Source organism: Notolabrus celidotus, chromosome 6 (genome assembly GCF_009762535.1).
Source record: "Notolabrus celidotus isolate fNotCel1 chromosome 6, fNotCel1.pri, whole genome shotgun sequence".
NCBI classification, from domain to species: Eukaryota; Metazoa; Chordata; class Actinopteri; order Labriformes; family Labridae; genus Notolabrus; species Notolabrus celidotus.
This window is the reverse complement of record NC_048277.1, coordinates 20188256-20332434: the sequence shown is the minus strand read 5'-3', so window position 1 is coordinate 20332434 and position 144179 is coordinate 20188256. Positions and strand designations below refer to the sequence as shown.

Below are 144179 nucleotides of genomic sequence, written 5' to 3'. Positions count from 1 at the left end.
TTTATTACAGAAATAATTTGCCGTGATTTCCTCAGAGTATCTGGACTTAAAATGATACAGTAGGTGAGGTAAATGTGATGTGCTACACGAACAACATCTATATTTAAGATTTACCTAGCAATACTGTGTGTTTATCAGTAGATAACCCTGCACTATAAATAAAGAAGTCTTACTCAAGGACGGCCAAGTGTAGAAAACCTTGGGTAATTTTTTCTTGAAGAATATTGTGACTGCTTTGCAACAAGTAAGTAGATACGAGTTAATGTAGGTTATACCATATCAGATTGCACATGTATGTAACTATATGCTGCAGGGATTACACTACTCAACGTGTGTTACAGGATGAATTATTGTTCAAACCCTGGCTGGAGAAATAAAGGGGGAAAGGTATAGTAATGCATGTTTGGCCCAATGCTGTTGATCTAGTAAAAAAAAAAACAACAGTACCCATGGGGGTTAATAAATTGGGAAAATGAAGATGACCTTTGTCAGCAGTAAGCCACTTACACTGCTAGGCTGTGGCACATTGATCCGTGCTGGTGAGAGAAGCGCTCTCCAGTTGCAATTCATCCTGGACATGTCTTAAATGTTTTGCCAGTGTCAGTGCTCTCTGAGCGCTCCCGGTGAAAAGATAATCACTGCGATCAGTGTTCTTTAAGGCTCGACCAGCCACAATAATCTGCTCACATCAACCATTGTGCACTCACTTGTGCCTAATGGCTCTTAAGTTCCCCCTGCCCTGCAGCTCCCCTGCACCCTGCAACTAGCAGCCTGTGAGCTCGGCGGCTGATCAATTAAAACGACCTGAACGTTTAAAGGCCTGTCAATAAACAGTCCCCTATGACTCAACAATACCTGTTGAAGTATGTGGATTCGATTCATGTGCAGCTCAGTGTGAGAAGTACAGCTGATTATTACCCAATGCAAACAAACCATATTTGTACTTTAGTGAGGGACTGTTGAAGTTTTCAAATGGAAAAATCTAGTTAAATCACTTTGATATGTATATTTGCAAGTTATTCCACTGTGATCATTGAAAAATAAATAACTCAAACATGACAATTGAAAGTAAATGCTTTTAATTGTGTTTGAGCTGTTTAGCTGTTGTTGGATTATGGTGTAGACCTGTGAAATAATGCAGAAATAAACTAAAGTGCTCTTCATATTTGTCACTGGCAATTTTAATGTTGTCCACCATAACTCAGCATTTAAAGAAGTGTGCTTAAAAACCATACACACTGTACATATTCTCTGTTTACAATGAGTGTTGCAAAATCATCACTTTACAATCATTTCATCCACATTTTCTTGACTAAAACATCCTCTTTTGAAAAAGCAAAATGTTAAGAAAAAGGAACAAGACATCTTTCTTCCTGGCATGCAAAGCAAAATATATTGTGTGTTCATTATGTGCTGCATAATATAATGAACAACGTTGTTTTTCATCATGCGGTACCAAGGAACTAAGGAACCATCTCTACATGAAAAGTATAGAATAAGAAAAGAGGCTGTAGCATGAGAGTTGAAGAGAAAAAAGACATGTTGCATTTGCATGGGAAACACAAGCTGTAGTCACCTCTCTGTTGTTACAGATGAGATTGAAGTTGATGCTATAAATGGGCCGAGTAACTCCCTTAAGGGAGCCTCACTTGACATGTGTTACTAAATCTTATGGAGATGCCATCTGCCACTGTGTTAACTGCTGGGAAATGCTGACCTCTGCAGACACCGAAGTCTCCAAAAGGATCAGATTCAGAGAGGCACACTGACTGACTTACACTTTTAAACAGGTTGACAGTACTGTATTGTTTTTTCCGTTTTAGAAATGTTCTTCCCTTCGTACACAAAGAAGAAAGTAGCAGTGTAGGAATAACTCTGTGTCCTGATGTTTTAAACTTTCAGAGTATAAAGAAGTTGTTTCAAGAAAAATGGAAAAAAACTATCAACTTCCTTAAACTATAAGTAGATGTTGTATGTTTCTGCTGTTAAGTGGCCCAAAGAGTTAGTTTGGTGATCAAGTCCAGACTGTGTAACTGACACTGTGGAGTTGTTGTGGGTGGATACACTCGCCTGGAGCGTGGGGTCATGACTTTGACGTACCAGGCTCTCTGTCCTCAGCAGTGAGTGACAGGAGGAGGCAGCTCGCTGATGCCTTTCACGTGGGAATCACAGCTTGCAGCAAATATTGAAACAAAACGTCTGTGAGACTTTGTGGGAAAATTCAATTGTGAGTTTTTAGGTCCCTTAATGTTTCTCTTAAAGTAACTGCTGTCCAAAGTTTATTAGTTCAGATAACATTTTTGTCCAAAGAAATGAGCAGCTGTGTTTTCGATCCTGCCCGCAAGGTCACTGGATAGACACTGACTAAAAATAACTCCTTCTAAAATGTCTTGTTGCAACAATTGTTGTAGTTCCAGATGCAGAGACGGTGCTTATTTTTCACATACAGATATTTGTTATCAAGATATCATTCTTTGTTTCACTAGGGACATTATCTAACTAATGAAGCTAATTTAATGAGCAGATTGGTAATTTATTCTGACAATAGAATAGGACAGAAACAGCATATTAGTGTTGACATTTGGCTAAAAGGAAAGCTTCAAAGTGTGTTCTTCTTAGCGCTGTTTGACAGTGAAGGCATCAGTTGTCAAAGTATCTGCTTTGCTGTCTTGAACCGTTGTGCAGCGCTAATCAGTTAGTGAGCATTCAGAAGTTCTCTTGACTACTGAGCCATACAATCTGCACACCTCAAAGACACCTTTCCTATGGAACAGCGGGGGGCTGCTCGCTTTACAGTTTGTAAGTTCTTCACTGAGTGTTGTGTAGAAGTTTGCAGGCTTATTACTCAAGGGGGGGTCTTCAATGTTTTCCTCACATGTCCCATGGGTGTCTTTTCCAGCTGTAATGAGGCCTCCTGGACCAGAAAGCTCTTTAAAACGGGGAGTAATGAGTCCTTGTTGGCAGAGAGAATGGGGATTTGCACTACTCAGTGGAAAGGGAAGGTCACTGAGAGGAGTTTTATTTTGGGAAACTGTCTTCTTTCTGAACCAAACAAAGCTTAAAGGGAAACACTACAAAGTCCTCGTCCAGGAATTGACTATCTCGGTCTAAAGGCAATCCAACACTTTCCAAGTTTCAACGTACACCTGACAGTTTATGTCATGTATCCTCAACCTGAAAGCTGGAATTATTCAAGCTGGCAAAAATCATTTGCTACAAAATGTTATCAAAGTGCAATACTTTGTTTAAACACATACATTAACCTTCATGAATTAACATATTTCATCCAACAATTTAATCAAATCCAAGGGTAAAGGTTCAGGTTGCATAAATACCTTCAAACAAATATGAAATATAACAGAAAAATGTCAGTCATATCAAAACAAGATTAATTCTTGTTAGGGTTGAGCTTCTCATGTCATCAAACAGAATGAGCTTTTCTGGATGAGAATCTGCATGTATACAAAGGTAGTTAAAGCTTGAATATCTTTGCTTTTTAATAGATTATTCATGAACTTTAAATACTTAATTAGGATTTTTTTCTTAGCATATTTCTGTGTTTTGCTGTCTTATCTGTACAAGGCCAATCACATGACAAAGAGCCACAACCGTCACCTCTCAAGAATTCAACCAATCACATAAAGAACAGCTTTTTTTTTTTAATCTCACTCAACAATCCATGCTTACTTTAACCTGAAAACGGCTTTTCGCCCTACATTGACCTACAATAGGGAAGATTGAGTGCAGCACCACCTGCTAACCTGAGGTTGGGCAAAGAGGCCAGACGGTACTTTGTGACTGCATGGCGTCACCCCTCCTGCAGCAGTAACAGCAAGTCGCTCTGCCTGCTGCCATAACAAATTCAGGCATAATTGTCCCTGACAAGAGGGCAAATCATCAACACAGGCCTGATAAGCATTACAGCCAGATGACAGCGTACAGAAGTGTGTTAGCAACAGTGTGACATATCACATTACCACTGTGAATACAATAAAGGAGATACTAAACACTGTGGCAGCTTCAATGACCATCTATTTCTTCGTTCTTCTGCTGGGTCTCATTTGCTTTAGTTAATTTGCTTTGCATTAGACATAGTAGACAGGTATCATACATGTGTTGATTGCACAGATATGGCTTAATTATATGGAAGAGTTTGATGTATTTTTTAATGGCACAAGCTTCCTTTGAAAAGACCGTGGTAAATGTTGTCTTGGAACTAGTGCTTTAAATACTTATCATATATGCTTTTGCTATATTTTAAGAACCACTGTTTCTGTTTTGACTCAGGGTTTTATCATACAATGAATATGCAACATACGCATGAACTCTTTCAGCTGAAAAGTGTAAAAGTTTTTTATGACTAGTGCTCAAGGACTTCTCTCTATGATCAGAGCTTTTATGACAGACAGTGGAAAATCCATTTCCCTTAATTGTTTTACCACTTGTATTAAAGGCAGTGCCATGTGTAACAAGAGCCTTCAGATACTGTAGGACAGGTCTTGAACCTGATAACTTGTACATGTTTTATAGCTGTTACATTATAAATTATTTCCACAGACGGAGGCCTTCAGGGATCATATTCTCTCAGCTTCAGTTACTGGTAACATCTTTTAATGATATTAACAAATTTGCAGCTCTAGTGTTTCAGCTCTATCTGGGAAATCTTAAACGGCTCCATGGTAAATACTTGGTTATGATATTATCAGGCACAGCCCATTGTGTGCTGGGTGGATCATATGGCTATTAAAAGTGGGCCAGCAGTGGTAATACTAAGCTCATAAAGGCCTGTGTTGCTGCCTAACAGCCTGTCTGCATTTCCTGTTGTAACAGTGAGATACTGGCTGGAAAGGCAGGAAAGAAACCACCAGTTTATTGGTTACAAAAGCCACTTTTTACGGTTTTTTTTCATGGCTCTACGATGCTTTTGGTAAACCTCTCATTAACCTTGCTCTTAACTTCTACTGCCATGTTTGATACAGTGTTGTGTATCTGCTCAGCTTCAATAGTGCCGTTAATAATGAGGCCCTCAGAAAAGTGTGTGCTCAAATAAATGTGTTTTAGGGTTCACACACTTGCAGCCTTTTGTAACGTTCAATTAGCCTCACACTGTTTGTACATATGGATTCCTTTGGCAAATTGAGTCTATTCACTATTGGCTGTATACGTTTACCTTGCAGCGACTTCTCATTAGTTCCATGTGGGCTATAATGTTTCCAGAACAGTTGCCAATAAAATGAGGTGTTACTATCGGAGGATAAACAATACAATATAACTTGGCATTTATTCAGGCATATGATTACAAATCATGCTGTTAAACTCATGTAGTGTATGTTCTTTCATAGAGCAGTAAATCCCAGCTTTGGCCTTATCCAAATATTTCCATTTGTCATTTGGAGAGTGGAAGCCAAAACTACTGGAAGGAGAGACATATTAGAGAAAGTCTTCTCAAAATGTAATTTATTGAGTTTTCATGTCACTGTAATCCAAAGAAAGCATGAAATTAGTTCATCCTTATCTCCCATATCTAATGTGGATGCATGTAATAATGAACTGCCAGATAACATCCTAAAGAGCCGTGAAAACTTACTCCAGCTCTGCAGCCGCAAAAGACATGACAACTTTTAATCTCAGCATGGAACTATGCCAAAGCCCATTTTATCCCGAAGACAGGGAGAGGGATTTGCTTCCACTAATGGAGTTCAAAGATTGCAGCATGTCGGATAAGGAGTCATGGGAAGTGAGTGACAGGGCTAGGTATGAAGTGAGGAAGGCTATGTACATTGCTGTGTGAGTGCTTGTGTGTTGTTTAAAAGGACTTTTGCTTCATCACGCATCAGACACTGTCACTACTTCTATTCCTGCAGTTCTGACTTTTCTTGCCGACGAGGATGTGGAAACGTTGCACTAAAGCTGCTCAGAATCGGAGTTAGAGGGGCACCGGCTGCATCTGAGCAGACAGCTATTTATGGGAGATGACAGTTTGCAAATATCTCAATCTGGGGAAAGGCTCTCGGGGTGACGATGAGGAGTGCCATGAAATTGGAGGAGTCAGCAGCCAGCATTTATTTCATCAGGCTTCTTCCAGTGAGGTGCAATTGCCTGACAGCATGAGGTTATTGGTGGATACGTTGAAACACCCACAAACCAATTCTGTATAAATGTGTGGTTCTAATGAAAAATGTACTCCAGAAAGACAAACAGTAGGAAATAAATGACAAGAAACTTTTGGGTAAAATTACATGGGTACTGATTGCTGTGGTGTCAATGATACAGGATATTTTAGCATCATTTCTAAAAAGATTATACATTATATGCTCTGTAACCCCGGAATTATTTCTCCTGTTCATAGCGAGTGTTTAGCAAAACTTAGTCGAATGTAACAGTAATACAACCAATTACAAAAATAGTAGTGTTATCAGTAGTGTGAGGGATTACAACTTTAATTTCAGTGACTGCATTACTGTTACTGAGCTGAAATCACAGTTTGCCTTCTTCTTCTTGTTATATTTGCACATTGATGGAGTGTTTGATGTCAGTAGGGCCCTCTCTGGGTTCAGTTAGCATACCGAAAGGATTGAGTGCAACATATCCTCAAATACTGTGCAGCTGGTGAGTCTTAGCTGCCTTAATGACTACATTAAAAAAAATCAGGCGGTTAACACTAGAGTTTGGAGCGGTGAAAAAAGCCTGTTTCTGGAAAAGATGCATGCTTCCACCACATGGTTTGGGTTGTAAATGTGTATAAACGATGAGACCAGTAGTCTACTGTTGTGGAGATTGGCACTTTTGCATAACAGCCTCTGCCATGAGTGGGGGGTATGTGGTATGTGGGGGGATATCCTTCTATGGGGATCTCTACTATCTAATTTGCCTGATAAAGTCCATCCTGCATCTTATTTTTAGTCCAGACTTTGCCTCAATACATTAAAAAAATAAAACTTTGGAGTGGATTTCAGAAGATCATATAACAGGGTGTTATGGCCCTTTTCCACAACATAGTTCCAGCCCTACTGGACTCGACTCGGCTCTGCTCGGTTTTGGGTACCTTTCCACCAGCCCGGGTACCAACTCGCGGTGGGCGGGGTCATCATAACACAGCTGCGTGCTGTGCGAAACTGCGTTCACGTAATTTTGAACACGACACATACACACAGGTTTGATTCCTGTGTGGGCGTCGCGCTCATGACTCTTCGGTGATGACATTCTCTGACCAATCAGTGGCCAGCAGTCCGTCGACGTCACCTTTTAGTATCAGCTCAGCTCGCTTGGAACCAGAGCAGAGCAGGTACGAAAAACTGGTATCTGACACGAGGTACCGTGTCAGAACGCAACAGAAACCGATTAGAGTCGAGTCAAGTCGAGTAGAGTAGGGCTAAGAGGGGCCGGTGGAAAAGGGCCATAAGATTAGCTAACAGGCTGCTATATAGGCTTTGAGCCTATATCCCAATTCAGTCGCCTGTGTCGATATTAAGGTGAGTTTAAGGTGAGTACAATTACAAAAAAATTTTCAACATGATTTTAACACACACTATTCATACGTCATTTATGTGAAAAATGTCACAAAACATGCTACATGTAGTCCAACAACTTAACATAGTAGTTGCCATGTGGTATCGGTCTTGTTTTTGCGCCGGTATTTTCAAGCACGTATTCCAAACTATTGAGGGGGGTGACAAAATAAGCTTCTACCCTATAGTTTCTATCAGGTTTCTATCCAGTACAAATGCATTGGTCACTAGAGCCAGTATCAGTATCTATACGGATCTACGGACACTAGGCTCTACTCTGGATACAGATACAGACAAAGCCTCCTGCTCATGTCATTCACACTATACTGCATATTCTTCAACAGCTTTCGGATACGCACCAAATGTTGCAGTACCACGTCAGGACACTGTCGAGTAGCGTAGCCATCAGGTCAAGCCAAACCAGAAAAGCATAACACAGAAGAATACGATGGACAATGTTAGAACTTTCTGAGGGAAGATTGTACGAGTTGGTTAGGAACTATGAATGTAACCTCGCATGGGGACGTGGACAGACGACTACAACAGAACAGCAGGGCGGGGACTGGGATGTCAGTCGGTATGAGATCGGCCATCTTGTGGATGCATTATTTAGCATTCATTCACAACTTAAAGGGTTAATATATTTTAAAATTAATGTTGAATTAATTAATGTGTTTTCATCTGTAAAGGGATCATAAATGTGCACTTAATATAACATCAAGAGATTTGATAGCTCTATAAGGGTAGTTCTTTTACCATTTTTTGTTTGGTTAACTGTTGATTGTTAGTAATTGACATTTCTATTTCAACGTTTGATACCCAATATCTGACAGATGGGCTTTAGAGTTGTTTAAATTCACCTTAGGTTGAGTTGTGCTTGTTGGCAAAACAAGTCACAGCAATGTAACTTGGAACTACACTTCACTGGGTAAGGTTTGTTAATATCTTCTAACAACTGACAATACAATAATACTTCATAGTCTTGATTATTTTTGAAGCAGTCAGAACTTATGTATGAAAGCTTTACATTTGCATTCAAAACATGAAATATAATAGCAATTGGACCATAGCTTTTAAATATTGCTTCACTTGACTGAGTTCAGACCAGATAATCTTTAAAATTCAGAGTTATTTTCTTATAAGATCACTTTGACCACCGAGTGGCTTCTGTGTGTGCTCAACACACATTCATCTCAACCACACTAACCTTATTCTACCCTCTAACAGCGCTCACATGAGCCCTATGTTTCAGATCAAAGCTGTGTCACATCCCATAGCTGCAGTGAGACACTGGATTAGAGGAGACAGGAAACCAGTTTGCCAGCAGGTATCGAGCAGTTCAGTATTACAGCTGCACAAACAATATGAGACAAACTGGGAAAATATTTTCAAAAGGAAGTCAGTAATTCACCCCAAAAGTCAGGTACAGAGGGTCATTTCCAACTCCTTAGAGTTTTAAACACAGCGATTTGGTGCTTTTGGCTGTACTCAGATGAAACTCTTAAAAGTAAATACGACTAAAAGCCACCTTCGAAAAAAGTAATTATGTTAAGTGTAGGCATATGTTGAATTGCATGCCTAAGCTATGCAATTGTCATTTCAGTCAACTCTGAACTGTAAATGAGGCCTGGAACCAACTTAATTTCATCAGCAACAGCTGCATTTTTTCATGACGTCCAAAACGCTCACATTCCTCTGAGGCTCATATTTCTGTCCACTTCATAAGTCAGGACCTTTCTTGCTACTTTAAGTCTCACATGGTTTTATCTTGACCTGGATTTGATTGAGCCTGGCAGTGTGTCTAAGGCAAGATGTTTAGACATCTGATGTCATGGTGGGGTATAGCGTTCAGGTTAGAAGACTTTCAGCTGTGATTTCACAAGTATGGATCTCTCCACTAAAGATCTGTACCAACTCAGTGACTGAATGCAACCTATAAAATGTTTGCCATTCACATGCATGATAGGGTTCTCACGGGTTGTGTTTTCAAATCCTTTGAAGTTATCTTTAATATAACACCGCAGCTCCAAGAAAAACTAAAAACCTGCAAGAGAAAAGTTGCTAGAATGCAGATCTAGCACAAATGGATGTTGGTTCAGGCAACACAAATGTAAAGGTGGAAAAACTACTTAGCATACTCAAAAATTAAACAGGTTTTTTATCTGTTAAGTAAATTAACCTCATAGTATGAGGCCACAAAAATTTCTAAAGTATGCTCCAAAACTGTACTGAAGGAATGTAGCTCTCAATTTTGCGAACATTTCTTCCATTCAAGACTCTTTAAAATCAATTATGGGGTAGTGAAAAATCATAGTCAATGCACAAATAATGCATGTACACACATTAAAACATATTTTTCATATAAAACCTAAAGTAAGCCATTACTTCTAATCTATTCATGTCAGACGCTGTGTAAAGTAAGGTCATTCACGTAGAGCTGCACAGACAGTAGGAGAGGAGCTGATGTAAAACACAGCATTTAGGAGGGGCTGTTTGCGAGGTGATACTTTTTAATTGCTTCAGACAAATTTGTTTGGAGACGAGCGTCACATTCAGAACATTAAAGTGGATTTCAGCGGATGAGCACGTAAAAGGCGTGTCCTTGGGGAGCACTGTGATGTGCCGGTAATGAGTGGAGGTAATGAAAGACTTCACATAGACAGATGTATCCATTTAAAATAGTAATAACTACAGTTAAGATGGCAAAGAGCAAATTACACACAACTTTCACTGAGGCAAATGTTTATTCACACTCTGCAGGGACCTGTCATTTTTTTACTGAGTCCCAGGGAAGTTAGGGGAGCTCCTGACGACTCTCATTGCCCCTCAAACAAGGTCGAAACTGTGATAGAAACAGCATGACAAGTGCTGCTGGGTACTGTACCTCTGAGACCAGGCTTGGCTCGATGTTTTATGCACCATACAGCCATTGTTGTGTGTGCTGAATGTGTATCAGCAAAATGATAAGATACAATTACTTCCCAATGATGGATTATATTTATAAGTCTTCTACTGCATGATTAAATATGGCTTCAACACCCAGGCAAAATCATACTTCCTATTTAATTCCAACATAGGCCTTTACTATAAAGTTGTTGCTCTAAAAGATTAGAGTTTAGGTGGTTACTTGCTGCTAAGTCTGCAGGCAGAGCATGTGTGACCTACAGAGGATGCCTGTCCATCCATATGGATGGTGTATCTGCATTCTGACACGGGAAATGACACCTTATAGAGCTGTGTCACTCATCGGCTGCATGTGTTTGCCAATGAAGTGTAGGTTATGCCCAAAGCCTTCACCTCTTGTCCGTTGTTTCAGGTCCAGCCTGCCAGTGAATCACTAAAGGTCAATAGACTGAAATGACGGAGCTGAGCACTTCTTCATTCTGCTCTGATGGAGAGCACAGAGCAAGTTAAAGACCAGAGCATTGTTTGACAGCAGTGTGCTCCTTACCTGAGCAGTCATTTTGTACTGTGTAATTCCCCTGGCACTGTGTCACCGAGACGCTTGTGTGGACTTCAAGGCCTTTGTTGTAGAGTCACATGAAATGATGGATAGTACATGAGTGAATGAAGATGAACCTCTCTGCACTATGTGTGTTTTGTTGCCCTCCTCCTCGTGTTCTCCTGGAGGCCATTTATCCTGATTTAGACTTGAGTGGGAACATCAGTGCTTCCCCTTTGTGCTGGACAGAGACTGATATTCAGCATCATAAAGCCTTAGCGGATTTTTGCTGCAAATCTGAGGTGCAGATCTCTGAGGATTGGTGTTTGTTTAAAACTTTGAAGAACAGAGTGGTGTTTGCGTGTTTGGAGAAAGAGAACGGTAGGGAAAAAAGGGAGAAACTGAGGACATGAGCATCTTTGTTTGTGAAAACTGTTGCCTCTCACAGTCAGCATGCACAGAGCTCGCCCGCCATGTGCCAAAGCCATGCTTCCCACGCAGCTAATGGCGGGGATGTGGAAATGAGTGGCTGGCCGGGGCGATGGAGGCAGGGGATGTGTTAATTGAAAGTTAGGATCACTTTGTGGCCATTACGAGGAAACCTGAGACGTGTTAACGCAACGGAGTTAGGCAGCACCTGCTGTCACCGGCTAATTGTGTTGGGTTTGGTCATGTCTGTCAGGAGCAGGTTCCCATCACGCTCTGCCTCCAGTTACAGCTGTATTACTGCCAGAGTTGACATTACAGCAGCAGCCACAGGGGGAGCTGGAGCCAACCTGCGACCTCGCCGCCGCGACTCAGGCTGATGGATCCTCAAAAGCCAATATTAATCCGAGCCATGTCATTATTTCGCCATTAGGGGGTTCCTTAGATTTTAATTGCAATAAATAAGACACCAGTCAAATGTTGTGGGCAATATGCCTTTATTTGGCTCATTATATTTTAGATTAGTGTCTGTAATCTGAGAATACTGTACTGACTGACTGGATAAGCCTCTGCTTGGCAAAGAAAAAAAACAAGCCGTGTGTTTCTAATTCATCCTTACTTACATATGCATCAGTCACCCTGCACAAACCAGGGTGCTGTGCAGATGACTCACTGAGGAGGCATACTGTGCTTTTGAGGACCTGCTAGGGGCAGCAATGTATAATCTGATTTAGACTAGAGCAACCTCCTATTTATTTTTAATTGTCCCACTTTAGCATTTAAGAGCTATTGATCCCCGGAAAAGCATTAAGTGACAGAATCACTATTACTGTTAGTGCTCCCTGCTTGGGGAAGGCACATCAAAGGACATTTTAATGTCACTGACTTTCTGAGGGAATTTGAAGCTGGGTTTTGAACAGGCTAGCCTATGAACGCAAAGGACACACAATAGACAAACGGAGAAACTAATGTGAGGGCAATTTGCAGCTAATCAAAGAATGGCTGCGAATTGATTTTTTTCATTTCAAGTTGAATGTTTGTGATGTAAGGATTTTATAAAAACAGTAACATTTAAAAGTCATGTTGGGCTCTTGCTCAGTCCAAAACATTGATGGTTTCAATTTATTATTCATAGAGAAAATATACATGGAGAGATTAGAGAGCATGCAGGAAAACATTGTCTCTGCTAGGCTGAATCTTTTCCTGGAGACGTTTTATATTATGCATGTCCCTGGTGCCTTATTTGTCCACTGTTTGTCTGCAGATATCACACCTGTAATCTACCCAGGGCTCTCTGTTGAGCAGTCGCCTTGCATTGACTCTGCTCACAAAATACGTCCCTTTCAAGTGAGACCCCCCCCTTCCTCTGCCACCATCCCCAGATGTTTTGATTAGCAGCAACTCGTATGCTGGTCAGATCCCGGGATTAATGATGGATAATTTGCCTAAGGTTGGCACAGCACACTGCCACGCTGCCAGCCTTTGGATGCCATATGGGCAGAAGCAGCTGTTTTCATTACTCTCCCTTGCCCAGATGTGTCAAACAGGATGCCGACTTCAATCCGCAGTCTTGCTGGCACTTGGTGGGGGGTGCTTTCTACTAGCTTGGCAGCTAATTACTTTAATGTAGCTGGGTACGGAGGCCCTGCATGTTTTTTAAAGGCCTTTTACAAACAGCTGAATGCCAGCTGTCACCTCTGTGCACAATGAGGGAAGATGGATAGGTAGTCGCTGCGAGTCTGATGAGGTTGGCTCCGGGCACAGACCCAGCCCAGACCAGGGGCAGGGTTAGCCTCTGCTCACGAACAATGGGAAGGTCGTCCCAAATACATGCTGGCGAGCCACGTGTTCACAGCACCGCAGTGACACCTCTCACTTTACTAAAATCTGCACTTTCAGATCCGACCTTGCCCGTGTTGACCATGTGGCTGTGTTTGCCCCCTCTCTCTCTCTCTCTCCCTCTACCCAAAAGCACTACTACTGCAGGGCTTGTTCAATGAAACCAATGTGAATGTGGTAATCTGAGCCACGGAGGTACAGTGCCAAGTCACAGCGAAGACCACACACAGGATAAGCTGGCACAGGAGCAAAAGAACGGCAAGTGAAAACAGAAAGGAGGACGCTGCCAGAATGTCAGCTGGGTCTTTACATGAGATTGCACACAGCACAGAACATGTGTTCAATGTGTCCCATTTCCTGCTGAGCAGCTCTGTTTTATTGTTCAGTGATAAATCCTGAGATTTGTCCCAACTGCCACATTTCTCATTGTTCAGACGTTTATGCCGCTGCAGTCTTCAAACCGTGTATAATGTGCTTTAAAGTGATTGACACCAGTCAGATAAAACCTTCCCTTTTATTCGGGACATTGACACATGTCAAACGGCCTGAATAATACAAATAATAGCTTGGTGCATTCAGTCAATTCCATCATTACGGCAGCACAGGGCATCAATAAGTTTTCATTATGTTGAGATGCCATGTCTATAATATCACTTAAACAGTGCCCAGCAGCAAGAGAGGAGTGCTGACACGCTGAAAGGGTCAACAGCAGCTGTCTGTGGCTTTGATATTTCCATCAATAAGGCTTCATGTTTCCACACCTGTATGTCCTCTCTCCTGTAATGATCAACAAGGGGTTGCTAGCAGTCAATACACTATGATAGTTTCTACCTAGGGCAGGGGATGATGAAAGCATTGTCTTTATGCTGTGCCTCCAGTCTTCAAGGTGCCGTAACGTATCCGATGACCACATTCTTTTGATGTGTGTTTAGTTTTTCCCTCACAGGTCACCAGATAAAGGTTGAATTCAAACGTTTGGAATTTTGAGGCGTTGCTCGTCTTATTGACAGGCCTCAGAACATGAGCGATGTGGGGATAGGAACAGCAGAAGCACTCCCTCGCAGCCCGATTCCAACAAAGTCACAAGGGTGTTGTTTTGTTGCTGTTGTTTTTGTTAAGTATTGATCTTAATGTTGCGCTTCATGTTTTGGCCTCCATTGGGGGAACCATGAGTAAAGAGAGCATTTAGTAAATCAAAAGATGTTCTTTTAAGCAAGGGTACTGTTGACTTTCTTCTCCCTCTCTCTGTCTTTGTATTTTGAGTGACATTTTGTTCAAATTACTGACTGTGCCTTAGGGAAGGTGATGCCGAATCTTTAAACCGTTAGCATTGTAAATACAAGTGCTGCCTCATTTCCTCCGTGTAGTTCATAATTCAAAGTGGTGTTTGTTCACCGACGCTCCAACACTTTTTCCGTGTAGTGTTCTACCCCTTCACGGCACTTTTATAGTCATGCTCACTTTTGGGCCTTAGCCTCTACTCCCATAGGAGCCTATTATCCTTCTTAACATATGCAAAAGCTTGCTGGATTGTGCATCATACTCACTTAGGGACTTGACACACTCGTGTTATGAGACTGGTACTTGTGTGCGCGCTGCTCAGTGTTATTGCAGGGTTGCTTCTCATTGGAAAGCTCTCCTCACTGAGAGTGCTTTCACAAAGAAAGTCATTATAAGTTTTGAGCAGACATGAAGGGTCGTGGAGCAGAGAGAAGACATTAATATACGTTGGTATAAGTTTGAAAATCGTGAACCTTCACAGTCTTATGACAAGATGTGAGAAGGGATACGTCCATTAGTGTGAGTTTGTCCGTTTTTTAAGTGTAAATATAAAATGTATAACCTTGTATTCCCCCTGTCTGGTGCTGAAAACACATTTTTGGTGCTTAATTCACCCACAGACCATCGCATTCTTTATACACAAGTCGTATGTTATAAATATTTTTAATTAGAATCGAGGACACGGAAAAACTAGCAGTTTTCTCATCATCACGTCTGTTCAGAAAGCGCACACTCAATAGAGATGGGGGCACCTCAGCACGCTTTGATTTCAGCTATGAAATTTTAATTTGAAAAAAGAAAGGAGGGAACATATTGCGCTCATTCAAATCTAACTTTGTTCCCTCAAACTGGAAGATTGGATTTTCTTAATTAAATTATCCCCCTTGTTCACATACTCAAGGGGGCCATTGGCTCAAGGCAGTGAGAAAATGTGTCTGGGTTTTTGGATGCTCGGCTGGCATAATGCTGGTTTGTGAAGAGAATGAAATGTTTTGTTCTGCTTAGACTCCTTTTTTCCATTCCATTTGGACTCCTTTTTTCTAACTGGCCGTCCCTGCTTTCTTCTGTGCTCCTCTGTGTTGTGCCAGCATCAGCCCTGAGCCTCTCACCGAGAGAACGCTTTGATGTGTCCCCACTGTGCCGCCGCCCCCCTGTGCCCTGATTGGTGGATAGCAGGCGGGGCTGGCGGGGCAATGTGGGAGTGGATGGGGGATGAAAGCGAGCAGGGCAGCGAGGGGGCACCTGCACACAGAGCCTTGCCTGTGTGTCTGCTTCATCTTCAACTGCCTCCCTTGACCGCAGGCTGAACTCCTGTGTCAGCGACCATCACACGGTCGCTGTGACCTCCCTCCCTCTCTCTGTCTCTCTCCCTCTCTCTCTCCCCTTCTCCTCTCTCATTTATTTCCTCCCTCTCCCTACATGTCCTCCTCTTTTCTTTCGCTTCCTTTTGTCTGTCTCTCAATAAATGTGTTATGAGAGAGTAGCAGATGACAGGTGAATCTCTCTGTGTGTGGAGTATTAAGCAGAATGTGAATCAAATGAAACTCCTGCTTTATTCAGACGGATTTACAGAAGCAGCCAGATAGATTCTCATTTTAGGAAGCATAAGGTATAACTTCAATACGTTGGCGTTGTGCTGATGATATGCTCACTGAGGAAGTTTTATAAATCCGGCCAAAATATCGATTTTACATTTTCTCAGTGAGCAGTATCTGACTTCATCTGTTAATTGTAAGGCGGCTCCTCTTCTTATTCCTGTTCAGTGGGAATTTGATTACCATAAAACACGGCATTATGTCACTCCTTTAATGCCATTTAGCGCAACCAGAAGGTCAAAGCTGAGACCCCCTCCTTTTTTGTTAAACTTCATTGAGATGTCTCAGCAAAGAGGACTGTTTTGAGCACAGCTGTATGCCAGGGGCAGACCAGACTGCAACATGACCGCCGCTGTGCCATCACATTTCAGACTTTGCAGCGTCCAGGAAAATAAAGGAGGCAGTTTTGTTCATGGCTGAAATATGGTTAGCTTATGTTATAGACAAAACCAGATTTACATTTTTATTTTTACAGAACATGGTCCCACTGTTAGATCAACGTCGTAACTTAGATGGCAGTGGTTTCCGTTTCTTTCAAATCTTAATGTGACTGAAAGCAGATTTCATCTCAGAGTTGGTTTTTTTAAATAAAGATTGAGACTTATATATACAATCTTTACTTTTATGACTGTCATAAATCAGGACGGAATCCTTCATTTATTCTCAAAAGAGATACATTTAAGGAATCAGTGTTTTGCTTCTGTTTAAAAGCACCACCTTTGACTTGGAATATAAAGCTCTAACAATGCTCACTTCACCTCCTATAATGATAATTGAGCTCAGGCTCATGTGTGTGTGTACATCTCTAAGAAGAAAGGTGTTAATTTCTCTTTACTTGCCGTTTGTGTTTCTTTCTTTGCCCAGCTGTGACCCCCACTCTCCCTCATGCTGTTTCCACTCTTAGGAAACACTCAATGATTAAGATCAGTCTGCTTTTTAGAGCTTCTTGGTGTACAGAGATCTTAGCTGACCCTGCGTAATGCAGTTGCTGCAGAGGTGACCTGCTTGTAAATGAGGGTCATGGTTCAGGTACTAAAGGTCACAGGAGCCGGCCCTCTCTGTGCGCGAGGGCACCTTAGTGGCTGCCATCGCTTCGACCCCCAAATGCTGAACGGTGCATTTGATTGTGTTAGGACCAATAACTGGTGGAGCTCCCAGGCAGCAGAGAGGTCACCTCTGGGCCCATTGAGATGTGAAAGGTGACAGGCAGCAGGATCTAAGCCATAGAACTCAAAGAGCATCTGTCAGATGTCTTGGACAGGAGTGTTTGCTCAGGCAATCAGACTTCTTTCTTTAAAGAGACACACAAGCTTTGTGGATGGAAAGGTATTCTCTCATGCCCTTTGATACTATGTAATGGCAGGTAAGCTACTTAATAGAGGACTATATCATTAGTAAATAGCACTGAAAAATAACATATCTTTAAATGAATCTTTTATATGCTGTGTTTTACTCACCTACATGTTTGACAGAAACTCAAAGGAATTGTTAAAGAAGTGTAAAAAGACTTTCAAAGCTGCCTGTGCTTGAGAATTTCAGAGCAAAGGCATCAAAACGCACAGCACTTAGGCCAAATCCCAAAGGCCGTGACTGGCGCAGCGTGTCCCACATTAGCTCCAACCACAGCTCACTGAAATGGACTCGCCTGAGTGGAATGAAACCCATAAGGCACCATGCACACCACGCCGGCGGCTTTATCAGACAAAGATCAATGGACGGCAGCATTCACTCGAAGCACCCAAGCTGCAAGGACAAATACAGTATCTTGGGGGGTTGTGAGAGTCATTGATAGGCTTAGGCTGTGTATGTGTACGTCTCGCCTCCTTTAATCAGGTTTCCCAACAGCAAACACTGGGCGTCAAGTGATGCGTTTCAGGCAGTGAGGCCTTTCAGGCAGGACAAAGGTGGGAGAAGCTGTGGAACTCAGGGCCTGGCCTCTCCTTGGCTGAATGTCTCGCAGTTTTCCAGTGGAGCTCAAAGGCCTTTGCCCTTCCAGCTGTAAAATTGCAGACGGGGAGCCTCGAAAATCCCCCACTAACTGTGAGTCCACACAAAACTGCAGCGTTTACTCTGAAGGAGCTAACCAGGCTTAAACACTGCCCATATCAGAGACTGAAAACAACATAGTTCCATATTGTAATTGAGCAAGTGCTAGTGCAATTCAAATATATATGATTTGTGAAGTGTATTGCATTCTGCTTTCTGATAGGGGACAGATGAAAGGAGGATGGTTCAAGCCAACATGTATGAACCATCAATAATCAACCTATTCTTGAAATGAAACTTATTGTTTTTCAGTCACTTGTCGTTCTAGAGAGAAGAAATGATTGAAATTCAAAAGTATTTCCCAACCTAAGTTTTGATTGGTCAGGTATTAAATACGATGATCTTACTACTAACCATAAGCTCTTTACTTCAAAACCACTATTATTTTTCTGAAATGATATGGAACATGAGCATTGCTTCACTGTATTGATCCCCATGCTATAACCATCTATACATTAGAGCACTAAGTGAAAGTGCTGGAGGTCTGTGTTCATAATTATTGCATCACAAGCTAGTGAACTGAACTAAAGCCCCTCAGTGGAGAAAATCATTTATTTATGAAGTGGCCCGTGACTTAAGAAGGTCATGGATCTTATGTGGGATTTTCAGCTCATATCATAAAACAGCTGATATGCATTCAAACAAAATAACAGGTTGTCATTACAGAGCTGTTTATCACTGCTTCAGAATGACTGAACCTTTGAAGATATATGTTAAGAGATGAATGAAAGGACATGCTTATTGTGATGCTCCACTGTGCAAATCACTATTTGTTGTTATATTATTGCTCGACACTTACAAATACCTTCCTCGTGAGGATAGTCAATCCTTTAAGTAAGAATGCTAGTGCTACGATAATGCTAATCTAGAAGACATATCAGAGGAGCTTGGAAGTCATATAAGTATTTGGGCACCGTGTTCGACGCTAACTTGAAATTCAGCGAAAATATTGACAGCATTGCTAAACAAGCAAACCAGAGTATCTACTTGCTGAGGAAACTCAACTCTTTCAGTATCAGCAAAAATATTTGATGTTCCTTTTATCAGAGCTTTATTGAAAGTATTCTAACGGATTCCTTATATGCTGGTTTGGCTGTCTCTCTGTGAAAGACAAGAAATGTCTGAATGACATCATCAGGCTGTGCTCCAAAGTCACTGGAGTCCAGCTTAAGGACCTCTGCTCCCTTTGGACAGTGCGTGTGGTCCAGAAAGCGAACCAAATTTTGACCCAACCTGGACACATTCTTGACAGTTAATTCTCAATCATGCCCTAAGGTCGGCGGTATTATGTTCCGGTGAAGAAAACAAACCGCTATGCTAATTATTTTATTCCTTCCGCCATAAGGCTGCTAAATGCACCAAATGCAGAATAAATCGGGAATTACCTAGCATCCCGCTCTGCTGTACGGTCACTGGTTGTGGTAGTTGCTGATGTCACGACGTGTTATTTATTTCCTTGTTTCCTTTACTCTATATTCTGTACTATGGTCAGGTTTACTGTAAAACTGAATTGCCCTTCGGGGACTAAGAAAGTATTCTGAATATGAATATGAATTTGAATCTGAAGTTGGATTTTAGTGCTTAAAGCTTTCAAATAGGATGCGTTTCATGTTATGGCACTGTTTGACACTGTTTGACAAAATGTAGGTAGCTGCAGATTTTAAGGGCAATTGGAAAAAGATAAATTTGACCATTGATGATGTCTGATGAGTGTTAAAGCTCTGACAATGATTATTTGATGTTGTTCAACAGCTGACTGACTTCATTACTGTTGTGTCTTAACAGCCTGTGGTGTGCAGATGCAGAATGAACTTTGTGACACTAGCTTGCTCATATAAGATGTTTAATTACAACATCAGCATCAGTAACAAGCATCGCGACTGCTTGGAGGACGACCGAGCCAGATGAAGACGTATCTCCTCTGTCTCCAAATTCCGTCTTATAAAGGGTGTAGGTGTATGGACATGTCAATACCAGTACAACATTGTTATTTTGGACGCCATCTCTGAGGACCTTAAATGACCATGTCAGGTGACCATTAGTTAAAGATGCCAACTGTCACAGTCAATCACATTTATAGCGAAGTGATCTGCATAGACTCACAACAACATATACTTAATCTTATGTGGTTAAATATCAGATACTTCATATACTTAAATATTTCATGTAATCTTGATAACGCTATAGTTGTGAATTGGAAAACATACTAAAAATGTGCACACATATCTTTTGCTATTCAAATGTCCACTGTTGGAGAAAAAACAACTAAAGCATTTTTAAAAACTGACACCACAAGAGAAAATACAGCAGAATGCAGACTAATTTGAACGGTTGGTGGTCTTCTGTAACCTTTAGCAAACGTATGAAATTGGCTAACGACAAGGTTACGACAAAGGCACGGGGACACTTTGGAGGTGGACAGTGTTGGAGATGTGCAGTTGACACAGAGCACATCAGTCAAGGCCTGGCCATGTTGTTTACATGATTCACAGGACTTGCTGCTCATCACGGCCTGTGGCGCTCCGTCAGGAAGAGAGAGAAGGATTGTAACTTTGGCCCTATTGTTTAACAGCACCCAAAGACGGAGGACACAGAAATTATTCTGAAGAGCAGGAGGCACACGGTGGAAAATGACCTTTAACTGCACTTCCTTAGCTGAATCTCATCCAATTAGAGCACTGTATATTTTCCCTAATAGCAGCTGATGAGGCAGGGCGTATGAGCAAGCACGCCCGAGCGGCGTTGCTATGCAGCGAGATGGCTGCTTAGCACCAGAGGAGCGCTGGGGAATAAGTGAGCAGAGAGCTTTAATTTGATAGGGTTAGAATCCTGCAGGCTCTGGGGTCGTGGGTCACCAGGAGCTTGTCTCACACTGAATATGAAGAAATCAGAAGTAAATTGCTTACATCTGCTGCCAGTGGCTGTGAAGGCTGTGATTGGCTCCCAGAGGTGTGCACTATCTAACGCAGGCAGCGGAAGGGGGCCTTGGTGCAAAGAAGGCTTGTAATTGGAGTAATTCTGCATTAATAGATGTTAAAAATCCTCCAAGCAGCTGGTTTGAAAAGCAGTGCCTTCGTGAAATGCAGCAGGATTACAGAGGCGTTTTTCCTTTTTTTTTTTTTTTTTTCTCTCCCTCTTTAAATGCCTGCTCTATATTGCAATCACAGCAGCCGGCTGTAAATGCTTTGTCTCTCTGATGAAGCCAATGATGGTTATGTCAGACAGGAGAGCAGATAAATAAGGTAAACAAAAGTGCCATGTGAAAATTACTATCCACCAATATTGTCCACAGTGTGGAATGAGAGGAAATAGCTTGTAATATTACTGCCAATGAATAATGTTATAGCAGGTCAAAGTTTGAGACGCTCCATATTGCATCCTCCATGTTTCCATGTATAGATTTCAAACCAGCTTTCGGCTTTGTTTGTCTAGTGCTCATTGTGAAGAGCTATTCCCTGATGCTACAAAAACACTGAGCATGTTCTCCTGTTTGTGTGACACTGTGTGGTGGTTCATGCGTCTCATCACAGCCCTACTTTGGGACTGTGTCCAACAGAAAATGGGACAGGCTGTGAATTATCACAAATGCTCTGGCAAATGACACTTCATTGGAAGGTCTTTGTCACCAATTATGTGTCTATTAAGAAACAGTCAATCAGTCAATGTGCAAATAGCTAACCCTCCAAGGGCTCAGCTATTGACAGGAAGCTGTCAATAGTCCATCTGATATGATTTAGCTGTGGAGGAACTGTGTGCTCACCGCAGAAGCTTGACAATCCAGACGCCTGTTCTGAAGCAAACTCCTACTCTCGCTAGTTTATTGACCAACAATTATTTTAATGAGCCTTTTTAATGGAAATGTATTATTCACATTGGATTTGCTGAGCAGCTTGCTGAACCTTTTGATTACAAGGTCTCTGGCACATCAAGAGTAGGTTGTTTCTGTGCCTAGCAAAATAAAAGTTTCCATTTCACATCAAGGGCGGTGCATTTTTGTGTTATGTAACACAAATGAGCCACTTTCCTCTTTGTCTTGTGGCCTCCAGCATATTATGCATCGTCTACATTTGACTAAACCAAAACACAAATTGGATGTCTGGCAGACTAATTTGATTTCCCCCAAAACCCTGAAACCCAAACCCTGTTAGTTACCTCAAATGATGGCCACTAATACTGTTTTTTCAGCGTGTAACTCCAGCTCGGCAGACTATCCCATCCCAATCAAAACAGTTGCTTCACAAATGTTATTACATTATGTTGCCATTTTCAGATAAATGACTGTAAAACGGCTCTGCCTCACCAATGATGTCCATGCACAAACACATTACATCTACTGGCTTACTCTGGTTTCATAGAGTCCCATTGTCTCATTTAAGAAACTTATATGCTTGAGATAATGTGCTACAAAACCATGGCTGTAGATTAAAAAACATCGTTTAACTATATACAGCACTGGCACTAAAAAAGCATTTAAAAAACAGGATGCAAAATCTGTCAATCTCTACAGCAAAACTGCGTTTGTTTTCAGTGTTCTCTGTTTTGAGGGCATCATCCTGCTCCAAAAGCTGTCACCAGAGGAAAAGAAATGAGAAAAAAACAGATATATCTGCTTCATATGGGTGCTGAGAGATGTTGGCTCCTACTTTTCAGTCACTTGTCCTGTCAAACACTGACTCGCTTGTCAGTAAGCAAATTATAAAATGAATGACAATCCTGTGACACTGCGTTTGCTTTAACCAGTCAGCTGGGTAACGCAGCATTCACTCACATTGTGACACAGCCTGATGGATAATCAAACACAGCCATGGGGCACACGCTGACACCATAGCTCAAAAATACAGTTATTCCTCACCATAAAATGCATGTGATTTGGCTCAGCTGTTGCCATTAGGTAGATAAGTGCATCTTTTCAATTTCTCCCCAAGCTCACAGGAGACTCTTTACGTTCAGGATGGATCAGACCAGCAGAGAGTGAGCTGAGGAGCTGATAGTCCTCAGCTATCCGCCATAATTACCATGACAGACTCACTTAAGCTCCTCCTCCATCCAACAGTAACTGACATAGAGAGATCTCAGGATTCTTGTTGTGCATAATGGTTGTACACAGCTGGGAAAAAAAACAGCAAAGGTTACAACGTCCATGGTTTAGACTTTGTTCTTGCAATAGAAGGTTTCCGAGGGATATAAAGTGAATCTACTCCATCAGGGAACTGAATGACAAGAATTAGATCAATTAGTCCCTGTTTTTTATAGGAAGACTTATAAGACTTAAAAAATACATTTTTGGGTTACAAACTCAACCAAAAAAGGAATTTACTTCAGCAAGATTTTAAAAACCTTCCCCCTCCTTCTAGGAATTCCAAATAGCATTTATTTATTTCCAAGCTTTAATTTTCCAAATAGAGGACTACAAAATTTCCATTCCTTTGATTTTTTTCCTGTCATTTTTTGGCACATTTGAATAATATTTCCTGTTTTCTTGTTTCTGATATGATTTGTGGGGGTAAAAAATAAACAGATAATCATTAAAAAGCAAAGTAGTCCCATAAATCAACGCTGGGTGTTCCAGCTGAGGTAGCTCAATAAGCTCTCCCTTAAACATTGGCCCATGGTAATGGAATATCTGAGGGTCAATCGGGGTTAGGCAGTCTTCCTCAACAGGAAATGAGCTTTTGGTGGGCTGTGTTCCCAAGGTAATGAGCAATGTGTGTGTGTTTAATCTTAGCTAATATTGTTATAATAACTGGATAAATTATTAAAAACAAGCAAATGGTAACAATTTTAAGACCACCAGTGCAACTTGAGTTTGTTGCATTATTTTACAACTTTTACAAGGCAGTGAGGTTGTAAAGCGTTTTAATTCAAACCTTGGTTCGATTTGGTTATTTTTTCAGTCAGACTGTAAGTGCTGTGTTGGGCTTATTGGAAAGTATAACAACACCAACGAGCCTTAGTATAATCTGTGTTTCTTCAGGGTCAAAAGTCATTGCTACATTACTTTTACAAAGTCCTGTCCCCTTAGTAAACTTCCACATCACATTCCTGCTTGCATGTTTCCCCTACTTCAATTCTTTGCACATGCAGCCTTACCTTACCCCACATGACAGGTGTCAAATCTCTGTCCTCTTCATCTGCTCTAAGGTCATTATGAGCTCAAATCTTCCAAAAACCAGCAGCAGTAGAGGTATGAAATCAAGTCCTAATATGCAAATGACTTCCTGAATGCTCCATATTGTAGAACCACATGCATCTGGCATGATGGGGCAGTGTGTGGGACAAATTGTCCTCAGTCAGAGAATTTTGCTACTCAGCAAAAGCTGATGTTGAAGGGTGAAATCATGTTCACAATTAGCATGATAAAGGTGAGCAGGGGGGAGAATAAACAGGGAAATTAAGAATAGAAAAAGGGAAAATATCCGCTATAAAAACACAATGCAGACTCAGTGCTGAAATCACAGAACAAACGCATCAAATAAATACTTTCTTCATGTGCAGCTAATTTCACCCCGCCATTTTGATCACGTCATTCCCTCTGGAAAATTGCAATTAAGTTTGGAGAGATAAAACATGCCAACTACTCTGCATTTCAAGGCTTGATTGGCCTATCAGCTAGTCAGTGTGCCGCCATGGTTTTCATCACTGTTAATTGATCCTTTCTTTAATTAATCTGGAAAGGAAAGCCCATATCTCTATCCTGTCTGATCGTCCCCTCTGTCTGTCATAACACAATAAAGGCCCTATCCTATTGCTGCTAGCTCTGCCTTAGCCTCTCCCTCTGGCTCTCAGCCAAACTGACTATTTATGGTGCACCTATCTGACAACGAGACGATGTACGGAGTTCAATGGCTGGGTTCATTAACAGTGCTTATCCAGGCTATTTCTCATTGCATGCAGTGACACCTTGCTTTCAATATGGATGTGAAGGTTAGCGGTAGGCCGAGAGTTTTTCTTACAACCCATTGGTCTAAATATTGGTCCTCTGGCTCCTTGTTCTCCTCTCTGTCACCTACACAGCAGCATTTTCCCTCTGATTCAATTATATCACTGCCTTTCTTTGAGTGCTTTGCTCCTCTGCTGGCATTTGACATGTATGTTAGCTTGATATTAGCATAGCCTGCTTTCATATGGAGTAAAAACAATTTAGCCACATCAACAGAGGTCATGGATTTTTGTGTTTAAGTGTAACAGCTCAGTCTTGTTTAGTTGTAAACAGCTCTGGTAGAAAAATAAATTGAAGGAATACAAAAAGTTTTGATATAGTCTGAGAGTTATCCTGACTAGCGTGCCAAAGAGGATCAAAAAAAGTCTTAAAGTCGAGGTAAATTTGAGACCAAGTATTTCTGTCTTTGCAAATAAAAAGTATCCAAAGGTCTTTGTTTGATGGGTGTGGTCTTCATTCTGGCTGATATCTCAAGACTTTGTCAAAAATGCTTTCTTTGTCCGCGTAAAAAAAGTCTGTGCCCTCTCTTTTGTGTATTTTAACAGTTGGCCTGTGATTCTGACAGCTCTACCTGCTGTAATGGTTGCCTCTAGGAGGTGTGAAACAAGGTCTTAACACTTTGGCTTTTCACTATGAATGTGTGCTTCTGTCTGTGCTCACAGTTAAAGTTACAATTGGACCATAAAGCGTTTTTCCCCAGCAGACTGTAAAGAAATGGATGGGAGGCAGCTGAGAAATGAACATGTGAGTATCTGTTTCTGTCTAATTAAATCCGCAGAACAGCCTCAAGCCTCCCTCTGCCAAGACTGGATTCAGACAAACTTGCAGATCCTGTGCTCTGTCTTCTGTGGTAGCACACTGCCACCTATTGTTTAAAGTCCTCATCTGTTCTCTGAAACCTTTGTCTGCTCCTCTGCTGATTGCTGAAAAGACAAGTTAGCTGCTAACAGATAACTGATGATAGTGACATCAGTCATGTGCCAGGATAAAACACTCTTTTAAGATCACATAGCTCTTTTGAAGGCTTCTTTATTACTATTTGTACAACACATAGGCTACCTCTAATGGCACAAATCATCTGAGCAGGAGAGTAATGTAACCCCCGGCTCTTATGTGTTATCATTGTGAAATGTGTTTTCTTACTGTGGGATTCTGCAAAGGCCCATTTGTTGTTGTTGCTCTTGAGAACAAAGCAAAAAGAAGAAGTGGCAGCTGGAGGAGCAATTTTTGTCCATCAAGGGCTATTGAGAGTTCAATTATTTATCTTGTGAAGTGTTCCAAGGATGTGGTCAGCTCATCAGGGTTATAATGCACCGAGTGAGAGGACATGTGCACGAAGTGCAGGGAGGAGGATGTTGTTGTAGTCTGAAAAAAGTCAGCTAAAGCTTGTTTCCAGATACAAGAACTCCCACGCTCTGCGCAGCTGATGCGGAAGACTTCAGAAACAGTCTTTATACACGTCTGTGCTGCTGAAGAGGACCAAACTGTGAATGTTTAAAAAAAAGCTCCACTGACTTCATCTGAATGACTTCAGTCCTCTTTTTTTTTATATTTATTTATTAAAAGTGAATAAAGGGATACTGGAGGTCAAGCCTGTCGGCCACTCTCACACTGAAATGGACAGTTTGTCCTTCGGAGAAATTCTGTGGGAGTCTAAATGACTTTATGAAGACAGTATACAAAGTGAAAAAGTTTGTCCACTTTTATTTATTACTTTCATTTAGAGGTGTTAAGAGTCATTTTAAAATACAATACATCTTTAGTGTATTAATTGAAGATTCTAAACAATTTTTTTTTTTATGTTTTTGTTTGACTTGGAGACAAATTTCTCCCTCAACTGACACAATTCACTTTCTTAACTGTGCTGTGGTGACAAATACATTTTGAAAATGTGATGGTGTTAAAAGTTGTTTCTCACCTGGATGTTGATTTTTCCTAATTAGACAATCAAATTATTGAACTCTTTAAAATACATTTATTTTTCTGATTGAGGGTCTCAAAAGAGAGAAAGTTATGCTTTGCAGATTATGAGCGTCTTTGAAATTTTGTATGTACAATTTAAAGCTATATAAATACAATCAATATTCTTAACTGTGAAAAATGTGTAACTGCCACAGTACTAATGCCATACACTTCATAACAGCTTATTATACAGTAATTCAACCCTCTGGAGACAGGAGCAAATAACAAAACACACTCAAAGTTGTCTGATTATGTATCTACTTTGAATTAAATGGATTTGATGCTAAATGTTCGTTTATTTCAGGGAGGAAAATCTCTGCTAACAGCACCAATGAGCCCATCTTCCTTTCACACTCAACATTATCGCAGTACTTCAAACCAACAAAGGTTGAAATCCTTTAAAAGACATGATCTCACCAGCAGAACTAGAGTAAATATATTCTACCCTTGGGTTAAGACTGACTGAACAATATTAAGCCAAATATGGGAAGAGTGGCAGGAGAAAAGCTGCACCGATCACAATTTATCATCCACACTTAAAGCCAAGGAACCTTCAGCCATATTTTTTCCAGTACAGATACATAACAACAGTTAATGGAGAGAGGTTGGCAGGAGAAAGCAGGATATGCATTATGTCCATAAAGAACGTTTAAGTTCAGTATGACATCATTCATGGATTTTGGTTTATCTTGTTGTGGAGCAAAATTCCTAACACAGCATGAAGAGCTCAGCATCTACAATAACATCATATCATGATGTATGTTGTTTCTATGTAGCAGAATGAGTTTTATGGAAACCTTGTGTGTATTTTCAGTGAAAATGCTGCCATTATTCTTCACCCACAGAATCCTACATAGTCCTAAAATTTTACCAACTTTTCAAGTGAAAAAAAAGTCTGATGCTTATTGGCCAGACTCACCACTGCTCCAGACCTCCTGGACCTTCACATCAAAGAGAGACAAAAGCAGCTTTGAGCTATCCAGCCCAACTGCTTGCTGCATGTGTCATTCAGTCATGTTTTTTTTTCAACACACCAGAACTTAAAGAAATATCCAAATCTGATGTTTGCCAAATGTGTTTGGAGACAGAAAAAGTGAAAGTGAGATCTGGAGAAATTCAACAACTGTTAGAACAGCACCCGAGGAGAAATCCATCACTAGTTCATCCCTTAAAAAAAATGGATCACTTTCAGAATTCCTGCTAATGTCCATCCATTTCTCCCAGTCAAATGGACTCTGGAGAAGTGACTGATTTTACACTGAACTCAATAATCCAGAGCCTGTGCAGCTTAAGTCATGGAGCTCCACTGTGCGTATGTTAACACCATTAAATCACCTCAAATGCCTACATGATTCAATCTTTTTCACAGTGGACGACAAGTGAATTGAATTTCCCCAAAGTGGCTGTCCATTTCCTGTCTGCATGTGACGAGTGGCTATACGGTTGCCGGGGAATTCAGACCCACTCGCCTTCACTTAACTCCCATATCACATTTAGTACAGACCGAGAGGCTGCCCATTCTTCAAAAACACGAATAAAAAAGTCTTACATGAGAATCAAAAGAAATGTAAGACAGTCCTTGTTCTGATTGTGGAAGTTCTTCACCAATGTATAACATTTATTTATCATCATAAGTGTGCAAATATTTTTAAATAGTACAGTTATTCTTTTCTGTAAAAAGATAGCTTTTCTTTGCCTCCACAGTAGACCATATTCGGCACCTAAATTTTGGCACAGCAGCCAGAAGAGGCCCCGGCCTTGTACGAGCCTGTCAGTGGCACTCTATAGCACAGTGGCTCTTAGTGGCCGTGACTCCATGACCTGCTTTCCCGCTCCGCTGTGAATAGCTGCTGGCATCTCTCGCCAGCCTGTCTGCTAGATGAGGAGCAACTTTAAAGAGATAGGGTTTTTTTTTTACCACAAACATTACACATTTGCCTTGATTATGTTATTATACTGTAAGGTCTGTCCACATGGTTCTGCACAGTGTGACAGTGCCCTCCAGATTGGGTGAAATAATAACAAAAACAAGCCCTCTTCTGTTTTTTTATATTGCTCCCTATATTGATTTTAATGCAAGTGTGAAACACAGAGTTTATTTGGTGGTAAATCCTTGACTAACCTTTTGTAGTGGGTATGAAAACAGAAGAACAAACAGGCATACCGCTATATTTGAATTCAAAACTTAGTAGCACTCTTTTCATTTCATGTAGTTATTCTTTCCTAAATTGTGAGCTCTTTAATCAGTTGTAAGATGAAATGTCCCACCATGAGTGCAGCTGCTGATGCATTGAGACTCATGATGCACACACAGACTGGGGAACACTGATTCCCTCCGACAGACTGCGGCTGTTCGCTACCTGCTTAATCCCGAGCATTTTAAAACTGTGTTTGGAATAAACAGGCTAAAGGGAATAGAGCACCTCAGAGCTGAAGAAATGGAGAGCTCTGCAGGCTTGATTGGCAGGTCTTGTCAGTAAGTCTCTTCCAGTAAGAGGCACCTGTCTCAGCCCTAGTGGGACCCCCCCCCCCCCCCTCCCCCCAACCCCCCAGCTCCAAAGTGAAGCGCATAGGCATTGTCTTAATTATCCCCCCTTCCCATCGCCCCCCACCACATCTCAACGAGGAAGAGGGAAAAAAAAACACAATTAACGGTAAGCGTTTAGGAGAGAGAGATTATTTACTGGGGCCCATCCAGTGGAGACAGACGCTCAGCAGTCCTGAGAGACAAGCATGTCCATCAGCATGGGGAAGCCGTGCAATCCAATTAAAGCAGAGATCTTTCAGGCGGTCAGCGCTAACCGGTGGTGTTCATCATCTGACAATGACATGGCTCTCATAATGTTTTTGTTGGAATCCAATGATCTTTCTTTTCAAGAGGGGGACAACACTTGAATCCCCGGGATGCCACAATTCTCAATATAACATTGAACCGTTCGGTACAGCATCTATGGTTCAATACATGCTTGTGGATGGCTAGGTTGTTTTTGTTTGGTCATGCCATAACTACTTCCCTGCATTTTATTTCTCTCTACATTTGCTCTGTTTGTTTGTACATGCTAGTCATGAGTAAATATCCATCACTACGCGCTAGATATCTGTGACATCACGGTAAGCGGTGTCATTGCGGTCATATCCAATGAGTGGACGATCATAGCCAGAAGCACTGAAAGCACTGAGTACCATCACTAGCTTAGCATTCAGCCTGAATCCGTCCACAAGAAAATTACAAAAAATCTAAATAAAAGTTTGAGGTGTGTACCTCGAAGCAAGATTCAAAAAGAAAATCAGAACTATTGATTTTAAAGTCACAGTTTTCAGTGTCGCTCTCTTTTCAACCTAGCTTGATCACCATGCTAACTAACTTTACAAAGCTAACCAGGATGGGACCATATGGTTGGGAGCATGTAATGTTCTGAGTTTCATCTTTAAACAGGCTAAAAAAGGCTGAAGAGTTCTTTCAGTGATTATTACCTGAAGATGTTCTTTGTAGGCAGTTCTGATCCTGAGCTAAAGACATGCAAGACATGCATGTTTATGATTAGTTTGTTTCCAGAACAAAAGCCTAGAAAAGTCTAAAATGCAATACTACATTTCAATCATACTTCACAAGATCAAATTGTAGAGAAGAATAGTTTTTCCTTCAATTAGTTTGGTTCAATTGAGTAGTTGATCCACCCTTTAGTATGCACTGCTGTGAACAAGATCTCCTGATTTCCAAATGTATGTGTGTATGTGTGTGTATATATGTGTGCATATATGTATATAGAGACTATTTGTTCTCACTATGATCTTTCTATCTACATGTATACATGTGTACATTCTTATCTCTTTTTGTAATGTAATGCTGTCGAACCTCGTTTAGTTTACTTGTTCTTTTTTTCATTGTATATGTGTATTGGTTACTAGTGTGAATTATATGTTTGTCTTGTAGGACCCCCTCAAAAACGAGATGATACATCTCAAGGTGTTATTCCTAATAAATATTTCAAGTTTGTGGATGAAGCCTAAAAGACTGATTGCACTGTAGGTATCACAAGTTGTCAGCCATTTACATGGATGTCTGACCATACAGGATGACCAAGCAGATTCTTGTCCAGACAACAAGAAGTACGCAAAGATGTGACAGAAGTAAGATTCCAGCACTCTCTATAGACCCTCCGGGCTGAAGCTAAAAAAAAAAATTGCTGCAATTCAAAGAGCAGGACTTTACTTTGAGAGAGGCAAACCTAATGAGAGTCTGGGCCCGAGGTCCGCAGGTCAGCTAGCAGGTGGGAATGAGATGAAGCAAAGCGGAGGGGGAAAAAACAGGATGGCAGAGTGGGGACGTCACATCTGGGCTGAATTAGGAAAGTAATACGGCGGGCCCAGAGAAGTGTTTGAGGATCTGGGAGGCAGATCTCCTTTCCTCAGAAACAGCAGGTTAGTGTGTCAGCAGGGAGTCCAGATGAGAATGATTAGAGGTGGCCTTTGAGGAGCAGGTGCCTTCTCTACCTCTGCTGCTTAGCCCTGAATGGACCGTCATTAATCAAACATTGTCATAAGGTATTTAAGTAGAGTGCACTTTATGAGCTTGTCAAATTCCACCTTGTATGTGGTTTGTTTCAAACGTATGAATTCTCTGCATATGGACCATTATGAAGTGGAGCTCCATAGCCTTGAAGTTGAAGCTGTGATGGAAGAAAGAAGAAAACGGGGCCTCTTTAATTGCTGGAGCATTACCTCACTTAACATTACATCATGGTTGAATTTGTGAACACACTATTTGACAATATAAAATCATGTGGCCAGCAGATTTAACTTTGCCTGACCAGTTGTTGCCAGCTATTAAAACAGAGAAACATCCGCTGACAAAATCCTGTAAGAAGCCAAAAGTAACAACAGCGTGTGCTTATAATCTCATAATTTCCCCCATGGCTCTATCATCCTCACTGTCTCTCTGCTCTCCTCCAGCCCGCCTGCTCTGCATAGCAGGGACGGACATGTTTGAGCATCGATTCAGCGCTACATTAAGTAATCTAGTAATCATTTACACCAACTGTTTTTTGGGGAAACAGAAGCATATTAAACAGGCATTAATGTCACTACGAGGACGATGGAGCACTCTGGGTGCGATGTGTGAGCTGCCTGACTTGGACGGCCCACGTTAAGGGTTTCTGCTCTCAGTTACCTCCTCGAGCTGTACAATGAAGTGGAAGATCTCCTTTTTCACGCCACCATTTCCACCTCATTTCTTTGCATTGTTATCCCCAGCTTTCAAAAAAAAAAACAGTCCAGTCAGTCATGAGACTCTTCCCTAAAAGAGAGAAGGAGCATGCATCTGCTCGCAGGCAAGTGGGCAGAGCAACTGTGGACACAGACCACTGCATGAGAACTACAGTGTAGGTGTTTGTCAACATAAAAGCTTCTAGACAGACGCAGAGACGCTTTCAAAATAAATTTAGATCTATATTCGAGCACTGCTTTGTTATTCATTCCAGCACATGATTGCATGCATTTCCACTACATTCAGCCCCTCTTAAGCATTGTGATACTGATACAAGTAGTGATGTAGGGGGGATACATTATGGAGCTTTTGACTACTTCTCCATAGAAAAACTGTTGTTTCCTTTTTCAAAAAGGATGTTAAAACACACCTTTCTGTGTTGTGCCTGAAACCTGGAGAGCTTTAATAAGAACTGTATGGTCTGTAGCTGTGAGCTATCTTAAACCTTAAACCTTGGACAAAGACAGGGAGATGGAGAAGAAATCTGAGCCAGAGGCAGTCTAGTTTGAATGGATTTATAGACTTGCCTCAAGTGCATGGTGCAGATTTTTGGGGTGCAAAAGTGTGAAAATGGGCTTTCTCACCTGACAGTGGTGTTTCCATGAGAAGAAAATGGTAAGGGTTTACAAAATGTGTTTAAACAAAGAAATTTAACAAAAAAGAGTTAAGTCTGAGAACATTAAAAATTCACACGGTTGGGAAAATAAAACCATAAAACAGATAACGTGTAACTCACATATAAATATTTCATCTCAGATGTGGTTACCTTGCAAAATAATTCAGCTAAGTATTCGCAAATACACCTTTTGCAATAATTTGTTTTTAAAGAAATGCACAATACTTCTAAAAAACATATTTCTCCAGCTTCTAAAAACTTGGGCCCGAGTGATATGTGCTCTTCTCCTCTGGCGTAGGTTTAAGACAGGGGTGTGGGTGGCTGGGAATCAGTAATGATTTACAAATAATAAGTAGAGGAATGAACAAATCAATAAATCAGTAGATCTCTGGATATTTGTGAGGCAACCTTATTTCTTTATTTATCTGCCTGTTTTATTTGTTTTCAGCTCTCCAAGGCAGGAGCAGGAATCCCAAATTATCCAGGGGGTTAGGGGGCGCAGTGCCCCTGAGCCCCGAGCCCCATAGCGGAGGTAACGTATTCAATGGCCTGGGGCGAGTTGAGGAGAGGAGCGGCCTTGCTGCATACTGATGGCAGGGAGAGGAGTCAGTAATTGGAGCTGCAGAGGAGAGGGGAGAGGAGGGCAAGCACTGGGAGATGATGGCTTTGTTTTCTCTCTCTCTTCCTGTCTGTGCTGCTCAAACTCCTCCCCCCTCCCAGACCTCACTCTCTCTCTCTCTCTCCCTCACACTCTCTGAGTAGAGATATGGAGAAATTGAATAGAGATACTTGCTAATTGGTCTCTTGCTGCTTGCTTAAAGGACCATAGACATTCTTTTTCATTTGCCTATTGAAACTAATAAACTATGTCCGTCAGTGTTTGTGAGTGCGAGTGTGAGTGTGTGTGTGTGTGTTTGTGCCTCTTAGTGTGAGAGTGTAGTAAATCAAGGATTACATGACACACTGTGTACTTCTAATGAAGAAAAGAGGAAGGTGTGAAGGACTGCTATTACAGTAGGTTGTTGTTATGAAGACTGAAAGAGAAGCTGCTCGCTGAAATGAGCATGTCCTTTATAAAAACGTATTAATAATACAATATGAAAGCTTGACTGGATCATTTTCTGCCTTATTTCTCCCTCTTTGCGTAAAACATATGCTTTACGTCCATGAAAGCCAATTTATACCCAGAACCGGCTGATATGATGTAAATTGGTAAATACTATTTTAATCAGAGCACATCGCAGCTAATTAAGAAAATTACTCTGACAAACGGTTTGAAGCTGGTGGAAGAGCTCAAGCCAACACTGCAATCAGGCTCATTCCTTATGGTGCTGCTCCCTCATGTGAGCGAGGAGCGCTGGGAAGATGGTTACATACATTATAGAGCATCGCCATTGAAGGTAGACAGGAGAAAAAAAGTGGTGTTTAAAATTAATTCTGTCACCTAAAAACTTCCAAAACTGTCGCATTATCCACACTGTGTCCTCTGTTGACACAGTTAAACCATTTGAAATAAGCTGGCAACTGGCCTGAAAAGGAGGAAGGAGGTTGTTGTGGCACGTTCAAGTCTTTGCTGTTGGCCGGTTTGCCCTGAACAGGTTGAAGCCCGCAGGTCACCAGAAGGACATAAGCACGAGGGGCTTTCATTTCCTGTCAAAGTGGAGCAGAGAGATGCTTTCCGAGGCATCAGTCGCAGGCTAATTGGGCCCCGGTGGGTGACACTGCAGCATCATAAATAAAACAAACACTGTTGTGGTGTTTCTGCCACTGGACTCTTTAAACCTTCATCACAGAGCAAGCGGTTCCGATGAAACAGCCGGCTTAATTACTCTGGTACAGGGGCTGTTATCTTTTCTGCCTCGCTGTAATTGATCCTCTTTTTTTCCTGCATGCATTTATGTTTTTAATCAGAAATGAGAGCACGCGATGCCTGAGAGCTGGAAGACCTTGTAGGAGCCGATAATTAGCCGCTCTGGTTAATGGGCCTAACTGTGCTCATGTGCTACATGGCTCTCTGGTGTCATAGCATGGCAGAGCTTGGAGGAGACAGTGCTCAGGGGTGATACACATGTGATTAGTCTCCTCACTTCACCACAGCCCTCTTCACACCTTAGCCTTAGCACACAAGCCTCTGGTGGAGAAAATTACACACACTAAACTGCTCTCACTAATCAGATCATCTCTATGTGTGAACCTCTGACTGATCTGTGACCAGTGGTTGGGTTAAAGCGTTTTTTTGACTTGTTCAAAAGGAAATATTAAACAAACGAGAGTAAGGAGTAAAACTGTAAGTGTACCAGACAAAAGTAGTGTGGTCTTTAATATGTGTGCTGTATTTGTGTGTTTGTATAGCAGGATGTATGCTAATTTGGATAAATATACAACTTGCCCTCGGCCGTGAATTATAAATTGGTCTAATAAAAATACGCTCACAGTCTCTTGCTTCTTTTAAATTCACATTGGATCAAAATACATCACCCCCCCCCCCCCCCCCCCCAATTGTCATGTTGTGCATCCTTCATTGTGCCGGATTTGCTGTAGATTTCACTTTGTTATGCAGCCAGTGGCTCCTTCCTTGGGACCATATATCCATATTCATTCAGAACCTATAGAATGTGTCAAATAGAGGTGTCCTAATTGTGTCCTTGATGAAAGGCTATTAATATTGAACACTTTCCCATTCACCTGAGTGCCGGCACTGAGGAAATGTGTTTTCCCCTTCTTTCAGCGAGACAAAAAGCGAATCTGTTCATATCTCTAATGATACCTGATTCCCCAGGGGTTAGCGGCGAGACTAGCTGTGGCTTTAGCAGATTCATCAAACAAAATGTGGTGCTCTTTCCTCAGGAGGCTGAGAGTCACATTGCGTTATATCACTGTTAATTAGAATGAAATATGCAGTTCAATTATTCTTTGTATTGTTTCAATGTGCTAACTATAGAGCACTGATTTAACACTGAATGTTAGAAAGCTTAACATTTTATTTCCCCTCTTTTTTTTCAAAGCCACAGAGCCGTTTTTTTCCCTCCATTTTTCTTAATAACAAAGGAAGCTCATAACTATTCAGCTCAGCAGCGCTTAAACAAAGCATTTAATAGTTTGAAGGTTCTTGTACGTCTCATAAGCAGTTCTGTCATGACTGTGGCAGTCGCTGGCCTGATTGGCTGGGTGGCCGCATGTCTGCTCCCATGTGACATTGTTTTTGAGGCAGGCGAGAGCTGTCCTGTGGCCGGTGTCAGTACCCGACAACCTCTGATCCTGGAACAGCAACTGTCAGGCCTGCACCTGTAACACAGAGACCTCGTGTTACCCCCATCCACAGAGCAGGGTTACGCTCAGACATGCTTTGCATCTCACCGGCACTCATTGGCCCAAGCAATACTCCTGAGACTGGGCATGATCCCAGCTGTTGTCTTCATTTTAATGCACTCTGAATAATATTAAAGCAGAATCAGTTGAATTTATTAATGCAGCTTGCCCCTTAGAGAGATGCTTTTAAAGGCCAATGATTTAATTTCAGCTCTCAAAGGCCATCTCCTATTCTTGATGCTATAAAGAATTATGGCTTTTGCCATGTTTTAACACCACTGTGTACTCTGGGCCACAAAATGAATTATTAGTAAACTGGAAGTAGTGGAAACAGCTGCTATTAGCGACCATTTTTCCTCTGTGTTGTTATCTCGGTCATATTCCTACTCCTACTCCCAGAGACAACATCAATCCTGGTTATCATGATTTACATCTTCTATCATAGGAAGAGACTAAAGCAGTGCGCTGTCTGGTTGAGTTACAATCAGAAGGAAAAGCAAGGCAAAGGCGTCTTTTTAAAATCTCTCCATGCAGCCTCATGTACATGTGCACACATAAAAATAATCAGTAACTCTGATTGTTTTTTCTTTCAGATTTCTCTCCCACTATGTTGATGCCTTGCAAAGTCTACTCTTTATTAGTGTCAGCTTTCTATCTGCTGGCAGACCGTAACCTCTTCACCTTTGATTTAAGCCATTTGGGACTTGGAGCACAGTCACTGATCTCCCTGACCTGCCTCTCAGGTGGTACAAGCAGACCAAATAACACATGCATACGAGCTTTAACACATGTAAGTCAACTATGAGTCGTGCTTTTCTCACTTTGTCCTACTGTGCGCAGTGTGCCTCTCGGAGAGGAGGTCACAGAACCTTAACAGCATTGCACATGTAACAATTACTAAGGAGGTGCAGAGAGAAGTGGCTTATTCAAATGAGGAAGTTTTTTCTTTTTGCTATGCATCTCTTTGTAAAGCAGCACAGAACTGCGACAGAGGGAAAGGGTGCAGCGTTCTCTCTTTCCCTGCACTCTCTGGTAGTTTGACGCCCGCTCCGGGGCTGAACATCAGAGGAGCGGCTGCTGAAAAAACAGGTTGTATGGGTCCTTGCACACAGCCTGCCTGTGGTGCTGCCTGAAGGACTGCCATGGAAACAAGCAGTGTGACAGGCTCTGGGGGGATCCGCCACAGCTGCAGGCACTTCCTTTTTGACAGCCTGATGAAGACATCACTGCCACACCATGCACAACAACAACAACTACTGGAGAAAAAAAATGTGATCAGACAATGTTAACTGCTGTGTGGCTCAAATGTTCATTAGCAGGCTTGTAAAACATCCAGGGATTTTCCCCTCTGCATTCTGAGACTATATATTGCACAGTGACTTCCTCTGCAGAGATTTGTAGCCTTCCCAGGAGAGAAAACATTGATAAATAATTTCTCAAGGGCAATTATATCTCTTTGAAGAAGAGCTTATGTTTATGTTCATCTACTGTATATTTGTGTCTAAGTAGGTGGCATGAGTGTGCATTGGTGCATGCAGAGTCGCATCAACAGTTATTGTAACCCTGTCAGACTTGTCGGTATGATCCGCTGACTATGAATGATACAGGGAAGAAGCCAGTCTACAAGCTCGGCACCACAGATTCAAAGATTTGACAGCTTGGAGACAGGGAACTGTACTCCCATATAACCTCTCATAATGTCACTGGCAACGTTTGCCGTAATAATATATCTGCCCATGACACAAAATCAATAAAACTAAAACATTTTTTTGTGGAGTATCACTTTATGGGCTCATTAATGATCAGGTTCTTTATTTATGTTTTCCCTCAGAGATTTAAATATGTAGGTGCAGCAGTTTGTTTGCAGTAACATCGACTAATAGTACCCTGGGAGTTTTGCTTAATTGGTTTCACCTCTTGGGGACACTTCATCAGGTTTTGCCAGAGATCCACTTGCACCCTCCCCTCTTGCCCCAGTTCTGCCTTACTCCCAGCACAGCCCCCCTCCCCACACACCCCATCTCCCCACCTCCCAAGCCCCAATGGAGCCAAGAATGTAGGAGGGTCTCAGCCAGTGTGTGGGATTTAGCTCGTCAGAAGCTCAGGGTCACCTCCACACCCTCTCACTTTGAAATGGACCCCTGGTGGCAGCTCCTGGGAGAGCCCAGTGATGTCTCTATCAGCCTGTCAAAAGAGATAGCCCGGGGCTTCACCAGGTCCCCCTGAGCCAATCAAACTCCTCACAAAGCACAGATGGATGCTCTTTCACCAGTGTGCTACTGCTGAGGAGGGAGGGGGGGGCATCCGACAGGGATGCTCAGTCCCCCAATCAGTTAGAACAAACTCCCATCGGTGGGGTCCAAGCCTCAGTTCAGCCCAACTTCAGTTCCAACTATGTATATTTTAAAGAGAGTGCTTGCCATTTGGCTGCTATCAGAAAGAGAGACAGCAGGTTCATGCACACACATATATTAGCACAATGAAAGTCTAACAGCCTCATACACTCTAATTTAATCAGTACAGTGTGAACTTTAAATATTTTGAAAGAGTTTTCACTTATTTCTGCAGAGACTTTTTAGAAAATGGAGCACACTCAAAAAGACAAAAAAAAATTTAACAACTGTTTTGCAAACGTCTTAACAGCATCAGATGCCACAAGTTGTTTTTCCTTTGTGTGCATAATCTAAATTTCACAGAGACGATTGATTAAAGAAATTCTTCACCCTCCTCCTTGGAAAAACTGTTGTCAGCAGACAGATGGAAAAAGCAGGGTGTGTGTGTGTAGCCATTAGATAGACCAGGTGATTTTAGTGGAAATATATAGCACTAAGTGCTGAGGATGGAGGGAGTACTCTCTGTCAGATGAGCTCTTTCTCTCTCATCTGAACCCTGTTATTGTGAGAAGGCAACAAAGCAGTGCATTAGGAAGCACACTGAAGCCACACAGCTTTGATGTGAGCTCGGTAACCAAGGCGCAGCGGTGGCCGGTGTGTGAGCTCTGTTCCAATGGCTGTGTTGTGTAATCAGATGTGTTTACTGTGTATTCTACTGAAGAATTGGTGTAATCCATCCTCACTAGAGAGCAGTTATTTAATAAAAAAAAACACAGGCAGAAAAACTGATCAAACTGATCAAAATTCTTTATTTGATGTTTTTGCAAATACTCTGTTTGATAATGATAATGATACTTGGTACAAATGAATCAGTCAAACATTCATGAACTTAACATACAAAAATAGTCAGAAATTATACACAACATAATACAAGCACAGTATAAATATATATTTGTTCTTTATAAAATTAGGGAAGATGACAGGATTTCATTCTTAACAACAAATCCCACAGAAAATCAACACACAGCACTTTGTTGTGATATTGTAAATGCGAAACAAAACATTCTCTTACTTATGATCCAAGACTCTCTGATACATATTTATCTTTAACTATATAAACACATAGTTTAACTATGCAGTTTTCATTTAACTTCAGCTTTAGGCAAATTTCTCAGTTTCACCAAAGTTAAAAAACAAAACATTAGAGTGGAGGTCTAAGGTAAGCTAAACCCAAAGCTTCTCATTCCTTTTCTAAATTATTTCCAAAGATGAAGGCCGAGCCTTACAGGGCTTCTCTTTTCTTTACCTCCAGGCTTGTGATTGACAGCGCCATGTGCTGCCCTCCTAGCTGCTGCAGTTCACAGCCTCTGTCAGGGGGGTGGCAAACACACAAGCCAGAGAGCGGCTGGCTGCCCCTCAGCAGCAGGGGGCAGAGTTAGGGTGGTACGATGGGGTGCATGGGGTCACGGGCTCTGCTGGCACTGGAGCATTGTTGTCAGGTGGACGGCGCTGTACCATATTCAAACGGAGAGCAGCCTTTTATCTGAGCCGAGCTTACTTTTTCTTCCGCGGCTGGCTGGTGGGCGCTCTAAGAGCGCTGTACTGCACCTGTAAAAACAAACAGGAGTTTGGTCAGAGGCAGGTAATCCGAGCTCAGTGGAGCGCACGGTAATGGCTCCCCTGAGGAGAGCTGGTGCAGGGGAAAGCGAGGCGGGCTCGCCTGTAATGAATCATTTTTTAAACACAGGAGCAGAGGGGATTAATCACAGGGAGGAAGGATTTGAAGAGTCAAGGGTTCCGTACCAGTGTACGCCCCCCTCATTCTGCAACACAATCACAATATTAGAAACAGACATCAACTGTTGAGATGACCTGCCAGGCCAGAGAGGGAGTTGCAAACTGCATAATCACTCAGTCTAAGTTATGTCCCCTAAAGAAAACTTTGTTAAAGCTGAGAATAGAAGCAAAAGTTGTTTATATAGCCAGCATGGGTTGATGTGTAACTTGTTCGAAGCCTTATAGATTGACCCTTGGTGTAGCTTTGATTCCTTCAGGGAAAAAGAAGGACTGACATTTAACATTTGAAATTACAACTTTTCTGTCAACTGCTTTTTCCTCATGTAGAATTAAGTTCAAGATTGATTGCCTTTTTTTCAAAATTTTCTTGATGTTATAACTGATTTACAAATAAATTTATGTTGTGCAATCATGTTTTCTTTAACATTCAAAAAAAATTTAATCAGTTGTTCGCATTTTTTTTCTGTTTTCAAAAACCACCAGTATAATCCAAAGAGGGCTGATCATAGGGTAAAGTGAAAGGAGAAGAGCTGGAATTTGCAAAGTTGCTTTTGAAGCCTGCTTGCTGAGCTCAAACAATACGGTGAATCTGTTGAATAAAGGTAAAAAAAAACAAAAAACTATGCTAATTAGCTGGTGTCCATTATTAGAATGGGAGATGGAATGTGGGAACAAAGTGACTGCCTCCTGCATCAGAACATGAAACTGTCCTCAGAACTGACAGATGCTTCTTATTTCAGGACAGACACAGCGTTGTCAGAAGTCCCCGTTTGAGAAAGACTTTGTAGATGTGCGCAGGCACTAATTGCCAAGTCACATTTGCAAGAAAGACAGGAGTCAATTTTCAGTCTTTGTGGTGTTTTTGTGTCCACACCTATCCGAGGATTGAAGTTCTAAGTCAACAAAAACAAAATATGTGGTCTATTGTTTTGGGTCTCCTGTGTATATGATGTTAAGGTTATTTTTTTACGGTACGTAATGAAACGCACTTATGATGAATCTTAAGGGTGTTTTGTTTTTTATGATTGGAGCTATTTTCAAGATGTACTTTCTCTTTTAAACCAGGCTAAAAAGTATTGTCTCCATGAGATTTGAAAGTGAGTCGTTTTCAAAGCTCAAACGTTGTATCCCAATGGGGAAGAGGACATACAAAGGATTCTGAATCAAAATGTATTCACCACCTTGTTTTGCCAACTCAGTCAGCCAAATCTCAAACAACACAGGCTCCCTCCAACATCACAGAGAAGTCAGGAACGGCTTGCTGCAGGAGGACATCAAGGGTGCAGCAGAGAAACAGACTGGGGTGAGAGTGTCTATCCAGATCCAGACTGTCAGGATTTCTCGCTGAATTCCGTCTGGCGAGTTACCTGCGAGATGAAGGCACTGTGTGGCACTTCATTTCCTGGCCGAGCAAAATTCTCAGTCGGGGAACGGAGAGCACCCGGCACCACTTACAACAACCTGACAGCTCTCCTCAGCTCTGTGATGTAAATGCAAATGACATATCAGCCATGGCTAATATGTAATCACATATGGCACCCAGCAAGACGACTGGGGCTCAAGACTACATTAATTGACTCCACCACCCTGAAGTGACTGAGGCCACATCAGAGTTTCCGTGCTGACACTACAGCCGGAGACGTCAGGAGCCCTCTGCCGGCCCTCGGCCAATCAAACAACTTTCATGTCACAGTGCTTCAATCAGACGGACAAAATTGCTAATAACGGACCAGGCTGCGGCAATATGGCTGAGGACAGATCTGAGCATCTCCTCACTCAGGCTCCGGCGACTACACGGGGCTGCACTGAGGAATAATTGGGCCAGGGCTGCTTTAAAGGCGAGAGTCCATTAATAATCAAACAAAGCCAGAGGATACATTTCTGCAACACTTGGGAATTCTGGTACAGCAAATAATGCCGACATCTTCAGGGAATTCCCTCATATCTGTATGTAAAATTGGACCCTTACCTTTTCAACATCAGAAGGCACCCTCTTGAGGAAATCCAGAATTTCATTATTGTCAACAGTATATGGGTTGCGCAGCTTCTTGGTAAATTTGTTAATGCCTGTGAAAACAAGTACACATTAATAAATAAACACAGGTGTCACACCAAGCGGCATTATTTCACTCTGTTTTGCTGCGTAAAAGATAGTTGTGAAAAACGTATGTAACCCTCTCTGTGTTTATGCATTAATTTCCATCTATGTGAACCACCATGTGTGCTGATAACTGCATTATATGATGCTGTTTCAACCAAACTGAATTCAAGCCTGATCAATACAATAGCAACACATGAGTAAAAACAGGTGATGATGAAAACTTGGCTGTGAAAAAAAAGGTGCACTTTCATGACAACTTCTTCACTTTTCTTTCCTTCAATCTGATTCCTGGTGCATCTATATTTACTTTGCACATGGCCCTGTACCACAGAGAAAATACTTTCTCTGGGGTCTTGTAATAGGGACCATTATATTCACAGCTTGAAACTGCCTGTACCTCAACATGCAGACAAAGAACCTAAGGACTTAAATATGTGCAAGCAACTTGAAAGGCTTGCCTTGAAACCACAGAGATGGGGGTTAACTGGGGAGGCAGAGGAGTGTCTCAGTCTGTGTGTTTTTTGTTTGATATGATGGTTTTTTGGTATTGATTGTGTTGAAGGCAGTGTGGAAGTACAGTGGTTGTGGGCTTACAGCTGGAGGAGGAGAGCCTGTTAAGGGCAGCGCATCTCCCTGACCACTGAGATGACTGTCTATTCTGTATGACTATAGCAGATAATGAGAGGCTAGACCAGGAGCCTACAGACTGCCCAAGGACATCATGTATTATATACAGCTTGCTACTCTACCTCTGCTTTGTTTTCACACAAACCCTGGGCCTCGCCTCTGCTGGGCTCAGCTACATCTGCCCACACTGAGCAGAGCAAACCTCTGCAGCTGTCTGATCTCTGTGCATCTGCAGAGGTGTGCGGATGGCGAGTTCTTAAATGAATGCACTTCATCAAATCATGGACTTCCAGTTAGGAACACTGAATACGAGTTGAATTTTGTGACAACGCAATTAAAGTTGTTATTTCATGCCATTTATGAGTGTATTTTAGCCTCTGTAATAATAGATCTAGCAAGAAACGTGGTAGGGGTTTGTTAGCTTTTGATTTTCACCTATCTTGTTTGTTTATTTTGATTTATGAATGCAAATGTTTTAGGTGTAGAACTTACCCCATATCAGCACAATGTATCGCAGTGGCACAAAATATAACAGCGTGGTCGCCAGAAACAGCACCAAGCAGGCCAGGCATGACAGGAATGGGACAGTCCAGTTGAATATGCTAAAAAAGATAAAGTGTCAGTTCCGTATAAAGGTGACTTTCAAATACAGATACTTGAGGAATCAATACAAAATAGTTAAATTACTTCTTGGTTCTTTCTCCGATGTTTGCGATTTCATCCAAAACATTTTGGACGACCAGCACTACTTCCTGAACCATGTGTATCTTATCCATCAAACCCTTTTTTCCGGATTCCTAAAATAGAAAGGAGAGAGAAAAAAAAGCACACAGACACTGATGAGGTACACTGTATGTCAATTGTTGGGCAGGGTAGACAAAGACCAGTTTATCTCTGCGATGCTATTATGTGTGATTTATCTATTGAATGGCCCATAATGAGCAAACACTGTACATCTTCAGACTCTGCTTTTGAAGATGAGACAGACTGTGCTCAGGCACTGTTATGTGGATGGCTGTGAGATTTCAGCTTTTGTCCGCCACATACAATAGAGCTTCTGCACGAGTGCAGCACAATCAAGACTCTCTGGTAGATGAAAAGTACACAAAATGGCCATCTGCAATCAAGCAGACTAGACGACCTAGACAAGAAGAGCAGGGGCCTCACAACTTAGGAAAGATTTCATTCCAGCAGCCTGCACAGGACAGGTCTGAACATGTTTTCACTAATTTGTTAGATCCTAACGCTTCTCTGCCTGAGAAAAAAAAACACTCCACCTCATCTACCAGTTGGATGTGTATTTGTGCACCATTCCACTTTTTATTTTGTATGACATGATGGCACATAATATGGTTTGCATTTCATGTACTGACATAATAATGAGCCTGGTAAAGCAATAAGTCATGTAAGAAGGGTAAAAGGTCTGGCCGTCATATTAAAAAAATTCTACCACAACAAGGCTGAAAATAACAACGAGCATGAAGGCTTCCAGAGGCAGAGGAGTGACTAAGATAACACAAGTAACATAAGCCAAAGAGGGCTGAGAAGCCTCACATCAAAAGAAGAGATAATGACAGGAATGATGACAGAGGGCGGAAGAGGATGAGTGAGGGAGGGAGAGGGGGGAGGGGACGCTCTGATGGACTCTAACAGGAGGCTTGAGGATGGCTGTGTGTTTACGTTACAAGTCAACTAAAGCCGCAGCCCGCGTGCATTGACAGGGTCCAGACTGAATGCCTTTATCAGAGCTTCATGAGGCCGCCCCTGAGAACACTCTCATTGCCAGCACAGCAAGACTCCCCACTGTCAGGCCCTCTCTGCTCCACGAAAGGCGCAGGAAGAGAGCAATTCCCACACTAGCAGAGCCCCCCCCACCCACTGCGCTCGGGGTCTGGACAGACACTGGAGGCTCCGCATTGTCCAAAAAAGGAAAACCTATCACAAAAATGCTTGAGATTAACATCTTGTGGTCTCATCTTGTGTAAGGAGGACTATCAGGCTTCATGAATCATCTCATATGAATCCACTGCATTGGAGGGAACAAGCAAACCTATATATCTCTTACTCCCTATCAGGTTTTAATTGAGCTTTTTACAGCAATTTTATTCTGAAAGGGAGAAGCTCAGTTAGAGTCTTCTGAAAGCTATTATGGTCCATGTTATTGAGCTCCTGCTGGACCCAGAAACCATGCATTGAGAATTGATAGCTCTGTTGTTATGGAGCCTCATCACATAGTCATATTGCTTTTCATATTTTTCAATGAAACTTGTTAAGGAGCCCAATTACATGATTTAGAATTCAAGCCTAATAGGAGATATGAAGCATTACTTAACCGCGCTAGATACATATGTAAGGTAAATTTGCACAGAAATACAGCTTCAGCAGGAAAAAAGGAACCATATTCTCTTTCATTTCTAAAAGAAAAACAGGCAAATAGATGTTCTCTGAAGTGTGCATCGAGAGGCAGCGCTCTCATCATCATCATTATTCATGTGATTTAAGATTCTTGAAATCTTCCATCTCCTTAGCGACCAAAACTCCAAGTCCTGGTCCTTCCCACATTAATCATTTGATGATATTCTTTATCTTTGTTCATTTTTCTTTTCACTCTGTACACGAGTACAGAGAAAACAAAAATAAATAAAAGATCTCCTTCTGAAATGGAAACGGATGGGCAAACTGGGGATGGACTAAATGAATCCTAAATGTCTCCTGATTAGAAAACCTGTGCGAAATCATATTCTCATTTCAGATAAAATTGTAAAAGCTTCCTTTTAAGGTGCAGTAATGGAGAACCAATTTGATCTCCTGCGCAAAGGTAAACATACTCTCACAGACATGTGGGGTGTTATCAAAGGCTGGAAAAAGCTCATTTAGCATCACTTTAATTAGAATAAACGGTGCCAAATTTGAATTCTAGGACTGCATATTTTTCCAGTGACTTCTCTGACAAAGATAAGAAGTGCATCCAAATGAAAAACACCTGTGTTCCTGGCAAATTATCTCACATGGAGCTCAAATAAGCTAACAAACAATTTTCTGGGATAAAACACCACAAAAGCTCTCAGAGGCTTTAATTAGATGGTGGGTCCATGTGCTATATCTCTCACGATGCATGCTGCAGATCATGACATGGGCAGTCAGTCTGACTGGTGGGCTCAAGGAGAACCAGCGGTGACTGTGGACTATCAGGTGAGAGATGGAGTAACCCCCCAGCCCAGTATCACACCCGACACCAGCTCTCTCCCCCCCCCTCCACCTCCCTCCAACTCCCCTGGGCTACACTCTGGGAGCAAGGCAACCCCAGACCAGCAGTGCCAGCCGGGGGGCAACGAAGGGCTGTTTCATCTTCCCTATTCATTTCTATTGGAGATCTATGGACTTGTTTTGCCTCTCTGTTTCTTTATGTTATGATTAAATATAGTCTATCTGCACAATTGATACCTAAGGCCAAAGGGAAGTCACTTTGCCCACACATAATTTGTAAGCTGTCTCTTTCCCCGAGGACAGATTTGTTCACAGGCAGAGAATCTGTTCTGTATTATCCCGCTGTAACACTGCCTTGCCTTTCGTCTCTCTTTAACGTCATGCCTTCACATTCCTGCTGCTCTGTCTGAGGTTTGAATATTTCCTTCCTCAAGGGGAAAAAAAGGGGGATAAAAACATATTTGAGTGGTAATCATAACCTTCTCAGAGGGAAAAGCCTTTATTCACATGTTGGAGAAAAGACTAGAGGAAAAAAGGAACTGCTTTGAAGTCATCAAATTTAACACTGATCACTCTTTAACCCCAAATATTTTTAAAGAAGACTTTGATAGGAGGTGTAAAGCTACACTGCTTGATCTAGCTGCATGATATCACATTCAAGTGACAGCGAGACCATAACAAGACTTTCAAATAAGCCACTTTAAATTAAAGCTGACAGCTTAAAACAAACATGGGTGACTGCTTAATTAGTAAATGAAAGGAGATATTTCATTTCCTCAGAGTGTGAAAGGGCTTAGGAGGTTTATGGAAAACCTTTCAAACAGCTTACGGAGGCGAAGGCTGAGTTCAGAAACACATGCGACGTATCAGGGAGAGTATTAAACCTTTCTAAAGCCACCACCATTCCTTCAACTATAAACATTACTCTATAATAAACTGAGATTTCAAGGTAAGGAAATATATAATAACCATTATGTGTGTTGGTGATATTACATTTAATGCATACAGATAATCCCCACTGATTCAATATCCATAAATACGCTGAATTTCTGTGTCACTGCCGTTTGTTTAAGCATCAGTTTGCCTGTTCCAAGCAATGATAGCAAGTACAGTTTCCCGCTTTGTGTGCACAGACATATCATGCGAGTTTTATCTGTGAATTAGCCCATCCTTTCAGACAGGATTTGGTGGATGTGCCTGTGTTTTTAAAAGAATCTGGCTTTTTTCGTAGCCCCGGGTCATCACAACAGAATATATTGAGCGCATTATGGATATGAATCCTGGGCCTAGACACGCAGCACAAGGGTCATTGCTTGGAGGCTTTGCGTTAGCTCCACACTTCATTGCCATAAAGCAATAATACACATCCCTGTTAACTCTTTCTTCTTTACTGAAAACAGTGGGATGAGTTTAATTGAATATTATGTGCTGGGGGAAGTATAATTTTCAGGCTACTTAAAGATTTCCTGTTGTTTTGTTTGCAAGAGACACTAGAGAGATATATTAATAAACATCAGCATTTATGACTTCTCACAAACAAACGAGTGAAGCGACTGATAACCTTTAGGGCAAAGTAAACTGTCTGCTGCTGTGTTATTGTACTTTGTTCATTTGTTTTAGTAGTGAAAGGTCATTCTCAACATAACTCTCCAATTTAGACGATGATGATACAAAAATATCGACTGATTTTGTCCCCAACAGCTGTGCAAAATCTAATTGACAGTGCTGTTTAAATTTGATTTATAGATTTTTAAAAGGCTTCTGTATCTCAGTGGAGCACATTAGTAGAGTGACACTGAATACCCAGAGGAGCACACAAAAGAACTACATGCTACAACTGCTTCATAGATGTTGGCCTCTTTTTGGATGCAGGAAAATATTTCTATATTTAGTTATAAAAGAGCTTCTGAGAAGTCAGTCATTGCTACTGTGCTTGAATAAACAAGACTAGAACCTGCATGGCTCTTTGGTAAAATATGTTCCATTTTCTAAGCAGTGAGCTCTTAATTGTATAAGAAATAACTGTATACAGTGTTTGCTTGGCCAAGAATTTGTACTCTTGAAAAAATTCAACCTTGGGTATAAAAAAGAAATGTTAGCCTCCTGTCAAAACAAAAACATTTTTACATGAGCCACAGAGTAATGTCATGATTATGTTAATACAGTCAATGCTTATGGTAAAAACTTGTTTTTTATGTACAGTAAACACCCAGACCAAGACATATTATCTGTTAAAATGTTTGAAAGACACAGGATAAAATACCTTTTCGTCTTCTTCTTCGTCGTCACCCATGCTCATGTTCACCTAAGAGAAAATAAAGGGTAGTGGGTGATTTCAAACGAACGGGACATGTGGGCACTGGAGCATTTTTAACAAACACCTAGTAATGAAATTTTCTTTGAGTACATTCACCCCTATTGGGAGAGGCTTGTTTCCATAGAGACTGCATCACAGTGGTGACCTCACACAAAAGGAGAGGTGAAAGAGGGCCTTCCTCACAAGAGCACTGTCACACCAAAGCAATCTCGTTTCTCCACAACATAAGCACACAGAAAAACAGAAAAGAGGGGGATAAAAAAAAAAAACACATTTAATTTGGATGCTGTTGCCTAGATCACTTTATATCAAGTCAGCCCTGACCCCAATGTGGTGCACGCTGTGACATTGCCTGGAAACAGAGTTGTGTCATTGCCGGCCAGAGGGTCACGGAGGGGTGGTAGAGTCTCCACACTGGATATGAGGGTGAGCTTGGGCTTTAACATTGCCCAGGGACAGCATCTTTGCCATAAGCCATAAACACAATCACCGGGGCTGGGTGTATTGCTTCAGGGAGGGGGTGTGAGTAGGCCAGGCCCCTGGCTGGCCGGTGAGAAGGCTTACAACACAGTGAAATTGGGGGGCAGTCGGAAGTGTGAACAACATTAACCTTCACAGACATGTGAAGGGCAAACAGAATTACCATAACAGTAGATGAAGAGGAGATAGTGGAGTGTTGTAAGGAGAATGATGGTCCTGCGTTTGCCAATGTGGTGATACTGTATAAACAGTCTAAAGACTATAAATACATTTACAGTGATTTCATTTAAGTGATCATACTGCTTTATTGGGCCAATGTAGAGAGTAGTTAAACCAGCTATAAAACATGAAGAAAACTGCTACATGGAGTGTGCAACAGCTCCTGTAATTTACAGCGTAAGTGCAAATGTAAGAGGTTTTAATTGACATGACTGTAAAAACTGCACTTTCCCCAAAATGTGCCCCAAAGGATTTCACTCTATCAGGGTCTGACCAGAGTTCGGTTAACATATATATTGAATTTGTACTGTAACAGCATGTGTCTACAGATGTATATGAATGAATACTGAAGTGTTCCGAGCCCTCATCACTCACCAGGTCCTGGTTGGAGCTGGCCTTGCCTGTTGTGAGATGGAAGTACTGCCAGCCAACAAGCAGAAGCAGGAACAGGGGCAGCATGAAGAGCTCGCAGTGCCACACCGTCACGAGGAAGATCTGAGGAGACAGGACATGACAGAATAATGCAAAACCCATCATACTATAGCAGGGACCCAGCTTTCAAATCTCTGTGTGCCTGCTCCCAAAACAAAATATATAATGGATTTAACCACATCCTAAATCTCATGAAAAGCCCTACAGACTGCAAATCCTCTGAGACTTACAGCCGATGGCAACAGATTTTACTCTTAGGGGTTTGAAAGTAATAGACATTCAGGGACAACTTTTAATATCTTCAAATCCTATTTATATACACCAATAACACTGCGCTGGCAGGGTGCCGTACTGCTGAACCGAAAGTATGACATGGATAGGCATGGTATGCTGTCTTTTAACTAGCACATCAAATCCTCTTAGATTCGGAGGCAGCAAGGCTTTCTGACGAGGCGCATATGGCAACCGGAGAAGCAGTTGCAACATTTACCCCCTCCATGGCGATGATACTGAGAAAAGCCAAGACCCCTGGTAGAAATAAGATGGATCACACTGAATGAGTAATCCCTCATAATTCTGTAAAGGAGTGGTGCTAAGCACGTTGCACAACACCCACTGCATTTCACAGCAGAGGACTAATTGGACGGCTGCATTTAAACCCATTTAGTGACAGCCTAATGAGTCTGTCTCCAACTGAAAGTATCAGGAATGTGTGAGGAGGATCACACCAGCAGGTTGACAGGGATGAAATAAAAATGTCCCCCCACAGCTCGTTGAATCTTTAAATCTATTATGGTGCAATTATGTGACAATACCCTCAACATATGGTTATACAGTAAATCTAATGTTTCCTCTCACTTGACTTTTTCTTTAATTAATGAATCACTTCCAACAGTTAGATTCATCCTACGTTCAATCACTATATATTTGTTGCAAAGTCCATTTAAAATAAATGGCAATGCTGAACCAACACAATGGTGGCACAGTGTAAGCTCAAAGAGCTGGAGGCTACTTTAAGTATGAACAATATGTTCGAGTTAAGCCTGAGACAGGATGTGAAGCACCGGGGCCTGAAGGCCTCAATAGCAGGCCTGTAAAACAGCAGACTGCTCCTGTCATAGCCACCATACAGAGTCCGTGCATGTAGCTCTGGGGGCCAGTCTACCTATTGCCACACCAGGCGTAGGTTCAAGCGGCCACCAGGGAAACGTGAACCATGAGTAATGCAGATAACACTTTGGCCCATTGCCCTAGGCTGCACCACCATCCTGTCTGTTATCCCTCAGTACAACCTGGGAGATCATATGTGAGCCAAAGCGTCATGCAGAACCACAGTGGGATGAGCAACAAAAGAGAAATGAACAATATGAGCAATATGTTTTTAGCTTTTTCATATCAGAGATAATCTGAATTACATATGCAGCAACAAACTAGAGCCAGTGGGGGATAAAAAAAAGTAAACAATGAATATGCATGATGTGCAGAGGTAGCTGCAGTACATCTCTTCACTGTTATGAATAACCTACGTCATGTGTTGTCACCTCAGTTCCCATGAGGGGATTCTACAGCGTCGCTACCCTCACCCCAGAGGAATTCAGCTGGCTGGTGGACAGGTAGCTTGTCATATTCCCAGTATTCTCATATAAAAGGGAAAAGAAAAGAGGGGAAAATGTGCCGGGAAACTGACATGAGCCCAGCAGGAATGTTGAACCTCCTTGCCCTCTCTGCAAAAGCTGCTACATTAACCACTAAAGTCTAATTGCTTGGTCTCTGTCTTCCTGTGCAAGTCAACAGAGGGAGCCAATTCATTTCCACCCAGGGAGCCGGCAGAGAGAATCTGTCACAGGTATTCATAATCGCCCACTAATGCAAATTTCTGCTCACCGCGTTCTGGCTCAGTGGACAAGATAAAAGCCTACAGAAATACAATGCCTTGTGTCTAAACTGAGTGCTTAAATGAGGGTATAAACCAAAACTGTCAGAAATATCCTCTCAATTCCTCCCTCATGGTATGTCAGCCCATGTGTTCAGGATTTACATGATTTTTTGAACACTAATAAAAAAAACGGTGGAGAGAAACATCTGGGAAAACCTCTCAGATTCCTTCAGTCAGGTGCACAGACTGAGACTTTGCCGTCAGATATGCTGCAGTAATGAGTAGAGGCAGTACTATACCTTCCCCCTGTCTTCTCACATTCTGCAGAGTTTCTTTAACATGGAGACAGAACTAATTCCCCGCTAAGTGGTTTATGTTTTATTAGCAAGCATCTGAGTGATTAAAGGACATGTTGGACAAAGTGCAACCTTTCAGGCTTAAGTGTAAATTTGTATAAAAAGAAAGAATAATCCACGTTTTAATTGCCACGTAAGACAGGCTCCATTTCAGTCTTAAGGGGCCGACTGCAGATTTTTTTCACTCCTCAACAAATTACTCATGACAAGTAAAACCTTGAACTTTGCAAACACGACAATGCTAATATGTTGCATGTGAGCTAAAACAGTAATTATTTAACTAAACGGGACATGGAGCAACAAACAAAAACAAGCGAGGGGAAAATTAATGATATACCTGAGCATTTAGGTTTACACACAGCAGAATTGGATAACGAACGACTTGTAATTGAACAAGTGTTTGTGTGTATGTCTTAGAGGAGTGTCCCTAATGTAGGAAACCTCCCTTGACAGACACCATTTAGCTGAAAAATGTCTGTATGATTATGCACAGGGTGCCTAGGGAGGAAAAAAAAGAATGAATTAATAAAACTATTAGCACACGGTGGAGTAGATGATGGAGATGCACTCTCCTTAGCCACCTGTAAGCGCTTGGAGAAGGGGGCAACCCCGTGCAGAGCAATTCTGTCAGCAGGGTTAAGAACAGCCTGACAGATTTGTTTTATAGTGCCATTAATATGATTCCACTAAATGCATTCTGCGCCTTCTCATGCAGATCCCCTGGCCAGCAGAATCCAGCACCTAATAATAAAGCACTCAGCGATTAAAAGTGTGAATAAAATAACTTAAAGCTGAGCAAGCATGGCAGCTCCCACCACCCACACTCTCCCAGGAGAGGGAGAAGGGATCGTAGCAGGAACAAAGGGACAAAGACACCCTCTGTAAGAGTTTCTACCATCCTGTAAATTGATTAACAGAGGAGGTGGTGGCCCAGTCTACCAACCCAAACTACTGATTGGCAGACATGGCACTAGACGGCAAGACTGCCAAATGCTCTCCTTGCACCACTACATTCACCAACCGGCTATAAATATAGGTACCACATCAGCATAACACACATAAAACAGTTGGTGAGACAAATTAATGTGATGTTGCAGCACACAAGGTCAAATGATATCATCACTGTTACATGTATAAAACAGCAAGCTAAAGAGATCCTTCCTACTACTTGTGAAGGTGGTAAATTTCTAGAAAAAAAATACCCGTATTGTTGAGACTATATACCATTAAAAAACACACATAAGATTTAATCTTGGCTCCATCTTCACTTCTCTATTCAGTTGCACTCCACTTGGAAAGCTAAACAAAGCGAGAAGAGCGCCAGCCAGCATTATGAGGGTCAGTCATGGGGGCCGTGGATGGATGCCAGATTACGTACACTGAAAGAGTTTAACAAGACTGACTATAGGCTACAGGGTCTGTGCTTCTGAGCGAGTGTCTTTATCATACTGTTTGTGAAATGACAAAGGACAGATTCTGCAGCTTTTAATAAGTGCAAGTATGGTAATAAACAAATATTGAGCAAATCAATTTAAAATATTCTTTCTCCGCATGAATGATCTCTACAATGATAGAGTATGAGTTTTTCTGGTTGAAATCAAGGGCAGTAAAATTAATCTACAATATGTCCGCAATTTAAATAGACTAATAATGAATCAAAGGCACAAGTAGCAGCTCAGCTCATGCAGGTCTTTTTTTCCTCTGGTCTGGCTGAGGGCTTATGTAGGGGACAGGAGCGGCAGGCTTTAAAGTAGCTGTAAATGCAGAGCAATGAGACATGTAATTTGTGTTGAGCTTGGGCCAGTGTGGGGACAGGCTTTCAGGGGGTGTCGGAGGCAGAGGAAGAACAGATAAGATTTCTCTTCAGGGCAGGTAGAGTGTGTGGGCAGCTATGGTGCTCTGAGCGAATGCTGAATAAATATTTCACATATGCTCAGCTCAAGTCTTATCGACTGGGGAGAGACGGAAAGAGAGACAGAGAGAGAGAAGAGGGGAAAGATAGAGAACGCCTATTGAGAGCAATGAAACGGGGAATCTAGTGTCCCTCTTCAGCAGAAAACTGTTGGAACAGTTTTGGAGTGTGAAGCAAATTGTACTTAAATTTCGAAATAAAGATACAGTAACATTGATATACTGCTTTAGTTATTCAGTAGCATGGTTCATGGGTTATCATGAAATTATTATTATTATTATTAATTTATTTTATTCCATCTTAATAAAAAACAAGAGTTAACATTTTAGAAATAAACCCTGAGCTATAACCTTATAAATACATTCCCTGGATAAAGTAAATATTAAAAAATACTGTAAAATACTGCTTTAAAGTCTTATTCCAGTAAGTGTTATTTTGACAGATATTAACATCAACACAAGGTGTGTCTAAGAAAAATCAAAAGTATTTGCTTGTGAGGATATTTTCACAGTCCGGTGCAATAGTTATGGAAGCTTACAGCAGTGAGGGAAAGCAACCGTGCGGAGCAAAGCATTAGCATTTGCTCACAAGACCAGCCCTGGCCGTTGTCTCCCCAACTGTCTGACACATGCCAGGGCCAGAGTAGCACCAGTATGAGGCTGCAGCGGGGCAGTCAGCGGGGGCCCCGTGGTGCCTGTCAGTGGTGGCTGCACTGACCCCGCACTCCGGCACTGGCCACTAGTGTTTAATCCGTGTCGGGAGCGTTAACACTGAGCGACCTCCTGGGTGACAGATCTGCCATGCGAGCCTTTTCCCCTGAGGAGGTGGGGAAGGAGTGGCACGGACTCTCTCTCCCTGTCAGCTCAGCTCACACACACGTTAACGCGCAAGGGGCCAAGACCGGCCCCGGAACAGCCATGCACAAGGGCGGACAGGTCGTTGCCTCAGCTGCCTGGGGAGAGGTGTCCTCTGTGACTGGGAAGGTGGCAAGTATGTTAAAGGCAGTTATTATGATATGGTGCACACAATGGGGTTAAACACTGAGCATACTTCATCTAAGCTGAAACAGCCAAGAGTTAAGCATCAGCACAATTACAGGCACAATAGATGCACAAATAAAACCTCTGATTCCGAGGCAACACATTTATTTAGTGAGCTATTATGAATCTGGAGACACTCCACTTGTTTGTACTTGAAAGTTACTTCATGTTGTTTGATAATACTTACTAATAGGGAATGTGATACACTTAATTTGAATCAAATGTGCTTTCAAAACTGGAATCCATGTCCTAAAACAAGTGAAAATGAGAACACTTTCACAGCTCTAATGAAGTGAATATTAGCAGAGAAAGCTTGTTAATCCCACTAATAAGGGGACGTGTTTCAAGGTTACACACAGCAACAGCCCAAGAGCTGTCAACTGACACACAGTCAATCAGGGCAGCTAAATAATAACGCTGTGTTAAATCAGGAGGCGATGCTGAGCAGTCTGCAAGTAGTCATAGCCTATCATTTAATAATTAATAGATCTCAGACCCAATCAGATGAACACGCACACAGCTATCACTGCCATCTTTTTATTTTTCCTACTTGACACATTCCCACTGCAGTCTGTGAAAACTCCCACAGCCAGGGGGATGGAGAGTGTAACCCCCATGGGACTGAAGAAACCCATTCCTTTAAGGCCTCTAACTTTTTCCAAGGGAGACAAAACAGATGCAGGGAAGAATCAAGGAGAGAACTCACAGGCATGCACAGTCCCCTCGCAAAAAGCTCGGACACACTGCACCGCAGTAAACCCACAAACAGGCACTTCTAAGACTCACAAAGGATCTCATTTTCAGGGAAGTGTTAACAAGAACAATTATGACAAGTCTGATTACGGCTTTGATCTCAGCCAGGCTGGTGTTCTGGTTAATGGCCCGACTGCTGTGGCTCAGCACAGGTGGTCTCCAGAGACCTCTGGAGCCAGATCTGACCCTGTCCTGCCCTCCTCTGGGCAGACGATGATTCTATCATCCCCCCCAAAAAGTGCCCGCTGCAGCTGCCAAGTGTGTTTACAGCTGCACCGCATCAAACATTCATCAAATGACATCTTTACAGTGTGTGATGTGAGGCAATCAGCATTTCACAGGCTGTCAAATGATGTCTAAAGTGGTTGCTACCTGGCAGTGTCAAAAAGAAAATGGTTCAAATACTCACAAAAGGTATACAGGCTTCTTTCTAGTCTAACTCCTGACAGATGAGGTACCTCATATGTTAAAATATTAATTCTACTTAAATACTTAAAGCAGTCTAATGACAGCAAAGCTCAAAATCAGCTTTCAAGTGTAAATGATCTTTTTTTTTCTTCTTTTTTTTTACTTTCATCCATTTCATCTAAATCAAAATTGTTCCCAACTTTAAACTTCTGAAGCCGATTAATTTGGCTGGCTAATTCATGCTCATTTAGCTTTTTTCCCTTCCTTTTTTTTCGTGGGGGAAACTTGTGTCTCTTAGTCTTACGCACAGAATGGAGGATTTCACTCCAAGTTGTTCCCACAAATGGCTCCTGTTGGGAAAAGAAACTGATCTCCACAGCCCCTCCAAGCATGTTTCCAGCAGTGCTGTAGCGCCATCTACAGGCATTACTCTTGTGTGCAGCAAAGAACTCTGGGTGACCCCTCTGCAGTCAATGCTGATGTATAGCACATTCATCTCGCTCAGTGTTAGTGAAAAGCACATCTAAAGGCGGTTATTTTATGAAGATTTTCGCTGTCACATTTCCTCTTTCTCTGAGAAAAGAACATGCTGTTGTCAAACCCTTGAAAAGAGCAGATCCCAGGCTCATTACTGAAGCATAAACAAGAAGAGGGGGAAAAAATCTAAATTTCTTGTTTGGATTTCCGTTCACTGATGAAAATGTTTATGAACATTTGCCAGAACTTTGTATGAACGCGTGAGAAAGAGTTTTCTTTTTCTTGTTACCTAATTAAAGAGCGTCTATTTTAAAACTGCCTCACATTGGTTGAAAATTGAAGGGAACTTCAAACAGTATGGCCTCTGCAGATGAGATTGCACAATCAAAACAGGTAATCTCCTGCACCTGAAAAAAAATGACAGTACTGCAACTATTTCCATTCTCTGCAGGGTGTCCTCTCAAACTATAACACCCAGTAGCAGCTGAAAACCAAATAAACCATCAAACTATAAATGCTAATTTTAAATGTTCCTCCATGTGAACTTTCTGATTGCCACTCATGACGGAAAAGTTATCTTGATTTGAACAAAGAAAACTTCTCCTTGGAAAAAAAAAGGAAAACTCAGTGTTTATTTTTTTTGCTCGGTTGGTTAACGTGAACCTGAGCGGTGATCCCTCGTGCAAAATTTGAATACCTTATACACCACACACCAACAATCACTTCATAATGCATACATGAATCTACATAAACAGGATACAAATGTAGACTGCATGCTGCGTGGAGGTCAGAAAATTGGCCTGTGGGACTGAGTGATATAATGGCTGTGTATTCCTGGTAAAGCACTACACGAGCGTCCTGCAGTCCCAGAAGAAACCACAGCAGCGGTAATGCATTACAGGATGTATATGGTGTAAAAGGGTAGGACTGGTCTGCCTGCTTGATAAATAATGTATTGTAATGTATATTAAAGCGAGACCCACAACTGCAGCGTTTCCTACCGGCATACCCTGAGAAGCCCTGCGCTGCCTGCCACTGTGGAAAAGAGCAGGCACTAGTGGTATAATTATGCACATCTGAGAGGCAAGCAGAGGCCATCTGTCAATGTCTGAATCAGTTACCTTATTACCACTGCCTAAAGATATAAAGATAGGAGTGGGAGCTGCTTTCATTAAGGCACATGGTGGCATGCTGCTTTAGACATCTCCAAACACTAACTTAATTGCAAATGATGACTTGGAGGAGGAGGAGTGGTTGCACTGTGGCTCGCCTTGGAGTGGGCAGGGGCACAAGTGTAGATGGTGGCAAGGCACTCGGCTTGTAATGACAGTCAGCGGAGACCCTGTTGTTGCCCTTGTTGACTGTCAAACAGAAGCGTAAGTTCAAAGTTTTCCCTGTTACTATCAATTACATGTAATATACACATGTGATTTGCATGTTTTACTGCTTGTTACTTATTGAGGGTATAATGATTCATTGAAAAAAAGAACTTTCACTTGTTGAACTCAGTCTGCTGATGAGTGGGTGCTAAATATACTGAACGGCAGAGGATTCTCTCTGTTTGGGCAATTCTCACCATGCACCTTTTGACACTTAGACTGTTTGAAGCACACCTCCTCCCAGACGAAAGCTCGGCTCTGACTACTCTGTTATTGTCTGCTTTTAAAAATAAATCAAGCCAACCAACGTTCAGGTGTTTTCAGGAGTCTGAAAATGGAGAAGTGTGTTTCAAATAAAAAGGACAAAGCAGCTGCAGTGAATGTCACAGGAATTACCATCCTCACTGTCAGGGAGCTCGATGACACACAACTGGCAAAAATAAGATCGGGAAGCAGTACGCTGTGGTTACAAGTGTCGGCACGATGAAACTACTGAGTGTGTGTCTTTTCTCTCATTTTAAGGTCTCTATTTGTGTGCCAAACCTAAACTCCTAAACAGCAGGTGGAGTAGAAGTGGAAATGAAAGATTAGAGTGTGCCACCACACACCCCCATCGCCTGCAGAGGATCTAATTATAGGTGGAGGAAGATGGTCCCATCCTGCTGACCTGTCACCTGTCAGCCTGCCTATCCTCCCGCTCTCCTGCCCGTAAACCTGCCTCCAAGTCTCCCGCTATCTGCCTTCTTCGAAGACCGCACTCTAACCAAACTGTCGTCCTCTTTCTGTGCTCTAACTTTCTTTCCCAGATAGTAGCCTCCCTCCCACTCTATCCTTATACAATCGCCTGCATTGTTCTCTGTCTTCCTGTCTGTGTGTCTGCCTGCCTGTCTGTCTGTTCTAAAGGCTGTGATACATTGAGCCCGGCCATTGCCTGGAGGGATTTGCACCTCAGGATCAGTGAGAAGGGCTTATAGAATACACCAGGTATGAATTGCATGTCACTCCGAGACAGAGCAGACAGAAGAAAGGCGGCGAAAGGAGAATTCTTCACACACCCTGTCTGTGACCGCTTCCTCACCCTGACACGGCACTGGCAGGGCTCTCATGGCAAGTGTACACTCTTAATCATGACATTACATGTGCTGTACTGAGGGGGATTCACAGGGTGATTTAAGATTATTTAAGCTTAGGACCTTAGATCACATACCCTCATTAAAAACAGCTAAACATAGACATTTAAACAAGGTTCAAATCTCAGAGGAAGACTGTCACTTCTCCACCCAAGGAAGCTGAGACTGTGATCCTTCTTACACTGTCCCCCGGGTCAGGAGGCTTTGCGAAGAAGTCAGACATACAAACGCCCAAACCCCACCCCTTCAAATACACTCTAATGTCATCAGAACTGAAGGAAAGCCAAGTGGGGTTTGATTTAAAGGATAAAGCACATCCATCACATCACGTATGGGATAAAGACAGAAGGCAGCCATTGTTTTCATGGGAAAAAGACGAGCAGAGAGAAAACGGCTAAACCGGAGATTTTCCTGAACATCTAATTCTCATAAAATGAAAGAGTTAAAACAGGGCTGCAGTGAAATGGGACAAAACTTGTTCGCCCCAAGGCTTAAAGAGAGTTCATTAACGTGAGGCAATGACTTACCAGAAAGGCTATTAGACTCCGTGCGTGCTCTCCCATTGAAAACAGCTTTTAATGTACTGTAACGTGTACAGAACTGCTGTGCTGATTTTCGAACCCGATATATATTCCGGGCAAGAACCTAATGGGAAATAATTTGAACAAAGCACTGGTAAGTATCATTTGATACTGGACATAATGTTTATGACTTTGCAATGAGGTTGAAGGAGCTGAAAATCCCTTACTCGCTATTTGTGGAATTAAATGTTTACAGCCAATTAAAGTAATTAGTTGACTATGTCCGATCCAAACTATGACCATGTGTGGCTTTGTTGTGGCTACTTTATTACTGGATGTGAGAGGGACATACTGGCATGCTTTTTTTGTTCCATCTGCTAAATTCTGCAAAAATGTCAATAACGATAACCTTTTGGAGAACTTCGCGTTTTCATCGTTAATTTCGACTCCTTCGGTTGGAAGGTTTTGATGCCAGCTCTGACCTGAGACAAATGAAAAAAAATCAATACTGCACATTAATTGATTTTTTTACATTTCAGTACATGATGTAAAACATAGTCACGCTTTCAAAATGCTTGAACATTATAGTTAGTTCTTACTTTGTTATAAATTACATCCAGAATCAGTGTGATAGTTCCTTTTGATACACTTCCCAAGTTTTCTTTCTTCAAGAACAGACAGATCTCCTGCCCATTCTGGACCTTTTAGAATTAAGAAAAAAGGATATGTAAGACAAAAAAAATGTTACACAAATAAAATCTTCATCTTCGCACAGAAAACATTTAAAAGGCTGTAAAAGAAGCTTAAAAAGAAACTTACTGTCAGTAATGGAATCACCACTTTCCCCAAAAAAGTTTGGGGCCTTGTCCCCATTTTCATCAAGGACAGTTAACTCTACCACATCATGGATATCTTTGATTGGACTGTAATGCAAGAGTAAAGGGAAACACATTATTCACAACAAATAAAGAAGAATATTTATATTTTTTTCAGATGTCTTTCTTACAATGTAAAGGCCTTGTGCCACTCTGGATTGAGGGTCTTGTAGAGGGTGTGAGTTTGAAGTTTGCCATTCCCAAGTTCAACTACACATAGGGGGTTACTTTTTCCTGAAAGTCAAACAAGAGAGGTAAAGTTTTGTGCAAAGAAAAATCCATGAATATGAAAATGGAAAACAGAGAAGCAGATTGTTGGTATGGATTACCATTGAGTTCTGTTGCAGGAAGATCATTTGCCTTAATAACCTTAACCTGAAGGAAGCCAACCTCCCCCACTTTCTTGTGTGAATTCTTTAAGGTCCTAAAAAAAAACAACAGATGTTAGAAACATTTTATTCAAAGCAGATTTTCTAAATACAGTTAACTGATAGCTATGAAACAAAAATAGCATACAACAAAAAGAACGTACAAATCTATCCTCCACTGTGCCTCGCTCATCAGGATTCTCAAGCCTAGCTGTTTCAATGTCAGAGATTGAGACTCCCCAGCAGGGTCTAGGGCGACCAGAAACACCAGCCTGCCCTTTCCAGGGTCCAGCACATGAGTGTAGAGCTGTCTCTCATTAAGTGGAAGTCTCGATAGGTCAATCTCAAACCTGAGACACAAAAGGAAATAGGTCCATTGAAACACATAAGGCCAAACTAGTTCTGTGAAGGAGCCAATATGAGCAAAATTAACACTATCCACCAGGAATACTCACATCCCCCATGATTCCTCGCCCTTCCTCCCTCTTTTTGAAAACACCTCCACCTGCAGAAGTTCCTTGTCTTCATACTGATTGAAGTCAAACTGCTCTCTCCACTGGGGATTGGCCTGAATGCAAAGGTTCTGAGGGCAGCAAAGACACTGATCAGCACATACAGTAATTGTGGAAACACACACTTTGATGCAATGTCAGGTTTAATGCATTATCAGACGAAGCAGCTCCTGCATGACAGGTGGATTAAGTCTTCTTTTAGTCCAACCAGAACGAAGTAGCAGAGGAGGAAAGAGAGCTGTGTTGAGCTTGTGTGTCCTTTATTTGTGTGTGCTTGTATGTGTACACCTCAGTAGCCACTCTGGGATTGTAAACACTGACAGCTTCCAATTAGAATCAGCTTTGTCCAACAAACAAACAAGCGGAGAGGAAAGCAGAAAGGTTTACAAAGAAATAACACGACAACACAAGACAAGCGCACCACAGAATCATCAGGGGGGAGGCCAACAAGTACAGGTAGATGAACAGGGCATGCTGGGTATGCAAATGAAAGCAATGAAGCCAGCGCCTGAAGCACAGGGAGAAGTGAGTGGCAGACTTGCCCAGTCTAATGAGCTGCCTCTGCCATGGCCCAGTGAGCCAAGGTGGAGGTGAGTCACTGACAGGCACCTGCTGAGAGAGAGAAGCGGGGAAGTAAGAGATAGGCGCTGGGAAGAAGACTTGAAGTATAAAGAGAAGACTTTAAAAGACACAGGAGCATGAGAAACGGGGGGAGTGTAGAATGGGAGGGGGGAAGACTCTTGGAAACAGTCCAACCTTGCTCTTGTACTTCTGATCACCCAGGCGAAAGCGGACGTAAACGTCCCCGTTGCCATGTTGTGGTATGTCCTGTCCCTCCACTAAGGTGATTCCAAGCCCCCCAGTCCACATCTGATTTTTCAGCTGGTTCTTCTGCGTTTCAACAGGTCGCTGGGCTGCAGTGCCCTGGTTCTGCTGCAGGGTAAAGACACACACAGACAGTTTTTTTTTTTTTATGCACCCATGTGTAAGAGAGCCCTGTGCACTCCCCTCTGTTTGCCTGCTCCTGCCCTCAGCCTGGCACCTCATCATGGTCACAGAGTGCATTAAACTAGGACAAAGGTTTACACTATACAGCACATCTCTGTTGGAACACATTAGCACATCTCTACTGACAGGCAAGCCACACCACGGAGGCTCCTGGAGAGAGAGGAAGAGAGGGACGTCAGCAAGCAGCCAGATGTCCCTGGCTGTGACAGTCCCACTCATCACTGGCTCACAGACTGAGTGTGGGGAGGCAGGACACTTGGCATACTGCACCAGAGACAGCAGGCAGCAGTGAGTAATGATGCAAACCACACAGCTCTCTCATCAGCAAATTATGCATACATGCAGTATGTATGGCCAGCAACAGAGTTTGCTGCATGTTGGCAAAATTGTCTAAATTCAAGTTAACTACCTAAATAAATAAATAAATGTAAGAAACCAAAACTGTGAAACTTCAAAAAGATGTTCTGAATTGGAGAACTTTTTGGAAATCAAGGACAAGCCCGGCAAATAATCCACCTCTCCTGCCGTGTGTCACAGAGGGAGTGCGAAGAGGGGCCTTGATATGTTTCCATGTTAGAGTTCCCGTGAGGCCATGCGGTGATAGGCCAGGGCTGTAAAAACAAACAGCAGAGAGGTTGTGTAGGGCTGACTGTAATTAAAGAGCAGGACCGTAATCTGCTCTAGCCTCTTTGATTGCCCAGCTCCTTCGACTGCCCCAGCGACGCTGCTTCAAACAGCCCTGCTACAACTCCCCTGCCACTCCGGCCCCTCCTCTTCACTACAGGGTCACAACCCACATTGCCACCCAATCCGGAGGGGATCAAAGCACATCTCAGGGACCTGAATTAACATGGAATACCACAGGCGCAGCCCTATAAATATCAGCCCCCTTCAAAAGAAGAGGAACAGAGGGAGTGGAGGAGCGATATAAAACAGGCCTCAGCCAAGTCATCCCAAGTGTTTATCTTGGACACATTTCTATCTCAGCGGCCAATAAAACAATTCCACTTAACTGTAAGTGGCCCCTAAAGAGAATCTATTCCTGGTCCTAAAAGGGCTGTGCGATTGCTTCCATATGGTGGGACAGCATGGGGACAAGCACGATGAGCTCAGACCCGGGTCCATTTGGCTGGTACCTCAGCACTGTCCATCCACAGCTGTGATATTACATCCTAACATCTGGGTTATTGCCCGCTATGCCTGGGAATTATCAGCGTTGCAGATCTTAGGCATCCCGCACTGGCAACATGCCTCGAACAGCAAAGCCCCCCTCCCGCTTCTCCCATACACCCCCTCCTGTTTGAAACACTATCACACAGCAGAGTTTTTACTTAGGCACTTGCCATTCCCTGTCTCTGTGGTGGTAACACAGAGGGAGAAAACGATGTTCAGAAAGAGGGGGAGTGGAGCTGTAAGAGCTGGGTATTCAGCACTTCCAGGATAGGTGTTAAATGCAATAAGATATTGTACGTTTGTCAAAAATGAAACAGGGAAAAAAATGGCATTGTTACGTTGTTAAATTAGCACTGTGATTTAGGCAGCAGAACATTGTGAAGAGTCCCATCACACATTTCTGTCTCCCTTTGAGTATCTTTAACCATCTGTAGTGGATAACCTACAATGTGTATGAAAATGGCTTCATTCCTTTGTCATCTAATTTCAAATTGAGATGGTCTCCTGGACCATCAAGAGACTGAACAGTGGCAGATGTAGTGACTACATAGGTGTGAATATAAACCCACTCGCTGCAGTGCGAGTCCCAAACAGCAACCCTCCTATTTCACTCTGAATCTAATTACAGCTGCAATATACTGAAAACCACTTGAGAAGAGATAGAACTTTGTTTACAAAAAAAACAACAACACTGCTCTATAATACTCATCTAAAGGCTCTTTCATGACAATGTATTCAGTCAATATTATTATTTTGGGTTTTTGATCAGAATGTAATACCGTGAGGTAGTTTTTTTTTTCCACAGCAAATGATACCAATGAAAATGATATGCATTACAAAAAAGGTTTAGTATAAAACCACAAAAGAAACAGGCTGTGCTGAAACCAAGGTTACACACAAAAGCCTGCATCCTGAGCATACACCTCATTCTTTGTTGCTTCATAGTACAGTGAGCTACTGCCCCCTAGTGCTCAGGATTGATGCAAATGTGAGCACTACCATGTAAAAGCTAAATTCAGCAATACTAATGGCCTTCAGGGAACAATTCTTAAATTCAACTTGAGAAATTATTGAAATATAATAATCCATACCTTGTTCTTCCTCGGTGGCCATCTCTACGACAAAAAAAAAAAACCAAGTAAATTAGTACAAACTGTTCAAGACAGGCTTGAAAGAAACAGAGAAAACTTCAACAAATCAACAATTTTTCTCATATGAAGACAAGAAATAATCTTACAGGGCTTCTTTTGATGGTGGCATCTCTAAACATCAGGCAGACATCAACCATAACTACTCCCATGTCATCTTCTTTACTTTTTGGATCGTCAAGATGAAGCTCCATTTCATAGGTTCTGTGAAGAGGTTGAAAAAAGCAAGGGGGAATGAAAGTGACAACTTCTGGACAATTTCTGAAGGATGATGTGTTCTTTAAATCATTCTTAAAAGTTGCTTACTTGTACAATTCAAGCTGCTTTAGAGGAACAGTGCTGGAACCCATGAACTCATCCGCTGTCCGATTTTTATCATACACCTGCAACATTATGACAAACAAGACTGAGATTATAAACAGAAGTTTTGTGCTCTGCTATGAGACCATTGCACTTCTGCTCAAGCAACAATGCCTACCCGGACATCCACAATATGCTCTCTGTCGCGAAGAGGATAGCTGAAGGACTCATTCCACCGTGGATTTAGGTTTTTATAAACCACTTTGCTTTTATAAAGCTGCTTTCCCTCAAGTTTGAACTTCACATAAGGATCACTGCTACCTAAATGGAATAGAAAAAGAGCAATCAGACACATAATGTTGTGCCACACAAGTGGTCATTACCTCAAGTGTTATGTGAATGTTCAACCACAGTATAGAAACAGTGTTTTCATGGAAATCCATGGTGCAAGATAAATATTTAATGCAAACTTCTTGTTAAACATATTGCAATTTTAAAAAGATAAAGTTTGTATGAAACAACACACACATTTACACACACACACACACACACCCTACACGCCCTTCCCCCATGGTGATGGTGTGAGAGACTGGAATATGAAAGGAGGAGGTGCACCCCACACATGGCAAAACAGAGGGATGTAGCTGTTTAATTGTGAAAGAGTGGAAACACTCGCCAGCATGAGGCAACCAGAAAACCAAAATTGAGAAGCAACCAGTGTTAATCTCCCAAGCCTGTTAAGAAAGTCTGTCTGTGAGTAGAGTGGGGGTATGGGACTTCTTTGTTTCTGCAATTGCATGCAGATTGGCCAAAAAATGAAAGCCAGTCCCATGCCTTCATTTGTATAGGGGAATAAAGGGGTGCTTGAGAGAGCCTGCAGGGAGGCTTGAATCACATGACAAAGGCCCTGTGGGGATGGGCTGTCAGGCCTGTCAGCTCCCCACTCCAAATGAACATCTCGCAAAGGCAGGCAGGACCCACAGCAGCTCCACCCTGCCAGCCTGTGACAGGGAAACCTCCAGGCAACTTGACAGGAGGAGAATGTGGCAGCTAGCAAGGAGAAAAGCTCTGGCATGACTGAGAACGGTGACGATGGAAATTAATGGGAAAAAAAGGCGAGAACAAAAACCAAGGAGTGGGGGCTGGTGGCGTGGGTCCTTTTTAGAATATGTAATGACAATGTATGCTATTGGTGAGCCTTTGGCACAGGGTTGATTGTTGGGCAAACAGCGGAAAGACAGGGGGCGTGTGGGGATTTCATCATCGCGGTGCCATCTTGTCAAGGAAAGTAAGGTCTCAACTAGCAGGGAGTAGGGCACTGGGCTTTGGGGGGGCTCTGGCCACCAGGCAGGAAAAAAGGATCATTCAAAGGAGAAAGTGTTTTTACTGTAAAGTGATTCCCCAAAGATGCAGGAGCTACAGAGAAGGCAAGATAATAGATGGAACAGCAGTATCTCGCCAAAAGTTGAATTTTCAAGTACATAAAGCTTATGTAACTTTGAAATACTGTCATGTATATGTTTTAAACTAGGAATTAAATCTATCAGCCCAAAAATTAGAAAAATAAAAAACTCTAGGTTGTTATAAATACATTATTTTCAATATTTTCAAAATAAAATTCGAATAATTTCCAAATATTTTTCAGTAAGTACAGTTAATGAGACCACACATGGGTTTCTCAAATGTTGTAGTTCCATTTGAGGCCACCTGATGTCACTGTTTTCCTATAGATTACTCATTGACACTGATATCTCTTCTAACTTTCACAAATCAATATCATTCTCCAAGGGTAATCAATTCTTAAAGATCATCAAAATCTAAATTTTTTAAATGTGTAAATATCCAGACTATGATAACTCAACTTCAGGCTTGTATGAGATAGTACAATTCATTATTGCATATAAATACAGGTGGCTGGAGGATTACTGCAGGCCAGACCAGGAGAATATTGAAAAAATAATTTTAAACAAAAAGCTGAAAAACGTCAGCAAAAACAGATAAATAAATAAAAAATAAAAATCACATGATAACGTTTTGGGGTGACCAATAACAACTCTATCTTATGAAACCTCTGAGCCATAAGCTTTATTACTAAAGTTGGTAGATTGAACTTCCATTGCATCTGGCATACTATTTCAAAATCAGTTGTTAACCAAGTTATATAACCCGTGGTTTCATGTACAGATTGTGTGTTCTTTTTAATTAGTACTCATTGCTTGATGCCAGTCTGTCTTTTGTCATACTGGTCTGACTGCATTCTGCTGTAGTGTTTTTTTTTCTATGTACAAACGGCACTTGACAAGAGACGTCATGCATACAAGTAAACAGAGGCATTAACTGAACACAGCCCATCTTGCCTTTATACACAATAGCACATTTCCCATTCACTACTTTCATCTGTCTGATTGGTTCATAAGCATAGTGAGCTTAAGGAGATGTATAGGCATTGTATGTACATGCAGTGTTTCATCAAAGGCTCAATCTTAAGCAACCACTCAAGGAACTGCATTCTTTAACAAGAAATTTGATATATCTCTTGATCTGTACTGATCCATCCAAGAATGTCTCAAAACTCTGCACAGTAAAGAGAGGAGTTTAATGTTAGCTTGTACAGTGTGTAATCAACCAATTAAGATCTAAGTCTGACCAAAACTTTGTCTCACAGGCCATTAAAGGCCAGGACCAACAGACAAACTATAGGTTGTTAACCTACCAGATCGCTTGTCTCTGATGACTAGGTTCTTCCCTTGCTTTAGGTTGATGTTCAGAAGATACCTCTGGCATGGGCCGGGCGTTTGAGCTTCAGGCCCTGCTGGCACAGAGGTTTCCAAGGGATCTTGCAGATTTTCCTCAAAGAAATCACAAGGCTCACTGCACATCTAAATGAGAAAAAGGTTGCAATGATTACTCGGTAACGTCATGATGCAATTATTTAGTCAAGTACAATGGAGTTAAGATGTTTGTCCAAAATAACCATGGCTTTTTATTTATTTCAATACATAATGTCCTTTAAGTTTTCCTCGTGACTACAGTGTATCTTTCAGACAGAACTAGTGAGTACAGCAGTAAAAACTGTCTCTAGAACATCAAAAGGAGATGTTATCATTGTTTCCGCGTACTTTCTGTAAAAGTCTGCATACCACATAGTTCTGCTAACAAGAAACACTGGTTTCCTTATCTAAGATGCATTTTCATAACAGAGGACACAACAGCCTCTGTTGCAGTTATTCCCCTCTGGGGGAAGAAAGTCAAATCCCAGGTGGTCCCTTTACATTTAACATGAACCGTTTAGGGATGTTTGTTGTTGCATTTGTGACTTAATTGTTAGTGTCACATCAGTATAACAGAATATACACTTCACTTAAAAGTGCTAAACTGTAATAAAAAAAACTTGCAAAAAGTCTCAGGAATTTCTGCAACATGTCTGGCTGCGGGCAACTCTTAGCGTTACATCTGAAATATGTGAAAACAGTAAAAACATCTCCTGAATGCTCATTAAGTCAAAACAAGAACAGGTTGAGGTACATTTAGTGACTATGGTGCTGTTTTGTGGAACAAACTGCCTGCTGACCTGAGATCTGTGGAAACTGTAAGTTCTGCTTGTCTCTTGTGCATTGGGTATGTACATGTATGTGTGTATGGTCCAATGTGTGTGCTCTTGTAGAAATAGGTCAGAGACCATAACATTACAGTATGTGTGTGTTGTATGGGTTGGTGTAGGGTCATTTATAAATGTGTTTCGAATATATTCCTGAACTTATTTGTTTATTTTTTTCATTTTTTATCCCCTGTAAAGCACATTTGTGTCAAATTTGCTACAAAAATGAAATAGAACTTACTTGAATTTGAAAGTGACATGAGGGCATGCAAATGAGTGTAAGTGTCTTAAACATGTTAACTGGATGTCACTAATAATATGCTAAAGATAATGAGTAATTGTATTATTGTATGACCTCACACTATGTTACAGTGGCATTAGAGCTCTTACACTTTCACTGAATATTATGAGTTCTAAAGTTACTGCATGTGCTCCATCTAGATTAGTTTGTATGTCCATCAGTTTGATTATCACCTTTAAATAAAACATTATATATAATTTTTTTTCAAAGACTCTGTGTTACCTGACTTCAAATACATAGACTATCCTCCCACTGTATATCTAGGATTGTACACCTGATTAAAAACTAACCTCAATTTCTTCCATGGCCTCCTCAGACTGGGCATCTTCTAGCATAGACTCATCCAGGGGGAAGTGTTTCATAAAAAGGGGAGTGCGAGGTTCTCGTTCAAGTTCTTCAGAGTCTGTTGTCCAGGGCATGATGACTCGCTCCTCGTTGGAAGTAGCAGAGTCCAGAGAGATACTGTCTACGCTTTCCAAAGCAGTATACGGAGTATCTGATAACACAGACCATCTTTCTGCAAAATTTTTTCCTCTGGCTCTTGGTGGAGTCCCTTTTTCAGATGACGGCTTTTTCTGTTCAAATGATACGGCCTTCTTCTCAGTGTCGGGGTTTGCTTGTTCGCCAAGGGAGCTTGCTCGAGCCAGTGCTGCAGCAAGAGAACCCGAAAGCACTCTGTCTGCTGAGGTATCATCACCCCAGAGACTTTCTCTCTCTACCTGGTCTGGTATTGGTGACAGAGCATTGGCACTGAGGAAAGCAAATCTTGGTGCAGGAACAGGGTCGAAAGAAAACTTCGCTGCTTTCCTCTTTACTCTTGTCTCCGGTGTACCATACAAGCGGTCTGAAGTTACCGTGTTTCCTGAGCTTATATTTAACATACCATCAAATTCCTCATACGAAGCCAGCGTCTCCACTGGTGCACTTGTTCTATTCAAAGCACCCGCTGAGTAATCTCTGGGAACTCTGAGTCTTGTTTCTGGGGCAGAATCGCTTAGTTTGTCCGTGAAAATTGGTCCTTCAGGAATCAAACCACTTGCAACAGAATCAGTGTCACTTACGCCAGGGGAGACACCAAAGAAGACGGCATCAGAGCCATTGGACCCCAAGGCGCTGTCTGTAGAAAATGCTTCACCTGGCACAAACCTTAGGTCTGGTACAGAAATACTGCGCCTATGGGCCAGATGTCTGCTCGGCTTGGCGGGTGGTTTTTTTCCTGGCTTCTTCAGGTTTGACAACTTAGTTTTCTTGCGCAAGTTCTCCAAGAAAGTCTTCTTCTTGACCTCCATCTTGACTGATTCCTTTCAGATTGAAAAAAATAGTAATGTCATAGATCAATCCTTTGTTTTACATCTACAAGTCTAAAATTATACAACACTGATCAGTTGTCTTTGGACAGTATTTACTTTCAATGTGAATAATATACATAAAATAAGGCAAAAATAAAACATATTGTATCCATGAGGGTGTAAAGTCATCTTTAAAAGACATGACAGCCATACCTATGTTAGCTTCTACCAAGTACAACAATGAAACTCTTAAACAGGTTTCTGTACTTTCTACATTACATTTATTTACCTGCTGTTTTTCACAAAACAGACAATATTATGCCATTGCGTAATCAATATGAAAGTACAAATGCATGATGAAGGTGTAGCTGCTTTACAGCGCTCTTCTGGACTTAATAATTCAGCGATACTACCACTAATACCAATATGAGCACAGATTGCCAAAACACAAATAATACCTACATGTAAATAAGCTGATTAAAAGTATGTTAAAGGCTACATACAATGTTACAGTGTCATTTAGCAGACGCTTTTATCCAAAGCCACGTACCATATGAGAACAAGAACAACACAAGCAAAGATCTAGACAAGAGGAAACAAGATCAGTAAGAGTAACAAAGAGCTCAAGTCCATTTGGATGCAGGTATGCCAAGCAGTGTAAAGGCTATGCACAAAATACATTATGAAGAAAACTCTCAGCTAGGCCTTACATCTGCATTAACAACATATCTTATGAAAAAAAGCCTTTACTTGTTTCATTACATGACATTTCCAAGATTTTTATGGTTAAAGACAACAACAACAAAACATTTTACTATACCTGACCAGAAGACTTCTGCTGAGCAGGCCGCACAGTCACACACTAATCACAGTGAAGCAGTACCTGTCCTGAGAGGCAGCTCAAACATCCTAACTATGATGAAAGCGTTTGTGGCAACACAAAATGTAGCTAGTCACTTTGTTGCTTGAAGACGGTTGATTGGTGGAGAAGTCGACTGGGCGAAACTAGACATACCTGTCCCACCAGGTGAGTTTCAACGACTCTGAGAGCAGCTGAGCCAACTGTTGGGTCCTACCCATCTCTTTCATTCTGGATGACGCCACATACAGAGTGACTTTAGGATCAGATATTTGGATCCTTTGACTGTATGGTTGGATTATGGGAAAATCTTCAAACAAATATTGAGTTATTAAGCTCCTGAGACATTAAATACACACTGAAGCATTGAAACTGCGATGAAACAGTTGCTCACCAGAACAGCAAGTACGAACAGTCTGTTTAATGTTGATTTGAATATTGACTGTTTATTTGCATTTGTGGGGCTATTTGTTAGTTTTAAGACTTGCATGCATCACACTTACTCATAATATGTGTTCTCTTATAGGACTGAGTGTTAGAAAAGAAAATACTTAATGCCATAATCTAGCCTAATTCTGCAATACAACTGTCCTCTTATCAGTCCAAAACAGACCCCAAAATACTGCTGAGGATTCTACAACACGGCTGAGGCATATGAAATGTTGGCTATCTGTTCATCTTATCTCATCCCTGATCTTCAGCAGGGATCTGGCGCTCGGTGGCCGTCTTGTCATACCAAACTCCATTTCTTTCACGCAACCACATATTTGTTTACGATGGAACACGGTTTAGCCTGGGCTCGTCAGAAGTGAGCATTTGTGTTTGCAAAGTATAAACTCTAGCTTTCTGTCCACACATGGAAGCCAATGCAACAGACCCACTGGTGCTCACTCTCTCTCTCCATGTTGGTGCACAACAGAAGAGACTATATGACAACAGATGTGTTTGAGTCTGGACTGAGTCTTGTTCAATATTTGCTGATGTCTTAAGGAGATCAGGCCCACATGAAAGCGCCCCAACTTGGCTCCCAGTTGAAAGGCAGTGCTGGGGATCCAAACAGGGCAAGCCCCTATGGCAGGTGGCTTGTCGCCCTTCTTCACACACAACTCAAACAGCCCAAAACCCTGCTTGGTTACTCTACACATGCACACTGGACTTGTTCCAGCCTGCAGCACAGCTGGTCTGGTGGAGAGGAAGCCAAGAACATGCACTCAGGGACAAATATACTGAGTAATGTGCATGCAGGCCTCCTCACTGAAAATAACCATTAAAGAGAGAGGTTGTCAACAACACAGCTGACACAAAACCCCAGTTTGACTTACACTTCTTAATTTATTTCATGCCTTTATGCCTTTTGTCGTGCCTTATTGTTTTTTGCATAGATACGATCAGCAATGGCGTACCAAAATAGAAAGAATGCAAATTGAGTCCAGTTTTCAAAATACACATTATGCTTGCAACTGGATATACAGCAGCATATTTAACCTGTGTTTATTTAAAAAAAAAAAAAAAAACAACTTCATCTGGGAATCTTACGGACACAATATGTTTATTTCATAGTAAATTTAACTCTTTTTTTAAATCAACAAGGAGGAATTAATGTAGGCTATAGTTATTTGTTCAGGGGAAATACAACACACAGGTACTTATCTGAATCGTTAGCCAACAGTCACTTATCGGTTGTTTCATGTGTGTTTTTGCTATACATTTTTTATAGAAATTTAATTCAGTAGTTAGTTGCACATTGTAATGGTTGAATGTTGTAGCTACGACAACCAAACATTAAGCTAATGTTGTGATAACTCCAGGTGTTGTGGCCTGTGACCTGCTGGCAGCAGAGGTGTACTGACTTACCTAAGACCTGAATCAGCTTTAAGGAAACTGCAACAAACTCTCCAGTGTAATGTGTTGTATTACAGTGTCTCCTGCTGGCGATGATGTGGAAATACATGAGGTCGTCTGGTAAAACTGGTGTGGGCTTTTTGGTTTCCTGTACTCAACCTGTGGTTAGCTTATCAATTTCAGTTGAAGTCATGCTAAAAAAAAAAAATACCTGAAATATATTTTAATTCTACAGGTTCTACAAATTAGTGGTAAGATGCAAAAAAATATATTCCATTAATTTTTTTTTAACTGAAGTATTAGCCTACTCCATTTATTTATGAAGACATTTGAAAGGGATTATATAAAAACTGGCAACTATTAATACAACTGTGCAATGTAAACATGTAAAGTGAGAAGCCATCTCTCTATCTACTATACATTTAAACATCGCAATATTAGTTGTAGACTAAATTAGAGTTTCTTTCATAAGTCAGTAAGATGAACATATTAAGAGTATATGCTATTTGTTCCTTTTGCATCACTGTTTGAAGACGGATGTGGCCTCAGTGTACTGGCTGATGTATGCAGTCAATAAAATACAATTGGAAGACAAAATTCAAAGATTAATAGACATCAAGTTCAGAGTGAGCATACACTGAGGTGTTTAATAAAGTTGACAGTTTCTACTGTTTGGGACTTCACAGGAGAACAAATTCTATGTAAGAGCTGTTTGCTTCGTTTTATACAGAATAAGAGAGATAACCTAAATTACACATTAAAAGCCAATATTTGTACTTTTTTGAAGAATACAAATTTGTACAACAATATCTAGCATAGTATGTTAATCGTTTAATAAAAAGTTCACTTGAATATTTATTGTATGATCAAAATAAAATAACACATTCCAGGGAAATAAAATGTAGATTAACTTAAAATCTCTTTCAATTTTGAAACAAATAATTTCATTATTGGCAACAAAGTCCAGCTTGTGCCGCCAAACGGTCTGAGCATTCAAACCGAAAACAGCTTCTTCAGTTAAGTGAACTATCAACTACAAACACTTACCAAACACATAGTTCTGTTTATAAAAGCCATGAAGCAAAGCAGTGTACTTTTACACAGCAAAGTGAGGAAAAGTCCTTTACAAAGGTTCATCAATTACCCTCTCTTTTCACATTCATCAGTTGTGCACAATTTGGACAAAGACTCAAAGAGCAAAGTGTATCACAGTGCATTCACCGTGGGTTTTAGAGTGCCAGTCTTTCTGAGCAGAGGCAGGTCTGGTCGAGTTTAATGATATCGTTTTTTTAGATAGTGAGAGAGTACAATAAAATCTTTTTTCTTTTTCTTTGGGATAAGGCATTTCCTATCTGTGCATATACTGTAAATAGAGAAACTACAAAATTCCCTGATATGTTATCAAGTGCTAAAGTGTGTGCTCAACTACGAGGTGCTGCTGCCTAGACAGGCAGACTAGTTTTCTTTTATTATTGCTATTTCAACCAGCTGTGTTAAACTGGATTACATTATGGATACCTAATATGTAAAGTACAGTATGTCTACCAATGTCAATGAAATGAAGAGATCCCCCAGGGTATATCAAAAATCATTCATGCAACAAAATGTATAATATGGAACTTGTAGTCCAGTAATATCCAGCTGTGGCACTTCAGGATAATTGGCTAACAGTCTACCCTCATATGCGGTTCTTCCTGATGCTTTGTGAACTTACAAAATGACCTTTAATGACATCATAGTCTGTATAATGTCAAATGAATTGGGGACTAAAGCTGCATAGATCATTACAGATGTATACTAAGAACTTCCATCGAGCTGATAAAAGGGGGAAATCTCAGAAACACACACAGAGGATAAGTCACGGTGAATGCAGAGTGATACCTTTCTCCTACAGCAAACTTCTTGTACAAATGTGTGCAATCCAGCAGTGAGATTGAAGTCAATGACATTGCGTAGTTGTTGTTGTAATTATGAATTAGCTGCTGAATTATTTGCTTCTATGAGGATGGAGAAGAAAGCAAGTCTCAGCCCTCTTTCTCTTAATAGTAACAGGGTATCGATGTAAGATACAATTTATAGGGCCAATTCAGTACACAATGAGAATTTTTGTACACAATTAGGACTCATATTTCAAGTAGACTGCAATATTTACAACTACGTACGGGCACAAGCATATTCAGTTTTGTGTGAGTGTCGGCAGCCTCTTATACTACATGTATGTCCTCTGCTTAAATTCTTTAAACCAATAACAGGATAGTGAAAATGGCTTGAGAGTTGGCATGTCTTTCAGATGAGCCACGTGCAATAACAATAGATGGTTCTTCAGTGTGGGGCTGGGACCTTGGGTTTGAATGTTGGCAGTGTATTCAGCAGCTGCTGGTATACAACTAAGACAAGCTAATACAAAAGGAGGGAAGAAATCCTATTTCCCTTAGCCTTGTGATTCACAAATCTGAAAACAGTGGAACTTCAACCTCACAGCATTGTTAATACAATGTTTTCAGGACAAACAATCACCATGAATACAGAAGACAGAAAGAAAAAAAACGTCGACCATCTGGAACTGAAACACATGGGAGGTTTTGTTGTATATTCAATTTAGGGGAGAGTACAGTAAAATGAACAAAATAGCAAATATCGACCAGTGAAAGATCTACTTTTTAAGGGTCTACTCTTGTAAACTTGGCTGTAATCCACAAAAATATACTTTTCTTGAAAATGGTGATCATACAGTACGTTCAGTCTGTACTCCCACCCTGGTGATATATATTAAAGTCCATATTTACACAACAGAAGAAAATGTTTGGCTCAAATTTTCAATTGTACAAACAGAACAGCAAATGTTCATGGCTTAAGATATTGATTCAAGATCAGGTTTACATGACTTTACACTGCTTGTGATGAAGCACAACGAAACATAAAACTACATTGAAGGAAACAGTGCATCTGAGTGAACTGTTAGGAAACTGTAGCAACTGTACAAAACAACACAAAAGAACAGCTTTGGCTTATATTACTGATGAACTGTTACACAAATGTGAACATGTTGATTTTCTCACCAGTTCAACTGGACAGGTTCGCATTTTCTTAATTGCACATTTATATATCCTACTTTTTTTAAATTAAAAAATGAAAAGTATGTCGTTATTGCAATAAATTCTGTCGCTATTTTGTTTTTACCTCCAACAGTACTGTCTCATTTAAGCACTAAAGTAGTCTCAACTGATGCATTTGTTTACTGTGTGATAAAAATCATTGTAAAGTATTAATTAACTCCATGTTCTCTGTATCTCTGTATCTCCTGATGGTCTGATCAATAAATTAGACGAGGCCACTTGAGATAAAGGTCTTGTACGGTTACAGCACGTTTTTTTAAGAGATAGTTCTTGAACTGAACATTGTATGTGAGGGTCCTCAGCTTAAAAGCAACACAACTTCTGATTGTTTGCAACTTGCGAGCACAATAGCATCACAGCAACTACATGTAAATGTCTGTCTAGACCAGTGACTACAATAATCTACTGCTTATTGTTTAACAGTTTTTCTTTGAACATCTTTCTTCAGTTTTAAAATGCACCAACTACCTAGTACCGCCTGTTTGTGCATAAAATGATGTCAAGCTAGCTGAGACTTTTAAAATCTTCTTGTTCAGTTTGAGAATTGACTTTAGATATGTCTTGTAACATTTGCCACTTTGTCTTACAAATTGAAATGGAGTTGGATAACGGTAGTATAGTAATGAAAGCTCAAAGGACCCTTGCTCTTTCTATTGTCTCCATATCTCACCCCTCACTCCCTCTCTCTCTGCCTGGCTGGTGACTAGAGGCCTGATCCCAGCTCTTTATGTCACCCATGTGTCCATGCGCAAGCGCTTGACTGAGGGGCTCTCCCTGTCCTCTGAGCCGGCGGGTGGTCTGCCCAGTCCCAGCGGGGAGTGGAAGTCTGCCCGGTGGTCCTCGCGATCACTGCCGTCATAAGAACTACAGGAGGAGCTGAGGCTGTCGGCAGGTGAACGTCCCAGAACTTCCTGTCGGCTGGATCCTTGCTGCGGCTGAGGGGGGAAGCCGGAGGGGGTGACACGCTCCCGCGGCGGTGAGATGGGCTCAGACTTGATGTTTATGCTCTGGCTGGTGTTGATAGAGAGGTTGGAGCCCTGAGGTAGGTGACCTCCACCACTGCAGAGAATAAAAGCATGACATTTTGTGTTCAGTCGGGGAAAAAAAAAAGACTACAAATGTGAAGTGCAACAACGGCAGGAACATGTAGATGTGTGATTCAGCATGATATCACAGAGCACAGTGGGTGTTGCTTTTATGTGAGGGCGTCTGGAGAGTGTGCCTTTGTTTGGGAGTGTGTTACTCACACCAAAGAATTAAGAGCTGCCTGGCCTAGTTGATGCTGTTGCCATGCCGACATGGAGCCCAGCGAGAGCCCAGGAGAGCTGAAGCCCTGCAGGGACGAGATCTCTGCACTGCTCAGGGGAAAATCTGTAAAAAACAAAAGCAGCCACACACAGTGAGAACTCACTTACCTTCCTTCTACAACACTGTGTGCTACTGAGAAAAGAGCAGGAACCAACAGTGTGTAGTGCAAACAGTCACGATCGAGGTGTTTGTTTTTTTGACAGAAGGCCAGACTTACCAGCAGGGTTGTAGGAGGTGGGCATGCCTGAGTAGACCAGGCCCTGTGGGGGTAAGCTGGGGGTGGTGACAGACACAACTGGAGTGGCCAACTGCTGGGACTGGGAGCTGCTTATCCTCTGGGTGTTCTGCAAAACACACAAAAACAAACCATAGAAAATAGAAAAGCTCAAAACATACTCTACTCTAATAAAATGTTTGCATCTCTATCAATTGAAGACACGTGATTTAGAGCTTACGAGAGATGTATTTACATATCTAATATTTATGTCACGTGGTGATCAGAGACTTGCATGTTTTTCTAAAAGCTGCCACCAGATGGTAGTGTAACTTCATGAGAGTTAGTATGTCAGTCTCTATGTTTCAATTTACTGTGTATAAAGAGGATAAAAACTACAGACAAAAATACCCTCAGGGAATGTACGCTGTTTTTATACAGGATATAATCGAGATACTTTACAGATATGAATAAAATATGTGTATGACAAGCTTTAGTTAAACTTGTCACTGCATTTCCCATTCCAAATGGTTACCACAGGCTCAAGAATAGATTTTAGTGATTTTAAGTAGACAAAGAATGTAGTCAGTGCAGAACTGATGAGGGCTGACATGCAGATACGGTCACATAAACTGTTCATTAGACTTTACACCATCTGCATGATGAGTAACTTAATTAGACGAGAATAACAACACTGTTATGGATTTAGAACAGGAGAAGAACACTACTTAAAGTGCAGCAAGTAAACAACTTTTAACCAAGAGGGTGCAAAAAAGATTATTTAAATGACTCATTGAAAATCCCAGAGTGACCTACAGGAAGGCTCGAGTGGTTTTTAGTGCAGTGAGTGGCATGCCGTCTTCACAAAACACACCTACACATCTCCGTGTGGTCATGCAGCAGACAATGCCGTGAGAGCTACAAAAGGCACACACTCCAACTCCACTAATCAAAAGCAGACATAGTTTACAACAATACTATAACAAATCTTCTGAGTATAATGTGACTAACAGCTGCCAGTGGCTACGTTAGAAGCAGCATTGCATCATGATGTAGTTGATGGCTTCCTTGCATTGTTCCAACACTCTCCAGCCAGATGACTTCATCAAACCCAAGTATCGCACAGAATGATATCATTATAGGTGACGTAATCCTCTCTTTCTTTGAAAAAATATTAATCATTTAGATTTTTTTCTACACTTTCATTTAAAACAACTTTCAGATGGTGACTGCATTGTTCTTGTTCAAGAAATGTCAAAGTAATTTGCACTTAGCTTTAGTTTTGTCTCTCCCTCTCACACTCCTTGTGGTGTATGACTAACATTGTGCAATTTTAACAGGCTGAGGCAATTTTCACAGGCCAAACCCAAAACATGCAGTGACAAAACATTTTTTTATGTATTATTACAGGCAGTTCTGAGCGCCATTCTCTGGTTTAAATCACCGCCTTTCATCCAGCGAGTATGATTACCGGATACGTGTTAACATTTCAGCCATTTGCCCAGGCATTTGTCAAAACTCACCAAATCCATTTCCTCCTCCTCCGACTGCCCTCAGCAGAAGAAAAGAAGAGAGGCAGAGTTACAGGAAAGAAGAAGAGCGACTCTGAATCGCTCAGGAATATTGTGCCCAATTTCAAAAAGCACAACAAGGAATATGAGCTGTTGGGGTCTCTACGTCCTTTTAAAATCATAACTACTTTATTTCTATGGAAATTTGTTTACTTTTTTTCTCCAAATAAAGGCACCAAAGTTGGTATTCAAAATTTAAGTACATGGCCATAATTTATCAGCTGTGTGTGAAGTTGATTTCCTGATGCTACAGTTTGGTTGGTTATTAAATTGTTAAGAATAAATAATAATAAGACTCACTGTAACGCTGAAATCAACTTACAACCGTCAAAAAATTATGAATGATGTGTCTTTGCAAAAATGACCACACAGTACTTTAAATCACTGTGTGTGAAAGGGGAACCAGAAGCCCATCCTCCATCTTTTCGGTGCTGTGGGACATACTGCGACCAGGGCCGGGTCTGTCTTAATACCCACACTCAATCAATAGCTGCAGGAAGACACGACAAGGGCGACAAGATATTATCTGGCTCACACCCTGGCCCCCTGATTAAGTCTTCATCTACACTCTGTCACACTGAGATGTGATTAATTTAATACCATTATGGCCTAATGACAGGCTGTCTGCAGACCTGCCACAGCCTGCACCCTCCACAGCCTCTACTATTCGAAAATCCTCTATTTGCTTAAACCTAATAGAACCCAGCTCCAGCCAATGCAAAACCTTTTCCAGACTTCTTACAACACAACCTGCCATGTTCTACTGATTCCACATGCCGACATGGCAACACACAGATGTTAAACAAAGCACGAGGGCCAGATGAAGCTCCACAAAAGACAAGCACCCACAGTAACCTCGGGTTTATTTACCAAACACAATCATTTTCCTGGAGTGGCTCCTGTTGCTGTCAGCAACAAGCAAAGTTTGAAATAGCACATTTGCTGGTCAGTGTCTGAAAATCCCCTGCCTAAAGTTTTGTGTGTGTGGATTTATGACTAGTGAATTGCAGTTTGGCCTCAGGTGCTCATTGGGGTCAGGACACCCTGCATAGTCATTATTATCATTAGAGAAAGTCTCTAATTCAAATGTTGGGAATAGAGTGAGAGTTATGACACCTGGGCTGCAGGTTCTTGGCTCTGTCCATATTTTAATGGAGGGAATCTAAGAAAAACTGAGCACAAGAGGAATCACTCAGCTCCACGGTTTGCGTACTGTGCATGATTCCCACTTGGCAGATTCCTTGGTGAGGTGACAACCTTGCTTGCACAGCATGATGCTACATCGATGTGATAATTTGTGGCAAAATCCTGCAAGACATTCAGCGACGAATGTCTACATTGAGAAGTTGAACAAAGCTCTTGTCTTCCCTGCAGCAGAGATACTCGAAGGTCCTTTAGCTAGTGATTCGTGTGTGCAGTGGTGTGCTTTGTACTCACCAGTGGGGGCATCATCCCTTTGCTAGATGGAGGGATAACAACCCTTAGGTCTGTCTTGCGGCTTCCCATTCCCATGTTCCCTCCAGGGGGCGGTGGAGACTTGGTGGGCATGACTTTACCCAGGCCATTGCCGCTGGGTGTGCTGAGGACGCCCGGAGAGCCCCTGGGGTTAACAAAACCGTTCCCTGCAGAGGTACACAGCGATAGAAACACATCATCAAACCATGGACTGTGACTGACAACACTTGCAGTCATCAAGCAGCCCTCTTGCACAGTGTTGTTTTCCTGCTGCAGCACGCAGCGTTAAGTGTTTCCAACCCTCTGGGAACTTTTAATAGACTCGGATAATTATCCTGCACATTTACAAAAATAAAATGTCCATTTCAAAATTGATGAGCCTTTTATTTTTATTGTGAATGATTGGATCAAAGTCAAGTCTCTGTATCATGGGAGGAGGAGCAGTTCACTGGCAAATGTACTGTGACTGCTTAAAAGAAATAGCTGAAGCCATTACAACTGAATAAAAAACATTAAAAGATGTCTACATGTTGTTTTTACCCAGTGCACACAAACATTAGCAAAGTGCCAGATACTTCCCTGAAACTTCACACCTAGATGTGTAGGGTTATTAGTCATTTCCTTTTTACAATAACTAAGTCCCCACCAACTTATTTTCCCACCCCCACTCTCACTCTTTTGCTGGACAACCATTGCATGCAAAGAGTAATCTTTATCAGTGAGTTTGAACAGATTAATTAAATTCAATAAGCAGTTCTATCTAAGAAACACTTTTCCAGTGTTACCAATTGACAGTGCCAAAGATTCCTTGTAAGGTATTAAATGCTTTTTTATATTGTGTACCCTAAAAATATTCTGAAATCTGAAATGTCCAGCACTGTGAAAAGAGCCTCAATGTGTTGACTGAAGCTCAAAGCTCAACATAAATTCCAATAAATGAAGAAAGGTAAAATTAGGTGATAAAGCACTTCACAACATGGCCCTGAACAGATTGTTAGAGCACTATAAACTGTCTTAATACTGTAATCTGAAAACTGCCACATTTCAAAAAAGTTTCAGGAGAATATGAATTCTTCTAGTTTCATAACCTACAGTACCCTTTTTCTTCATCTGCAATATACTGTATGACTCATCTGAACAAGGTCTGCAGTGAGATTCTGCAGATTCCACACAAATCAACTCTAATAAAAATGAAGCAGTGAATTGTTATGAGAAAATTAATAATAACTAAAGTAAGTAAAATTGCTCCAGAACAACACACTGCCCTGCCTTTATATAAGTCTGAGTGAAAAGTGTTTCTTTACAATATATGCATGATGAAATCCTTAAAACAATGCAAAGAAAACTGAATGGTATCTAGCACTGTATCAACAGATCACTAACACCTCAACAAGTTGCTAACTTCTCCATTGTGTTCAGTGTATCCCAGTGAAACACAGAGTGTGTGCACAATGAGTAGGCTCTCGCGAACATAATGGAACAATAGCTCTCTGACTACAGATAAGGACAGCAACAATTCACGGTCAAATAAACAGTTATGAGGCCGACAATAGTATCACACAGCTGAATCAACAATATATACAAGCAGCTTTCGCCATCAGCTCCAGGCTTTGATCACTCACGACTTGGCTGCTGTAAGAAAACAGTGTTTACAGAATTACCAGAGTCAACGTCCAAGGCCTTAAAAATAGCAAACATGATTATAAGCAGTGAAGATGACATTGAGTTGGAATGAGAGGCTGGAATAAATACTATTCAGGTAAAGGAATACAATGCAGTGTGGCAGTATTATGTGTAAAGAGGTTTCTAAAGGGTGTTGCTGAAAAAACAAGACGAAGTAGATGATGTTACAGCAAAAAAAAATCCCTTTTCATGGCTACAAAAGCAGTGATGTACCAATAACATTAACATTGACTACAGTCCAACATATTTCTCACACATCATTCAAACTGTGCCAGTTAAAGTGCATTTAGACCAAGAGTTCCGGGGTCTTTTAGCCCCCAGAACTACTTTCCCCGGAACTAAAAGGTTCCTCTGCCCCCATTGCTGTCTGCGTTTCGACCATGGGCTGAAGTCCTGGGTTGATTGCACAAATCAGGCCAGTGACGTATGGAGAAAAAAAATCATATTAAATAATATTTTGAAATCTTAATAAAAAACTAAACTAGCATGCATTCCTAGGAACTCCCTCTGTGTTTCAACAACTGTGTAAACTCCACAAACCATGTTACGTTCAGCTGAAAGTCCCAGGACCTTTGAAAAGTACAACCCCCCAAGCAGGGGCTTTTCAGGGGGAGATTATCTACCCCTGAACTAAATTTAGACCCTGGTTCCTCCGGTCGAAACGCATGTAGTTCAGGGGAAAAGTTCTAGTTCCGGGATAAAGTTCCTGCGGAAAACACCTTTAGGCAATATACAAAAGCCTTTAACTGGTAAACCTTAATTTAATGAAGCTTTTATTGATGATGTCTGTGCTTTACCAGTGTTGTCATATCAAAACGTTCATCTTAAAAAAAGCCACAAACTAATGCAGGTCCATACTGTATATCTGAGCAGCACTTGATGGCTGTCGCAGGTTCAAAGAGGAAGAGTTCCAACAGCATCACGTTTCATTTATATTTAGACATAAATCTGACACTGATGAGGCAGTTCTGGTTTGAATATATCATGTTTTGTCAGTATAAACTTAAAGTTGCCTTGTTTTCTTGTTTTCATAAAGACAGTGAAACAGTAGGAGTTTTACTGGTGAATATAATTTCATTATTTTCACCACCGATTTTCAGCCAAGAACCACACAGCACCACAGAAAAACAAAGCTGAGACAACTAGTATTCTCTGATGGTGTAGCACTGCTGCACCTGAGACACCACTGAGCAGTGTTGCTCATGCTGCCTGTGTGGCTGCTCCAATCTGTTAACATGGGTACCACAATGAAAAAGACAGAGGACACAGCTGCTCAGGTGTGCAGTATGAACCTGGTACAAGGCACCTTTGCATAACACAAACACACAACTCCAAGAAAACACTAATTTCTTACCTATCATTTAATCAGAATTGCATATAAAGCTATTTATGTGAAACTACAAAGTAAATGCTGGAATGTAGTCACAAGATATCAAGTAACATTTCAGTTCTCTTTATTTCTATTCTGTTTTATTTTCTCTATTAACTCTTTCTTTTTAGTTTTTATTCTAATGACACACAGAGCACATCACAAGTGCTTCACAGGGTAATAACAGACAGACAGCTTGACAGTCAGGGCTGCATTCATTGGCTAATTCAAAAAGGATTAACCCAACTGACTTACATATCTTTGGAAAGTGTCTCTGATTATGACTTCAGATGTAGAGAAAATCCCACACTTTTTTCAAGTCACTGCCAAAGACTTCAACCACAAAGACATATTTGAACCAAGGTAACGGCCACAAGTGAAGACCAAGCCTTTCAGCAGGGACATTTCTGATGTCTGCCTTCATTCCATATTCAGACTTCTCTAACGGAGTGGTTGTGCCAATAAATCCTCTCTGGCAGGGACCTGTGCATGCTCAAAGCTGTTTGGTTTCAGTTCATTGTCCTGAATTATTAACACGGTCTGAGAGAGGGCCATTACATAAGGCCTTGTGTTTACAACTGAAACATTCAGTTTTCATTTTGAATTCAGGGAGAGAAAACACAGAGACTTATTATGCCCAAAATCCCACATGCGTCAGGTTCAAGCAAAATATCCTCATGAACGAAAAGATACAGTAGATGTGAATCGAGGCCTCCAAGAACACCTTTCTATTAATAGATGCTACACACAGTCCCATTGTTGTCTCTGAAAGAATAGCATCAGACAGGATGTGCAGAGGAGTTAAACAATTATTCTTGCGCTCTACTCTTTACCTGTAAAAACCAAAGACTGTGTATAAAAAGTGGACATAGTCACCATGACATCACATGTGGGTACATGGGCTACCTTTGTGAAGCCTAAAGTGTGGCATTACTTGCCAACATTCCTGTTTGTTTGGAGCAAGAAGTGATCATTTGGACAAGAGAACAGAAGTTTATTATCTAGGGTTTTTTTGCAGGTTGTATTGGAGATTTTTTTTTAACAGGCCTCAAGTGGTCACTCCAGGAACTGCAAGTGAATTTGCCAATTTTGAATTGGCTTGATTATTTTGAATTGGCTTGATTATTCAGCCCCAGAGGTTGCTTGAAGAGATCTGACAACCCAGTTTACATTTTTTGTTTATTTGATCTGCATGGCTAACATTCATGATCATCCCCAAATTTTGACTATTTACAAACATGCCTCGTAACTTTGTTTTAAGAGCTTGTAATGCTCCAGTATTAATAAGAGATGTGCACAGCTTGCAGGCATATTGCGTAAGAGAGAGGGAGGCTTCTTAAGTATCCCCCTTTTCATCACAACTTTCATTCTTAATGTTCATCAGTCAAGGACCAGAGCTTGTAATTAGGTCAACTTGTATGAGATCTGTCATTGAACTGCATTTAAAGAAAAGAGCTTTTTAAGGGTGTAGTAAAGCTGAAGGGAAATTGTCTACAGCAAAAGGTAGACAAGAACAGCAGCAGATGGCTTATTCAAGCAAGAACAAGAGAAATGTGATGGTAGGGAAACTTGTTCATAATGTTTGATAGTAATATATGCCACTTCCAAGTCAGACAATTTCAGTAGTCTGCCAATAAGTCCTACAGAAGATGTTTCAGGATTAATTCTATATATTTATATTTGCCTGATGTATCAAACTTCTTCCTGTACATGCAAGTATTTTTTCTCTCTGTTGTGACACCACTGAACAGGAGAGAAGATATCACACATCTTCCATCTGGCCACTTTGAAAAGGCTTCTGCTGTGGTCATAGCTGCTACTTGTGAAAAATCGGAGCTATGTCAGGAATGGTCATCTGACAGCAGGGCTGGAGAGGTTTCTCCTCCCCGTATTCTATGCGGTACACACTTGGTACAAACAACAGCTGCAGCATGCACACAGTGTGCCAAACACTGACACCCCCTGGCAGAGGATCCTCACTTTACCCTAAGGGTGTACCCCAAGTCACAGCGTGAAATTAAAACTGACCCGGCTCTCCTGTTAATAATAACGGTATGGGGCGCTGGTGGCCTAGCGGTCTAAGCGCCCCACATACAGAGGCTACAGTCCTCGTCGCAGAGGTCGCCGGTTCGATTCCCCGCCAGCGGACTATTTCCTGCATGTCGTCCCCCACTCTCCACTCCCCACATTTCCTGTCTCTCTTCAGCTGTCCTATCAAATAAAGGCAAAAAGGCCATAAATATAACTGTAAAAAAAAATATATATATATCATGGTCTCATACAATCTAATCAATACTTGACAAAATATCCCATTGTAAGCTAATAATATAGTTTAATTTCATAGCTTCAATGTGCATTTCATTTATATCAAAAGCACAAAGTTAATAAACAGGCTAAGAGTTCAACTCCACCTGCCTCCGTCTCTCACACAGTACATTGCAGCCATGACAGGCTGTACGGTCATTGTGTACTGAGGACTTAGTGGGATGTCATGTCTCGAATACCTACAGGGTTATGCTGGTCTAGGCATCTTACAGACCCTCTCCAGCCTTATAAGGACTGCCAGAGGAGTGGGGGGTAAACAGATGCACCTGTCAATAGAGGGAAGGGAACCCGACAAGGGAGTGCTGCATAGAGGTGACAAGTTTAAAGAAAATGCAGCGTTTATTTACCTGCAAGAGGTAGTTGGACAGCAAATTGCCTTGCCTGGTTACTGGGGCTGGTTTCAAGCACAAACACCACACTGTGTGAATGTTGCTGAGCTATTTCCCATCGTTCAAACACATATTAAACAAGCATATCATACATTTCCTCTGCTGAGAGAAGCAACACATGTACTCCTTTCGCATGCAGTGAAAATAAAGTCACTAAAAGGCACCATCAATCAGAGATAATGACACTGTCTTGAACCAATCGCAGATGGATACACAACTATTCAGCTCGCGTGCTAAGCAGGAGGCCTATTGGGCAGTGCTACAGAGAGCTAATGAATCTCTCCGGGAGGACTTACCCGCTGGGCTGAAGCCCACAACATTTGGCACTGAAAGGTCTGTGGTATCCAGTATGCCACCTAATGAGACGCACAGAGTGATATGATTAACCATCTGCATCCATCTGCAAGCTAGCAGAACATGTGACGGAGATGCCTGTGCAGACATGAAAATGTCACAGGGATCGATCTTCCAAGCAGACGAAAGGGGGACGTGCTGTAGTGTCCTCATGGTGAGGAGTTTCAAAAGGAGCAATATCAAGTTGTGTTCAGTATGTTTTTTGCTTGAAGTTGGCAAAGCCAAGATTTCACTGTGAAGAGTAGAAGCACCTGAGTAAAGACATTATCAATCTACTTATGAATAACGTAACTTCTAAAGATCCTCTCAGCTCATATGAATCTTCACTCTCTTCAAGAGATACTTAAATCAAAGCACATAAAGCTACTGTGCTGCATGTGTGCAAGGGAAAAACATTTACAACTAAGACCTCCCAGCAAATGACTATGAAGTAGTTATTGTGAAAAACAAACATGAAGTAAACCCCCTACAAACCTGAAGGTGTTAGCCAATTCTGAAATGTGGTTAAATTTGAATGAGATATTTCACACCTTTGTGCTTGTTCTTCTATCGTATGCAGTGAATTCGACTCTTGCAAAAGCCATCTGGACTGACTGAGTCAGACCAGTCATACCAGCACTAGCATAGCCTGACATCATTTTTTCCACAATGCTGATACAGTAAATGGTGTGATGATGATCATATCAGAGGGTGTGGAAAAAATATATCTCGCGCAAAGAAATTGGTTATAGAGTGTTAAGCGGGACTGCTTGACTTTAGGCCCCTTACATCCCGTGTTTCCATTGATAAAGTGTTCATTAGAGATATCCAAATAAATCCATAAGTTATCTTGAAAGAAGAGTTTGAATCTTTTAAAAAAAAAACGCTGTTAAAAGAAGAACCCTGCCTTTTCACTAAGTATATCGTTAAAGACCAAAAGACTGTCAGCCTAAGTTAGCATAATGAGAAGGCATTACAGGGAGATGGCTAACCTGGTTCCACCCAAAGCCCAATAATCTGCCTGACAACACAGCTTAAGTGTTGTGATTTTTGGAAGGTTATTATGCATGGTTGCTAGCCAAAAGTTGAAATTAGTATGATGGAAGACACTGCACTGTATACTTTTTAACACTGATGTTATTGAAAAAAAAAAAGGTTAAATAGGTCAATGTCACAGCACTTGCAAAATTATAACTGCTTCTCGTCAGTTGGTTTCACTTTTAAACATTTTGAGTACCAGGCTTGCTGTTTCCCTTTGCTTTCTTTTTTTATGCAAAACTAGGCTAATGGCTTCCACTTATTTCCTGCCAATTTTTTAAACAAAGAAACATAAAGATCCTCTGTATAATTTTAAATATCCTCTGATCACAGAAATAATCATTGTGCAATCGAATATTATACACAAAGTGGCTTCAGTCAAACCTCCTGAGTTGCCTGTCTCGTCCTCAGTAAATTATGTTGACTCATTAATGGTTGATGTCTACTAACCTGCGCTGGTGGGCCTCTGGGGGCCTCCACTCGAGCCCACATTCCTGTGCAGAGAGGCCTGTGGAGGGGGACAGCATCCCACTGTCACTCAGGGACACTGTGGCTGAGGCCAGGGCCTGGCTGCCCAAAGGCCCTCCTTGCTGGTACATGGCATTAGGGTTGGAAACAGGCACTGCCACATGCATGGAGAAGTTCTGCTGAGGCAATGCTGTAGGCTATGAGAGGGAGACAAACACACAGATGATCACATACAAGCCCACTCAAAAGTAAAGGGGTCTGCTGGGTTAGTGGTTGTCATGTATTTAATAATAGAGGGTTCAATTTATAAAGCAAACATATCAACAACAGGAGACTGCAAAAAAGGGTTATGTTGTACATTTTAAACTCAACAGTTGCTTTATTACAAAAATATTTTTAAGGAAATTCACTCAGGGCTTCTGAGTGAAATCATGTAAGCATCAAAGAAGTTTAATCTTATTAACATCATATATACAAAATACATACATCTTCAATGCTACTGCAACACAGAGAAAACACAGGACACATAAAATCCAAACACATGCATTCAGGTGATCACTTGGCATTGCAGCAGTCAGCACTGGAGACATACTTTTGTCTCTTGAATAACTACTGTGTCATGTGTTCCCAGCACAGCAGAGAGGAGTAACAGGGATTCACAGCTACAAGAGTCGTGACTCACTGCATTTACCTGCAGAGTGCTGACTGTGCAAAGCGTAAGTGAGAATGACAGGTGGCAGTGAGAACACTTCATCATAGCATTATCCAGTGAGCCAGTGGGGGGTTATCATTAGTTTGTTAATGGCAAAGTGATGCTCCTCATGTCAGGAACATAGAGAAAACAACTGCTTAGTAAGCACTATGTTCTTGCACACTTCAAATATTGTCACGCATGATAAGATCACAAAAGATTGTGGGATTTTAGAGGGTGAGCCAGTGTGGTATTTGATGAGGGAGAGGGAAGATGCTTAATGATAGTGCGGTGTTAGTCTGCACTGGAAACACTTGACTGCTGGAGTATAAATACGGCTTATCTAATGCCAGAAGCACTGAGGACAGAGATACGATTTTTAAAGAGAAATTGTGAACATTACATTAACAAAGAACTATGAAGACAAATCTTGAAATAGTTTTCTATGAATTTTAAAAACAGGGTTCTGAGAAGCAAAATAACAAAACAAACTTAAATCACAGAACCTGCTAATCTTAATGGTGAACACGCCATCATATGAGTAAGTTATTACTGCACATTACACTGTTATTTTAAAAAAACAACATCTGTTTGATTTATGATAACATGACTTTGGTGTAATCTTTCCAGGAGATGTGTGAAACAATTCTTGTGTTCACATAAAATGTGATCTTATCAGAGTGTGCCAAATATCAGTTGCTTTTAAAAAAATCAGCATAAGAAACAAAATGCACACCCAGTGAAGAGGGTATTATCTTTAGCTAGAGTAGCTCTGAAAGGCGTTGGCAGAGGATTTGGGATGGGGGGAGAACAGAAAGAAGAAAAGTTAAATGAAAATAAGAGTGAAAATCCTTTGTGCCACAAAGCCAAGCAAAGATGTTGCATTTACAGTACTTACGATTTTATGATTTCTCATCATATTATCAAACTCCTCATTAATTTTTTTATACTTTTCTTCTGTGTGAGGAGTGAGGACATATGAGGCATCAGGGTCCGGGCTATCACAACCTCTGTGTTCTTTCTTGTTTAGCGCCTGTAGTGAACATCAACATAAAGACAGGAATCAACACAAAACAGCAGGGGACAAAGGAAGTACTTACACCACAGCGCTTGTACATTAAATCACTCTCTTCGCTTAGTTTGCCGTAATGGTCGTCCATGAGGGGGCTGTGCCCAAAACAGTCATCTGGATCAGGACTAGTACAGTCATTATGGCCTTTGTTTCTCAATTTCTGAAAGGAAATTGCACAGTTGAGAAGAAACAGAATACAATATGCAGCTCTGTGTTTGTGCTTCTTGTAACCCAATACATACATATGCATTCCTACCAGAATAACATGTCAGTGAACAAGCATTGAGTGTATGTTTGTCCTTCAGTTGTGTCTTTTGTTGCAGGACAAAAGTTGCTGCTGCACCACTTGCTAGGCTAAACTGTAGTTCAATACAAGGGGACATGTCACCATACATCCTTTCAACCTTCAAAGTGTTCAGAGACAAAATAGTGTGTCCCCTTCCCTTTTCTTCTCTTCTCTTTTCTCCTTTCTCGACCCTCTTCTCTGCCTCCTTCCTTTCCTGTTCTTCTGCTCCAAGTGTGTGCTTGCATTTTTCATTATAATTCAGTTATCATAAGCCACCCAGCTGGAAGAAACCCCTGCATAAGAAGATCCTACAGCAGAGCACTTTAAGACTGTCCCAATTTAGTATGGTCGTCACTCGTGGGATCTTATCAAAATGAATGCATGTGGGGAATAAAACGGATAATCAAATGTGGTCAAAGATGCTTATTTGAGCATGAAATTGAGCAATTATAGTAAAAGCAAAGAGCTCATAAGTACATAGGGTGGGGAGTTGTGGTGTAATAAAAAGCCTATTCCAACTTCAGAGGGGGGAAAATTGCCGTACGGCTAAACGTACAAATGCAACACTGTGCTCTTTTGCTCAGTTTCATGCGGGCTGTTCTCTGCTCCTCATTACAGCTCTGAATAGCGGTGTTAACAAGACGTGCTGACAGCATGTGACAGCTTGTGATATCAAGTCAGTGTACATCAAAACATGATTTATGTGTGGCTCTCAAGGTTCCTCTATCAGGCTACTGCAGGTCCACAGCAGCGCCCTGCCCTGTCTGCGGGCTGCCTCGGAGGCCTCGTGTCTACAGGAAGGTCGCCGACTCCTGTGGATGCAGGGGTCAGAGTGTGAGCCAGAGGAGAGGAACCTACACACACTAATGAGACCCTGCTCTCTTGTTTCTGCTCCTCATCGCCCGACAAAGTGGAAAATGTGTGTGTGTGTGTAAGACAGAGAGAAAGAGAAACTATCTGAGAAACAGTGTGTGTGGTACAAATGTGCAATGGCTGTGCGTAAAGTTTGCGTTGAGTTGTGTGTATGTGTGTCTACGCCTGTGTGTGTAGGTGGTGGTAGAGCGGGGAGGGGGGTTTCTACAGCTGCTACATCCTCTGACAGAAATGTGACAGAACATTTAGGTCTGTGCAGACAATGTGGCTAACCCAGTGCTGCTCACCACAACCTCAGTGTATGGTACATTTCCTCAAACCTGGGCCATTGCTTTACGAGACCCCTGTATCACATCAATGCATTTTTTTGGACAGTTGTTGAACCCCTCCACGCTCATCCCATCCCTATGTATACTTTCTCTGAGGGGTGGGGGGTTATTTGTATTTATTTTTTACTTTTCTGCAAAAGAAATGTGTTAATTTGCAAAAATGTGGCGCTTTGCACAACTAAGGCAGAAATAAGGAAGTTCAGAAAAGCACCCACAAGTCTTCAAACCTAAGTGTCTGCAATGCCATGAAGAGAGAAAGAGGTCCTTTGGATAATGAATGGCCAGCACTGTACCACAGATGGATTACTGTTTGGTGTGGTACTGAGCAGTGGCATTCTTCTCATTCTAAGAAAACGCCTTGCTGGTTCATTTCCTGTTTACTGAACGAACCCTCTTTAGTTAAGGTCCCGAAAGGCCTGTGTTTACTGGGGTTAGACTGTACACTTTCTCCACCAGAGAGCCAAAGATCTGATCTCAACCTGCAAATTTAAGTTCCAACCTGCTCATTATGGGAATATCTTGGTCGGACTGGTCGGGAGTCGGCTGTGTGTGAGTTAGGCAGGGCTGCTCTACTTTCACAACAAGCCTGGCCAGTCTTCAGCACGCCGCACCCACTGGCCCAAGCCACATAGGGAGGGGTTAGGCAGGCCAGTGGGTGAGAGGGAACCAGATAGCAGTGGACAACGGCAGGCAACTCTTAGATCTGCTTAATTCTACATGAAATTAATCACTACAGAGCTACTATCTTTAAACAACTGCATAAAGGTGGTCGATATATGTGCAAGCCTTTATCGTGTCTACAACATTGAAAAGCATGGCGGAAATTTTGTTTAATGACTTGGCATGTCCTGAGTGTCCCGCAGATGCTTCCTACAGCTCTCGGTAAATGGATCACTAAATCAGCACATGGCCAAACAGGTGTCCCTCTTCCAAACACCTGTCAAGACCTGACTCCCTGTGCCGGCCAATCAGAGGCAGCCGCGCACAGGCATGGCCGTAGAAGGGACCACATGGAGCCCTGAAGGCCACCCGACCCCAAGATCAGCTTTTCTCCTACATGTCAATGCTGCAAAAAAGCTCAATACTTGACAGAGTTCTGACCTAGAAAAGGAAAGTTAACAAGACCATTAGGATGTTTAGAGAAAAAAAAGGTAAAAGAAAGCAGACCTTAAAAGGAAAACTTCTTTTTACAAACAATTAATAGAAGCAAAATGCCTCTTGAATCTTGTGTCAAGTTGCAGGGTTTTTCCTCTGGGGAATGGATTTGGCTGAACGTGAATACAGCTGACGATGGGTTTTTCAGTAGCATTTCTAATGAGAGATATGGGCTGTTTGTTACAAAGGGGGACTGCAGAGAGTATAGACAAGGGAACTTGTGTAATCTATTCACTAGGCCCTGAGAGGCTCACAAAGATGAGTGGGAACAAGGCCAGCTGCTATTTTCTCACAGCAGTCCAAACCTGTATTGATAGATATTTGGCTCTTCAAATAAAAATGAGACTCTGAGTGGCTGACGTCAAACCAACCGGGCGCTATTGTCCGTGTGTGCATGTGTGTGTGGGCTTCTCAGTGTGATATTCGGCTTCTCACTCAAACGTTTCCATTGCGAGAGGCCTTGAGGCTTCCTCAGCCAGAAGAAGAAAAAAAAGTCATCTCCACCTGAGCCCTAACTATTAACCCAGCTGTAACCAAGGGGAAAATTCTGCATCTCTCTCAAGTAACCATCTGTCCTGGTTAGTATGTGCAGAAGGCCACACATTCGTTTAGCAAAAGGCAACCTTCCATACGTGAAATTTGTATGTAAATGTGCCAAAATAAGGAAACTACAGACACATGATGCCTACATAATGCTCTATTCTGGACCTTGGGTTTATTCTCAAGCATTCACCTTTTTTATTGCAAAATTTAAGCAAACACTCTTCCATGGCTTAAAAATAAAACCCAACGATTGCATAAGCCACCTACATCACCTGTTTCTTGAGGAGTACTTCCAGTGGAATGGGCCTAAGCAATTTACTCTGCTGCTGTGAGTCTTGGAAAACAATTTCACTCTGATGTTCTCCCTCTCTTGTGTCAAGAGAACTTTCTGCATTTGACTTATTCATGTACTACACAGTACAGTACGTGTAAAGAAGGCAGGGTGAAAGGAGAAAGATAGTGGCTTCGTATAAAAGCTGAACTTCAAAATTGTGGGGGAGATGGCTGAAAGGAAGGCACGAAGAGGCTGTTTTCTATAGTCTCTTCCATTGTGCCTGAATCACACAGTAGTGTTCACTTACAGTAGCTTTCACTATTGGCAGAGCACCACCTGACCTCTGACTGCTGCACCACAGCTCTGATTACAGGCCCCTCAACAGCAAGACAGTTTGTAGAGTAATGGCAATACAGTGAGAAATCACACAAAATGTTCCAAGAGTGGAGTGTAACATGAATGTTTAATGTACATACTGTATGTTGTGTTTGTTTCTGCCTCCCTACACAGGAGCTGTTTCAACCGGTTGCTTTACAGCTGCCTCCTCACTTTACCTCGCTTCAGCCGGGTCTCCCATCCTTTTTGCCCTGCGGTGCTGTGAATTAGCCCTTGTGCCCGCCGCTACACTAAGCAAGGTAGCGTGCTAATCCTCATGACATCACCATTGTGTCCAGGCCGTTCCATCTAATGTGCTTATCAAAGGGCTTCTTTGAGTGTGAACGCACTAGGAAATCAGCATGGGGAGGCGGCTGATAGGAAGCCTTTTATCTGCTAAGGAATATTTCTGCTCTTATATAACATCTTAAGAGACTTTCACTGCCATCATTTTCTCCTTCCACTGTGGTGCTGTGGTCTTCATTTGAGGTGAATAAAAGTCTCTTTTGTTTGCTCTTCAGGCACTGTATGCAATGGTTGAGCACTAGGTTACTGTAATGTGGGAAGCCTTTTTCTCTCTCTGTTTCCTGCCACATATTGTGAGTTGTGAGTTGGGGGCTGTTAGATAGGGAGACTTCAGTAATTCCCAGACATATCTTGTTTAATCTTATGACCATTACACATAACTAAGTGGACTGATATCAGGATATGAGGCTGGATACGCGTCCTTCCTTTGGCCATTGTCTAGTAACTCAGTGGACAGGAAGAGCAGCAGGAGGAGGAAACCACTCGAATCAACTGTCTGCATTTCTTTGGATATTGTTGCATTGTAGCTGCTAGAAAAACAATGTACATAGTGAGGTTCAATCCCACCTGACACTACAATGGCAATTCACCATATTTAGTCAGCAGACAATTTCCTCTGATGTCACACTCAGGGTGGAAAACTAAAAAGCTGCTGTTATACTGCTTTGTTACAAGCTCCATAAATGTTAAGGTATCCTTGTTTATAATAAACTGGTATCAACTCATGAACATTCAACTTTCTTTCCTGGACTCCAGGAAGAGTAGCAGTTATGCATCCCCATACCATCACAGATACTGGCTCTAACTGTGCACTGATAACAAGCCAGGGAGCCCTTCCTCTCTGTCAAGGGGAGAAGGTGATTACCAAAAAGAATGTCACATTCTAATTTGTTATAAGACAACAGGAAATTTCACCTCAGTCCATCTTTAATGGGCCTGGGCCCAGAGAAATCACCAGCATTTCTAAATCATGTTTCTGTATGGTTTCCTCTTTGCATTGTACAGTTTTAACCTGCATCTGTGGATGCAGCAACAGACTGTGTTCACAGCAAGCAGCAACCTCCTGTCTAAAAATTTGAGTCCAACTCGGAAGTGTTAAAAACTGCAGGTAATCGAGGATCCACTTGAGGTTGGCTCCAGAAGTACCAGAAACCACATACACACAAATAAAAAAATGCCAATCTTTACAGCAGAAATAAACATGTTTACAGCCTGGTACAAAAGACAAGTGTAGTCTGGCTAGCTCATTTCTTGATCAGCACACACTGTACGAGGGGTGAATTTTTTCCTAATGCGGCAATTTCAAAGATATTGAGATTATGAGTCTTCCAATGAGACGCACAGCTGACTTGATTGACAGGCACAAACACTGTAGCTGTTGGCTAGGAGGCTCAAAGCCCACCTCTTTACGTCACAATCGCTCAACAGCAGCAATATGGCTGTTGTCGACGATTTGCCTCAAAACAGCTCTTCAGAAACAGATGGGTGATGTCACGGATCCTACGTCCATATTTTATACAGTCTATGGTTCACAGACAATGATTTTTGGATGTGATTTGGAGCCCATGCAGTTTTCAATGCAGCAATCGCGGCCATCCATAACTAACTACCACCCTTGTACTTTTTGCACAGTGATTCATGGGATTAGTTGGAAGTTTGTCCTCCAGGTGTTTAAGCATTACACAACTTCCCAACTTTGAGCATCCCAACTCTTTTAAATTTGGGCTTGTAAAACACAAGCGGCAACCTCCGCACTCAAACTATGAAGCCCATGCAGAAGTGTTATAAACTGCAATTCATTGAGAATCCGCTTGAGGCTGGCTGCAGAAACACCAGAAACCACATAGACACCAATTCAAAAAAGACGATCTTTGCAGCATTACCAAACATGTTTACAGCCTGGTTAAAAAAACGGCTTGGCTCACGGTAACTAATTTATCTATCGGCTCACACTGTACGGGGGTGAATTTTTTTCTAACGGAACGGTTCAGAAGATATTTAGATTACGAGTTTTTGCCCAAATAAGAACTTGACTGACTTGACTCCCGGACAGGAACACATAGCTGTTGGCTAGGAGGCTCAAACTCTGCCCCTTTACGTCACACTATGCCTGGTTGAGTTCCGCATTTCCAATATGGCTGCCGCCGATGATTGGCTTCAAAACAGCGCTCAGGAACAGATGGGTGACGTCACGGATACTACGTCCATTATTTATACAGTCTATGGTCAAACAACATATATGATACCCTATCAGTTGCCATAACCCAGTATTTTAGAACAAAGCTGATTGTCCTTCCATTGTCTTTTCAGTTGTTGATCAATAGAGAAGCAATAAAAATATGATTATCTGTCAGACACCCTAATCTATATGACTGAAACAAGAAACCAACAGGTACAACATTATGTTGGCATTTGAGCTTCCCACTGTGGGTATGATGCAAGAGGAAAATTAACTGTGTGTGAATAAGGTCAGATGATAGACCATGATCAAATGTGGTTTCAAAGTCAAACCAGTATTGGCCTATTTACCCAAAGTTGACATACGTACTAAGTTTGAAGCAATGTTATATATATAAAATACATATATAATGGAGAATTCAAAAAGTTTGCTCTACAAGGTGCGCTGCAAGTGATTACCTGATCAGATTGGCAATTAAACATAGCCCATCCATGCTTCCTGAATGAGAGGCCTTGCTGTGCACTGAGCAGTTCCTTCAGAGCTCTCAGCTTTGAGAGTTCGGCAAATGACCATTGTGACGAGGCTAATAGTGGGCACACTGACAGACAAAAGTCTCAATCAGTTGACTGCTAATTTGTAGTATTGACAAGAGTAAATTAAACAACAAACTGAGAACAAAACCAATCAACGTCATTATCCGATGAAAACAATGAGAACATACACTGGCAACACTCCACAAAAAGAAGAGGTGAGGCACATTTAAATGGCAAAATGATTACAGTTAAGAAAAAAACATTAACATATAGATTATTGAAAATCTTCCCAACCATCTTTGCTACCTGTTTCTTCATCCTTCTTTCTCTCTTTCTCTCTCTCTCTCCCTCTCTCTCTCTGGTCATTGAGTGGATCATTAGCTGTCAGGGCCCTTGAAACCATACCCCCAACCCTGAACTCCCATTCCTGCTTGCCTCTAAAATATTCATAAGGACAATTAGGAGTTCCGATAAGGCGAGTACGGAGAGCTGGAGGCGGGGGGGGGGGGGGGTGAGGCAGAGAGGGCAGGATATGCCAGCAGGACGTCTGTTCTGCAACACTCTATACCCGGACCACAGACCTGTCCTCATCAATCTGAGACACAGCAGCCTCCCTCTTTGCCCCCAGTCAGGCCAGGCAGCCAGGGGAAGGTGGCACAGTGCCAGCTAACCCCCCCCACCCCCCACCCCTTCCCAGCAGGCTTTGCTCTGTCCTCGCCCCTGGGCAGGAGGGGTTGGCCGCACAGCACGCACAGTGGGAGGAGGGGGGCACAAGGGCAAGCTGATTGTTGCACGAGCTCACCCACAGAAGCCACCATGTACAAAAGCAAGGTCTCATTTCAACCGTTCAGCCCACAAGGTCACTTGCTGAAGAGCACACAGAGGGTGGACTTGTAGCCTGTGGTTCCAATGATCTTTAACATGACTATTATAACTGTAGCTTCATAATTAGATCAAACCAAATTAGGTCAGCTCATTGTCTGACCTATTTTATGCAGTTGGTACCACTGTTTGTGACAGGTATGTGGTTCAGTTTTGAGAAGCCAACCAACCATTGGACGCTGTCAACACGTTGTTTCTGCAGAAAAGCTACAAATAATGTCAGAATGATTTCATCCCAATAGGAAGGAGGTAATACAAGTAATATTCTCCAAGTAAAGTATCTACCTACAGTACTTATTACTTCACATGACACTACTTGTACACCCTGCAGTATTGTGTCATTTATCTTTAAAATACATCTAATACAAATAAGCATGCATTTATCTCCGAGGATACAGAAATGAAGTTGTATCCAACATCGGTTTTTGGGGGGCTTTTTGCCTTTATTCTATAAGACAGCTGAAGAGCGACAGGAAATGTGGGGAGTAGAGAGCGGGGGAAGACATGCAAGAAATGGTCGTGGCCGGGAATCCAACCAGTGACGCCTGTGACAAGGACTATAGCCTCTGTATGTGGGGCGCTAAGACCGCTAGGCCACCAGCGCCCCTAACATCGCTGACTTGTTGCTTGGCTACTCCATAGCTGCCCTTTTCAGAAATAACAGCAATATTTTAAAAAGAGGTTCACACTTTTAACCTTGTTTGAGTCTATAGGTAAAAGCTAAAAACTGTCCATAAAATTCAGCTCAAATTCATCATCTAAGCACTGGTCCCAAGAAAATCCCTGCAGAAGTTTAAATTTCTAAAAGCATCTTCAAGTAAGTAACCCACAAGTTACAAAGGAAGCTGCAAAAGACGGAACAACTCTCAGTTAAGCTTTTAAAAGACATATGTGTGTTAATCTCTTTGGTGAATAAACAGTGTTGTTGTTTAGTTCCAGATTTTGGGATAGAGAATATCTAATTTTAGACCTTAGAGTATCAACTTATCAGTGTCAGTGGAAACTAATGTTTAGAAGGAGGCACTATGGCTTGTGGTCTTTTGTTGTTGCTGTGTTTCCTTTCATCATATTCTCTCTTAAGAGACCCTTGATTTCAAATGAGACATTGGCAGCGTAGCCGAGAGCGTGGAAAAAGCTCTGACGTCAATGTCATACAACATGTGCTAAAAGCAAAAAACTCTTAGCAGTAACCTGGTAACAAGAATCACTCGGTGGAGGGGCCAGAATCATAAAACAATGAGATGTGATGCATAATGAGTTTAAAATGTACAGAAAAACACGATATCTTCAGTTATAAGCTGAGCCATTCACAAACTCCCTCAAAGAAAACTATACATAGACAAATCAATACAACGAGCAGCAATACAGCTTTTCAGATTTCAGTAATCAAACTACATTTTCACAGTTTGAGAACCATAGCCCATTACCCTGCCATCAGGAAACAATTACTGTGTGTTGCTTCTATAACCAAGGACACATATTACAGAGTAATACGAACATTACCTCAACTGTTTCATTACGCTGAGAAAAACTACAAAAGAGGACTGGTGACCCTTTTTCACTAAAAGCCCAGAGGAAAAAGAGTCCTTGTCCTACAAAAAGGGGCACTTTGAAACCCAGCATGTCGCTCGCAACAGAACCATTAATACTGCCTCACTCACATGGAGAGAGGAGACTCTTCAGACGACTCTCACTACTCTGCTCCATAAGAGATAAATGAATAAATAAATGAGCTGGAGAATTTATACTACCACTTCTTACCTTGAGAAAGATGGTATTATTAGGTATTACCACACACACTTGTTATCCCAAGATGTAAATGCGAAACAGATTACAGATTTTGAGGGAAATAAAATACTGACAAAATTAGGTTACTCTTATCATGCTGAGAAATGATGACAATTATGCACCTAGCAAGTCACAGAAAAGAAAGTAATGTTTTTTGGCTTTCATTGGTTTTCAAATAAATCATAACCACACTGAGAACGTTGTGGGAGCAGATTTTTAGAGAGCTAAAAGGTTGTGCTAAGCAACATTTTAAAGGTTAAATCCACTACAGAAAAAGGAGAATTCACTGAAGACATTACTCACAATCTCTCCTTTATTTAAGCTAAAGTGGTGATGTTTCTGAAATGTAACCGGACACTTAAATGAACCCTGGATTTGGTGTGACGGCCCTGGAATTTTAGACCATCAATCTAACCTGATCACCATCTCATGACTCATGTAAGTTACAAACCATAAATGTAATGTGAGTCATTTAAAGAAACATGAGCTTTATTCTGACCGCAATTATGATATAACTATGAGACAATTGTGAAAATAGCTAAATAAACAAAATACATTTCTATGTGACAGTATTGTACTTTTTTAACAGTATTTTCCTGTTCATTCATTTGCACAAACATATGTATGCATATTTAGCAAGCCAACAACTTTTGTTGAAGGTTATTTTGCAGTATCCAGTTTTACAGTATGGTGTCCGGCTGAAAGGATTCACAGGAGCTGGCTAATCAGCTGAGGCTACATACTGTAACTGTAAGTAATATAAGCAGAGATATTTCTGTAGTAAACAAAGATAACCTTTCCCTCTGTTTTCACTTTAACATATGTGAGTTATTTATTTTTAACTTGTCCTACTGCACTGGTCTGAAAATAGAAGCTGCTGCAGTGTGAACAGTGAGTGTATTTGTTTTGACTGGGAACACATGTAAACCCTGGAGCTGGCCAGCAGGCCCAAAGGTTAAATGTCTGCTCTCAGGTATACATAACACTCAGTACACACAGGAAATAGGAAGTAGCTCATCTTTACAACATGGTGTTTTTAAATCAGTACCAAATAACGGGGAATGACAAGATTTCAAAAACTCACATTAATGACTGCCTATGCTGTTACTTAACCCATGTTTAAAATTAAAGTTTCATTACAGTAATCATACTTAAGATAATACCATCTTACCGATGATAATCTACAGAGCTGTGCGTGACATAATGTCCGAATGAAAATGTAGAAAACAATTTTAATATCACTTCAATAAATCACAGGAGAGCAGAAAAGCACATACTTTTTTTCTGTAATAATAAAAATGGGCTGCAGAAAATTTCACATATATTGAAAAGCCTTGAAAAATCAACATCAATAAGTCTAAGTCAATAGCAATGATATTTGATTTAGCTTAAAAGGGATTTCTCATCATTGCTGCTTTGAGCTCATTGGTGAAAAGAGTATGATGATGTTTTGCCGTGGAGAAGTGAAAAGATAATGGCAAAGAGATGGAGGTGGATATTAAGTGTAACTGAGAGTTGACAATGAAGCTACTGAGCCTAATTCATTTTATTAAAAGGAAATTTTTTAACATGTTATAAATCGCAAGATCTCTTTGATTTCACATCTTCTAACTCATTCAAGTCAATATTTTAATAAAGTTTCCAACTCATATAAATAAATTAGCCCAGAGCTCAGTTTCTGTTATATTTGCACTGCTGCTCTCCTTTTCCAATAACTTAATTACAATTAATAAAAGGAATGAACTATTTCAAGTACCAGGCAATAAAATAACATTGATTTTAAAAACAGAATGATCAGGAAATTTTATCTTGTTTTCCTTTCCTTTCCATTCTGTGTTCCTAGAAATAAAGGCCATGTGGTTCTCGGAAAGTAGCAAGACAAAAGGAAAGATTGAGTGGGAAACTTGAAAAATAGCCTGATGTTGTTACTCTGTAATTAAGGTTTATGTATAATTTTTTGGAGGTACAACAAATTCTAATATTATAAAACCTTATTTAAAGTATCAATTTGGTTACTTTGTCAGTGATCGTTTTACAAATGTAGGATTGTGCTTACCAAAGCATTACATCATTCATAGGGCAATGGAGGAAGAGAGAACCTAAACCTTAATAACAATTCTGTAAAATTTAAAAATATTTCTTTTAAAATGAATCATTCAATTATTTCAGCCTTGGAGATTTAAAAAAAGTTGCAAAAATAATTGATCCTACCATTTACAAGTATAACGGTATAAAAAATATTCACAGCTTACCTCCTGTAGTGCTGTCTTTCACATAAGACAAAATGGCATTAGTCAATGCCAGAGCCTCATTGACCATCCGGTTAAGTTTCTCTGTCACTATTGTAACCATACACCTAGAACCCATCTGCCACTCTGAGTTGTCTCACCACTGTGCTTTAAGAAATTAAGCCTCCTGTTAAAATAGACACACAATCTGTGTGCAACAACTAACAACAACAGAAACTTCAGACTTTAAAGAGCAGGGAGCAACTAAATATTTGCATAGCAGAAGCTCATTTCTCACATGTGATCAGAAGGTCTGCTGATGGGAGAATCAGATGGAGGTTTAAAATGTACTGTAGAAAATATATAAGAATTAAACAAAGCACTTATTTGCATGAATGTATGTTTGTTTTGTTTTGATATGAAAAACGTACCTTCTGATCGCTAATCTGCATTTTTAGCTGTCAAACTGGAAGTGTATGTTTGTCAAAAGAGTTGAATCAGTTAGAATTTAACTTTTTAGATTCAACTTACAATCGTCTATCTATTTTTTTTAAGTTGATTACCCTTTCTGAGTAATTTGCCATTCCATTATTCTACAATTCTACACAAATTAATAATCTGATATAGCGAGTGGAGCTTCAGTACAGTTTTCTTTTCATTTGTTTTTCTCATACTCTTCCATCTCTCCCCCATCCCCCTACTCTTTCCCCATCTTCCATTTCCAGTGCGCCACCAGCAGGAGGATAATTGATCAATCATGCTAATTGAAGAGTCTGGACAGCAAGCCCACCATAGCAGATGTGCCAATTTGCATTCATTAAGATAGAAATGAGTCTTAATCACTGCTCAGCGTTTGATTGACAACATAAACATCCCCCTGTTTGAAACTATCTGTGCACATTCAGTCCAAAACAGTGCAAGGTTTAATTCCTTAACTGGCTGTAGTATTTGTCTTTGAGTGCAAACTGCACCTCAATGCAGTGACGGCCTTGATCAATATAAAAAAGATACAGAATATGCAACATGATGGCAAATTCTCTGCTTTGATTGGGTGAATAGCTTTTGTCACAATAAAATCTGCAAAGGTCAATCACATTGCCTGGCATTCAGTAATGGTCAAAATTTTCATATCTTATTGAATTATTAATATTGCTCAATTTATGACAACAGCTGATAGTGATCATGAAATAAAACCAAATGGAAATAACCTGATAATTTTATGCTAGTTTCCTCTCACTCTAGTGGTCCTTCATAAATAGAGAATAAACAGTCTTTTTTCCTCAGTCCCGTTAACAATGGCCTCCCCTCTTTATTATAAGGAAGATAAGCAGTATTTCCCTATGAATGGAGGCTGGTTGTTTACTCCCATAAGTCACCAGGGTAAAAGACATTTAAAAAGGAGCAGTGAAAAGGCAAAGCGTTGCCTATCCTGAAGTCCATTTCTTACATTTACACGGCAACACATTTTCACTCAAATCACATCTTAAAATTAGGTTAAAGACAAATCGCAGCCCTGATTTGATTAAGATTTAAGTGTTGACTTAATGTCAATTCCGTGTGCCTGCAAACATGATTACACTTAATCTTAACCTTATACCTAAATTGTTTTGAATTGCTTTAAGAGAGGACACATAAATGCCAAATGATGCCTGTGAAGTCGCTCAGTAATTTCAAGTTTTCTCCTGGAGACACAGTGATGTTTCTGTGTGCTGGAGAACGGTGTGAGGTTATCATGGAGCATGAGCAAAATCTCATTAGCTCCACGAGCAGAGAGGGGAGGAAGAGTAAATATTATTAGATTAATGTAATGACTAACGGCAGCATTTTCATTTGTGGTATAAACAGAATTCAATACGGAGCACAATAGGAACAACACCACAAAACATTCAGTCATGAGCACTCTGTTTGGTTGGCAATAACACAAACATAATGGAAACCACAATTACTTTGAGGAGAAATGACTGCATGTAAATAAGTTTGATCTCAAAATGGTATACCGCGAAGGCATCTGAAGAAACATTTTTGTGTGCTCCTTTTCTGCAAAACTAAAGAATAAAGAAACCTAAATGTGGCCATCAAAATATTTTCTTACACTTTATGGGAACCAGCCAACCTTCACTTTAAATAAAAGAATAAACTGCTTAATTTTACTCACCAGGCCACAAGAGTGAGCGCTGCAATTTTCATGAAATTGATGGAAAATGACTTCCCTACTAATGTCGTTCATAATGTTAAAAAATCGGAACTATCGGTGTCATGCATAAAAAAAACGATTTCGACAACCTTACAGCACTCCAAGCGACTACCTGCCGCTTTGAGTGCTGTAAGGATTAAGACCATCAACACATGCAAACATGCTCAAACACACACGCCAACTGAAATTTTGAAGCTTACTGCTCGGCTTTGGACTGCGAGCCAAGTTTGAGACAAAGTCCACAGCCCTCCACTGGGTTATCAAACTGTGGCCCAGGCATGCATCCATCTGTGGAAAACATGGAGACTGTTCTCCCACACTACACAGCTCGGCCTTTATCTACAGATGGTACTACTGAGCAGGAATGTGACCTTTGATTTAGTATCTCACACGGAACGAGCTTCCCAACGAAAAGTAAGAGAGGGTTTTTCTGGCCTCCTAAAGCGGACAAATGAGCACATGATTGTTTGCACGGCAAAGATTGGTTTAACACAATTTAATAACTTAGATAAGTGTCCACAGTAAGGGTCCTCATGTGAGACCCATTTCACTTGATTAGTGGGGGAAGGGTTGGATTCTTCCTGCAATATAAATCCATTAGCTCCTCCACTTAGTGTACTGGACCTGTGCTGCTAAGTTGCACAAACAGTGACACAGGCCTAAGTTTCTCCTAGATCATGTCGTATCTTTCACCGATTACAAACCACCTCTGATACTTGCTTTCTGGCCTTGTGAACAGCGGGGTTGTGTGGCGTTGCTGTGAAGTGGACCGGCTTGGTTACTTCTGCTCCGCTTCCTCATTTCTGAACCTTGAGCACGTAGCCAGCAGGCAGAGGGGTGTTTGTGCATATCTGCAAAGATGCTGGCCGAGTGAGCGGGGACAACAGCGGCTTGTTCTCGCCTTTTATGCAGCAGGAGCAGCTTCCTTCAGAGTAGTGCACAGAAGGGCTAAATGGGAAAAGCAGCAAGGGACCACTAGTGCTGCATTTGGCACAATGTATACCCATGCTGTCAGTATAAGCATACATGGATACTCCAAAGATATTCATGACATCACAGCCTGAGGTGGAGAAACCCTCTTTGATCCTGGTATGTTTGCTTCTTTAAAGCTTACAGATCCACGGCGAAAAAACTAATCCGTGGTCACTGTTACGTAATGAAGAAATGCATGCATGTATTTTTCATGCAGGTGAGCCCCTGCTCTGCTCGGAGGGCCCCTGATGGAGAAGTGACTGCAAGAGTCGACTGGATGCCAGAGCACTCTTCTGCAGCTCTGCCAAGCAGGTAATTCACAAGCAGCAGCAGCATGAATAAAAGATAATGGGCCACAGCTGACTCCTTTATGCTGCATGTAATTTCACTAATTCCTCCAAGTGAAAGTCTCTCCAAAGCAAAAGATTCTTTAAAATGTTCAATCTCCCCCTCTTAAAAGCTTAATGTCTTTTAATTGGGCAGCAGTGATAAAAAAGCTGTATGTTTTAGTGGGCAGGTGGCAGGTAAAAGTATTGTGATGTGTCAGCGTGCAATGTTTATTAAAGTACCTTTAAGCAGAAAAGGCTAGTCTGTTTTAAATAATAACCATAAAAATGAGTGGGCAACTGGTGTCAAGATTATATGAAGGCTTTTAAAAGGCATTAACATATATTGTATATGCTTTCATTTAGTCACAATCAAGATTCCAGGCTCTAAAAGTAGATCTTGAGAAGTCAGAGAAACCACAAGAGAGCCAATGAAAGAGGTTTGGAACAGGATGTATCCCTAATCATTCTCATTTACTCCGGCTTTTTCACTTTTTGGCTCACGGCTTTTGTACACTGGCATAACAAGTGGCTTACTCTTCCGCTAGTTGTCAGGCACGCACAGGCTGCCAAGAAAGCCAAGTGCTTGTTGAGTTTTATAGAGCGGTATGGAATGTGCGAAACACTGTATTTCCACTGCGGCAACAGCAGAGCTTGATGGTCTGTGATGAGGAGCAGCCAGAGCACTGAGCCCTACAGGTACAATATCTATGGGAAACACAGGCAGCAGCTGTGGTCAGCAGCTAGGGTGCGCAGAGATAGGTTTTCCTCGTCAGTTGACGGGCACAAGAGAAGCTGAACTTATCAGGGAGTGCAGACCTCCTGTGCCCTATCTGCATGGTGACGAGAAGGAAACTGTTGCTTTGTCTCACTGTTGTTTGTCTTAGCATTAACCTTAGAGAATCAACTAACCTTTAAAGCCTATAGTTACGGTAGAATGAATATATTTTATAGTCTAAACCCACTACTAAACTAATCATTCTAACCTTAATGTAATGAGTGTGAACATAGGTTTTATAAAACAAATCATATTGAAGAGAAGATATTTGATCTCAGTGTGGAAAAGAGACTAAATGTGGAAGAAATGTTTCATCATAAAGTAAGGAGGCGGCATTCACTCACCTCTACAATGTCAGAGTTGGTTCTGCTCTCATGGGGTTCGTTGTACTCTGTGTATTTCAGCAACACTTTGTCCATGTCTGTGCTGGCGTACTGGAACAGTTTGTTAGAGCTGTTGAAAATGATGAGGGCTATCTCACAGTCACACAGTACGCTCAGCTCGTAGGCCTTTTTCATCAGGCCAAACTTCCTCTTCGTGAAGGTAACCTGAGGGGACACGAAAAAACAAAACTATCAGGTACACAGGAAAACTGCTTCTCAGCATTAAGTTACAGAATTAAAAAATGCAATTTGCACGTATGCTAAGTTCAATTCTAACCTAACCTGGTACAATCAATTCAGCATCTCGAAAAGCAAACGTGTTCAGATAAAAGTCAAAGTGAAAATCATCCCTAGAATTGTATCAGCAAAATCACCACCATCAATACTTAGTTAATTAAATCACCCATAATACAGTCTGTTTATCTGTTTCTGGTGAGGCTCAGTTTTACTGTAAATAGTAAATTACACAGGTCACAGCATCAAGCAGATTTCATCAGTCAAGTAGAGCCAGGATGTCATTACATTACATTGCATCCTGCCGGCTTTTGTTCTCCACGCAGACTGCTTTTCCTGCACACGCCATAGTGTGCCGATACTTGATGTTTAATACTACTTAAGGCTGATTTATACTTCTGCGTCGTCCCTACGTAGCAGGGACTTGCGCGAACATGAGCACCAGATGCTTTTACGTCGTTGTTTCCGTGACACGCAGCAATTCTCCGCTGAAACGCTTGAGGGCAGTGTGGTCTCTCTGATAGCCGGTCGCCTGCTTCCGGCCCCGCTACGGTCTCTGTTTACTTTTCCACAGAGATTCAGAGCGTGTTATGTTAATCTACAGCTGATACATGTTGCTGTTTATCATACAGACATGATTACGTGAAGAATAGAGAGGAGGAGATGAAATACACGGCCAATGTGTGGCCGATGTCCGGGTGCTGTAAATGCGGGAAATACAATGTTGCCAAGCGGACCAATCACAGGGCTTGCGGTCCACGTCGATTCTACGGGTAGTTACACATTGGAGGAGGTGCAGGTCAGGTACATGCGTAGGCCTCTGCGTAGGTGCGGGAGCTACGCGGACCCCTGGCGTAGGCTAAGCTGTCGATTCCACGCAGAAGTATAAATCAGCCTTTAGAGTACTAAAGTAAGCAAGAGGTAGCCTCAAAAGGAAACACTCTGTGTGCATGTACCTTAAACACCTGCCACAGTATAATGGAGGAAATGTGTTATCACTACCGACGTTTTGTGGTAAGTTACTCTGTTTATGCTGAAAAGGGGATTTTTTTTCTCAACTAATTTTAACAAGTAATGAAACCAAGCGGAAACCAGCTGCAAGAATTGAAGCCAATGCGGAAGTGTTTAAAACTGCAGTACATCAAGTGTCCACTTGAGGCTTGCTCCAGAAGTACCGGAAACCCAAGCAGCAACCTCAGGTCTAAAAATATGAGTCCAATGCGGAAGAGTCATAAACTGGAGTTCATCAAGGATCCTCTTGAGGCTGGTTCCGGAAGTACCGGAAACCACATACATACAAATTGAAAAAGGACGATCTTTACAGCAGAAATAAACATGTTTCAAGCCTGATACAAAAAATGAGTGTAGTCTGGATAGCTAATTTCTTGATCGGCACACACTGTACGGGGGGTGAATTTTTTCATAATGCGGCACTTACGAAGATATTAAGATTACAAGTTTTCCATTACGAGAGGCACAGCTGATCTGATTGACAGGCGGGAACACTGTAGTTGTTGGATAAGAGGCTCAAAGTCTGTCTCTTTACGTCACACTCGATCAACAGCAGTTATGTTGAGTTCAACATTTCCAATATGGCTGCCGCTGACGATTGGCCTCAAACCAGTGCTTCAGAAACAGATGGGTGACGTCACGTATACTACGTCCATTATTTATACAGTCTATGAATGAAACTGAAAGCAAACAGTTTCATCTGGAGAGTAGAATGTAGGTGAAGTGGGAGAAAACCTTATTAACAGTCTTGTTATGTTACAACAATTTTACTGTAACCAAGGTGACAGATAACAAGATCATTCCTCCTTTAGGAATGACTGCAACGACACAGTGCACGTCTGAAACGTCTAGTTATCAGGACAGAGGTCAGGGTCGGAGGCAAGAGTCAGCCAGCTGAGTCAGAGCTTTGGCAACAACAGGGGTCCATACATTACTGTAGCCCCTGACTCCATATACGGAAAGCTATCTGTGTAGTGCAGAATAAGCCGTGTAACATGAGCCCTCAGATGGGACTTGGGGTCATACATCACTTGGATGTAACGCAACCCTCTCTGCAAAGTGACTTTATGTCCTGTATCTCTGCAGCTCTGTCTCTGTGGCTGCCTCAGACTCATACACACATGTTATTATGTTACACCACCTCTTTACAGTACACGCAACGGTCATTTCTCAAAGCTGAAAACATCAGTCACAAGAAGGGAGGACAGAAATAAAGGTGTTTTCTTCTTTGGGTTTCTAATGATTGTTTGCAGAAATAGTTTTACAATATGCCTATCTGAAATCCTGGCTTCAGATTTATGTGTCTTAATGTGTCTTGTCAAATGTGTGTTACACAACGTGGCTGCGAGTAAAAGCTGTGCTCTGAGCCACAGAGGAGTGCTTGTGCCTGTATTCTTCATCAGTCTCACTGACCTACTAAGAGAGGAGTTGAGCAGATGAGCTGGCTTTGTTCAACTTTAATTGGTCACAGCTTGCGGCTATACCCTCATTCTAACTGGTATAATGCAGTATAATCCTATGTGTTGCATAGTGTCTATGGAACCGCTGAGGCAGGGGTCACTCCAGCTGCGATAAATTAATTTCAAGCCTGTCATACTACAGGTAACTACACAGAACCATTACTCCTGCTGTAGACACAGAGGAGTCTGTCCTGTGTCATTTTCTATTTGGTGCCATGATGTTACTTGAACTCATAAGACAAACCAAAATCTGAGATGACTTTTCTCGAAATGAAAGATTTAAATACAGGAGAGACAGAATCAAATGACATGTTTCTGCACACATGAAGCCCTAGAATGGGTTTGGTGGCGCAGTTAAAGCACTATGTGGTTTTGTACGTGTCATTTTGGTGACTTTCTCTTGGATCTTTGCACTGTGATATGATTTAAAAAGTCTCAGGTCTGTTGGAAACTTGGACCCCCTTGGAGTTGTAACCAGCCTACACTTGTCCCCTCTGACTTAACACCGGAGCAGACTACTCCCTTATTCACCTGCTTACATATTTGTTTGTTTGCCTAACCAACTGGAAAGCAGGGACTGTCACGTGGGGAAATGATTAACAAATTGTATGCTCTTTAGCAGATGAATGTGGCTGTTAAGCCATGGAGATGTCACCTTTCAGCAGGAAGCCCAGGATGAGACGCTGAGCGAGGACTTTGTTCCACCTGGATGCATGTCAGAGTGCTGAGTGCAAGGCTGCTGACCCAGCCACCGCTTCATTTCAACCTCAGCTGCGGCACTGAGACTTGGTCCTCACCCCGGCCCCAGAACACAGTACCTCCACGATAGCCAGCTGGCAACTGCATTACTCATCTTCTCTTACAAAGTTACATTTAAAAGGAAAGAAATAAGGTTATTTTATTTTATTATAAGGCTTTTTTTCTCCTTTTGCTAGAATATGTACAAGTTCAGCTAGGTTCACTTGGAAAGTCATGACACAAAACATCTCTGAGCATAAAGACCAACATATACAGTACAAAGATATCTTCTCTGGGTGATGGTGAGACAGTGGAAAACCACAGACATCCTTGAGGTCAAGTAGGAGGTTCACTAGCAAAGCTTTCCTGTGGTTCATAGAGTCAAAGAAACCCACAAAGACACTCAATGTGGTCTCAAATATGTAAGTCGTTTCTATAGAAAGATGTAGAACACATGTACTTAGGTCCATGATTAATTCACATATTTTACAATGACAGGATTTGTACAGGAGTTCAAGGAAGCCACACAGCAGTACTACAAAATCAGATGTAAGGGCAAATATAAAGAGATCTACCTAACTTCCAATAAAGTGGAGCGACTCTTACTTTCTCTGCTTTTGATAAGGTCATTATAACAGCTCACACAATGCCAGATCAGTGTGACTAAACTAGAATTTCATTTAGACTGCACCATGCTGAAAAGCCTGACCTTTAAGAAGCACTTCCAATGTCAAAATGAAGCAGTTATTCCACTCTCAATTCACACTTTCTGCACTCCCAACTTCTTCTCAAGGGCTTCACCACCATTACCTGTTTTATCAAACTAATTGAGCTTGGTGATTCAGCTTGAGTTCATTTTTTTTTTGTACTGAAGTGTTCATTTTCTCGATCAATACATCAGAGTGGTGCTTTAGCACAAAAAGCATGCAGATCTATCTTTGTTTTTCTGGATAAAATCTGGAGCTCTTACTGATGGGAATCTTGGTTCTCGGGAACTGGTAAAAATAAACTAATATGGAAATTGAAAATTATTTAAACTATTTAAGTCGAGCAATTTTGCCTTCTAGAGAAACTTGGCTCTGTAGTTGCTTTTTTCCCTGAATAAAAACTGGCAGGGTTGCGTAAAATGCAGAGCAAAGTTGGGTGATGTCTCTCCTCTTTTTGGTCTAAAAAGTATGACTAGGTGTGCCATGAGACTAATGTATGCAGAATATACCTTAAAAAAACATACAGCCTGTCACTGATGTGTTTATTTTAATTTTTTCTTCAATCGTTTCCATCTACCCCCAGAGATCCTCTGCTGTAGAAAACTCCAGCATAACATAACACATGGTTCATCAAACCCAACTCACACTTCCACGCAGAGCAGAAGTGTCAATCATGAGGTCTATCAATGTCTGTCCACAGGCAGAGGTGCCAAGATGACAAACAAGACATCTGGGACTCAGAGTGCAGCTGTGACTGCTTCGTGGCAGGAGACGCCTGAGTCACTAACACCTTCGGAGGGGTGAGGAGCTGACGGCCTTATTAGAACCTCATGTCACCTCAGACGACCCCCATGGCAGACATGAGAGCAGGATGCAGAGTAACTGAGGTCTGGCACCAGCTGGCAGAGTGACCCGGGCCCTGTGGCTGCTGCCCTGGCTATGTAGTGCCAGAGTGTGCAGGGCCTGGGAGACAGGCCGAGGCCAGTGCGGCTGTCTGTGCGGATCAGCTCTCACTGGGAGAGAGGACGGCCCCTGGATCCCTATTTGGACAACTGAGGGCGCAAAGGCCTCGTCCACTGAGTGGGTTTGACCTTGAAACCTACAGTAGCCGAAGCTGATCCTGTTTAGCAGAGAGAGTGACATGCTGGTTGGCAAAACAAAGGTACATCTCTATAAAAGATCTCTGTCTTCAAAAACAAGAATAATCCAATCCTAGGACATTTAGATTGTTTGATTTGTGAAAACTGTAATTATCACAAGAAAGTATGCTGTGTTGGTAGAATTGTAAATGATTAGGGTTATCTAAAAGTGTGAGGATTTTAGTGACGTATTACACCGTACACTCTGACAAAGTGTCAATCTACATCACCCAACTTTGTGATTTGCTGCTTCAGCACAGTTTTGTGGAAACTACATATCATCTTGAACAATAATGGTACAGTACATGCACTTCCTGTCACATTGAACACTGTTCCTCTGTGGTCCATCAATGAGCTCTTTACCTGTCAGAAAAATAATGACAACCCCTCAGAACTTCAGGATTGGGTGAGGGCTGAATTAAGGGAGGTGTTGCTCCCCAGAGAGAAAGTGAGACAGAGAGCTGCTCCGTGCCTACAGGCAACTCGAGTGCCAGCACTAAAAAACCCCAAATGAGCCAAAGCAAGGGCAGGCAACCCTCCACCCAGCAGCAAAATCATCAAACTTTTAATGACTTGGGCAATTACCCCCAGTGAGCCTGCTTAATGGCATACAGAGGATGTCACCAGACACTGCTTACTGGGCTCCACGAGCCACCTCATACACTAACTTACAGGACTAATGTGTTTGTTTATTTCCTCACCGTCACTCTCCTGCTGAATCCACGCGCAACCTGACAGCTCTCATGAAAAGTAAGACAGATCCCACAAAACAGGAAAGCTCTCATTGTTATTTTGTGTCATTTATATGTATCAAAACTGTCAAGTCAATCGAATACTCCTGTGGTTTTAAATTTCACTGTGCTAAATGTTTGCACTGCAAGCCTCTGAGTGTGATGACAGGTAACAGAATTGTGAATGCTTGATAAGAGTGTATAATTAATGTTTGTTTCTGTGCATGGAAAGGCAATAATTGCTGTGAATGACTTAGATGAGGAAAATCAGCCTGACTGTACAGTTGCCTGGTTGTTACCTAGCATCCATTTGCAACCACAATATCAGTCTGCCTGATGCCTGCGCTGCTGTGTTTTCAGGACTATCATCACTTATGCAGGACATCACTGGGGAACTTTCTTTACCATCCTACAGTATGCATGACAGGACCTCTGCTGCCTTCATGTCTTATTCTGTACACTCTTCCCACAGTAGAGAGACACATACTTTGGTGCAAGCATAAAGCTGCACTAAGAGCTGATGTATGCAACAACAGTTTTGACTATTTTTATTCAATAGTCTAATATTTTGACTATATCACTGTATATAATATAATATAATATAATATAATATAATATAATATAATATAATATAATATAATATAATATAATATAATATAAAATAATATAATGTTACTGTGCAAACTCTACTGTTGATGTTTGTACTGTTTAAACGGTTATGTATATTATTTTTTCTATTTCTATACAGCTTTATAATTTATCCTATTGTACATTTTATACAGTTTATTTGTGTATATTTTTAGAGTTATAAGTTTATTTCTATTGTCTATAGTATTATAGTTCAATACTTTACTTTAGACAATTTCTTTTTTAGGCATCTTGAGGACTGCTCCTTACAAATTTCCCTGTTACACCGTAACAATGACAATAAAGACATCTTATGTTATCTTCTCTTATTTTTGCATCATGCACTTCACAACATTAAGTTATTAAAACATGTCATAACACTACAGGTAAGAAATAAAGTCACATTTTGAAAAAGAACAGCCAAGTTCCCTGCTGTCTCAACTCTGCACTCACAATCCTTGATAGATTGTGCAATTACAGACCTCCTTGGCCTTTGGCACGCTCTGTGTTATAAATCCTGAAAGGTTAACAGCCCTCCTAAAGCACTTGTAGTGTTAATACAAGGGAGCCCCAGTTGTCCCCACACAACATCCTGTATAGCAATTCTATCTAATTAGCCCACTTAAGGACTTCTTTCATTTTAATGCTATGATAGCTAGCAGCGGAGCAGCGGAGATAAAGATTCAAATTGTCTCCCGACAATGGGGAGCATATGCTAATGGCTATTCCCCTAGGTTAGGAGCGCGCCCAAGGGAGAGAAGGCACTGTGCGCTTCATGGCCCAGGAAAAAACAGAGGGAGAGGAAGACACACAGGCATACATCACTTTACACCAAAGCTGTGTTTCAGCACGGTGGCCTATTGTCGGAGCAGATTCTCTGCTGAGCCAGCTATAACTAACTAAATACAAGAGGAAAAGCCTGTGCTCTGCTGATAAACTTTCTCACAAATTACTCAGTGAGACATTTACATCTGATGCAAACACTTGGCTCCTGCTTTGGGAGACACATTAATAATAAGCAACTTCTAAGCTCCACTTTACTGTGAAACAATGCAGCAAAAGGTACTCCCTTGCTGCCTTTGGATAAAAATAAAATACGGATCATCTGAAGTGTCAAGTTGACCACCATGCCAAAAGCTGACATCCTGTTTTCATGTAATTTCCTCTCTGTTGTCCCCCTTCATGTCACAGGTCTTTGCTGGCAGTGTAGATACAGCACTGAGGTTCCTCTGCTGCCCTCCTGTTTGGATCCTTACCAGAGCCAGGTGTTACAGTGATAATTGGCCAACAATGTCCATTTTTGTTTTGCACTCAACTGAGCTGCGAGCCTCACAGTTACAGGCACACAGAGTCCAAATACAAATTTGCTACTAGCCTGCCGCGTCATGCTAATAGCGCTACAGTACTCCCATTACTTACTTTGTCGTTCCACTCATGAAAGGATGCAAACAACATTTTGAGGAGGTGTCAACCAAATGGGTTTAACTTAGCTATGATAATGCATTTTCATATGTGGGTATAAATCACGCTTCCTTAGCTGGCTCTGAACTAAGGTAGCATAGCTAACAGAGATGGACAAAACCATCCTCTAAATATACCCAAGCCTGTTATTCTTGTTTCTGTCAGACCCAGGCTGTTTTTAAAGTGTTTTGCTGTTTAGGAGTTTATATTTAACATGAGCAGACACAGTGAATTCCAACTCTTTCCCTCTCTGCGGCTAGCTGGGACCAGTGTAGCCAAGCCAGAGAAGGGTGCTGTGTGTCCTGCTGACCCACCCTGCAAATGAGAGGGTGCTGTGGTGCAGTGGCTGCGTCTAATTACTACCAAACAGCTGCAAACACATAGGACTACAGCGAAAGGGGCCCAGCCATACTGCCAGGCCAGGGGACAAGCCCTGCAGTGTGGGGAGGCCACAGGCGGCCTGCTGTGCTTCTCGCTTCCCTCAGCTCACTCCCACGCCATGAGGCCCCCGCTGCAGCCCAGCGCTCCTGCTGCCTCATCAACTTCTCTGGCTGAAATTGCAGGGTGGCAGGGGAATCATGTCTGTAAATATGACCGCACTGACAAAGAAATGTCATGGTCCCTTTTCAGCTGGCAGGGACATTGGGGAGGGAGGTATGTCTGTTTAGATCACAGCTGCTGAACTCTGGCAAAGCAGAGAGGAAAACAGAAGAAGACTGATAAATCTGTCCCCTCTCCACCTGTCTGAAGGTTAAAAACAGAAGAAGGATACAAAACAGTCTATTAAGATAAAAGCTCATTTGGTATTTTGTTTAAATACAGTTAGTCAAATCTTACATTAACTGCACTCAAACATTATGAGAGGGCTCAAAATAACCTGAAAAAAATGATGCGTAGCTAGACAGCAAGCTAGCTAGCTAGCCGAAATATTGATAGCCAGACAGCATGCTAGCCGGGTAGTCAGATGTCTATCAAGCAAACCATTAAGTCATCTGGCTATCTTATCATCTGTATACAGTATTGCCAACTCCTCAGTGAGGAAAGTAGCTATTGGCTGTCCTAAAAGTGGCTAGAAGTCGCTAAATGACGTCATCACTTAATTTGCATAATTTAAATTATAATGGACGCTGCAGGAGAGACGTGTTACATTGAGGGAGAGACAAAGATAAGTTAAAAAACACCCTAAATATGTTTAGAACTACACTCAGGAGCCTACAACAAATCAAAGTGAAATGTGAAATTTTTCAACCATACCATTTTCTACAAGATTTTCTCCTGACAGTAGGCGGGATCAGCCAGCAGTTTCTTCGTACATGCGTGATACATTTGCAGTCTGGATGCTGAAGGATGAATCCCTCCTACTCTGAATGCAGCTAGGAGGGACTCACAGCAGCATCAACTGCTCGTTGAGAAGAGTAAGAACCATACATGCTTTCACATCAGTCTCCAGAAGTCTCCGTTAACACTAGAAAAAGTCACTAGATTTGTCGCTAGTGCCTTTTTTGAAAAAGAGTCGCTAGAGGGTTCTAAGAACTCGCTAAATATAGAGACAAAGTCGCTAAGTTGGCAACACTGACTGTATACATGCGTATATTGATTGATTGATTGATTGATATGATGGATAGCCCTCCGACACTTACCTGCCTGTTCCTTTCATCCATGATCCGGGTGATCTGTATCTTCTTCCGCCCCATGGCTGGGTCCTTTCCGGTCTCTCTGACACCTCGACAATATCAGAAAACAACACGATTTCTTCCCCCACTCTCCTAGCACATTGTGCAACAGTCTCTCTTCTGGTTTACACTCTTTCTTCTTTCTTCAACACACTCAAATCTGCAGGAGAACATAAACAGAGACACAGACAAAAGAGAAGGATAGGGGTTAGAACGTTAGCTTGACACTCAGCACTGACTCCATAGACACTTCAAAGCAGCGAAGGAGTCTGCTTTCTGTTCTCTAACAGATTTGAAAATTATGGGACGCACATGGCATAGACTTTATCTCCTCATTCTGCACTTGAACCAAAGCTAACATCATAGAACAAAAGCTTCACACTTACAGGGCAGATGTACAAGAAAACTGAGAAGCTTTTACAAAACAGAAAATGATTCAATGCAAGTATTTGGGAAGGGCAATAAAAAAGTGATCCTTTATCTTTAACAGAAACTATCAATGCTGAGTAATTTGAACACTCAACATTAGAATATTTAAGGCTTGACAGGCTTGGAAACACACCTATTTCTGCTCTGATAGGAAGATTAACACAACTGACACAACATCAGTCCAATTAAAGCTAGCTTTGTTTAATCCAATAGTTAAAAAGTCAACTTGAGCACCTATAAAAGGCTCAAACACACATTTTATAACTTTTACTTTTCATCTGTTTAATCAGGCACTTGGAGTAAGTACAAATACGTCAGAGTCAAGACTCATGGGACTATTAATGTCCGGTTAAAAAGTGTGATAGTAGCGTTATATTCATAGTTCAGTTATTTCCCTTATTAATCATTGATAGTTGTCATTTCTAATGACCTTTTCACTATGTGATGATAAGTGTAAATTCAGTTGATTGACACCATAAGTGTGATAGCTGCTTCAGTCAGAGACCTCTGGCCAGTACTTCTGCCTGTAGGTGACAGTAAATTTGGACTCCTTCTGAAGTTAGAGAAGTTGTGTGTGAAACAAAGATCTCTGCTCTGAGCTTAAAGTAACGCGGCGGCTTGCTGCAATAGAAATAAAGTGAAAAAAAAGCACAGTTCCCGGTATCATGGGGGTTTTGAAGTCTGTGTAGATCGTTGTTTCTTTGGTGCATTTAGCACTGTGGGGTGAAGCCCACACTTGTTTCCTGGCAACTGATGTCTGGCATGAAAATACCCAATAAATGCAGATTATACACTGTTTTGTATGGACAAAAAAAAATCTGTAATTACTTTAAAATGTGCAAAGAAGTGACTGCATAGTAGATGCATTTTGATCTGTTTCCCTTTGTTTCCTGTCCCTCTGCCTAGCTTAACCAACTGCCTGCCTGCTGTCACTTGACTTCATTTAGATTCACCTTATCTTAACATTCTATGATTCAATTATAAAAGGAAAAGTTTGTCTACTTTGCCCTGCCTGTGGAGACAACAAAGCAACACCTCCTTATTCTTCCTGAGCTGATCCACCTTAATGCCAGCTTTGCCCTTAAGATGATTAAGAGAGCACCCAATCTAGGGTGACAGTATTTGAAATCTCCAGGGCTGGAGGAGAAGCCATGGGGGCAGAGAAGGAAGTGAGTGTAGGGGGCTGTATTCCCATATGAGCTTGTAACTTGGCCGGTGTTTCAGACTACATTGTGCCCCGGGGAACATCTAACTCTGTCCTGTCTCTGCTTTTCTGCAAGAAGAGATATAGTCCCCTCCCTGGAGGTACATCCATCACTTACATTCAGCAAATAGAAAATGTCTAAACAACTACATTTCCCCTGAGTATAAATGTAGAAAGGTTAACAACCCGGGCCATTAGATGCAGTCAGCAGTTGTGAAGGGAGGAAGCCAGGGGCCGAATTGGCAGTGAAAACGAAAATGACCAGTTCCAGTGGCACACAGTCATTATGGGTTACAGATGGACTGGCATTATGGTGTCTGGCTGTCTGAATCGGGGCTCCACTGTAGAAAAACTCGACTGAGATCACCTCGCTAACTACCCACGCATGTCTGTCTGAGCCAGAAAGTAACCGCCTGAACCCCCGCAAAGAATTTCCCCAAACCACATCACAACAGGCCAGGGAGAGACTTGTTCATTCACCATTTCACACACACACTGACAGAGCAGTGTTCGAATTAGAGGGAGGTCAGGATGGGTTCAGCTCTCAGACAGATGTACCAGAGACATCCCGAAAGCAGCGAAAAATGAATTTGTAGCTTTTACACAGATTTGAATTTCACTGGATTTACAGGAAAGGTGATGGAAATCCTCTGTGTTTATAAAGTGATGAGCTAAAACTCTTTCTCTTAATATGTATGAGCCGAGAGTTTGTGCTGTTTGTTGTTTATCTGTGAAAGTAAACCAAGGTTTATTTATTGTATTCCTATTTTGATATATTGTTACAACATTTTATCTCTGCCCCTCTGCGAATTTGGTGTTGGTTTAGAGGAGTGTACCCAAAATGCATTAATCTAAAATCATCTGTTTAAACCATAGACTGTATAAAACATGGACGTAGTATCCGTGACGTCACCCATCTGTTCCTGAGCGCTGTTTTGAAGCCAATCAACGGAGGCAGCCATAGTGGAAATGCAGAACTCAACCAGTCATAGTGTGACGTGAGCCTCCTAGCCAACAGCTATGTGTTCTCATCCAGGAGTCAAGTCAGTCATGTCTTTATTTAGGCAAAAACTCGTAATCTTAATATCTTCTGAACCGTCGCGTTAGGAAAAAAAATCACCCCCCATACAGTGTGAGCCGATAGAGAAATTAGCTACATAGGGGCAAGCCGTTTTTTGAACCAGGCTGTAAACATGTTTATTAATGCTGCAAAGATTGTCTTTTTTTAATTGGTGCCTAATTGGTTTCCGGTGTTTCTGCAGCCAGCCTCAAGTGGATTCTCGATGAATTGCAGTTTTTTACACTTCCGCATGGGCTTCATAGTTTGAGACCGGAGGTTGCCGCTTGGTGGTTTAAACTAGATTTGACCACATCACACTCTGTTCCTTGAGAGTGTGTGTGTAAAGGTTTCCAGCAAAGTAACATGATTATAATTAAAGTGTGTCCCATCTAATCAACTATGTTTCCTTCAAAATTAGCACTCGTGCCAATTTTATAAAAATATTTGGAAGATTGATCACACACACACACACACACACACACACACACACACACACACACACACACACACACACACACACACACACAAGTGCACATCCTTTCTTTTCTCCATATAGACAAGCTGTCGCAACAGGACAGTTCGAGTCTTGAGGCACAAAAGAGCGGGTCATGACTTTTACAAAGATACAAAATGACAAGCTGAAAGGGCCTTCAGACTGCAGGTGTGCTGTGCTCCCAACTCACAATCCATATTCAAAAATCTCTCATCAAACCTCCTCAGTTATCACTAATAATGTAGTAGATCTCATTGAGCTCATCCTCCTTCAATGCATGTCAAATAATGGAAATTTTGGCTGGCACCACTGACTGAAAAGACATGTCAGAAGATGGTCAGATTACAAAGAACAATGTGGGTACTGTAGCAGAAAGCATGTTTGTGTGTGACACTCTGGCTTCTCTTGAGTGTTAGAACAGGACAGAGAATCTGTTTATGGCCTTAATCATGGGCTCCGTGTGCGTGTGTGTTTGTGTGTGTGTGTGTGTGTGTGTGTGTGTGTGTGTGTGTGTGTGTGTGTGTGTGTGTGTGTGTGTGTGTGTGTGTCAGTAAGAAACGGAGACAAAGAGATGAATATAAAAAAAAGACAAGGAAAGGGGGCAAACTAAGGCTAGAAGCAGGATCAGGTCAGCTATATCAGGCTTTGATTTCACCTCGATAAATATAACTCAAAGTCCTGCAGGATAATAGTTTGAGTCATCAAGCATGTTTGTTGTACTGATGCATTTAATTGATTTTTTTTTAACGAGCACAAGAAACTCACCTTATTTAGCAGCAGTGTAGACCAAACATCAAACACTAAACATACAGTTTATTGTTTTGCAATTGCAGTTGTCAGCTAACATGCTTTAGTGTCTACCATGCCTTGACTTTGCTTAACAACACATACATTTTTAAAAGAAAGAAGCCTTTTCAAAAAAAAAAAACAGAAGTGGCATTGGTGGTGAGATAACTTTAGCCATGTTTTTTTACGTAGTAGTATTTCCTAGAATTGATTTAAAAATGGAGGAAATACTTCTTCTAATAGGGTTTAAATGGTTCAATAAACAAGCACACATGATACAGCTTATAAATAGCCGCTCTTTCAGTTCGCAGTGGATGAGTTTAACAGCTAACTATCTAAGCTAACTTAATCTAAGCTAACTTCTAAAAAATCTCCCAAACCCAAAAAGAATCAACACAAGTTTGGTCTTATTTTGGTTTATCTGCTTCACTTTAGTTTATCATACACAACTTCAAGGTGAATCTGTTTTAATGAATTGACAGGTTTTGATAATGTCATTCCATATTCATAAATGTATTAATTTGAGCTCTCAGCATTAACACGTTAATCATGACATGATAAAGGTTCAAATTGACAGTTATAGTGTTCACAAATTGAATCATATTTGTTACTTTCAAGGATTAGGCAGACATCAGGCAGAGGCAGCCATCTTGTACTTATGTGCAGGAAAAATCCTGTTCAGGTGTCACTTTGTCACTTTGTCCTGTGCTGGTTGCACCAAACGTAATGTAGCTTTCTGGCGCTTTTTTGATAGTGACAACAGAAACACTGTGGCAGAGCTGTTACAATTAATTAACCATGATGTTTTAAAGCCTGGTTAACCAGTTAATCCCTGCATTCCTAGTCATGACCAGTCATATAGAGATTACCATTGCAGGGAACACAAGTTTCCACAAACCCCTCATCAGTTACTTTAACTCTGCCTGTCCCATTGAAAGTTACTAACCATAGACCTTTCTGGAGTCCCTGAGCTCCATTGTCTCAAAGGTTCCTCTGAGCTGCCGTAGGCATCCTCCTGCTGCAGACGTTCCAGACTCCAGCTGATACGGATGTGCTGGACTCCAGCGGCAACAGCTTCTACTACTCGTCTCATCAATATCACCTCTCTCTCTTATTCTCCTCTTTCCCTCTTGCAAGACCCACAAGGTTGAGGCATGATGGCTGTCTAACATGAGTCTGGTCCTGCTCGAGGTTTCTGCCTGTTAAAAGGAAGTTTTTCCTCGCCACTGTAACTAGCTAAATACTGCGAGGTGCAATGCTCATGATGGATTAAGGTGGGGTCAGACTGAGTCTTACCCTGTCTTGAAGTTGGGTCTCTGTTCACAATTTGACATATAATGGTCTAGACCTCCTATGTTTGTAAAAGCGTCTTGAGATAACGTTTGTTGTGATTTGGCGCAAGACAAACAAAGATTGATTGATTGATTGATTGATTTCCCGCATACAGGATCTGTATGAAACAGGGAAAGCATCCAAACTGGAACTCCTGAAAAGCTCAAATGCTGATGCATTAACCAGGGATCACTGGACGTCAGTGAGTAATCAAAATTATCTCAGAAAACTGCACAACATATTGATTCTGATTCGTTAGTGCACTCATTAAAGGTTCAACATACAAAAGCACGACACCTAGCAAAAACGTGCCCAGCACTTCTCCAAAGTTACGACAAGCAAAATTGGCAACAGTTGGCACGGAATAAGCCAACAGCAGCAAAACTCCTGCTATGCGAACATATGCATTTCACATAGTTTACAGAGGTCTATTAGTATTGGACACTCCAAGCATGGTCCAGCAAATATGGCAGTGAATGGACAACAGTCTGAGCCTCTAAACCAAGACGTCTCCACCAGATAGAACTCCAGACTGAGTACGATCACCTGCTGCAAAGACACAAAGACACACTCTGAGATACACTTGCTCTCCACCAGCAACGAAGCACTCCGGCCATGCTGACTGATGCAAAAATTTATAAAATCCAGAAGCTTGAGACACTCCTGAAGCCCTGCAGGTAAGCCACTTCTTTAAAAAATCACTGTATTATCATCTTCTGAATCTGATGCAACAAACGGGAGGATCATCTTTTAGGTGGCTGGTGGGTAACTGGTAAGAAATGCTTTACACTGTTAATATTGAGGACTTAAAAACTGTTTTGAAATACACAATAAAGAAATCGTGAACATAAAAATTCGAAATTAGCTATCTGCAGTTAATTGCATTCTAAAAAAATATTCTTTTGAAAGCTGTAATTGTAATAAAGTATTACAAGTCTAAAAGTAATGTAAGCCAATGTCTGCACATATGGTTCCTAAAGTAAAAACATGTCTTCTTTATTCCTATTAAAACAAAGGTCACTGGAGTTACATGCAGCAGAATATGTAACAGCTTCTTATCATGTACATTTAAAAAGACCTTGATATGATACACCTGGTCCACTTTGATAGAAACCAGTCCAGCACTTCTAAAAGTTGCTTACCAAACGTTTGTAACACATAAATCAATGTGCGGGGAATATGTCGCCATAGGAACAACCGCATCACCTTGACAGGAAGTCGATACGACATGTCTAACAGCACGAGTCCCCTCCTTACTGTACCTTCTGTTATATACGTGTAGTTCTCAAGAACCCGGTGTCTTTGAAAGTAACTCAGCACTGCAATCATTTCCAACCAGAGTCACTTTGATCCGCTGTGATGAGGTGTGAGACTGGTCAGGTGACAGGAGGGCCAGTCTGCCTCCTCCTCCTCCTCCCTGAAGACAGAGCATGGAGACACTGGGAGGCTTGGTGACAGGCCTGGCCCTTTCACAATCAATAAAACATGCTCAATTCCCAGTGTAATTACTGGATCCAGCAGCACGGCCTCCTCCCTCTCTGGTTTTGAGCCTGTGCTCACTCCACACAAAGTTGAGGCATTACTCCCTCAACTGTTGTCCTATTTTAAAGGAAACATAAAATTACAGAGTGGATTTATGTTGCAAGGTTTACCTAATAAGCAAAAAAGAAACGAGGCCAGAAATGTTTTGTACATAATAAAGCTATATCCACTAGGTTTAAAACACTAAAACATATCCAAACAAAACTAATATCTTGTGTTAAAGAAGCACCCAGTAGAGAGTTTGGACAACAGCCAAAGTCTTGAGCAGAGCCGTGACAGTTGAGTTTCCTGAGCACACCAGCGTAAGCCTCAGTGTCCTACCACAGGCCGTGGGCAGACAAGACTCAACTTCCTGCCCCTCCATTTCCTGTTATTCAGGACCCTTTCTACGTGCCCTCTGCGGGGGGAGTCAGAGGGAGCAAAGGAGAGGAGGAAGAAAGGGAGGGACCACCTTTGGGACACCCTTCCCCTCTGATCCTTCCCCTTATTACCTTCCTGACTGTGAGTCCGAGACTAAACAACAACAGAAGCTCATCTCTTGTGGCTTCGCTCTGTGTGCTTATTATGTTTACTGGAAGGGTCATTACACAGGCTGGACGACGTGCACATTAGTCGCTTACTTTATAATTAACAGGCAGAGACCTTTCCTTGTTATTCCGACGCTCCACCCGTTACGTAAGAGTGAATCACGGCTCTCAACGCAGGGGTTAATATATATTGAAACGCCATGACTATGGTGGAACTACATTTCTGATTTGATGCAACAGCCTCACACTGTAATCTGATGTGCATTGAAACAGGGATTCTGTGAAATAATCCATGACAACGTTTTAAAGTGTATCGAACTCAAAGTGTCAACACTGTGGCTCAGTTACGATTAGCTCCTGGCAGGCTGGAGACACAAAGCGAGGCAGCCCAAATCCACAGTTTTACCGATTTGTTTCAATGGAGCCTTGACACCGGCACAGCAGGAAATGAACATCCCCCTCTTTGTTCTTGCTTTCATCAGGAGGTGCTGCACCTGTAAATGGGGGCTGTTGGCCTGAGGGGAGTGGAGGCAAGCCAGCCCTCTCACACTCTCTCTCCAGCTTCCCTTTTGTGCGAGTGCGCTTATCTCCCTCTCCAGCAGTGAAAGGCAGGATTGTGGCCCCGGCAGCATCACTAGTGTTAATGTCTCCTGATGCTAATCTGACACCCGGCTGATCCCTCAACAACCACTTTCTCCATTCCTTCTTTTAAACCCTCCCCCTCCTTTCTTTCTTCCTTTCTTCAGCTCTTTCTTCTTCTTTCTCATGATTTCTGTCTTTCCTTTTCTCTCTACGTTTCTTTGAACTCATGTTATACATTCCCTCACCTCAGTTTCCAAGGCAACTAATGAGATATAATTAATAAGAGCTATCGCAAGGGCATGTGAACAAAAAAAAAGTGAAATAGGCGGCTTTGAGAAATGTAGGGAGAGGTGAGGAAGTCTGAAAAACAGATTCTCAGCAGCACTTCCCCTTCTTCGTGTAAAGCTTTGCTCGGGGTGACACTTTTCTTCCCAAGGTATGATTGAAATAACAATTAAAGAAGACGTTAAAATGGTTATGATATGATTACCTTGAAGGTGTATTAAGAAAATCAAATTCATGTGCACACAAAAGAAAACCCTGCGGGCCAACATCTTGACATCGTAAAATGAAGATTGGTAAATATTTCATAAATTTGCTTAGAGAGTCAAACCACTGTGAGGTCATCTTTCTCATCTTATTTCATTAAGCAATATGTTTCCTTTACATATTAAACTAGTCATAAACTGACTCAATCAAGTAAGATATAACCACATTGTTCCAAATGAGACAGTGACCTGTGCGGTGGGGACACGCACAAAGCCTGCAGTGAAAGCCTGAACTGAAATGGCAGCCGCGCAGACGACGAGTGGTTAATCTGCCCTGATGACTGCTAGCTCAGTCCAACTCTCCAATGACCCAGCTGTAATCCCACATTGGATCAATGCAAGTTCAAACAATCCTCCATGCTGCTAGCACCTTGCCTGGGCTGGGGGGATGGTGTTGTAAGACAGGGACCAGGAGACAGAAAGCTACTTATCACCTCCAAAATGACATCAAAAGGAAAGAAAACCCCACAGGATGAACCTGCTCTTGCTGAGGAAATGTCTCATTGTACAGGCAGCGTTACACAGCCCGCTGAATGGAAATGATGTCGCTCTTCAGACAAACACCAGACATGTATCCAATCTGCGAAATCTGAACGACTGGATATAACAACCAATAACCAAAGGACATCAGATGCTGACAGCATTACCAGACAGACATCCTCCATCTCACTCTCACTGTACTGTCAGGGGATGAGAGGACTATGCAAGGTGACTTTGACTAAGTGCCTTGGGGTTTCATGAGAAAACGCCATTGACATTACATTAATTTCATGTCTCTTTTTTATCTGACTTAGAGCCACAGAGCCCTGGATAGCAGGGAAGAAAGGAATTCATTTTTCTGTTTTAGCTTTCAAGCAGAGGCAAGTTACAGGCCAAGAAGACAAGAGTGACAAATGCGTGACATGATCGGCAACTTTTGGCTTAGTTTAGGAGCCATTCATCAGAGGGGTGAGATATAAGCATGACCAAACAGGAAAAAATGTAACTCAAAAACTTTCCACTGCTCTTCATGCATGTCTGGTTTAAACAGCAGGTGTGTTTTTGAAAAAGAGAGAAGGAAAACAAGAGGGGGAAAGAGAGAGATAGTGGAAGACAGTATGACTGTGTTAACTCTGTGGAAAGACGTAAGGGAAACAAGACTAAAAGAAGCGCCCTGCGCCCATCCCATCCCACCTCTGTGGTAGTGTGCGGCAGCGGCGTTGTAACATAATTACTGCTGGGACACTTCTATTCCCAATGATCCATTTGCGTCAGTCAGGTTTTCGAGCGCAGCCAATGAGTGGATTCTCAGTTTCTCAAGGATAAAGAGATGACCCTCTCCTAACAGTTATATCCATTTCATGTAGAAGAGCTACTCTCCTTCTCAAGGTAAATCCCCTGATGCATATTTGAGTGAAACTTTTATGAACAAAGAAAATTATGGTAACTTTCTCGATGCAAGGGTAGAGTGATGAATTATGTCTCATTAAAAATGAATGTGTTTCACATCTAAGCTTCATAGAAAAAAAATGCAGTTACTATGGTGTCGATGTTGGATGGTGCCTGCTCAGTACTGCCGCACACTTAAGTCGGAAGCTTAACACCTGATAAGAATTTCCTGTGATCACTGAAAAACCTTGAAGGTCACTGAGGATTGGTTGAGAAATAATGTCTAAAAAATATATTCAGCTAAACCGATGACAAATAAATGTTCCCCAATAAACTTTAAACTTAATTTGTGAAAGGGTTTCTGATGCTGAAGTTAGTGCTGCTACATGAAGCTTCAGCTGCACCAATTTAGAGACAAAGACGTTTTTGTGAACGTTGATGGCTTGGTCAATTTGTCCAAGATTTCGAATCAAGTTGCATCTTGAAAACTGTTCAAACTTATTTTCAGTCCCTATGATTATTGATATTGGGATCTTTGAAAGATTGCTGAATGTTTATTATTATACAGTCTTGGACTTTTGAGCTCTGAGAATTAGGGATGGGAATTTACAGTAATCCTTGTATTTGATTACTCAAATTTTCTAATGAACGATTACTCGAGTACTCGCAATTATTTATTTTTTTAAACCGTAAACAAAAATAAATAAATAAAAGTCCATCGGACACGGACCTCCCGGACCAGAATTGTTGTAAGTTCTGCTGCCTTTTCTTCAGACATCTTTTCCACTCTTGTAGTTGTTGTTCTTCAAGATTTGTAGCTTGTACTCTGGCTCGACAAACGCGATCAGCTCTTTGAAGCCTTCTCCTTCCACAAAACTTAATGGGAGCATATCTCCAGTTACCATTTTGGTTATTATCAGGCTAATCTTCTCTGCTCTGGTTTCATCACAACAGCGTGCGCTAACAGGGCTAGCAAAAGACGTGATGCGAGACTGCCTGTTATCTGTCCCCGCTGTTTTCTCCTTGTGCTTTAAGCACATGTGGTTAAGCATCAAACTAGTATTTCTATGGTATGTAAGTTTAACGCACCATACCTTGCACTGCACATTAACTTCATCGATTTTTTCGAAGTACTTCCAGACATCACTTTTTTTAACTGGCATGTCGCAGGTGTCGCAGACGATTCTGTATTTGTTGTGCTTTTGGCTTCGGTGGAAAAATATGTCCCTAGAGAGTTGCCGTAGCTGCCGTTAAACAGTTGTCTTTGCTGAAATCTGGCTCGGTGTGTATTAAACCTGAAGCTGTGGCCGGAGATGTCATATGTTTATATCCCGTTCATTATTTTCCGACCTAGTATATTAAGTTAGGCGATAACAAAAAGCACATGGTCACACATGTAACGCTGTATGAGTTCAAGTTATCTTGCCAGGTGCACGAGTAACAAAATGCTATTCGAATAAGGGGATCGATGGCGAGTACCCGAGTACTCAAGTAATCGTACCCATCCCTACAGTGAATCTGATGTAATGGTGACAAATGAAGTGCTCTGTCTTGGGCTGGTGTCTTGCCAGAATTTTAAACTGCAATGGGTACAGTTTTCCTCATGGCAGCACGGAGTAAAGATTCGCTGTGCTACACTGAAAAAAGTCTTTATATCGACTTAACCTCTCGACCTTCGCAAATATTTTCTAATCAGCTGATCTTCAGTGTGTCATACTGTATCTGTAAAGTGCAATCGGCACAGTAATGACTGGCTACTCACTTCAAATTAAAGCCATTGGTTTAACAAACTGTATCTCTGAGCAAAAGCTCTCCATCACCCACATTCCTTATGACAGGATGTCAGTTTAACAAGTCAGTGTCTTGACACAGCACAGCATCAGTATTCAAGATTCTTTATGGATGAACACTTTCTGTGTCCAGATATTGCTCCTTCTGATGAAGTTACATGTCACACATCTGATAACTTTGTGTATATTTTGCTGTAACTGTGAGAACATATTCATCGGAGCTCCTCATATCTAACAATCAGAGACAGACACAAAAACTCACATGCACAAATGGTGTAAAACTAACACTTGCATAGCCTTAGAGGTTTATAAATGTGTATGGCAATTCAGGGTGGTACTGTGGTCTGATTTAGTGCTATGGCATGTGCCCATTTGCATGGTTGTCTATCATCAGATGGACTTCTCACCAGGGAGTAATAATAATGCCAGCGCCATGGGGAGCAACAGTCCCCCACCCTCCCAGGAACCCTGCGAGCTGTGTTAAGTGCCATGGCAGCCTTTTGATGTTTTACAGACCGCAACTCAGAAATGGTAAACAGCGAAGATGAACCAAGATCTTCCTCCAGGGGGAATCCGCAGTGTAAGGATATTAGGGACGTCATGCATAATGTGTCTCAGCAGCAGCAGCGCATTTACAGGATCTCAACACGTCTTTGGAAGTACTCTGGATCCGGATTAGACCCTGAGATTTCAGATATTCACTTCTCCCCCGGAGTTTTAATGATAAGCAGGAAGATTTGAGTCGCTGCACAAGACAACAGTGTTTGCTAAACATACATGTAGACCACATTGTTTAGGTTCCCTATGCCTTCAGAGAACGTCTGCTTTTAATGGGAAAAAAAATTAAAAAGCAGAGGATAAATATTTGATTTTGTCTTCCCATTTTTATCTTCCACTCGATGCCTCTTTCCCACAGTGTTCCATTACATAAAAGGTTTATGCAATCTGAGCAGTGAGGATGGCCATGAGTCATAACAACAGTGAAAGGGGCTGGCTAAAGTAGCATTGATTTTTTTTTTTCTTGTAGTTTCAAGTTAAAGGATTAATCTTTTAATGATCTTGTGGAGGTTTGTTATTACACATTTGTATTTCATCTACAATATTCAAATGAAAGCAGTTTCCCTCAATCTTCAAGTTAAATGTGAAACATAGAGGGTGAGCAAGCTGGAAGATGTTTAGATTTCTGAATAATTAGAGTCTGATTTGTCAACAATTTGTTTTAACTGTAAACATGTCCATCTTAATGTCTATCTCATTTACCAACTCTGTATGAGCAACGTTCACTCAGGGTTTTCTCAGCAGCTGCAGCCAACAGTTACTCCCAAATCAGATGATGTGTGCTAGCTGTCACATGAACACTGTGTGCAAACAGTGTGATAGAGAGAGAGGGAGAAGGACAGAGGAAGCGTAAGAAAGAGAGACCCCCACAGGCCCTGCTGCTGCTCGCCTCTCCAGGAATCTTTTTAGTCAAACTGTTCGCTGATAGCCTCTGGTTCCGAGTCCCAGGGCCAGCTGCTGATGATAGATGCCACCCCAACCCCCTTCTTCTCCTAGACCCCAACATACGCTTTGAAACGCCTGAGACCAGTGATTCAGGTTTGAGGAGGGAGGAGGAAGGGAGGGGGACAAAATTAAGAACAACACAGTCTGACATGAAGGCTGGCAACAGCTCACCGGTGGAAACACTACACCGTTTTCTACACGATTTGCAGCCCACAGCACACAGATGGAAAGTGGACTGGGAGAAAGGGAGAGGACAGACGGGCAGACGCACAAACAGCGGGCAGACTCAACACCTCGCTCACAATCACAGTCACACTATAGAGAGCTGGGATCTAGAGACTGGAGATGCAATGACAATACTTTGAATGCCCTTGATTGTTTAAAGGCTGGTTCAAACTGAAATGCATCAGGAAGTGAGTGTCAGGTTTTGGGTATCTGGCACTGGCAAGTATCCAGGTCAATCCACAATCCAACACGATAACCAATTAGCCTCCCAAAAACTCAAGTGATTTAAGCTAGGGATGTTCAGAAGCCACTAATTTACTGGAACTTTTATTTGGAATTCAATTTCCGACAAACCGACGACGGGTAAACAATGTCAAATTGGTTTGCCAAGTGTCTAACATTAGCAGAGCTAGCACAATCCGTGTATCATTCATTCATTTGATTTTCAAAATGAAACCAAAAATAAAAAAATGAAAACACGGATAGCAACTCTTATTCCGATTTCTGGTTTTGTGCTCAAATGAAAAATGGGGAAAAAGGATAACAAGAGTTTTATCTGATTTCGACATTTTCATCTGTCGAAACTTGAGTGACCTATAAGTGAACTTTACTCAGACGTAAAGAAAAGAAGAAACGGGCTTTAGCGTTATGGCTGGACTAGAGAACTACTCGGAGCTCGTACACCACTTTTTTTCGGGATGGCAAAACCTATGCAGAGATTTCCACTGCACTGCAGGAGGTCAGCAAAGAGTGTCATGTTAGTCAAGGCTAGCAAAATGTCAGTACAGTTTTTTCATCACGATTATACACTACCAGTCAAAAGTTTGGTAACACCTTCTCAAATCAATGGTTTTTATTTATTTTAATTATTTTCAACATAGTAGATTAACACTGAAGACATCAAAACTATGAAATGAACACAAATGGAATTATTTAATTAACAAAAAAAGTGTTAAACAAACAGAATATGTTTTATATTTTAGATTCTGTAAAGTTTTCCTTGATGACAGCTTTGCACACTCTTGGTATTGTCTCAGTCACCTTCATGAAGTGGTCTCTTGGAATGGTTTTGAATGAACAAGTGCTATGTCAAGAGTTCATTTTTAGAATGACTTGCCTTCTTAATGTGTTTGAGACCATCTGTTGTGTTGTTCAGAGGTAGCACACAATGGATAGCCCTATTTGACTACTGTTGTAATCAAGCAGCAACCTCCGGTCTAAAAATATGAGTCAATGCGGAAGTGTTAAAACCTGCAGTTCATCAAGGATCCGCTTGAGGCTGGCTCTGGAAGTACCGGAAGTCACATACACATGAATGGGAAAAAGACCATCTTTGCAGCATTAATAAACATGTTTACAGCCTGGTACAAAAGATGAGTGTAGTCTGAATAGCTCATTTCTCGATGTCCTCTCACTGTGAGGGGGTAAATTTTATTCTAATTCGGCAATTTCGAAGATATTGAGATTACTAGTCTTCCAATGAGAGGCAGAGCTGCCTGCAGGAACACTGCAGCTGTTGGCTAGGAGGCTCAAAGCCCGCCTCTTTACGTCACACTGGCTCGACAGAAGCAATATGGCTGCCGCTGCCGATTGGCTTCAAAACAGCTCTTCAGAAACAGATGGGTGACGTCACGGATACTAAGTCCATATTTTATACAGTCTATGGTTGTAATCCATATTATTGCTAAACCATATCATAGTTTAGATGTCTTCAGTATTAATCCATAATGTTGAAAATAATTAAAATAAATAAAAAACATTGAATGAGAAAGTGTGTCCAAACTTTTGACTGGTAGTGTATATATTTCCCAACAGCACCAAAAACAGTGGGGTCAATAGTGGCCCATTCTCAAGTCTAGGTATCTGAATAATTTTTGGAATAGCTTTAGTCGAAGTGATACTTGATTAGGGCTTCAATCCGCCTAATATGGGCGGAGTCAATAACACATTATTATCAGTCTGAACCATAGACTGTATAAAATATGGACGTAGTGTACGTGACGTCACCCATCTGTTCCTGAACGCTGTTTTGCCAATCGACGGCGGCAGCCATATTGGAAATGCGGAACTCAACCAGGCAGAGTGTGACGTAAAGAGGCAGAGTTTAAGCCTCCTAGCCAACAGCTATGTGTTCCAGTCCGGGAGTCAAGTCAGTCATGTCCTTATTTGGGAAAAAACTTGTAATCTTAATATCTTCTGAACCGTTGCGTTAGAAAACAAAATCACCCCCCATACAGTGTGTGCCGATAGAGAAATTAGCTACCTAGAGCCAAGCCGTTTCTTGAACCAGGCTGTAAACATGTTTATTAATGCTGCAAAGATTGTCTTTTTTGAATTGGTGTCTATGTGGTTTCCAGTGTTGCTGCAGCCAGCCTCAAGCGGATTCTCAATGAATTGCAGTTTATAACACTTCCACATGGGCTTCATACTTTGAGACCGGAGGTTACCGCTTGTTCTGAACCTGCACACATAGCATAAACAAACAGAATTGTAACATATGTGTAACAAGTTGGAAACTCATGCTTAAGCTAAAAAAAAAACACCCACAAGGCATTGCAGTGTTCATGCTGCTGGAGTTCAGCCTTTACAGCAGAGAGGGAGGCAACTTTGAACCAGCAGTTAGAGTCCTGCGGTGGACTGGAGCAGCTTCCAGAGAGCGGAGGGGGGCTGGGTCACTTCCATTCCCAGTTCATATGACTGATGTGTACGGCAGAATAATGGGAGGAATCACATCCCCCCCCAGCTGTCCTGGTTCACATAGCTCCTCAGACAAACAGAAAAACAACAATATAGAAGGCCAGGCCTCCTTCCTGCAGCACAGAGGGGCCACAGGGCCAGTCCAGCAGCTGCAGGAGATCTAAGTCTTCCTTCCAGCCGCTACTGGACTTTCAGTCAATGTGCTCGCTGTTGGAGCTGACACCCAGGTCTTACAGCTGGATTTACTACACTTGCCGTCGATAAACAATTGCTTTCTTTGGTAACACAATAGGAGGCTAGATTAAATGGATCAAACAGAGATGTTCTGCTATCATTTTTTCTTGACTGGAGTATTAGCCAATACAGGGTGCGCTTCTTATACTCGTTCGTTTGAAGATACACAGATATAATGGCTGTTATCTAACTGCTTAGGCTCTATTAACATATGTGGATTCTTGGTTGCTATCACTTTGTTATGGTCTGACCCAGTCTGCTAAAGGAATGCAAACCTTATTTAAAAATAACTACGCACCTAGAAACCCATCAGATTGCCTCTTGGCCTACCTGAAGTCCTGTGCACATGCAACAGCGTTGAAGAAACCCTTACTTTAAACAAAGATGCTTTATTTTAAACATTTTACTCTTAACTTAAATAATAAATGCGTGTTCAGGAAACAATCAATGTAGACATTTTGTTAGCTCTTGCTGGAAGTTGTATCTTTGTAAGCAGTGCACTGTTCTCTGCAGATTTCAAATGGTAGATGCTAGTGGCAGCAATGTTATATGTTATTGCTGCCTAAGCTTCTGTTATGGAGAAGAGAAAGATTAAATTTGGGGTATGGTTATGGCAATTAAATTAGGGTAAATGTCATTCACTGGCAGGTGCATACTGCATGTCAGATCAGTGTGAGAACAACTCTAGTTTCAAATAGTCTTTTTTATCCCTTTTTATTTGTACAATAAACAGCTTCATCACACAGAGCAAACCAGGCTTTGAAGAAAGTTTACTTTGCACATAATTCAATTGTTTGTCTGTTTGGATGCCTCGACTCAGTCAACTCTGTACAAAGGCAGGGTAGTGAAATCTCCAGTGAGAGTCGCTTTTTAAGATCTACAGTAGAACATCAGGAACTCTATACAGTGGGGTATATTAGCAATCATGGGAGATCTTTTGATCTAGTAAATTAGATTATAATATATTCCTTTGATTTATGTTTTTTCCACAGTCTCATTAAAATTCAGTTTAAATGCAACTCAGCAAAGAGATGTCTTTCTTAACTTCCTTTTCAGTTTAGCTTTCTACACATTCACCTTATGATCACCACAACATGTTGGGAGCAATGAAGTCCATCACTGTTATCAGATTTTAAAACCTGCAAGTATCATTTGCAAAAAGGGCTTAAAAGTGACTTATCAAACCACAGGACTCGCACGTTGGAGTTACACGTCCCCTGAGAGTGGCCCACTCACTTCTGAGATGAAGGGTGTGATAGTATGGTTTTTCTTGCACTCCAGATCAACAAACAAATAGGAAGAGGCGTCTGAGAAGGTGCAAAATGACTTGTCTTCTCAAAGTCATCACCTTTGCCCCACCACATTCTCCACAGTCTCCTTTCCTCAAACCACAAAGTGCGCATGCTGTGCTCTCTGAGCAATACAGGCGGGGGCTGTTCAAAACTTTAAAAAAAAGCAGCCTGTAGCTATAAAGTTGTTTTTAAATAAGAGGCTTAGCACCAAGATGGACAGTAACTATTCTTTTATCAAGGGATACTTAAATTGCTAATATGGCTCTATATGTTTGTATCTACTCACAGTCACAATCAATGACCAGTATGAAGAGTGAGAGACAGACTGGGATCATAGTGGTGAAAGCAGATTAGCAGCAGATTTAGAGTGCGGCTCTGCTCCAGGATCTTCCCCCGCTGGCTCTCTGCTGTGGTCCAGGTTGCAGAGGTGAAGAGACCTCCAGTCAGGTCTCATTTGGAAGAGCAGGGGGGAGACAGGAAAAGACGGCACGGCTTTAAGCTGCTCTGCCCTGCTCAGCAGCACATGTGCTGAGTGAGCCAAAGAGGTGGCTTACCAGCAGAGGTCTCAGTCAAGGGCAGGACAGTTGAAAGGTCAGTGCGAGCTGTCCTGCTAAACAAACAGAGCCTCAGCGAGTCATGCATTTACCCTCTGAGCTTACATCAGGCTATTAGAGCGCCAAAATTGTACTGGAGATTTGTTTTTTTGTTTGAGTGTCGGAGCTTGTGCAATTAATATCTACTGTATATCAGTACAGTCTTTTTATAAGACTCTCTTAAAGCAACCTCAGAATATATTATTTAACTGATTAGCTGATATTTGAAAACTGTTAGAGTACTCATTACATTTTGCTTTCAATAAAAATTAGTTCAACTTTGAGTCAAACACCCCATGTAAACCTGTGAATGGTATTTAACAGGTTCATACTGTCCAACACCTAATGCAAGTTCACACTCAGACCATGGCTCATGATCACAGCACATGAACGTCCTGTCTGATACATGCAGCACACGAAAGCACCCCATAGAGATGGCTAGAAACTGAACATATCAGGTCGAACTACAGGGCCATCGTGACCTAATTAGCATCATCCAAACTCAGAAGGAAAAAAATGTATAAAACATTGTCTCTTTTCCTGCTTTAAATATTTGTAAAGGTCGGATAAGTGTAAATCAGCAGCAGTGTACCAAAAAAGCAGCACAGTCTTGTCTTTAGTCTACAGGGGACAGTCTACAGTTAACTGCGATCTAAAACATTATCTGCAAGGCTCCAAATTCTGCATCCAACCTCCAGGTCTCACAGGAAAACGCTGGAATCTCCATATTGATGATACAGCTCCAATAAACAATGAATCATGTTGCTACGATGCTTTTGTTAGGCAAGAAGGAGGCAAGAGAGTGTTTTCTTCTTTTTCAGTGATTGTTAAATTAAAACTTAAAACTAAAATTAAAAAAAAGTTCAAGCTTGCCATGATGCTGAAAAAAAGTTCAACTTTACAGAGAAAAAATGAATTAATTTGAGATTTTAAAAAGTGTCTCCTCTCTATCGTCTAAGTGCATTTGTCTGTGAGGTAGCCCATATTTTCTGATGTTTTAAGGACCTTTTATAACAAGTTCCATCAACAAAACCAAACAAGAAATGAGGTTAAGTGTTCACACTCTTTGCCAGACAACTGCACTTAAAGCTCACTCTCTACAAAAACAGCCAGCCAATGTTTCCATAAACATAAATTAAATAAAGCAGAAAAGATTTGGGTAAAAGAGCCAGAATTCTGCTGAAAAATCACTGATATTAAGCCTGAAAAATAGCGATAAAATGCACAACTGCTGAAGCTAAGTTTAAAGTGAAAATAGGAACATTTTTGGCTTACCAAACAATCAAAAAACACCTCCCGCTGTACTGGACTGAGAATATTCAGCATCTATCTCTAATTTTTCATTCAATACATCCTTGGCTCTCAGCTTTCTGGTGTTTTGTCCTTCTTGGAAATCAAAAATGTCCTGGGAGGAGGAGAGTGGAGGAGAAAGACTTTCACTCAGTGATTCAGAGGCATCGAGTAAACGCCAGCATTCTCTTTCTGACAACCAGCGTTAATTGCAGATCCGACTCGCCCACACACTCCACATTTCTCCTGGAAGGAGAAGCTGAGACACCGAGATTGAAGTGGGATGAGGAGTGCAGCAAAAGATGCTGCAGCTGCCCGTTCCTCACACCGTCACCACCTCTCATTTCTCCCTTTCCACCGAGAACTTGTGCTGAGACACTAACAAGCACTTACGCACATTTACAGAGACATGCAGGGGCACACAAACAGGACATGTAACAAGGCTAGAACGTTGCATAAACAGAGGTAGTCATCAGCTAGTTCACAATCCTCCATCATAATATTGTAGATGAAATAATGAAGGGTAAAATCGAACAGATAAATAATCAACCTCTGTGTGTTTGTCTAATATGAAGGTGGAACATTTGGGGTCTCTGAGGTTAGAGCAATAGTTCACCACATGCATGAGAAAGACATTCACGCTGGCTCTATCTGTGCCTTCACAGACATCATATTAATTTCTTTGACTAATAGACAACATAAATTGTTAAAATGATATTCATCTGAGCAGCGCTGAAAGAAGCCCTCATCCACACATTAGACATAAGAGCTCACGTGATGTGGATCATGAGCAACAAGGCCCATTACAGGCGAGGCCCGGGGCAGCATGAGAGCTAATGACTGCAGATTGGAGGGTGCTTTACTACTTTACTTTAGAAATCACTGGCAACCAGCTGCTAATGTACATGCCGTCAGAACATAAAACAGACAGTGAAAAATACAAGTAATACTGCTGCAACAACTCAGGTCCCTGCAGGATTACATTAACAATGAAGTACGACACTGATTCGACCTGGACTATGCTTTCAGTAATACAAATATGTAAGGCAGAGCAATCATTCTTAAATGTGTCAGTAAGCAGTACAGAAATAAACACATTTTAAGGATGCCTTTAAATTTTTTCCAAAAGACAAAAATGTAGTATTTTTTCCGTACAATGACAGAAAATAAGTTACAATAACTGAAACTTATCTAGAGAAATACAATCCAATACCAAGTCATTTTGAAAGAAGTGGATAGAAAACAGCTGCAGGTTAAGCTGGTGGCATTTTTTGGTACAACTGAATAAAGTCTACTCCTTCAGTACAATATTAATGAGAGGTGTATGGTGTGTACACATTCATTACAAACATTTCAGAGGGTCAGGTTACTGTTGGCTATCACATACTCTGGCCAGGGCTTAAGGTCACAAGAGTCCTGGAGATCCAAAGAAAGCGTCACGCGCAATCCTCTCTCACAAGTTGTGATATCAAACTGCCAATACAGATTATTTCAAATATACTGTACATTGTGCCTTAGTCTTTTACTTTAAATAATAAAAAGTGGTATTTTTATGCCTTTTCATGTAAAAAAAAAAAAAAAAAGGGATGTAGAGACAGAAATGAGGTTCACAGAGCAAGCCACATATTTCACCTGCTTGGTGGCTATTACACCTGGTGATTACCTTTAGATAAGATCAGATGTAAAGCTCTGCATGGAGTGAACTCATCTTTGTTAGAATATTAAATAAGTGTATGATACAGTTGTACAGACATGTATGAAGTGCAATGATGTCATGTGCAAAGGCTGACAAGCACAATTCAATACCATTAAGGTCAAGCAATTATGAAATCTGGCAACTTAGTGTTGCCATGTTTGGAATTAAATAGCCTGATGATTTTCTAGCTCATACTTTGAGTTTAAATCATCCTAGGTTGTTTTATGTGTTCTTAGAAGTTGTAAGTAAACATTAACTTTGCTGTGAACTCAGTTTCAGACCAAAACTTGTATTATATCCACTGTGTGAACTGTTGCCTGCTGCTGTTGTGATAGCTCAACAGTGTTGTGAGAATCACAATAATTACTATTTTTGCGTCTGTTTTAAAAAGTAGCTCACTGCCTGACATTTCATATGCCCACTTTCAGTCCCCACGAAGACAAATGACTGCATTTGAAGAAGTAAGTCGTATTATTAACCCATCATGAAAGATTAACAACAAGTCCTTTTCACTGCGTGTTGTGTTAAAAGATGATTCGCGTAAAAGTTTCTCGCGATTGACAGATAACAGCGCGCGTCTGATTCCACCCTTTTAACAGCCAGTTTGTTGTTTAAGGGCATAAAAACCTCACTTCTAAACCAACATGGCTGATTAAAAATGACATTCAAAGGCTTATTATCTGCGATCTGTCTTTAATCCTTCATGTACCTTGGTGAAAACAGATAGCAAAACAGATAGAGAGATACTGTTAATGTCTCCGTCTCCCAAATCCACTCTACGTCTCCCTCTTGCGCCTTTCTACTCTCACTCTCCGGAGCTACAGTACCGCTTCCACACTCCGTAACATTGTTTCTATTTCCGTTACTCACCTTTACTCCCGAGTCAGTCGCTGAGTATAGGCACTCTATATCGGTGGCTCCAGTGGATAAACGTAATTTCAGTTCACATTTACACGCTGACTGCTATTTTAGGGGGAGCTGACAAACTCAGAAAAGCCAGTCTCCCTCTTGTCAGTGAAAGACTCCTCCCCTTATCTGACGAACTGCCTCCCTCCCTCCCTCCCTCTCTCTCTCTCTCTCTCTCCCTCACTCTCCCTAACTCTCTCAAGCACACACACACACCCAAACACACACTGTCAAAACATGAGAAAAAGTCTCAAAAGTGAAAGTTTTCTTGAATTTTAGGACGCAAACTTAATATTTACAGCAGAGGACATAGTCTATATCTGCTCAACAGAGTTTTACAGTCATGTACAATGTCTGTGCTGTTTCATTTCATGGTCTTTATACCTAACTCATGTTAAAACAGGGGATTATGCAGTCAAAGTTTCAACAAACTCAACTTTTGGAAACTTCAGCTGAACTGAGGGACACAAAAACAACCAAGAAAACGTTCATACTAGACTATCTGAATAAGTCACAATAATTACTGAATCAATTTCCTCAAGACTGACTACATTTGGGACAAACATTTTCCCCAAATTACTTCACTCTGCCTCATTACATTAGATACATTTGACGTCATATCTCTAAGACAACAGCCATGGAATTTGGCTTGAGGGGCACCTCCCTGAGCCAATCAGAAACTGCAGCGACTGTTAAGCAGCCAACTAGCGGAAGAAGGCGGGAACCTGTTTGATTTCAGTCTGGGCTTGTCACGTGTACGTGCTGGATCAGAGGAGGTGTGGTTACTGGCTCACAGCAGTGGATTTACCGGCGTTGAGCATGCAGCAGGTGCTATACAAAATACAGCACATTTACTAACTTAGGATGTATGACACTGGATTGGGTTTTTATAGTTAATAAGGACTGTTTTTAATAGTTTTTTTGTTAAAATATAACTGTTTAGGTCTTGCAGTATCAGTGACTCGTTCTAGCTGATTAGTGGCCCATTTCACCTGAACACTGATCATCTCAAAAGTGTGGGACAGCTGATGATTCAAAAGCTGTAAGACCTAAACAGTTATATTTCATTACATCAATTCAACACAAAAACATTTTTAAAAAATCCTTATTAACTATAAAAACACAATTCAGTGTCATACATTGCTTTTTCTTAGTTTCCTAAGCAATGAACCCAAAAAGTGGCTCAATTTATCTGATGTCACCCTACTTGTTTTATTTGTATGAATTGAATGAACGTGTGGTCAGGTTAAACTATGGTTACTGTATACACATGAGAGAAATGCTAAACAGAACTACCTGTAAGAACTAAGTCCTCATTTTTAAAATGTGTAAGTTTAACTTACAAGGACTATAAATTCCTCTTTTAAAAAGCTTCCTTGAAACATAGCACTACTGAGATTACAGGACTTCATTGGAACATTGTCACTTCAACTTTGATAGTACGAAGATTAATTGGCTCTGTTCAATGAATATGAATTCACTAGGGGTGTACCGATTCATCTACTTCATCGATGTATCGATTTATATTCCTATGATCCAACTACATCGATCTGTGCTCAGCAAGTTGGCCTTCGACATATATCTATCTAACATCGTTTTAAAAGGTAATAAATCGATGGTATTGATATTAGGAAATAACCCTTTGGATTAAAGCACGGCAGACTTTACATGAATGTGGGTTTTTTTGCACTTTTAATGATAATGACGTTAAACGTTACTCAAGTCAGGCTGCCTGTCTGTGACGTCATCGCCACGCAAGCAGACAACAAAACATAGCATGGAGGATGGCAGGGGAGAAGCCGGCGAGCGAGAAATTATCAAGCCACCATTGCGGTCCAGCGTGTGGAAACACTTTGGCTTTTGCAAAGACGGAGATGTTCTAAATAAGTCGTTCGCTGTTTGTAGGATATGTAAAGGTCAAGTAAAGTACCACAGCAACATGTTAAATCTATCCTGATTCCCTTACAAGAAACAACAGGAATCTAGTATCCAGTATCAAGGTATTTATTTCACGGTCACACTGGTTGAATTTTTGGCTAAAAAGTTACTGAATCGATTTCAAGTCACTGAATCGTTTCGGATTGTATCGTTCTAAATTAACCAATATCTTCCTTTAATCGTATCAGCGACCACAAATCATGATACGAATCGAATCGTTGTTAAAAAGAATCGTTACACCCCTAGAATTCATTCATTTTTCTATGTAGCATAGTCAAAGCAATCTAATGTCTCTTGGAACAGAAACAGTGAAGTGATGGCACCTTGCTCTAGCTGAATAGTAGAATAGGGCGTAGACATCCTCTACTAATTGCATCCTGTTTGTTACACAGTGTTAAGTAAGGCTGTTAGTATGTGGCTCAGTTCTATCAGTCTATCATAAGCTAACGTTGGGCCTTTTCTCTGGTTACTCAGACTCAAAGGAAAACGATGTGTCTTGTCCTCATGCCTCCTGATTCCTCAAGGCTCTAAGCAAAAGTGTCATAAGTATCTGTCGTGGGGTTAGAAGACTGTTTAACAAAGCTCCTGCATCAATAACCACACCATCAGACTGGTCAAATTCACAATGGTCTTATTCTTCTTCTGTCAAAGATTTTCACACAAAGTGATGGAATTCAAAACATAAGCTTAAAGTTGATTAAATGTAGCCTTCATTAGCCTGCTCTTGGCTCTTTGCCCTGCTCTGTCCAGGTTAAATGAGGGCAGGCTTTATGGCCACAGGAGGAGACGTGGGCTGACTCTTCCTGCAATTTACTTGTGCACTGGTCCACTTTTGTTTGACTGTGTAAACTCAGGCTGCAGTGAAACAATGTTAAAGCACCCAAGAGTTCCACAAGCCTGGTTTTAACAGGTCAGCAGAGAAATCAAAGTCAAATTGTCCATTTAAGTCTCTGCATGTTTAAGAGGAGTGCCCATCACATGTAGATTAAAGTGTGCGTCATACAAAACAAAATAACTCAGATTAAAAACAAGAGTACTCTAATTATCTTTACTGTCGCCACATTAATGAGTGATTTATACTGTGACTGTCCCCTCTGCTCACACACAAACCAGTGTTTTATATTGCACCATAAGAATGTGGCCCCATTGTAAGACAATGCTACAATGCTTCTAATTTGCATGTTGGGTAGCTTTTGAATGTTATTTGCTGCACTGTGTTATTAAATGTTATTTCATATGTTGTTGTTTATTCAGATCCACAATGTATTATTTAGTGCCCAATGAGAATTTCACCAAGTTTTTGCTTGTAATGAAAAATGTGATCTTTGCAGGAACTTTTTTCTGTGCAATTATTTAAAATGTATCCCCCTTGTGTCAGCCTCAAATGCATTCCAAGGCAGCAGCAGCAGCATTTTTTTTTAACTTAAAGGGATGTTTCAGTTTTTTTGAAGTGGGGTTGTATGAGTTACAGTACACTATTGCTCCTGCTAGCCACAATGATTGCCGGTGAGCTCTTCCCCTTAAACGAGAAAATTCCCAGATGACCGGCAGGTAAGCTAGGCTATTTTCTCTGGGGACGGGGCCTCCTATTTCCCGTAATTTCGCTAAAGTTGAGAAAATATGGTCCAGGCACTCCTCACGATGCAAATGCATGCACCAGTAGAAAAAAATGGAGCTATTCAGTTTGCCATCAGAAACCCCCTTTGTTTTGGCACTATTTTCGGACGCACCTCGCAGACCGGTGTTCTTCCGCTGCATGAGCACGGATACAAGCCGATAAGCTGTATCAAATTGAAATATCCCTTTAAAGGTGCCTGTGATGCAAAATGAACAACCACAAAATGTACCACTAAAGCAATGATTTCTAATTGCAACTTGAAGTAATAACATAAAGCAAAACGAACACATAAACCTCTCCTCAGATCCCAGTACTTAATTTATAGGTACATTCAACATTTCTGTGATACTCTGATGACATTAGTTTTCTCCAAACTCCAAAATCATCCTTATTCATCCAAAGAGGAAAACATAAGCTATCATTAAAACCGGTGCAACATCATGTGAGAGTAATATTTTAATATTTAACCAATATATTCCATCCTGTGTGAATATTTAGTCCAGATTGGAAGCCTTTTGTATTTAATAAAAGTGGTATAGTATAAACAAAAATCTTTCTTTCAAAACAGCTTGACTAATGTTTCACTTTTTATCATCTCACACATGCATGTTATTCTTGTCTTTCTTCTCCGTTAGACAGTGACAATATCGTGACAATAGAGAATCCAACAGAAACAGTCCCCAGCTGTTTTCTTGGAGTGTTTTCAGTCAGGAAAGTTTCTGCTGTGCATTGGTTCTTAGTGAGTTCAGGCTGATGCCAACTGACAACAGAGAGGCTCCAAATTGCTCTCAGCATCTCCTTTAGCAGCACTTTTGTGTCGGCATGCATCCTCCCATCCTCCCACAGTGATGCCAGCAACAGAAAACAGTTGTGTTAGTAAAAGTGCAACCAGCAGTGATTTACATGGGCTAATTAAGTTTCACATGAACATCAGATGCTACAGTGTATTTGGTACAACAATTTCTCAAATACACATAATCACACAAAAGATGAAGCATTTTGTAAGGTTCCTAAGAAGAATTATGGAATTAAAGGAGTTATAAGTGGCATCACATTGTAATTATTTGCAAGCAATCCAGGCCTTTTCTTACACCTGATTCTCACCTGTTTGTTGTGTTTGCAAAAACGCCTTCACAGAACCTGCTGTTTCAATCTCTTCTCTTCCCACAACAGTTCTTGACTTTTCTTATCTCTTCTTTTCCTTCTGTCTATGACTCTTCCTCCTCTCTCTGCTGCCTTTGTCTCACTCTGCCCATTGATTTACCTCAAAGCCAGACCAGCTGGCTTTGGATGCTTCGCTCTGAGCCCTGAGAGGCCCGTCTTCTTCACACCCTCTTCCTCCTCTTGTCCCTCGGTCTCTCTGCCGGCAGAGAGCGAGGGGTTGCTGCGGTTTGAAGGGTAGGACCCCAGATGGACATAGACATGTTGGGCATGCATTATGTGATGGGGTTTGGCTCGCGGCTCTCTTGACCAGCCACAGCTGTCAGTCACAATTCTGGAAGGTGTTGAGGATTTCTTCTTGCTCTCGCAGAAGGCTAGGAATAAATGCAAAAACATCTTTAACATATGTTTCAACATCAAGGGGACCATTTTAGAGAGAATGTGCTTCTGTTAGGTGAGATTCTGCTCTTTAATCTCTCTAATATCTGGTTTTAATTTTAAAAAAAAAAACGTAGATTAAGACATTTTTTAATCATTATTGATCAAATGTCCATGTTGGATTGGTTATAAATTAAGAGGAAAACTTTTTTTTATCATGACATATAATGTGATTTATTTCAACAAGTTGCAGCGACATGCGAAATAACGGTTTGTTCCAGCAAGGCTTTGATACGCGACAGCTGGCATTTCCAACATTGCACCAGACCACAAATAGACCCAGACACTCTTTCTCTCCAATTAAAAAAAGGGACTAAAACACGCCGTCTCATGCAGCAAGCTTTATTAGGCTATATAAGTCAGGTTTGATGCACAACACGATAGTGAAGGAAGAAAATAGATGTTTATTTTGTAAATGAGAAAAGCACAAACAGATCACTGAGTCACACGATTTTCTGAGACATCAATCTGACCACGAGCTCTGAAATAACATTTAATTATCTCAGGCTCATTAAAAGAGCCTTTCTGAAAAGCCTTAACCAATCCCTGCTCCTCTATTTTCTGTACAATACACATTCAGTCATGGAAACAAGTCTGCCAAGACATGCCTTACTGAGTTTTTCTCTGAATTTTGAGATTCTAAAAGATAAGGTCTTGTTCCTTACAAAACCTATTGGGTTTATGTATAATTAAGATATTTTCTTCAAATTTGTTAATTGTTTTAATTAATGCTTTTTAAGTGATAAAATTCTCCTCCCATAGTGAACTGAATTTCATTGAAGCTACGACACCCCGCCAACAAAGCTGTATCTGAGGAGACCGCAACGATGTGTTAGATAATC

The 144179-nt window shown here is 41.3% G+C and overlaps 2 protein-coding genes across 2 annotated transcripts; both read right to left on the bottom strand.

Annotated features, from left to right (window-relative positions):
• Positions 1-39403: 39403 nt before the first annotated feature.
• On the bottom strand, positions 39404-70263 carry mctp2a (multiple C2 domains, transmembrane 2a). The gene is given in 26 exon segments (XM_034684830.1): positions 39404-40171; positions 42330-42427; positions 43581-43690; positions 43776-43885; positions 48559-48600; positions 49687-49806; positions 59602-59624; positions 59627-59686; positions 59689-59721; positions 60006-60032; positions 60035-60077; positions 60195-60296; positions 60415-60447; positions 60449-60518; positions 60602-60704; positions 60800-60893; positions 61003-61091; positions 61094-61188; positions 61294-61421; positions 62107-62283; positions 64623-64646; positions 64769-64883; positions 64986-65062; positions 65158-65300; positions 67693-67858; positions 69169-70263. Coding segments are annotated over 26 exon segments (3135 nt in total). The 5' UTR covers positions 70168-70263; the 3' UTR covers positions 39404-40117.
• A 3225-nt stretch (positions 70264-73488) lies between these two features.
• mef2aa (myocyte enhancer factor 2aa) lies at positions 73489-138285 on the bottom strand. The gene is given in 10 exon segments (XM_034686303.1): positions 73489-77043; positions 77232-77355; positions 77510-77636; positions 80515-80707; positions 88119-88186; positions 88188-88334; positions 89929-90060; positions 106266-106469; positions 116053-116245; positions 138147-138285. Coding segments are annotated over 9 exon segments (1383 nt in total). The 5' UTR covers positions 116107-116245; positions 138147-138285; the 3' UTR covers positions 73489-76709.
• Between the last annotated feature and the right edge of the window lie 5894 nt (positions 138286-144179).